General features: G+C 38.7%; 2 protein-coding genes across 4 annotated transcripts; one reads left to right on the top strand and one right to left on the bottom strand.

Moving 5' to 3' along the window:
• Positions 1 to 9990: 9990 nt before the first annotated feature.
• NSG1 (neuronal vesicle trafficking associated 1) lies at positions 9991 to 35912 on the top strand. Of its 3 annotated transcripts, none has more exons than XM_079306859.1 (5): positions 10405 to 10731; positions 11102 to 11341; positions 15011 to 15127; positions 25577 to 25687; positions 30865 to 35912. In XM_079306859.1, the coding sequence occupies exons 2-5, from the start codon at positions 11213 to 11215 to the stop codon at positions 31063 to 31065; spliced, it is 558 nt and encodes a 185-aa protein (XP_079162985.1). In that variant the 5' UTR covers positions 10405 to 10731; positions 11102 to 11212; the 3' UTR covers positions 31066 to 35912. The 3 variants fall into 3 exon arrangements, with proteins under 3 accessions (XP_079162986.1, XP_079162985.1, XP_079162987.1); XM_079306861.1 differs by having other exon boundaries at positions 10467 to 10731; positions 11191 to 11341; XM_079306860.1 differs by lacking the exon at positions 25577 to 25687 and having other exon boundaries at positions 9991 to 10731; positions 30865 to 33528.
• Positions 33889 to 93246, bottom strand: STX18 (syntaxin 18). The gene is made up of 11 exons (XM_079306858.1): positions 92954 to 93246; positions 59263 to 59330; positions 49073 to 49188; positions 47903 to 47980; positions 47735 to 47801; positions 44258 to 44373; positions 39717 to 39805; positions 36702 to 36760; positions 35909 to 35978; positions 35258 to 35338; positions 33889 to 34007 (listed from the first exon to the last, which is right to left on the bottom strand). The coding sequence occupies exons 1-11, from the start codon at positions 93116 to 93118 to the stop codon at positions 33912 to 33914; spliced, it is 1005 nt and encodes a 334-aa protein (XP_079162984.1). The 5' UTR covers positions 93119 to 93246; the 3' UTR covers positions 33889 to 33911.
• Positions 93247 to 113633: the final 20387 nt, after the last annotated feature.

Below are 113633 nucleotides of genomic sequence, written 5' to 3'. Positions count from 1 at the left end.
TCCGATCCGATCCTGATCCTGATCCTGATCCTGATCCTGATCCTGATCCTGATCCTGATCCTGATCCGGATCCTGATCCGATCTGGGCTGGGCTCAGCTCAGCTGAGCCTAGCTGGGCTGGGCTGGGCTGGGCTGCTCCGCTCTGCTCCGCGGCCCCCCGGCCGTGCTGCCTCCCGCACATCCCGGCAATCGGACCGCGGCTCTAGCAGCGCTGATCAACCTCCTTCCGCTTTGTTAGGCAGCGATGAAGTGTTAACGGGTTCCTTATCCCCATCTTTAATGAACTGCAAGGACATCATCTCTCGCCCTTGGGCATTCCTGGCCAGCAGAGCTGCGATGGCATCGCCGGCGAGCGCGGCCGTGCTTCAGCCTATTTCAGTGGAAATAGCGATGCTATATAAACACGGGCACCATCAGCTCTCCGTATGTTTATCCTTTGTGACCTGTGCCTCAGCCCTTCCCAGCTGTTCCTATCGCTGCAGGTGTCACACAAAGTGAGCCGGCTCTCTGGCACTCCTGCAGAATCCCTCGGGAAACACGAAGTGAAAATGCTCAGAAAAACAACAACACTGCTTTATTCTGGTCTTACTGGCAGCCACCTCTGCCGTTCTTCCGAGCATCTTCGAGTATGATGCTCACCTGCCAGAATAGGAAGTCACTCACCCCTAACTCTCCCTACAGAATAAGTGATTTGGCTTCTCCTCCTGGCAAGGATCTGAAAATATTGCAGAGCTGCATGTGTTCGGGCTTAAAGGGCAGGGATCACGGAAGCCAGACAAAGCACAAACAGTGGGAAGTCTGTGTTCAGAATAGGAGTGGGAAATTCGAAACTGAAATTGTTTAGCAATGTCCTCTCCAGAACAGAAGGAGAATAGGTTATTAATAATAATAATAACCATAATCACAATAACAATAATAAAATCTGAAAGTATTTCCTGTAAGAGTAAGCAGAAATTGTCAATAAAAATTTATAAAAACTGAACTCTAATAGTAAAGTGAAAAGTATGGATTTTGGTCCTTACATGTAATTTCCAAGGATGTCCTGATATGGAGTTTCAATATTTGGCTTTGTGATTTTGGCTCTACAGCTTGGTAATAGATACAGATCAAACACTATTATTAGTTTTAAATCTACTTACACATCTGGCAGCAATAAAGGTGTCTGTAAGGCGTTGTGAGTCAAACAGAATGATTTTGTCAATACCATAGCTTTACAGCCCAGCTACATTTCATTGCTGTGCCACTTGTGGTGAGTGCTGGCTGTAAGGAATTGCCCTGTTGCTAGTACCCGTGCCACGGCAGAACAGCAGATTGCCAAAAATGATACAGGATGTGCCTCTCCCTCTTGCTCCAGCAGGGATTTGACTGCTGTAGCATTTCCAGCTCTGTTCAGTTGTATTTTTCCAAGGGAATCTTAAGTAAATGTCACTGTGTTTATCTATACATTATTATTTGAAAGCACTGTGCTTTGACAGAGTAACAATTTTCAAGTTTTCAGAGTGCACAGCAGCTGATAACCACAAGTATTATGCTTGTTTTTCATACTGTAAATACCCAATAAACAATATATTGTTTATGTATTGTAAATACAATATATTGTAAATAAATACAGCTCTACCAGAGTTGTCAATTGCTTCATTAGTAGACAGTTTTGTAATACAGATCTGTTCAAATACTGTTCCATAAAACCCTTCTAAAACAACTTGAACCAATTACTTTCCAGAAAAAAAATATTTTACAAATATTTTTAATATTTTGGCAATAGTATTTTCTTGATAATTAGGTTTTCTTTAAGTAACCTAAATGAGTTATATACATTGGATGTAAAGGATATTCAGGCACTTTGTTAGACTTGTGAAAGCACTGAGGTGTCTCAAAAATACACCCTCCAATAACCATGGAAATATGTAAAAATGTCTCTAAAAGTTGGTTTTGAGTTTCCAGTTAGAGCTGGTTTTCTTTAGAGTTTGTGCATACAATGCATGCTGGGTGAGTTATACTACTGAATGAACATAGGGTCCATATTTGCTGTCTATTTGTAGTCACTGTTTTTTGGAATAATTATTTGTGCTTGATATAGATAAATGTATTTTTTTCCAAAAGAGAGGAAGATTAAGCTTGATGAGGATGACATGTCTTTACAGAAATGGAACTGCCATTGTGTGTTGTGTTGTGTTCTGTAAGCATGATGACTCTCTTCAGTTTTTTTAAACCATGTCCCAAACTCATATAGTTGTAGCCTAGGCAAAAATTGTGTTTTGAACAGGCTTAAATTTAATTAAAATTCCATGAATTAATATGCTGATCCTCCGGAAAAATGTCTTAAGAAAGTAGTTTAAAGCCTCTATGCATTAAGAACACAAGTTTTCCCCAAAAGAAAATGTTAGAGACTTAGGCTTACTAAAGCTCAATGTGATCTAGTTTAAGAAAAGAAGTCCACATGGATTCAAAGTTCTTCCCTTGCAGTGGGAAGAGGACAACCAATCCATGCTGCTGCTACTTCTAGAATGTTCTGTAACACCCTGAGCTGCCCTGTAGGACCAGACTGGCAGAACAGAAAGGAAAGCTCTTGAATGGCTGGTGTCCTCCTTTAGAAGTGATAGATTCTTCCTTGTCACTACCAAATATTTCTTTACACTCCTTCTTTGATTTTCTAGGCATCTACATTTACATATGATACTTGGAGGCAGATGAAAACAAGAGCAGACTACTGGGAAACAACAACATTATCCACCTGCTCTCTCTGTCCATTGAGCTGTTGCTTTATTATCCTATGACTATCTTCAAATTCTTTTGGTGGTATTAGCCAGTTGGATTGAGTTCAGGCAAGCAAAACAAAGTTAGGCAGCTGTGAGTGTATTAAAATATACCACTTTGGACTTTTCTGTAGGAATTATGTCCTGGAGAGTCTCACTAAACTACCACTATTAATTAGCTTGGCCATCCCAACACTTGAAGAATTGACCCTTTCTCTCTCTCAAGCCTGAGGCCTGATTTGCTTTCTTTTGGAATTCATCTTTGTCTGTAATGGGAAATGGAACGGGGAATTGTTAGTTCATCTTTGTCCAGTGCTTTGAAGATGTAAAATATTTTTGGAAGCTGCTTGGTACAATTGCCCATATTCTCCTCAGGGAAACTAATATAACATTTGCTCTTCACAGCCTTTAGTGGAGTATTCAAGGAGATCTCTCTTCCCCTCTGTCCCCAGAAGGCAACTGGATGTCTTTACTTCTGATTGAAGACACTGATTCAAGAACCAAATTTATGGGGAACCTTGAATGTGTTTGGCAGATTTCTTCAGCTCATGTACTCTAACGTTTAGTGGGAATCCTGTCTTTCTGGTACTATTTGTCATTCATTTTTTTCTATTTATCACAGTGTTTTCATTTTGACTAATTCTTTTACAAATGTGCACTGTGCTTAGAGATTTGATTGATTTAAAATTCATAAGTACTGGATTTAGATTTCTTAGCATATAGGGTGGTTAATGCCCTCAGCTACAGCTTCCTAAAGTAACATAAGTAATTCAAACAGAGCAGTGACAATGTTGTGCATTTTACAGAATACAAATAGAGGGGTTTAAGTTCTTAGATCTCTTGCTGTGAAGCACCAGTAATCCTGTGGTAATCAACATCTGTGCTGTCTGGATGTAGTTGGCCTTGAATTTAATTTTTTCAGCTAGCAAAAAAAGAATTATTCCTGTGGCAACCAGGGTTAGTATTTCTTTGAAGTTATTACTGAAATTGCTTGCTGCATCCTTTTGTTGTTGTTTTTCAAAATATCTCCTGTTGCATGGATTGTCAGTTTAAAGGAATGCAAAATGGGTTACCAGGATAGGAAAAACTCTGTTGATTTAAAGCTCTGATCTTACAGATGAGTGTGATATGCAGTGCAAATAAGCTGCACTGCAAATCAGAGCTTTTTGCTTTTACAGTTCCTAGTAACAGGCAAGTGTAAAACCCTTTCATTCAGAATATAATAGTAATGATCTTATATGTAAATAGCAGTACATTTTAATCCAAGAGTACTCTTCTGATATTAGTTAATTAGCTACACAGTTCTACTTCATTCATTGTATTACTTTATTTCACATGGGAATAGTTCAAAGGTGCAGCAGGAGAGGTTCCAGCTGGATATTAGGAGGCATTTCTCTGCCAAGAGGGTGGTCAAACACCAGAAGAGGCTTACCAGAGAGGTGGTTGGTACCCCAGGCTTGTCAGTGTTTCTGAGGCATTTGGACACTTGCCTTAATAACTAGCTTTAATTTTTGCTCAGTCCTGGATATGTCAGGCAGTTAAACTAGAAGATCACTTTAGGTCCATTCCAGCTGAAATACTCTATTCTATACTGTCCTGTACCATTATTCCATTTCCATAGTTACCTTGCTCCACCCACCCTGAAAAATGTGAATATAATTGTAAGCACAGAACCTTGTTTTTTAGTAACATCTCTGCTTGCAGTTTTGCTTTTCAATGTACCATATTGAAAGCTTTCTAAACAAACAAACAAACAAACTTCAGTGGACAGCTGCTGCAGTTTAGGCACCTAATTCTAATAACTCATTACTTTCTAAAAGGAATAATTCATCCTTCCAGTATAGCTGGCTCATTCATGATGACTTGTTAGTCATCTGGAGTGAGCAGATGTTTTGTCCAATCCCCTCTTTTGTCTTTTGACATTTAGATATCTGTGTAAATAGGCATATTTAGGAATCCCCAGAAACCTGCCATAGTGAATAACAGAATTGCCTATAGATTTAGGCTTCTCTGTCATTTGGCTGTTTTGGACAACTTTTCCCATTATGCTACACCCTTTCCATTCTTTTCAGCATGTCTTTTTATCATATCTTCAAATATCAAACATCTTTTTAAAATGTTGACCTTAATTATCAAAAGTGATCTTTAATTTCCTATGCCTCAGATTTTAAGTGCCCAAATAAAGAGTGAATCTTGACAAACTGGCTTTCTTCCCTTGAAGCCTGTGAGATTCCCTGCTAAAGGATGAGATAACCTAAAATCACTTGGTGCTTTAAGCAATGTCAGTCAGTGAATACTGAGGTGAAAGTGAGATCTTAGAACTCCAGCACAAATACAAATTGAATGAAAGAGTACAGACACAAAAGACACAGAGCTTTGAATTTACATGTACATTAGAAAATGTCTGATTGCTTTTTTCCCCCTCCTCTGGCCAAGTTCTATTTGCAAGCTGAAATAAAGCAAGATCAATGCCATGTGCAGGAACTTAAATGACAGTTTTTGAAAAATTGTCCCATTAACCTGATGAGTTTCTAACTACAGTAAGATATAAGAGCTTTTTTTCCTCATGCTATGTAGGATTTTGTCCTAACAGTCTTTTTTTTTAAAAACTACCCTGCTGTTAAAATAATTTAACTGTAGTGTTTGAGTATAATTTGTCCTATATTTCTTTTCCTTTCTCTGAGGAGTTACATAACTTTTTCATTTCTAATGAGGTTTTCTAAATATAAATTGTGATGTTATATTATGCACCTCCTTTGGCTGCAAACCAATTAATTTGAAGTGGTTCAAGGCCAAAGAGAAGTTTAGGATCATATTCTAGCATTCCTGGTGAAAGGTTTGTTTATGTTTAAAAAAATAAATGGTTTAGTGGTTAAGTCCAGCTTCTGTTGGAATTGGTCTTATCCTTTAAATTCATGTAATACTATAAATTAATAGAGGATCGTTTTGGACTACATGACCTTGTGTTGCTTAGATGCTGTTTGAAACCCATTTGTATGACAGCCAAAACATTATTGTGCTTCTCTAAATCAAGTAACTTTAGCCATTTAAATGACTGTTTAAATCATAAGCAGGATTAACCTGGGAAGAGATCTGTAGAAGATCAACCTCACTTTACCCCTAAAGCTGTGCTTCCTTGTGTTTAAGTATATCCCATCACTGTTGTCTCCCCAAATCCCTCTGCCAGACAGAGCTTTTCCTCTCACCACAGGACTGTCACTTTTCTGCCCCAGCTTAGCAAAGTGGTGGGTCTGACATTTGGGAATAACAGGAAGCCTGGAGAACAGCTCATCTTCCTGAGCTGGTTCTCCCCTCCCTTTCTCCCCAGACTCCTCTCCCTGCTGTGTTTTGGCACCTTCTCTTCACCAGGAGATGAACCTGCAGCCTACAGATGGTGTGAGGAGGCACAGGACACAATCTGCCTCCCAGCACAATTCATCCCTCCTGCTGCACCTGCATGCTCAGAGCACTGATTCTCAGAGCAATCCTTCTGGCTTTTACTGCCCTGTATTCTGTGTGGGTGTTTCACTGATGGTTTTGTCACCATTTGACAAATGCTGCACTTGAGAATCCGAGTCCTTAGAACTTGCTCTGTCTCAACATTATTCCAATGTGTGGACTACATTCTTTCTGAAAAATCTTATTTAGATAGCTATGTGTGAATTCAGTCTGATTAACCTAAGGATGCCAGACTTGAAAAATGGTTCAATGTTTTAAAGAATTTAACAGCTTTCCAGTGACCATTTCTCATTTTTTCCCAAAGAAGAATTCAAACTCATACTTCTCAGTAATTTTGTAAATGACAGATGTGAATTCCTCAGTTTCAATACTTTTATTTTCATTTGACAGTTCTACAAATCTGACAGTAAGTGAATTTTTTTTTTTCACATTGCTATTTTCTGTCATCAAGGTATCACTTTTGTTTATGCACAGGTTCACTATTCACTTATCCATTACCCATTTCAGTATGAACACCATAATTCAAGAGTTGTTCACACATAAGCCTCTCACACACAAATATCCAAGAATAAAATCCTAAAGAAAAATTAAGTTCAGCTTCCCTGCTCTCCCAGACTGGATTTGCTGAGCAGAGGGAGAGACTAAAGGGGCTGTATAAACTTAGCACTGCCTGGTGAGGTGAACTCCTGGTTGCAGCATGTGCTAGTAGCATTGCAGCTGGCTCTACCTGGCTGGCTTTACCATGCATTTCCTGCACCTCCTTTGGCATTCCACTTAATCCAAGATTCCCTACTGCTGACCAAGAGTTTCATATAATTCCTGAAGTTTATTGGTTTCCTTAAATGGATTGGTGAGAATGCTATTCTTCTTTGCTATTTGTAAGTGACCTCAGATACCAAAGGGACTGGGTGCTTTAGGGAAAATAAACTGCAGGGACACCTGACAAACAGCAATAGGTAGTGCTGCTTTCCTTCAGCAGTTTGTTCCCTTCCATGAATGCTTATGTTGCACAAGCAATTGCAGCATTGCACTGCATCAGCACTGTTCCTAATCCTGATTTGGAAACATCAACTGGTAACTTGACAAAGCCTGACACATGGCACATTGAAGTGTTTTCAGCTGTGCTCACACAACAAATTGAAATGGCTCCAGAAGAGACATTTCAGTTGATTGTGTCAGTAAACTACTGCCCACAAAGAAAAAGACATGTGGCCAACCTGAATAAAGCACCATCAAATCACAAATAATAGATTAATTGTCACAATTTCGGCCTCATCTTTAGAATACCGTTCTTCAGGAAAAAAGTCCTGTAATTTCTAGATGTTTTGCCCATGATGAATCAGAAGTCCAGCCCTATGGAATGTAGCAGTTTACAACATTTTCCTAATTTCTGTATGACTTTATTCTTCATGTTTCTGCTTCAAAATGAGGGCTTGATAAGTGGCGAAAATGTAGGCTGCCCCATGCAATTGATATTTCTCCAGCTTTTGTGAGACATGAGCCTACTCTTATTTTAAAAAGACTTCTGAATAATTTTCTAGACCAAGTGCCAGCAAACACAAGCTTCACATTACTTCCTTTTTTTTTTTTTTTTTTTTCCCCTTTTCCTACAGTAGTTACTTCATTGGGAAGTACTACACCTGCACAATGGTGAAGTGCAAATTTTCTGCTTTCATAGTCGGGCTGATGGTACGCAGGGTGAACTCTAACCTCACTGAGACCATTAAGGTTTCAGAGTAAGTAAATCAGGGTACAAACTGATTTAATGAGAGTAGCTTCTAGGCCATCAATTCTGTGCACTGGCTGCTTTTCCTGTTGCCCACACACCCACAAGGAGCTCTCATGTTTCCTCAGAGATAACTAACATGAGACAGAGATTGCTGCCCATGATACTGCAGTGGCTCAGCAAGGATGTGGGTTATTTGTTAAGCACCTGGAACCTGAGTTACTTTGTAGAGGAAGATAGAGGACATTCCTTCACCACATTTAAAGCCCCTGAATAACCACAGCAAAATGACCTGCAGCAGGAGCCCTGGAGAAAAGAAGTGTGCTAGTTTTGACAAATGAATTTATTTTCAAATAATGTCTATGCTAATATACATATTTTTGCCTTGTTAAGGCAGCAACTTCTGACTAGAAGGCGTATCACTTTTGTAACTAAGTTACTTAATTTTTTCTTCTAAAACCATCAGCAGCAAGTGATAGTTGGCTATTTGATATCAGAAATTAAAGCCTTTTAACTGCTCATTTTACATAGCTGTCAAATAAAGACACTTGTTAGTCACAGACATTTGTGTGTACATGTACATGAACACAAAAGCACAGAGCTTTTTTTCTTTTATGTTGAAGTACATAGAGTGACATGTACTTAAAATGAAAATATGTAAGCCACTGAGTGTAAATACAGCATGGCAACAAGTGTAGTGTCCAGTAGCTTAATAAAAATATTTTTTCTAAAAAGACTAGAGAACCAGGTAAGACCAGTTAGCATAAGTTCCTAAAAGGCAGATATTAAAGAAATGCACAGAGGTAGAGAATACCTCACTCTGTAAGCAGGCTATCCAAATTTCTCCCTTTCTCTGCAACAGGCACTACAACAGAGCAACCTGGGCACATGCTCACATAATTTAAAAAAACACACCTCACCAGCCAATAGGGGAATTTACATCCACGCATCTTAATCCAACACTGATACTTTCTCAGGCACACACTTAACACACAATAGCCCTAAGTTTTTGACCATCTTCAGCCAAAAGGGCACAAATATAAAATCACAAGAGCTAGAGATGAAAGAGCCTAGTCAGTCAATTTGTTAAACCATTTGCTGTGTTATTTGGGCTCCCTGTAGTATACTGTCAAATACACTTCTGATCATCACTTGGACTTTTGATGTCATTTGGTTCTGTATGATTGCACTCATCCATCTGTGCGTTATTCATCTGTTCTGTTCAAGAACACTTGTAAGACAAGGGCTCTGCCAAAGTTAAATAATTCAAGTGTTCCTTGTTTTCTGAGAAACCCCTTCATTTTCAGTCACAGGAGCAATTTTCTATATAAAATGAAACACTTTTTCTTCTACTTAAGACACGCAAGTATGATTTATGAAATGTTACTCAGGTAAGACAAGCTTATTTTACACTTTATTTACTCAGGACAGAACACTGATGGGAGAAATAAATGAGATAGACAGGATGATCCATAGCTGGAGACACGACTTGCTTTGTGCCACAGCCAGAAGGGGCCCTTAGCATTACAGACCATTGACCTCAGGAAAACGGGATGCGTGTTGGATTGGGAAATTGGAACAAAGCACGCGGAGAGACTGCTCATGCTGGCATCTGTGAGAAGAGGCTGGTTGGTTTTGAAGCGTGGAACTGGCCCTAGGCTGAGCACCTGTCAGCCTCTTCTCTCTCAGCGCAGCACTTGTTGCATCGCCCACAGCGCTTTCGCTCCGCCGGCTGGGAAGCAATGCACCTGCAAGACTGCAAGGGGAGCGTGCTGTTGCCTTGGGTTATAGGAGACAGCGCAGTGAATATGAATCACTCTGGGTTTTTCCGCCGCGAGCCAGCCGAGCTGTAAGATGTCCTCTCTCTCTGCCAGGCTCCGCAGTACGCCTTTGCCCGGAGTGACGAGAGCCCGGCCCCCGCGCTCGCACCCCCGCTTTGCGGAGCGGCCCCGGGGCCGGGCTCTCCCCGTGCTGACCGCACACCCGTCCCTTCTCCTCAGGAACGAGCGGAGCTCGCCCCGGGGGCCGGGCTCTCCCCGTGCTGACCGCACACCCGTCCCTTCTCCTCAGGAACGAGCGGAGCTCGCCCCGGGGCCGGGCTCTCCCCGTGCTGACCGCACACCCGTCCCTTCTCCTCAGGAACGAGCGGAGCTCGCCCCGGGGCCGGGCTCTCCCGTGCTGACCGCACACCCGTCCCTTCTCCTCAGGAACGAGCGGAGCTCGCCCCGGGGCCGGGCTCTCCCCGTGCTGACCGCACACCCGTCCTTTCCCCTCAGGAACGAGCGGAGGGAGCGGAGCTCGCCCCGGCTGAGCGGCCGCCGGCGGGGAGGCGAGGCGGGACCCCTCACCGCCGCCCCGTTTAGCGCAGCCTCCCCGCCCCAGCTACCGCCGCTGCCACCCCTGGGCTGCCGAGCTCGCCGTGCCGGGCACAGGCAGCGCCGAGCGGAGCGGGGCAGAGCGGGGCAGGGCAGGGCAGGGCGGTGCCCCGGCCCCGCTAGCGCAGGGCTCGGCGCGGCCCCGCCCGGGGAGGGACGCGCCGCCCCCTCCACCTGCTGCCGCTGCGCCATCGCCGGCTGGGGGAGCCGCCGCCCGCTCGTCCCCGCGGGGCCCCTTTGTGCTGCTGCTGCTCCAGAGCTGCCTCAGCCAGGCGGCGGCTGCGTCACGGCCCCGGCGCTGCGGCCGCCCAGAGCCACCCGCGGAGGGAGAGCCGCCGCCTCGCCCCCCGCTCCGCCATCGCTGCGCGGCCGCCGCGGAAGGACGCGCCCCGATCCAGGGCCGGCAGCCGCGGCGGTGAGTGCGGGCACGGCCCTGCCCTGCCCTGCCCTGAGAGGGGAGCCCAGCCCGGCCCGGCCCTGCCCTGCGAGGGGAGCCCGGCGCGGGGCGCGAGGGGCGAGGGCAGCGCCGGGGCCGCGGTTCCCGATCCCGGCGCAGCCCCAGCCCCAGCCCCGCGGGCGATGCCGCACCGGGCCCGCGCCGCGCCGGCGGCAGCGCTCGCTCCGGGCTGACGTGTCGGGGGTTTGGGGTGCCGCTTTGTGTGCGGGGTGGTTTGGGGTCCTCTTAATTTTGATAATAGAAGCTCTGCTCATCGTTCTTACTTCTCAGAACCTAACCGAATCATAATGACCAACACATTCTTTTTTTAATTATTTTTTTTTTCCAGAAGGTATTTCGGGTCCCCCGAGGGCTGGGAAAAGGTCTGGTTTCTGATATTTTGCATTTCTGTGCGTGTGTGCCTGTGTGTGCCAGCAGAAAATCCCTCAATCCTGGAAGAATGGTGAAACTGGGGAATAATTTCAGCGAGAAGAGCACAAAGCAGCCCCTTTTGGAGGATGGATTTGACACCATCCCCCTGATCACACCCCTGGATGTCAATCAGCTCCAATTCCCACCTCCTGATAAGGTACAGTAGCTTCAGTTTCCACCCTGGAGAATCGCACACAGGTCTCAGGCAAACAACAAAAGAATAGTCTGTGGGTAAAGAGCAGCTTAGAAACGACATGAAATATGGGGTGTTTCAAGGCATGCTAGTTTCCTCTAGGGAAAAACCCGAACAGCTAAGCTCATGAAAATCCATTAATGGTGGTTTGCATTAAAAACCAGTGTGAAATGTTAACAATAAGCATGTAGAGATTTCAGTGCTGCTATATGAAATACATACTGTATAAATGCAAGCTTCTCTATGCTGTATTGTCATAGCCCTTCCTTTTTTGTATCTTTCTTGCATCTGGAAGGTCCTGTGTATTCTCTGTGGATAATATGAATTTTCTCTGTCCAGAAAATGCATCCCTGATGGGGGAATAGTGCCCTGCCTTATTTCTCTGTAAGATGGGCATGGGCATGCTTGCAACTGAGAGCACTTCCATTTTCCTTCTGTATTTCTGTAAGAAACTAATGCTAACCCCAGACAAGCTAAAATAATGAGATGAGAATAGGCCATTGAGTTTCTCCTTGGCAATTAATTTTGTTCACAAATCTCGAAATAGGTGATTCAGGTATCCTCTGTAGCTGGAAGGGGGCAGTTCAATATGCAGCTTACAGGTTGGAAGGGAAATGTGCTTCCTGCATTCCTGATTAAATGCCTTGATTATTAGAGGTTTAATTTTAAAAATTGAGAGAGATGATGTGATAGCCTGTAAATATGTTTGTTGTCCTTACAATAAAGAATTGTATTAAGTGCTACACATGAGGCACACAGGCATAGGATTTTTTCAGGGTGTTCAGCATCCTGTTTTAATAAGATTCTTACTTGTAATTTCCCACATGCATCTGGTAATAAAAAGCTTTGTGGTCTTCATACAGTTTTTATTTTTGGCCTTGTGTCTTCCACAAACTGAATTCTTCTTCCAGTTAAACTGATAGCTATTCATCCCTCAAACCTCAAAAGAGTCCACACAATCTTAACTCAGACTAAAGAATTTTAGCTTGTAAAATTTTCCTCGGTAGAGTGTTGCTTGTAGGCAGTACAAATAAATGTGTGACCTCCATTTTAATTGCTATCAACACCATTCTGTGTTGTGTGTGGTGACCAGTTGGCAGGCATAAATGCAATAAGCCATAACAGCTGTTCAGGAGCCTGAGGGTCCATTTTATGCCCTCAGTTACATGGGTGTAAATCTTGTAACTGAGGACAAAATCACACCCTAAGGCTTTAGAACAAGCTCAGTCTTACCGTGTCTGATGCATCTGCCAACTGGTGACTGGATATAACCGATTACCAAGGACCAATGACCAAAGGAATTAGTTCTGTTTCTGCACTGCTAAGCAGAAGTCTGAACGAGGGATCTGCATGGTAATAGCTTTAACCTGAGCAGAGCCTCTGTAGTGAGCCCAGGGGGTTCTGTGCCAGCCCTTTTGCTCCTACTAGAATGGCAGAACTCCTGCCACCTGGATGGCATTTGCCTTGAATGAAAGCAAATGTCCAACTAAGCTAGAAACTTAAATAAAGGAATATTTGATTGGTTCTTCTGCACTCCACTATCCAGTATATTAGCTTTCTTTTTCTTTTGCAAACATAGAGGAGGAAGATTAAATTTATTGGTCCTGCTGGTGTCCTGCTGTAACTGGTTAGTCGGGTCAGTGTCTCTTTTCTGGTTGCTAGAGGCTCAAAGGCAGGAGCAGAGCAACTGATGTGGAAAAAAAGAAACAGTATTGAGAAAAGATTGACATACAGATCAAATTCTGAAGTATGCAGACACTCATGTATAATGAATGGGAGTACATACTTCATATATCTATGCTTATTATTCACTTGCAAGGCTCCAGTGTGGCAGTGAAGCATAACTTCTTGAACAGTAGTTACTACAGTGCTAAGGATTTGATGATTTTGACAGTTTCTAAATTAAAGGGATGAAGTGATTTAAATTCATATTTAGATATGTTAAACAAAAGAAGACATTACATAACCAAGCAGTTAGAACTGTACATTCAGTGTCAGCTGAATGTGATTTGAGTTACTTGAGATTATGCAATATAAAGGAGGGAGGAAGGGAACTAAAATGTTAAAAAGCATTCTAGAAATCATCAGGCAGTTAACTTCCATGATGCTCTTGGGGAACTATAAAGTTAAATAGGTATTAACTACTATCTTACTAATTATAGTTGAAAATAGGTAAGTAGTTTTTAAAGCTATGTCCTGAACCTATGTATAATACTGTGAAAGTGTCTAATAAACTTTATGGTACTGAGCCTAGGTACAGTTACATGTTCTAGGTACCATTCAGGGAAATGAGAAGAAGGGAACCCAAAGGTTGTCATTGCAGTGTCTGGCTACCTGAAGTGTCACTGTCTTAATTTCAAAAAGATGGAGAGAGACTGTTTACAAGGTGATGTAGTGACAGCATGAGGGAGAATGACTTTAAACTGACAGTAGGTTTAGTGTGAGGGTGCTGAGGCCCTGGCACAGGGCCCAGAGAAGCTCTGGATGCCCCATCCCTGGAGGTGTTCAAGGCCAGGCTGGAAGGAGCTCTGAGCAGCCTGGTCTAGTGGAAGGGATCCCTACTCATGGCATGGGTTTGGAATAAGATAATCTTTGAGGTCCCTTCCAACCTGGGCTTTTCTGTGATTAATATGTTTGCTATTAATACCATGGGCTGTCCTAATGATAGAATTTGATTCTCAAAAATCCAAAAGACTAAACATTTATTCCTTGGAAAAACAGGAAATTGAGCAAATTGCAATAGGATCATCACTATAATAATCTGTACCCTAGCTTGAGGACAGTACTTAGGAAAAGTTCCTGAAAAATACAGAAGACAAAAATGAGGCAAATAGGTTACGTATGTGAAAATTGTGTATGATTAGAATGCCTAGGAGAACAGCAGAGATACTGACGTAATGAGTATTTTGGGAGTACAGGTAAGGTGCTAAATTGTGTAGCTCGGGGCAGTAGTTCATAGCAAGGAATAAACTGAAGAGCCTGGGGTGTTTGAAGAAATCTGATTAACACAGGGGTTCATGTGCATCTTGCTGCTTGCAGCTGATAATTCAGAAATTAGATGTTAAAAATAAAAGTGCCAAAGGCCATAGTCTATCACATGGTGAATAGCAACTAGACTACATGGGTTATTTCCTTTTTAAAAAAAAACCTCAGAATCCTGCCATCAAAGAACATGGCATCATCATCTGCAAGATTTTTAGGAGTACTCTTCAATAATCTTCTGTTGGTGTCCAGTTTGAAATCCCATTAATGGAATTTCCTGAAGAAAATGGAAGTGGCTGTTTTCAAACTATACAAAGTGGGAAGGTCCATTATTTGGTTTTGACCAATCCCTGCCTAGTATAAGAGCAGAGTATCACCACAGATGAAAAAACCCTTGTGAAACTGTTGCATAACAAGTCTTACTGTAGGTCCATCAAAACCACTTTGAGAGGTAAGTTAATTGATGATTGATAATACTGGAAAAAATAATTAATGATTTAGAGCCTTCAAAGAAGAATTGCACAAAGTGGGCAGGGAAAATATATGGTGCTAAATGTGCTTGTAAGCAGATACAAGAAGAATTAAAGAATAATCAAGGTTTTTGTGGCCAGTTTTTGTTGACAGGTTTGTGATTGATTCTTTTTCTTAAAGGTTGTGGTCAAAACAAAAACAGAATATGAACCTGATCGCAAGAAGGGAAAGTTCCGTACTCCTAAAATAGCTGAATTCACAATCAGCATCACTGAAGGGGTTTCAGAAAGATTTAAGGTAAGCAGTGCAATGTGAAGATGTTAATGACTCAGTTGTGTTTGCAGAAGTGCTTAAAATCAATTGCTGATTGTAGTCAAAACTGGCTATAACAGAGTGCCTGTTGTGGATACAGCTGGAAATGAGAAAAATTAATTGAATGTTGTAATAGTTCAGTATTTAACAATTAGAAGCAAAATCAAATATTGCAGCTTTATTGGTTGTAATCCCTCAGTGGCAGATGAATTCTGAAGATGTTTCTGTCAGTGTGTGGGTTTCAGAATGTGGCTTGCCAGGGTGTGTGTGGGCTGCACAGGGGAGTGCTCATGGCATAGATAAAGCTCCTGTTTGTGCTGAAGGACAGGAACCACCAGAACGTTTATCTTCTTTTTGGCTTCTTATTTATCACTATGGCCAAACCATTCTCTTTAAAGCACTGTCATAGTCCATTATGTATTTTTTATAGTTGAATATATGACCTGGAAACCCAGGGATATATACCAGAACTCCATCCTATCAGTTTTCCTGGTCCAATTTAATCTTACAGTTTGGTGATGCGTATTAGTGCAGTTCAGCAAGAATCTGACTCAGATTATGTCCACACAATCCCTTCATTAGTCCCATAGAAAACCAAAGATCTTAACTAGTGCAAGGCTTGAATATGCTTTCCCCCTTCCCACTAGAGGATAGTTTTTCTTACTCTGTGTAATTAAAGCAAAGCAGGAAAGTTGGCACTTCAGCTCATGCTCCACTGTTCTTTTAACAGTAAGACAGCAGGTTTTCAGTGCATTTAATTTGGCATCTTACCCAAGGATACCAGAGCACTTCTAACCAGTAGGCAACCACACTCTTCAATGCACAAGTACAAATACTTTTGGAAAGCCTAACATTTAGTATGAGGGGAAAACACAGAGTTTCAGTAAAGGCATGAATTCTGTTGCACAGTTCTAAACTCTATCTGCATGACAGGAGTTTCAGGGCACATGCAGAGATTTTGGTACTGTTGTGCCTGAGCAGTGCTCTAAAAGCTGACCTTCAGAAGTGTAAATGCAGCTCTCAGTGGAAGCATGCTAAACAAACAGAGTGAAGGCTCAAGGAGGGATTAGACTGTATTTGGACAGGAACTTTGCAGACTGTTGCTGCGACAAATGTTTTAAGTGCCATTCACCTGGTGGATCCCTCAGCCATACAGGGAAGCATGTAGGTTCCCACCCAGACAGCCAAGAAAAGATGTTATGGGGTGTTGGTAGGGTTTTACTAAGGAGGTAAGGAACCTAGTGCCAGCTTTTCCTATTCCTTGGTTTGAGGCAAGGACATCCCATTCCTCAGGGAAAATTCTGACTCAGATCCTCTTTATCCTCCTGGCACCATAGTCCCAGTCCTTGAGAGTAATCCCCTTCCTCTCAGGTGAGGGTAGGGTAAACGCTAATGGACAGCTCAGAACTAGGAGAGCTTATGTCTGGCTGTCTTTGTGCATGTCCTGGTCACACTGAGGTGATTAGAAAATGCTTACTATGTTGTAGAAGAGAAAGGAGAGGCAGTTTTTAGTTTGAGTGCCCTGATAGGACTTTGGTTCCAAGCAGCTGAGCAGAGCCTATACCTGAAGAACTTTTCACTTATGGTTTAGCAGTAGGGCCTAAGGGATTTCATTGCTGGAACATTAAATTGTAGCTAAGAAAGAGTTTTGAATGTCTTAGTCACATCTAAAAGGCTTGTGTATCCTTTTGTAAATTTGGGTGGTTTTTTTCTTTGTTGGGAGAACTGAGTGAATGAGACTTGCTGAAAACAGATAAATAGCTTGTGCTGTTGGGTAGTCTTTTCTAATTTCTGTAGCTGAACAGCAAAAAGCCTGAGGACTTTCGTATTGCATTTTTATATACCTATGGATGGCATACTAAATATCCTTTAGATATTACTTCATGATGATTGCTCTGGGATTAATCTCATACTACAGGGTTGCTAGGTTTTGCTGCTAGGTAACTACTGCATCAGAGAGAGATTTTTGTAAGATTTGGTATCTCTTGGGAATTGCAGGGTGATTCACATTGTGGCTGTAAGTCCAGGTTTCCAAAGAAGAGTATGGGGAATGTCAGTTAGGAAAATTTTGGTTCAGTTAATTGAAAACAATGTTCATGTAGAACATTCAGGTCCTAAAAATGTCCCTTAATCTCTATTTAACAGTTTTAGAATTGAATTACACTGCTTGCAAGATGCTAAAGGAAATGACTAGTTCTCCAGCAGGGATGGTTGTCGTATTCACCACTCCCAGCAGTAAATATTACATGAATAGCTGATGACATTTCATAAATATGTAGATGAAAAGTACTGATTGTGTGAGGTTTTCTCCTGGGTCCTTATTAATTGTGAACCATCATGTTAACTTCCGCTGTTGATTCTGAGAGAGCAAAAAGATATTTGTTTGAAAATTAAATATTTGCTGTAATTATGAAATGCATTATTTAACTAGTGAGATATTGACTTTGGCTTGTGTTCATGTGCAGATTTTCAGATGCCATTTTAATGACTTCAGTATGGTGCATCACCAGTGCACAAGCTTGCCACAAGACACAGCCCAAGCATTGTGCTAAAAATAAAACAAGTCAGTCAGTCATATTTACAAATAATTCCCATGTGTATTCTAGGATGTACTTCTTAAATAATGACAAAGCAGATTGTATTTTTGGGATTCAGCAGTGCAGATCATCTAAAGCTGTTCTTCTTGAGAAGTTACACAATACAACAAATGAAGTCACTCCAGATTGTGCATATGTCCCGAAGATCATTTGGTGTTTTAGCACCTGCTGAATAATCAATTATAAAATGTATTTCTCTGCATTAAATTCACATTACCACAGTTATAACAGAGCTGAGAATGTTTTAAAAAAAACCTGCAAGTATAATTTTCCTCTATAAAGCCACATTCTGAATTCAAATCAGAATCTCTCAAAAGAATGTGAAGATTTCCTGATTCTGAGAACTCTGTTGTCTTAATTTATTTTTATGGCACTAACCATGCCAAGCAAGATGTGATTTTTTCACTTATTTCCCATTGAGAAACAGAAGTCTTGCTTTTGTTCTCTGAACAGTGTAGGCTGATGTGGGGTTAGTTCTTTGCATCTGGAAAGCAACTTTGAACAAGGCAGATTTTTCTGTCTTGTAAATTGTCCACTCTGCAGAGTAACAAAGGATCCTTGTGAATCAGGACATAGGAGGAAGTTAGGGCAGAAGAAAATTGTTGGTCTGGGTTACCCAAGGCCAAACCTTTGCCTCCCCCATTGTCAGAGCAGTGTTTTTACAACCTCCAGTTGGATTTTGTAGTGGGATGTCTACTCTGGCACCCACTGACTGGGCTACAGCTGTGTACAAACACACCAATTAAAAAAAACTATTGTAGCAAAACATGCCTCTTTTTTTTCTGCCCTTGAGAAAACTTCAATAAAGAACATTTAGAGGTATTTTGAAAGCAGACACTGATTTTTTATAATAAATTTCAAGCCCTTAAATCAACACAAGGTGTGATATGTCTTCAGCCTTTCTGTTCAAAAAAGTTCAGTTCTGACTTTGACATCTCTACATAGATGTAAGAGCCAAAGCCTCAAGCTTATCTCTCTGTTAATACCATGCAAACCATGTACTATTGAGTAGCAGGCAGCTGTTGAAATGTCTGCATGAGGTTATGGAAGAGGAATTGAAACTTCAAGATCAGTTCTTACAGTTTTACCTGGTCACTTTAACACTGCAAAAATGTATGCAATATATATCTAACTGTGCAGGGATTTTTTCAATCTGAAAAGGGCATCCTGCAAACATGTTTCTGCCTCAACACTTTTGTACTTCTTCTTACTAGTGCCAGTGATTATTACTACTGCAAAAATAATCAGAAACAAGGGAAACATTTTTCTCTTTGCTGATGTGTGATTACTTTGTGTGTTGACTAACTCTTTGCTCCTGCTTTAAAAGTTTAAGAGCAGATGTCAGCTGATTCCTGTGCAAATATCACTTCCATATGTAGATTCTGTGTCTGTCACTTAGTGCTGGAAGAGTGACAGGTACTTGCTGTCATTAGTAGTTCTTTCTCCAGTGGAACTACTCACAGGATTAAAGTTGCTCACAAGTATAAGGGTTTGGCAGGCTTTAAGTTTTTTTTCATTACTACTTCAAATAAGAAAAATTAAGGAGGTGGTTCTTTCAATATAACAATTATTTTAAAATAATTGATGTAAGTAAAGGTACTGCATGGCAACTGTCACTTTTCCTTTTTTTAATGTTTGATATTCTCTGATATGACATTGACAATCCTCCTCAGCATTTTTGGCTGAAAAGAATTTTATAGTCAGAGCTGGAAGATTTAAGTAAAGTGGATACTTAACACAGCTCCCCAGCTATATAGGTCAGGTGTACTCTGCCACTGTCTCCATCAGAAATCCTTTTACTGGAACAGAACCAGTCACAAAGGTGACACACAAGATGTTTTGGATCCCTCCAGATGCATCACATAAATAACCTTTCCTCTCCTGTAATAACATTATGCAGCCTATTTCCTGGCCTCAGTAATATCTTCTAGGTTTGTATGGGAAGGTAGTAAGGTTCTTATCTTGGTGCCACAGGGTTTCTTGAACTGCTTCCTCAGATCCCTGTTGTTAAGAAACATAATATATGGTGCTGTGTGATAGAAGATGACAGGAACATTGCCATGAACAGCTGAGTTAAGCTGCACTTCAGGATCTCAAGGCCAGTGCCTTGTTAACCTGTTTTTGTGTAACAGTGTGTCCCTCAGGTTTCATTAATCAATTCCCTTGCAGACTGGTTCTGTTGTCTTGCACTGTTGCTGTTAATAAGCTCTGGTTCTGTAGCTTCTTTTGTTACTGCCTGCCTTTTTTGCCTTTTCTGCTGCTACTCCCAGTCATCTCCAGGTAAGCATCCAAGACAGTTTTCTAAACCTCTTTGTCATTTCTATTTGAAAAGGACAGTGTTTTGATTTCTACTGCTTTTTCTGTACAATCTGTCCCCAGAGGATCGTCCTCTTTGAACACAAAGTTTTGATGAGAATGCTGTAGTGAACAGGCTGAGTTTAATAGCTACCAGTCATACCAGCTAAACATGACATGGAATGTTAGAAATACTCCTCTAAAACAAAGCACCTGGTTGTCTTTTAGAGTCACTGGTCATTCTGTATATTCCCATGGCAAGTACAGGGCACTGCACCAGGGTGTTCTGTGTAATTTGCTTTGCTCTGTAATTGAATGTGAGTCAGATGTTACATGTATAGATGTAAATGTTCCTTTTTTCTTTCACACTGCCATTTTCCACAAGGTGAACATTTCTTAGTCCTTGAGAATGTTGTTTCAGACATGTTTTTCATTTAAACTTCCAGGGATAGGCTGAGGTAATAGCAAACAAGGACATAATTTTACAAAAGCAGTGATAAGTGAAAAGCTGATTTTTGTGTTCTCTAACATGCTGGTTATAGAGGGCATTGTGTAGCTGGAGATGCAGGATTTTAGTGGAGAGAGGTGAAATGGAGGTCATGGCCATTAACAAGAAACTCAGTGCAACGTTTTACAAATTTTTGTCTGTGGGATGTAGCCAGACACAATCTATTGTAATTACAGGCCATCTGCCTGAAATTCTCTTGTAGTTTAAATTGGATAGCAATAATCTTAATTTCCTGTCCTAAGTAGTTGTTGGGAGTTGCTGTATTTCACCCCAGAGGTCTCTGCATTTTACTGGTGAACAAAACATTAATTGGCTATAAATCATTTCCTATGCTCTGTAAGTGTATATTTTCACTCTTCTTGTTCAGTGCTGGCAGCAACTCTGTGCCTCACACTTTACAAACTGATGAGAAATGAAAGTTGTGTTCCCAAGAGGCTGCAGTTGAAATAGATAATGCAGAGATGAGATGTGACCAAGAGCCAGTGATTAAGCAGTGAAAATCATTGCATGTCTTGTTAGTTCTTCTAATAATAGGAATGCTTCTACATGGGTTTGTGTGCTGACAGAAGAAAAAACATGAAGGAAGGTGTGAAAGCATGAAGGAAAAGCACAATACAAGGGGGTTAATGAAAGAATCTCGGGCAAGAAGAGACATTAGACAAGTAGAAGTGAAGGCAGAGGAGAAATTAATGGTACCCAGGCTTTCGTGGTGCAGTGGGATAAAATAAACAGCAAAACAGATGGAGCTGAGGGGAGCAAAAAGGGTAGACTTGTGCATGCCTTGAAATACCACCAGGAAAGTGTGTGAATAGAAGCAGGCACTGTTGGTGCAGTTGATGAATTTTGCTGTATTATTCCAGCTTGATGAAAAGGGGAGTCCAAGTAACCATTAGTGGAGTGAGGAAGGAGGAGACTGCAGTAGCCAGGCAGAGAAAATATCATTTGCAATCTTTTGCAGTTGAGGGAAAGTAGTATGGACTGATAAGGAAGATCTGTTAGATCTTACAGTAAAGGCCTTATCACAAGCTGTTTACATGACAGGGTAGTTGTCAGATATGGTGAGTTTAATTTGTTCAGCTGACTGCTTACAGAGTTTGAAGACAGGTTTTTTGCTGTGGGTATGCTCAGTTCATTCATTAGTCATCTCTCATTTTGATTACTCTAATGGCTTCTGGCTAGACATTGTCCTTCTTCTGCTCTTCACTTACAATCTATTAAAAAATCTGCCACATAAATAATATCTTGTCATCTTCTCTGTTCACTTCTTTTTGCTGCCAGATCCCCTTAAAACTAACTTTACATGTCATACTCAAGATGAAAGCAAAATCACACTTTCAATTCCTAGTTAAAATAAATGGTAGTTTGTCCTATCTTACAGTTACTTCAAGAAAAGCATTTTTAAAAGCCCATCACTCTGGAGGTGTGACAGTCACCTTGGAGTTCTACAGGATGTATGTGGCAGTGAATGATCACAGTAATTCACAAGACTTCTGCTTGTGAATGTACTGTGGGGGGTCCTGCATTGCCAGCTGGCTACCACAAGAAAGGAGATTCAAGATTTTCTTCCAGAAGAAGGGAAGTGGTGCATGTGCATGCACTGCAGCTGCTCCTGCTTGAGGAAGAGGGCAAGTTGTGAGTTGTGTAAGAAGCGAGTAACTTTAGTTTACAGCAAGTGTACAAAGTTGCTGTGGAAAAAAGCAATAAATGACAGCTTTGGGGTTGCTCGTGCTCTAAAGGCTGCTTGTTGCCTTCTTTTTTTTTCATGCTTTTATTTTTGAAAAGCATCTGGGAGGAGAGGGCTGAGAAGGTGAGGTACAGAGGTAGGGTTGCACTGTGTTAGTGCAGGGAGAGAAGCTGACTGCCTGAGGGTCAGAAGGGAACACAGGGTTCTGACCTTTGTGGACCATCAGTGCTGGGTTATTATGAGAATGAAAAAAAATGGCTATTAGAAGAGAGAAAAATATTTTCAAGCTAAAAGGGAAAAGTGGATTGAATTAACAGGTGATGGCAATCACCTTGGAAAGAAATCCATTGCTAGATTCCATCTGTGCTGTTTTCATCTGCAACTGTCTTTAAATAGAAGTTACTCGTATCCTGAAGGATGGTAAGAGAAGGGAGCTTCTCTCCTAATAGGAAGGAGACAAGAGCTTACTTGATTAGGGATTTGCAAATGGAGTGTGATTGCAAATCATTGGAGATAATGAGAGTAAAAATCTACATGTTAATACCAAAATCAGTAACATTAGGAACTACAGCAAGTGAGAGAAAAAAATTCTGAGATTTTTGAAGCAGGACCCCTGAGAGCTCTTCCCATGGCTTATTTACTGTGTGGCAATGGAAGAACTTGTAGAAGCAGCAAGAACTCACAGCTCCACACTGTCAATGAAAAAGGTCTCAGCAAATCACCCTTGAGGCCATGGCTCTGCAACTTGACAGGCTCCAGCAATCAACACAACACTGGGCTTTTGTCTTCTTTTAAAGAACAGTTACTTCTCAGAGCAGTTTTGAAGCTTTTAAGAGTGATCTTGCAGTGATTGTGGAAATACAGTTTTTTCTTACTGCCTTAACATTTAGTCTCACTTATGAAACAGCTTGTTAGTATGTTGTCTCAGTATGTTTCCCAGACCCCATCTATATGTCAGAATGGTTAGAGCTGGGAAATAACATTACAATTCTACTACTGGCTGCTAGTAGAAGGGCCAAGAAATATGGTTAAAATACTTTGGGACTTGAGAATATTTTTCAGAACATCTTAAACTCTTAGTTCCTATCTGTGGTGGAGACAAATACGAGCTGGGTTGATCTGTGCCACAGCAGTTCTGCCAGTGCCCATGTTCCATGTCACAGGCCTTTGCTGAAGGCTGCATGGAGTCAGAAGCCTGATCAAAAACCTATGGCAAGGGCTGAGCTAGGGCATAGCTGGGCCAGGAATGGGGACATGTGTGATTGTTATGTTGGTTGTTATTAAACTGGGCCACAGAGAATGACCAGAAAGGAAGGTGAAAATGTCTTTGTCTCTTGGATTCATGCAGAACATACTGAAGCATGGGAGATGTAAGGAGAGCATACGAGGTTGGCAAGACAGAGTAAGCTATTCATGCTAATTTTTGTGTATGCAAACAAGTAATAAACTTGGAGGAAGACCAATTAGATATGAAAATTGTCTGTGTGAAGTTTTCAGAGGTTAATTAATACTACTTTTTTCCCCCCTTTTTTGTAATCCTGGAACTGTTGAGAAACTGAACATGTTGCTATTCCAGAAAGGTCCTTAGCTCCATGTTTCATTTCAATTGTTATTGTTACATTAATATGTACACTTCTTCTGCTAAGTTACCTTTTGATCTGAAGTCCTCCTTGCCTCTGCTCCAACATTCCCTTTTCTTGCTTAGTTTGTTTCTATCAAAAATCCTTACTAAATCCTTGGCTTCAGCAACACACAATAGTCAACCTTGTTTCAGCCAGAAAATACAGCACTTGCTGTTGTCTGCCATTATGAGATTTGCTTTCACAGGAAGAGAAGGTCCTTAAATTTATTTTTGTCCTGAATGTCCTAATACCACTGCCACACACAGTTTGCAGTGTTGCAAACTCTGTAAGTTCAGAGGTTTATCAAAAGGGGAGTGTAGGGTGGTTGTTTTTACCAAGACGCAAAGCTACAATGTTTTGTTGTTTTTGCTTTTTCAAATACCAGATTATTGTTGTTTCAATTAATTGACCCTGATATGTCTAAGTTCTTTTTTCAGAAGGTATATATAGCTGGTTTACTCATCTTTAAAATTTATATTATATTATGCTTTGTTTTAAAAAATTAATCATATAATCTTGTTTGTTTCTGTTTATTACTCTTCCTTATGCTGTAGCACATGCCTGCTTCTTTTTAACTTGCCAAAAAGAAAATTCTTCTCAATCACTCTTACTGTGTAATCTCCATGCCTACTAATTTGTCTACCAGTAGAAGTTTTAGAATAATAAAAACACACATCCAGCATACTTTCCAAGGTGATGAATGCTATTTGTTCAGCTCACATCTTCCACCAAAGTGTATCTGAATTAGAGACCTTTGTGCTGTAACTGCTGGACAAAATTTTGTGCTTTCTCTTGTCAATGACTGACATAATTCTAAAGGCAATTCTGTCTCATGATGCACCAGAAGGCTGCTGGTCTCCAGCTGCTCAGTTTGTACCTGGGAAAGGTTAGCTTGATGCTGACACTGATTTCAGGTTTGTCCTAAGGTGTGCCTTGGAATTCTCTGCAGCCCAAGTTGAGGGGCAGAGAGGTACTGAAGGACAGGGTAAAAGCCATGCAAGGCTGTCTGCAATGGCTTCTCTGTGAGCACTGTGGAAAGAGGTGCCACACAACTCCAGCCCAGTGCTGAACGTGGTGCATTTCCTTATGGATCTGGCAGTGAACTACCCCTGTACAGGCTCTGTGTATGATGAAGCAGTACTGAGTCAACCTATGAATTACAGAGTATTGAGCAACCAGTGCACCAGACTACCTATCTATCCCTGAATTCAGAGCAGGTGCAACAAACTCTAATCCTAAAAAGAGAGGGCAGACATTACTTTCCCCATGCCCTGCAAGTCACCTCTGGATGACACCTGTGGTAGCTTATTACCACCTGACTCCATTCTTGGACAGGCACAGAGAAAACAAACATGCTATCAGCTGACATAAACTAGACTTAGACTTACATCATCCACATACTGAGAAAACAGCAGAGAGAAGCCACCCACCTTGGTGTGTCCTGGCCTCATGTGCCTGGAACAGAAATGCAGTCATAAAAAGCCTTGCAGTAAAGGCAATGGGCCACTGCCCAGATGATCTTCTTTCTTCTCTGAGAAGGGCAGGGAAAACACTTCCATGCTGCTTCTCCATTCTCCCTCAATAATTAAGCAGCTGGTTTTATCCTTTGCTTGATTTTACTGGAAAGTGCATTCACAGCTGACTTCTGTCTGCAGTAACAAGCAGCAGAATAAGCAATAGAATAAGCAGTGCATTACTAACATAAATATGTTTTATTTTTCTTTACAGGTAACTGTGCTGGTCCTTTTTGCCCTTGCATTCTTAACGTGTGTTGTATTTCTGGTAGTCTACAAGGTTTACAAGTATGATCATACCTGTCCAGAAGGATTTGTTTTCAAGGTAAATTGCATACCCATTCTAGAAAAAGAGAATATGTAATATTTCTGTGTTGTTTTAGGCATAGCCTTGATTTAGGCATGCTGTATTGCACAGATTTGATGTTTCTTTACATAGGTTAGTGTGCTTCCTGCTATGCTTTTACTTTGTAATTTATAATTGAAGTTTTACTATTGCACAATATTAATACTGCTACTCTGCTAACACTTTAAACATTGAAAATATAGCAAAAGTCTAAACACTGGTATCTTTCAGATTTGCATCACCTGCAATTGTCTGGACAAAGCCCTCATTTATGGGTCATATGGTTTAATGTTGCACATTCTTTCAAATTACTGTGTCCTAGGAAATAAGAAAATTATAAAATGTGGAGAAAAAAAATCTGGAATGTGTCAAAGAAAAAGTGATGTTCTCATTAAGAGTAGTAGAGTTACTTCAGGGTTATTTTTGTATGAAGAACTTCTTGTTCTAGAACAGTGACCTCCAAGCCCTACTGCCAAAAGTGATGCCAAAAAAGGGAAAACACATTTATTGTAAAAAATACTGGTTCTAACCAAAAGGGAGGCTGGGCTCACTTTATTTGTGTGAAATGGTGGCTCCTTTGCTATGACCTGGGCTGAAAGTCAGAAAAGTAACATTGACCTCCCAGTTGTAAATTTAGCAGAGTTGAATTGGCTGTAATTAGGTAAGAAAAGTAGCAGTGATAATGGCATTCTTCCCTTTAATTTTTAATAATATTTAGTCAAGTAATGAATCAAATGGGTACCCAGTATGAACTTCAAAAGGATTTAAGAAGGGATGGCTGCCTTAGCACTCCTCAGCAATCCTGTACAGGATTTTATCTGTCACTTCAATCACATAAATATCTTACAAGAATCTAGTCCAAAATTATAATCAGTGATGCCCTTTTGAATTAATTTAGGTTCAAGCATTCTATTGGTTACTGCTTCCCCTTGGTTCAAGGGCAGAAGATACTGTGGTTAGTTAGAATACTTGGCTGTAACTCAGGAAATCCAACTTCTGGTTCTGCTGTGTTACCTCAGACAGGCACTGAAACCCCTCTGTGTTTATGGCTCAGGGGACAATATGCCTTTTTTTTCCCCCTAAGCTTTCTCTTGGTATTAAGCAGTTTGGAATATGGACTGTTGTGCTCCTTTCAAGCCTGTCTTGATGAGATCCTGACTTGGCAGGAACAGGCAGTTGCATGTTCCTGTGTGACTCTAGCAACAGCCTCCTGCTTCTTCCTCCTTCCACACTAAGTTGTCCTGTCCTTTGAATTGCAGCTTTCTGACTTCTTGTGGCTTTTCTTGCCACTGTCACAAATACTTAAGGAAATTACACTTTCTCAGCTATATTTCAGCTGCCCTGTGACCAGACTCTGGTTGTTTCTCTCTTTCAGCTCCTGTGTTTGGGACAGAAGTTAGGCAGAACATCCCATAGCTCCTGCTCTGTTTATAAGGTGCAGCACATACACAGTGCTGCATCATGGTTACACTCCTGGTGGTTTTCTTGGAGCTGGTGTTCTGTTTCCAGCTGCTTGATTGCACAATGGCAGGAGACACAGCATCCTTGCTCATGTAACTTTTAAGAAAGAGTTCTGTAGCATAAGGGTGTTGGGAAATTACACAAGGCATGAAAACTGCCACTGTTAAGATGACTGTATTTGCATCTTTTTTTGGAAGAATCCATGGTATGTGATGGCATAGCTTGGCACAGATGAAACATGAAGTCTGTCACCTTGTGACCAGTGTCTCTGTGGACTGGCTTCATGTTTCAGGAGGACTCAACAACATTGTCTGGCCTGGATGTTCCCAGGTTTTAGATGCTGATGTGATTTCCTGGTTAAGGGCAAAGGTGTGCCTGCCTCAGGAAGCCTGGTACTGCAGGAATCTCTGCATAAAGGCTGAGCTAACCACAGCTCTGAGTCAGACTCACTTTCCTCTGCTTTGATGCTCTCATACATGGAGCAGTTCCAAAGGTTTCTGCTGTGCTACGCCTCCAGGGCATGAAGGTATGCTTTAAAAGGTGCTCATTTCCCTTTGTACAGCAGTCTTATTTCTGTGCTTGCTTAAGCTTTCTGAGACAGCCTTAGTACTGCTGCTGTGCAGATTGTTTCTCTGGAGCACTCATCAGAACCTACTGGTGAGACTCACCACAAAAACCTGAGTGCACTTACATCCTGAAGAATTTCCCCAGGGTTTCAGTATGTTCTGTACTCTGTTACCCTTCAGCTTTTGTTGCCAAGGCACCTGCATTCTGGTGGACAGTACAGCAAAGTCGTTTCAGTGCATTGAAGACCACACCATCACCTGTTAAACTGGGAATTACTGACCCAGCAACGTTAATGTGACAGTAGATACTATTTATAAATGGATACCACTGGGATCTTCATATCAAAGGAACAAAAAGAATCATCTTAATTCAGCCAGATATAGACTGGCAACCAGGGTTTTCTCTGGCATCAAAGGCCATAACCTCTAACTAATTTCCAAAATAGAAGGGTTGTGAAAAAAAGAAAAGACTGGCAAGTCACTCTGGAGCATCCCAGTTTCTCCTCATGGCCTTCCTTCTTCTCTCAATTGGGAACCATGGAAACAAATAAAAAGGGTGGAAATAAATGTTCTACATGCATGAAAGTCTCAGGCAAGTGGCAGGGTAAGAATCAGCAGCAGTTCCCATCACTCAGTCACTGAGTGTGCATGGCTTTCCTTGATGGGAACTAAGCCAAGGGGCTCTCCTTAGGCAGTACACAAGGGGCAGTGAGTAAAAGGAGACGTTTTCCCATCTCTTCTAGAAGCATGAAATCCCAGCAGCAATCGTACTCAAGAGGGAAACTGATGTGTGTTTCTTTAGGCTCTTCTGTCAGATGTCTTGCATGTTTGTGACTACAAGGCCCCCCCCCCCCCCCAAAAAAAAAATCCAACCCATTACTGAGTCATTTTTGCCTGCTACAAAGCAAATTGCTTCTGAAGGCAACACAAGATTCTGTAGCTTTATTTTCAGACTGTCAGTAATCTTGGCTTGTCTTCAGCTCTAATAATTATATTTGCTTGAATTTCCTTGGCAGATTTCATTAGTTCAATGGATTGTGTTCCTTTCCCCATTTAAATATTTAGAATTGTGATTACATCCCATGACTGAGTGAAATAATCACTACAAATATGTCTGTGTCTGTGCTTCTTAGTCATTTTATCACATCAGAAGTAGTGTCAGTTATCCCAGATAAAACATGGAGAATACTTCCAGAAGATAACATGGTTGTTGTATATGAATATGCATATCAAATAGCTCTATTCTATATTCCTGGATTATGTTTTTATAAATCTAGTCCCTGTTTTGCAGCTGGCAAATACATTGACTATGAGCATGGGAAAGCCTCTGTTGACTAACAGTGCTGAATGGACACAGGTGCTGTTTAGCCAGGGTTAAATCCCATCTGCTTTGTGGTGCTACTTCAACAAAACTGGGAGGGAGACTTGCCCTGGCTGCTGCCTTGACAAAAGATTACAGAAAAAAGGAACTGGGGTGGCTGTGGAAACTGGCACTGCTGTGAGTCTGACACACTTTGAGGCCTCTCACGCCTGCGGGATTGAGCAGTGAGGTGCTGACCGTGGCAGGGCTGTTAGTCTTGTGACAGAGAGCCAGCACATGTGCCAGGTGACTGAATTCTTCAGGGGCAGGCAGGTTCTAAGGTTATCTGTGGGCATCTTGCTTTGGCAAGTATTCCTTTCTTCTTTTGTACCTTTTCATTTTTTTTCATGCTGGCCTTCTTAGGAAGCAAGATTTGTATTAAGCCAAGACTGTCTGCTGGGTCTTCACCCATCTTTTGCTTTATGACTTGAAACTGTTGTTACTGGTGCTTATTTATGCTCTTTTTTTTTTTTTACATGGACATAAGTAAACTCAGAAGTAAATGTGGACATTTTTAAGGTAGAATCTGGTCCTAAAACACATGGAATTTTTTTTTCGAAAAATTCTCAATGTAAAATTTTGTTTTCCAAGTAGAATAGTAGCAGTTCAAAGCTGCTGTGCTGTCGTATTATAAATTTTAGTTCTCTGGTGCTGGAAGCAAAATAGACTGAATATCCTATTTCTTTTTAAAACAGCCAGAGTAGAAATAATTAAATGAATTTTTTCTCAAGGTGCAGCTACTTTTAGCATACAAGAGTCAATTCACCTGCTCAGGTGACTGCCCTGACATGTTGAAGTATAAGGCAAGACTGCCTGGACTGGCCAGTGTGGTAACAGGATCTGCAGTGAGACCCCAAGACCTTGTGGGGCAAAACCTGGGGGTCACAGTATATGTCTAAATAACTTCATTCTTTGGTGCAGTGAGCTGCTCTGTGGGCTCTTCCTGCACTGTGACTGGAAGAGATCCTGGATGATACCTGTGACAAACACACTGCACAGGCACATTTACTTTGGCTTTTAAGGTGACAGCAAAATGGATTCAACTTTTATTTTACTCTCTAAATTATATATTCACTTTCCAAAGCTCTGAGCATCTAGCAGGTTCTATTTAGTGCTCTTACTGTCTTGGGAAATGAAATAATGTAGTCTCACAGCTCCAGAGATCTTTTTAAAAGCCTGCTGTTGGTTACATTTTTCTGACAATCAGGAGTGAAGTATTTTGTATGTGTGTACACACTTGCACATATGCTTGGCCACCCACAGAGTTTTTGCTATAATGTGTGAGCTACTGGGCTGTAAAACTGTTCATACCTTGGCACCAGTATATCTGTATTAGTATCTGTCCCTCAGACTGCAAACACTAGGGTAAATTGCCTGAACTTAATCTAACAGTAGGATACAGACAGCTGTAATTGTAATCCAAACAGTTGGAATTTGGATAGGCAGGAATTAACAGCAAAATGTGGCTGGAACTGGAGACTGAATACTTTCAAAAAGAATTTTAGGCAAGTACCTTTCTTGTACGTTAATTATTCTGGCATATAAACCCAGATTGGTCTTCCTGGCAAATGCACGAGTAGTTTAAGGATTGCAGGGAAGAATATTTTCAATAGTAGGACAGTACTGTAGCTAATTGCTGTATGTTGCATCTTAACTCATAGAAAGTGACTGTTGCTTTGACTAAAAGGAAAAGGGGAAAAAGCCTCTAATGTGCTTCATGTGTGTCGGGGAGCCATATCTGAAATCTAAGCAATGGATTTTCTTTTCAGAATAATCAGTGCATTCCAGCTGGGTTGGAAAACTACTACTCTGAACAAGACTCCAGCGCTCGAGGGAAATTTTACACAGTCATAAACCACTACAACCTGGCCAAGCAAACCATCACGCGCTCCGTGTCCCCGTGGATGACAGTACTGTCAGAAGAGAAACTGTCTGAACAGGAGACTGAGGCTGCTGAGAAATCAGCTTAGTATGATAAGCTAATTATTAAAACTATGTCATTTGAAGGTAACTAAGGGACTTCAAGGAACTTTTCATTAAATATAATTATGGATAATTTAGAGGTTACTCATGTTTATGGTGTAACTGCTTCTGTTTGCTGATACTGCTTTGCAAAAAAAAAAAAAACTGAAAACAAAAACTTGCTGCAGAACATTCATGGGCATAACCCCAGGTGCATATCAGCATTGCTATAGAGCTTTGACACCATTTTCAATGTTAAAAAAAAATTCCAATGTTAGATATGTTCTTGCAGTTTATTGGATACTGATAGATTCTGCCACTGGATTTTCAGGGCTTGGACCTTAGATAAATCATGTGTTCTGTTGTCTGAACAGATACTTAAGTTATTAAGTTTTTGAATTCTTTGTCATTTTGCAAACTGAAACACCCAGCCATAACTAGAGTGATCTCTTGTTTAGCTGAAAGCTGTAAGCAATGTTTAGTTTGGGCTCAAGCAAGAATGACAGTCAGCACTGACATCGGGGCGTGATGTAATGACTTGTACGGAGAAGGAAACTGTCAGGTCGCATTTCTCCTTACATTTCCTTTGCTGTTTTTTGTAAGTGATAATGAAGTTCTCTGCAACAAGGCATGCTCAATGTTTTCTTATTGCTGTCAACAGGATTTAACTGCATTTCCACTGTGGCTTTAGCATCTTGGTAAGGATGTGCACTGAAACACAAACTAGATAGGCATTTTGGAAAAATACAGGCAGTTTTAGTGTTGGGTGTTGAGGACAGTGTAAAAAATATACAGTTCAGGATGTTCTAATGAGGAAATGGCATCTTTTGATCATGCTAAAGAGACAAAAAGTCTATTCACAGTACATGTAGTCCACTATGTCATTTGTTGGATACAGCTGAAGGAGTAATATGTCTAAACTTTCTCTTGTATTACATTCACATTTTCCCTTTTTATTAGTTAGAAAGAGCTTTCTGTTTGTGTATGGTTTGGGGCTTGATACTTTTTAGAACATGGAGGATCACAAGTGAAACTGTAGCATATTAGATACCACAACTGGCTGTTAAAGCTCTATGTGAAACAGAGTGAAGAGTAGAACTGTTTGTGTATGGCTTGGGAAGGGGAAAGACGTAGAAGAAAATAGTATTGTGGATGCACGTTAAAGTTCCATTGTAATTACAAACTTACCTATTCTTTGTGTGAAATCATGTTTTCATTTTTATTATAAATCTTAAATATACATTATAAAAAGACATCTTATTAATTTAACATACAAAATTGTGTGAAGCATCTGAGCAAGCAAGTTGCCTTTTTATTCATGTAACTTGAGTGGGACAAAGGAGAGTGGACATGTCAAAAGTTCCTTTTTTCTTGGTAGAGTCTGTACAAAAATGAAGGGAAAACATAGGTATAGGCTGTCTCATGATCTGTAGTAGAACAAATGTGGTCAGCTCTACTTCTATTTTTCTCCAGCAGAAGCCTGTCATCCCAATACAGTAAAAATAACCATTATGACTCAATGTCTAAATTTGAAAGGAAATGTGCATTACACAGTGCAGCAGTAAAAGGCTTTTTATTAAGTCATCATGGTATGTGGAATGCCTAAGAAGCAATAAACAATGTGCCAAATTTTTCTTTGTATTTAAAAATACCTTTTCCCTTGCTTATGTTAAAATCTTTTGAAAATACCATGTTTGCATTTTTTAACAGGCATCTGCTTTATTGAATATAATTGATTCACATGAAACTTTTGACATTTTCACTCTGTGCAGAGCGAAGAATAAGAATGATGCTGCCTGTTGCATAAAACGTATAGAAATATACATTTCAGAAGAGAGATAGGAAAACACATACATCTCATATCAGTGTACTTGTAGAGGACATTCAGATTTTACAGGATGGAAAGGTCTGTTTCCCAAGACTGTCTTTAAATAGAAATTCACGATACATCTCCCCTTAAATTTTGGACAATAAAAACTTCAATGCATAAGTAAATACTGATGAGAAACAACTTATTTTTCTCCTCATAACAATAAACAATAAAAATTAGTAAGCCTTGCAATCTGGGAGAAACAGATTGTTTATGCTTCTTGAAGTCAATACCATTTTCCCTCTGCTTTATCAGGAGGGAGTTTATTGAGTCTTATCTACACTTGGTTTTGAGCCTTTTTTTAGTTAACAAATTGCTCCCACTTTTAGTACTTTGAAGAGTCTGACTTTAATTGTCTATCCTTTGGCTCTGTTCCAGCATCCCAGAACATCTGTTTCATTGCACAATCTGTTTGTGTTGTATTCTCTCTCTTCACTTACAAGTAAAGCTCTTTCATTGACTCCTTATCATTATTACTACCATTAGATCAAGCTGATTTCTCAGTCAAGTAGTTTCAAAGGATTAGAAGTAAAGGTCATTTATGTGCAAAGTGATCACTGTGTACTGAAGTGGTGTGATGAAATAAACGCCTGAGACAGTGCAGATGCTTTTGCACAGTAACAGTTTTCTCTCGATCTGGGATGGGAGCTGCACTTTCCACAGCACAGGTGGGTGGCTGTGACAAAACCAGTATTGTTGCTTTTTCTTCTGTGAGCTCTGCTGCAGCTTGTAGCTTTCTTCACAGCTCCTTCAAAGACTTTTATCTTCTCCAGAGGACAAACATGATTTTATTTTTGATACAGGGATTTAAAATGAATGTGCTAATGGATATGTGCACACATTTATTTACTGGAAAATATTTCCATCATAAAGGTGGGAGAAAATGCAATATGCAGGTATGCATATTTTATAACCCCCCCCCCAAAAAAAAACCCAAAAAACCATCAGAACATTTCCAGAGTATGGAGCCAATAGTATGTTTAATTAATTATCATACCAGTCCAGGAAAAGCAAGGAGAATGAACACATCACAAGGAAGAAGAGGATCCATACTCTAAATCCAGCATTGTTTTTGATGGCCTGTGAGGGAAAGGTTATCCCTGTTACCATTACCAATAAATAGAATTTCAACAGTGGCAACCCAGAATGCCTTTCTGTGGCATCACCCTTCCCTCCCACAAGAGAAACAACAAAATTTGCCCTTAATTTCAGGTTAGCTGTACCTCTAGATTTATCACACTGAAGTCACACTCAAAATCTTAAAATTGCACCAAAAAAAAATCAAAACCATTAAAATTCCAGGATCTCATGCAATCAAACACTAGGAACTATATCAGAAAGTACATATTTTAAAGTTAGTTTTAAGTTCCAAAAGTGAAATTCTGTGATTAAAAGTAATCAGGCCTTCATCTTTCTAGTAAAGATCTGACTTGAAACAAATGAAAAAACAACAAAACCAAACAATAAACAAAAAAAACCCAAAATCCCTGACACCTCTGGAGATAACTCAGTCACTTATTTCAGTTTCAGAGCCAGTATTTTTCTTTGCTTCTCCTTTCCAAAATTGAGACCAACAAGGGACTTGTTTTTTGCTCTCAATTTTTAGATCTACATACGGATTTTTTTTTTTAATATGATACAAACACTAATGTGATTAACAAGGTTTTTTATTTTACCACCTTTCACTACTCTTCCTCAGGATGAGAAAGTGAACTAAAATCTTGCCATACTTGGTGCACTTTTCAGAAGAGCAGAGCAGTGGATAACTCACCCTTGAGATACCATTTCTCTGCTCTCAGGAGGAGAAAGAAGTGAGACATTTACTCAGTAGCCTAATTCAGGAACTCAATTTTCACTGCAATCTCAGTTCCCAAAAGAAAATATCCTTTCCTTCTAATTTGTAAAAGAGTGGAAGAGATTTGTTTACTAGGAGCATGAAGGAGGTATCCAGGGTGGTAGAGAGACTCTTCTGCTAACACTCAGCATTCTGTTTCAACCATTTCAGCACTGTCTTACATTGGTACTCTGCAATTTCTGACTCCCCCTTCTTTTTTTAAATAACTTCACAGGTGCTTAAATGCAGGCTAGGTGACCTTCATGTTTAAAAAACTGCTGAGGCCAAGTAGATTTCTGCAGTCCTGTGTAGCTGTTCAGATCATGAAGTACTGAGAAGCTCAGCTGCCTTGAACAGTTTTCCCAAACCCCTGTCCTGACACCCAACACCCACTGCACCAGTCCCATAGGTGAGCTCACATGCTGTTTTAAAGCAACAACTGGAAAAAACTGAAAGTCAGGGGAAATTAGTCTAAAACACAACTTCAAGATATTACCTCTCTTATGTCTTCATTTCCTTCTTTTATATTCTCTGTTGCACCCACAACTAATTGATGGATATTGTCAATATCAGTTTCCTGTTTAAAAAAGAAATAAAATTGAGAAATAGTAATGAATGTTATGAAAAAAAACACTTCCAAGGACTTGGGGACCAAGTAGAACTCAAAAGTAAAATAAAATCAGGTATTTATTAACATCTTTGTTTCATTGATGCAAAGGCAGAGAGTAATACAGTTACGCTGTAATTTCTTTATTGGTGATTTTATGAACCTGAATGGAAACCACCAAGACCAGAAGGAAGTCTCCCATTTATCTAGAGTCAATTTTTCTGATTTTTCCCATCTCTTTTGGAAGTGGTGCCAACATTTCAAGGAAGGATGCTGTTAAATAACGTTTAACAGAACACCAGTTCTGAAGCAGAGGGATCATTCTAACATAAAACTCTCATTTTCCATTCCTGGTACATACTAGTAAGTAATAACAGTAAATATCATTATTTTGAATTTGAAAAACAAACAAAAATATTTTCCTTCACATTTGTATTGAAGATTTATTAATTTTATGTACACAAGTTGGCAATCAAGACCAAAATACCCCCAAGAAAATCTCAAGTTGTATTTGCTGCTGTAGTATTCAATTATACTAACCTGTTGCAAGACCTTCTCTGTGAATATCTCTTGTAATCTGGAGATTTCCACCACTTTTCCTTCAATTTGTCTTGGCAAAGAACAGAAATACTCCATTAGAAACTCATGCAAACATGTCTTGCTGCTGCAGATTCAGACCCTCCAGCCCAGTAAGTGGCTGCCCAGGCAGCCACTGCTTTGTCAGCCACCTGTGAGGACAATGGCCTGCACTAGGGCTTGCACAGTGCCTGCTTGGAAGACAACCAGCCCACAGTGAAGCCCTGGGAAAAGCACCCCCAGAAGTGCTCAGTGAGCAGCTTTCACCTGTGTCCTTTCATTTCATACAGTAACATCCATGCTGGGCCTTAAGCAGTTTATTTTGACACACCCTCTTCATTTGCTACTCCGGTGTGTGCAGTTCACCTTGCCTAGGACTGAGACCCAAAAGTCAATTTCTAGCTCAAGGAGCTGTTTGGGTGTTCTGCACAGCTGGGGACAGTGAATGGCACCACTGCCTGTCTCTGCATGTGGCAGCAATGGCATCTCCCCTGCTGCTATCTGGGTATCCAGCAGACATCGGGACAGAAATGGAAAATTTACTTTAAAAACTTGGGTAAGGGAGAATGTAAACCTTCCACAAGTAGCCAGTGCTAGCATTCTTTGCACTGTGGGGCAGCACACGGTTCCTCTCCTGGGCACTGGTGTTTGTCCCAGCTCCTCCCACAGCTCTAGAGCAGGAGCAGCCAGTGCCCTGCACACAGGGCTGACTGGGGCATGGAACCAGCACTGCTCTGTCAAGTAACAGAAACTGTACCTGACTTCATCGAAGAGATTGTTCATTTCACCAACAAGTCTCTGGTTCTCCTGTTCAAACTGGAAAAAGGGGAGAAGAAAAATGACACAAAATTTACAGGTTTAATTTCCTAGAAGTGAGTCTGAAATGACACGTATGTGTTTGAAGATGGGCAACAGTCAATCTCACAGAGAAAGGCTTAGTCTTCTGACACAGACATTTCTATCATAAAGAATGAAGAAAAAAATTTTGTTTAACATCCAGATTTCTTTTTGTACTAGAGGCTCACTGTCTACCTCGTTGGTAAGAACAGCCTTCTCTCCTGGGTTAAAGGAGAGTCTAAGAGGAAGGTTACTGGGCACTGCCATCTTCAACATACTGCACAATTCCATAAAGTCCCATTGATTTCCACTCTGAAGATCCAATGGTTTTGTAAAATAAAATATTAACTGTCACAATACATTCAAGTGTCATTGTCACTGCTGTCTGTAGTGACACCACCTACAGAGCAGAGCATTTCTAAAAATATAATCACCTAGAATACTAAATATCACTATATTTACTTCACAGCAGCAGATGGCTAAAGGTGCTTCATCACTGCACTGCTTTACATTCATGACTATTGTATGTCTGGTTCTGGTGGAGTCACCTCACAACAAAGCCAAGGCACAGAACAAGGAAGTAGAACCATGAGATTTAACACTGGGATTGCTGGTTCTTGAGTGAATAAGTGGGGCCACCATGCTGCAATTGTTTTTTCTGATTTCTGTAAGGATATCTGTACAAACACTCAACATTAGAATTTCCCTATTCTGCTGCCTTCAAAAACTGAGATGGTAACTAATTGAGAAGACAAATGTTCAGTACAGGAACAGTGAATGACTTTAATCCTTTACAAATAGCACAAATCCACTTGAGAAAGTATTCTTTAAAAAGTCCCTTTGACATTTAAAACCTTCCACTGGCACAGATTGCTTTTTAAACTGCTAAATGATCGTTGCAACTTGAAATCATGGCTGATGGAGTGCTTGCACAGACAGCAGTTAAGATATGCTAAAACAAATTGAACAAAGGGTTTGAGTGCTGAACACATCATATACCAGTGCATCACAAAGGGATTTACAGGATGGGAAGATAAAACCAAGCTCTAGCCATCAGCATAGCTCAGCAATTTATGGCTTATTGAAGTAGCCTCTTTTATGGCAGTGAAAGATTCTGCTACCAAAGTATGGCATAAAGTGACAAACTGCTTAATATATGGCTAAAAATCCAAGGCATAAAATAAACAATCACCACTTCTTTTAGTAATCCCATGAGAGAAGTCATTAGATGTCCTGTTCCTGAATTTAAGACAAGACCAACCAACCAGAAAAAAGATAAAGTCAGAAAAAAGTAGATATTTTCATGGCTCCAAACAGCAGAGACAGATTTTTCCTACTCTATGCAATCACAAGACATCTGCTCACAATAACTGTAAAACACATTAATATACCTGTATTCAGAGTTATAAACTGAAATTTATTGTGTGAATCATGTAGCAGCCTACAAACATTTTGAACAACGTCAAGCTCTCTCCTGAGGGTAAAATCCTCTCCTGAGGATTTGCTAAAGTATATGACACAAACCACCTCAATTTAAAACCAACACAGCATTTTACAGAGTGCAAGCTACCCTTTTTGTAGAATTGTTTAGGATAGAAAAGATCTTGCAGATCAAGATAAGCCAGGGCCACCACTAAACCATGTCCCTAAGTGCCATGTCTATATGTCTTTTAAATACTGCCAGAGATGGTGACCACCACTTCCCTGAGCAGCTCAAAAACCCTTTCAGAGAGGAGACTCTTCCTATCATCCTAGGCCTACAGAACACAAGCAGCATTTGGCTTTCAGTCAGAAGGCCCTGTCAGAGCCATCACCCTCAACTCTCATTTCCCCTGTTTCACTGGAAGCTGACAGCAAGTGGCCTAACAGTATTGTGCCTAAAGAAAGGAAAAGGAAAATATGTAAAGAATCATCTTCTAAAATGAAACAGAAAGCAGGAGTAAGCCTCTAGATTTTAGACTGGCACTCAAGAACAATATGAGAGCACACAGAGCAGCTTCTGAAGAAAGTCTTCTTCTTAGCAAGGCATACCATAATTATGTGCAACTTACTCATCTCTGACTGGAAGAATGATGTGCTCTGTGGCTGGGAACACCTCAAGTCACTGCCAAGGAACCTTCACAAAGTCATACTGCTGCAGCCCTTTGCCCTGTAAAGCTCTCTGTTCTGATACCTGCACAGCTACTGATTGAAATCAGTTTTTCTTTCTTTATATAAACCCAAGGCAGTGTGTGCTAATGTAGAGAGCTCTGCTAAGAATTTTGAGCTCTGTTCAAAACAATAAATTTTAGAAATATCAAAAAATCTGACAGGCTGTCAGAAATCGTGCCTATGTCAGAGATTACATTCAAATGTAAGCAGAATTGGATCAATCTACAAACATGCTGATAGCAGAGAAATGTTAAAATGTTAAGATTAATTAAATTCTGTTGTGACAGATACCTTGTAGCTACTCTGTCTAGGAAACCAATCTGATTTTGATAATAAAAAATAAAAAGAAATAAAATTAAGTATAACTTCACGGTAATAATTAAATACTACAACTATTTGTGTTCTAGAAACTGTCTAATAAAAAAGAGCAAACAATTTATTCTTTCAGAACTTTCATAGTGATTCTTCTGATGTTGCCATGACTTCTATTGTTTTCTGACTAAACAAAGCAATTAGTAATTCTAATGTTAAACAATTTTAATTCCAATTATTGAAATATAGTTTTTATTAATTTCATGTCTCCATATAAATATTTTGTAGCATTTTTAACTATTAGCTGCTATCAGAAGAACCAGGAAATCGCAAACAAAAAGTGTATCTTATTATTCTGCATAAATTGTTAAAAATTAATTTAGGTGAATCTGTACTCTTTTTTTTTTTTTATTACATATGAATACAGAAGAATATACAATAGAATGGACAATTAGACATAGGATAAACTTACCATTTGTATTTCTTCAGGTGACAGCTCATCTTCACCTCTGCCATCCCCCCATAATCCAAGGTTACTTTGGGCATCAGGCAGATTTCTGTCTATAGAAGAACCACCAAACACTTGAGACACTGAATACTACAGGGCACTGAATAGTAAAGTCAATTTTTTATCCATGTTAGAGTGATGATGAAATTGTTGTACCTTCTTTGTCAGTTACTGAGATTCACCCAGTATTTACAGCACAAAATTCCATCAATAACATGTTATTTCCAAACAGGGCCAAAAGTCTTCATGTAGGTTTAATTTTGTGAACTAAAGGGAGTTGGATTAACATACTGACAAAGAAGGATGTAAAACAACTCATAATGCAGAGTTTTTAGGGCACAAAATACTGTAGCAGTTGTCTTTTAACAGAAAAACCACACAATTTTCAAAATAACAGTCTATATGCAAAGTATTAAGTTCCAGTGAGACAACAGAACCACCAGCCTCTCCTTTCAGAAACTAAAGACAGAATCTCAAAGATGTTTTAAGCTAAACTCAAACTCGATTTTGTCATGCTGTTAAAACTTCCTATTACAGTGCAAATCCCACACCACACTGTGCAAGAGGTCTTCCTGCATATAACAGGAATCTGCTCCAACCCCACAAATTAACCATAACACATCAAAGCTGCTTCATTCATTTCAGTCATAGTTCTCCTTTGATTAAAGCTACTCATCTGCATAAATCTTTGTATGAGTCGGGCATAAAAGATCTTGGAGGGCTATTTCTGGGATATTCCCTTCTGGAAGATTTAATTTTAGGCTTAATTATATACTTCTGATTATAGAGGAAGAAGTTAGAATGGAAGAGAAAAGAAACTGTGCTACAAAAATCTACTGTTTGTGAAGCTGCTCTAGCATCAGTGTTTAAAATCCTTGTAAGAATGCAGCCTTGAGAGAGCCTCTCTTCTCCCCACTGGCTGTAACAACCTTAAAAACCCAAGGGAGATCTGTACAACCCCACAATGGATCAACTCTCAACCTGCTTTGATGCATCAGATGCAGGTTGCAAATTAAAACACAGATTTAGTTTCTACCTTTTCATACATTTCAGGCCTCCTATTTATTCCAGTCAATCTTTTGAGCATTTATATGTATTTTAATTTGTTTTGCAGTAACTTCCTAGACATAATTTTTTTCTGTTGCTTAAGCAGCACTGATGCAACATCATTCACAGACTGACTTGTCTTGGAAAGCCTCTGAAAGGAGCAGTCCTCTTTATATTATGAAAACAGATATAAGGAGAAATTTTCCCTTTTATCCTTCACGATACAATTTGTGCAAACTTTTGAAAACATTAATACTGGAAAAGAGTATTGTGTATGTCTCCTTTATAAACTTTGTTTTGGCCTCCCAACAACCTAAGCAGGATGCATAAACAATGTCAACTGTTTACAAATGTTACAAATGAGGGATGTGGATAAGGAATATAATGAATTAAAACAACACAAAAAGAACCCCAAACAAAAAATAGATCAGTTCTTTCTTATGAGTAGTAAAATATAAACCCAAGAATCTCTTTAAATATTGATTAGAAAGCATCCAACTATTTTTTTCCATGAGGTACTATCAGCATTTAAAATCTATTTCACAGATACACAAAGCTTATTTGTTTAGGTAATCAATGTACTTACATTATATCAACATTACAATAAATTATTTACTGTATTAAAAAAGATAATTAGTTTATGGAGAAAAAAAAGAGAAAACTCCTCCTATTTTATCCCAGAGGAACCAATTAGTTTCAGGCCCTGCCAGCACTGTTAAAAAACAGCACCTGTATCCAATGTGATGGCTAATAAGCAAATACTCTTATGGTAAGAGGTAAGCAAGAAATATGTATCTCCCCAGGGTTCCTCCTGTCACTGTGGGATGTTTTGGGCTTTCTGCAGATTTCACAGAGCTGACATTAATGCTTTTCTGCAATTCAGCCAGCAAAAAAAAAAAAAAAAAAAAAAGAGCCAAACTACATTTCTATTTAAGAAAGAGAAGTAGTTAACTCATGACAGAGATATAAAATAATGATCAAGTGCTCTGAACCTTCTTCCATGCTGAAAAGAGACAGCTGCTAAGCTTGTGGACCAGTTCAAAAGCTACCCATTATTTACATTTATTTCCATAAACTAAATGTCAAATTTGTAATATGCAAATAAATACTGCCAGTATATAAAAGCACTCTCCAGAGAGACTATTTTCCTATCATGAGGCATGTCCACTATAATTCTAATGTAAACAGGTGCTTTGCCTCAAAACAAAGGTAATCACATTTTGCTTTGGTTTCTGCCAGAAAACCAGACAAAACCCAAGTTGTGCTTCAGCACATCAAGTAGTACATTCAGCTGTTCATCACAGTGTTCAAATTAAGGACAGGACCACAAGCTGCTCTCAAAAGTATCTTTACAGATGAGATTTAACCCAAGGGACCCAGGCATGTTGCTGATGGCTAATTCATTCAAAAATGAATTATCACCATTCTCTAAACCGACATCCTGAGGATGACAAAGCTTATTTCAAAATGCAAATGTTTCTCTGGCTTCCTAAAATTTGAAAAGTTACTTGAAAAAAAAAGTCTAAATCAAAGGCTGTAAGATTTAAACTGAGCTTCTTGTTTCCTAGTCATCTTGTTCATGTTATTTTCACACTGTGATAACCACCTACCAGCAAAGTCACAAGGCTGATTCCTATAAGCAGCAGCAACCAGCACTTACCCTTATGTGAGGAATCACAGGCTGTGTGCATTTGCATACTGTTCCAGACAGATTTATTTTGATATAAAAGTTCCATAGTTTTCTCAAAGTCTAGTCAGCAACCCCTTGTAAGTACTGCAGCAGCACCACTTGTATGGCAGACCCCTACTTTCTCATAAAAATTAAAGCAAAAATTAATGAAAGGGAGAACTGGAGTAATCAAAATTAATGTGCAATAAAATAGCTGCATTTCTATTTACTGCAATGTGTCCAAGGCAACCAAGGAACAGTATTTTCCATGGTGTGGCACAGATTTTTGGAGCTAAAAATTGTAATGACACTATGTGGTGGGAGTGCACACTTCGAGAGATTGCAGGGACATTTGGTAACAAGGAAAGATCACAGGGCAATGAAGATGCTACTATGCTGCTGCTTCTCCAGTGGCACCAGCTCACAGCTGCAAAACACTGATAACAGGTTAAGGTGAAACTCATCTATGTGCCTGTGTGCTGCATCACTCATGACACACTATAAAAAGGTAAGCACTAGAAACAGCACATAATCAAAACCTGTACTTCTTACAATAAATTCAGTGTCAAGGGGGAAAAAAAGGCACACTGAGAGGGCTGCAGAAGTACAAACTGGTTAGGAAGATAAGCAAAGCCATTTTCAGAAAATGAAGTCATTCACACATTGTGAGGTAATTCAGTGTTAGAGACCTCATCCAGAAGTGGAGCACCCTCTTCACATGAATCCACCCTCTGTATGGCCCTGGAGTCACCTAACAGAGGAACTTAACTAGTTTAATAAAAATCATTAAAGAAAAAACTATTTATCAGAATAATATGGCCAACCATTGCATTTGTTCTATCCTGATAAACTGTTATCCCAGTGTAATGAAATTAGAAGGAAAAAAATTCCTGCTGTAAAACACATTTAAAGGAGCACCTTGGTCTCCTTTAGACAACACAAGTGGGAAACCTCAAGCCAGGGAAAGCAACATCAGAATCACAGAAACAAATTTTCTCTTTAGGCATGAAACCTGAAATTATCTGCATAGTGGTGGTACTCCAAAGGGCACTCTGCTCCAAAGCTCTGCCAGCATACACATCCCAGGACAGGCTGAAATGGCTAATAGCATTGAAATGGCTTCTATCCCTTAGACTGAGATGCAGGCAACCAGGAATGAGAACCAGTGCTTGCAAATCCCATTGAGATCTGCTCCATCTGCAATGACCTCAAGGTCAGAGATACTGCTTTGGACTTCTGGCTATTTCCTGCCCACTGAAAGATGAGATGCAATCCTCCCAGCAGGGCAACTCAATGCTGTCAGGAAGAAAGCCCCAAAACTACTGGATCTGACCAGCCAATAACCTCCTCTGTGTGAGCATGTTCCACCTTCTAGTTCCTACTGCAGAAGTGTCCAACTCAAGGTCTCTGTGCTTAAAAACTACAGAATGTTCCCAGAGAGTAGCTGACCTACCTTCTAATTCCCTGCATTCAGTGAAAGGAATATGGAAAAATCAGACAAATTTCAGAAGATAGGATATTGATAAAAATAAATGAAAGTTCATAAAGAGGTTATTATGAGGATGAAGAATTCAGCAAAGCATATCACTTGTTTATTAGCTTGCATGTCAAAAAGTTTAAGATTTTGCTTCCTCAGTCTCACAATATGCTGCACAGAAGCCTGATCAGCTCAGGGAAGATGAAAATGGAAAACCAATCACAGCAATTGACCCTTCTAAAGTGAAGGAAGTACTACTGACCAGACAGGTCTTGCCACAAAAAGTAAAATGTAACTACGTTTTATTCTTACCTTTGCTTTCCTCTGCAGAAAGTTTTTCTTCTGAATCCTCTGAAGGACTCTGTGAAGATTTTTCAGAGGAAAGAGGTGATTTGGACACATTGGTCTGCTCAGGTTCAAGTTTGGACCTGGAAGTACAAGAGCCTATGATTTAACTGATATTACACAGATATATTTCTCTAAAATGAGAACAACCATGGATTACTAAATTCAATACTTTTTAATTCAATAATTTTTGTGAACTTCATATTAAAGATTTTCCAGCCAAGATACAAAATGTACTTAGCAACTGTCACTGAAATATTGTTACAAAGGCAAAGAAAGCATGATTAGTATTCCTGGACAAAATGCACACATGCCCAGAGTTGAGAATATTGAAGGTTACAGCATAAAAATACACTGTATTAAACTTCCTTTCAAAAATCCAGTTTTGGGGTTTTTTTAAGTCAACATTTAGGTCATACTGAAAAATTTTAGTAGCAATGGCTAAGCACTACTTTATTTTTTTTTCAAATAATAATGATAATTTTACTTTACATTTTCAATTATCATAAAGGAAATACAATATCATTAGTTTTCTTATAGTACTTCTAAGTCCCTATTAGGTAATTTACAAAGGCAATGCAAAACATGAGAAGTTTATTCAGTGACTATATATTAAGTACTTGTTTAAGTATGTTTCAGTGTGGCATCAAAAAATGTTGAAAATTAGTGGCAACATGTTTTTTTTCCAGTAAATTTCTGTGGTTTATTGTTGTCTACAATGAATTCTGTAACTGCTACATAGCAAGCAGTTAAATGTTTAATAATGCTGCCAGAGAACCAAAAATCCAAAAACAAATGGGTGGTATCACCTGCTGTGCCAGGTGATTCCACCCTACCCTTTACCACTTCCTACCCTCTCAAATATAATCAAAGTTAATCTAATTAAAATCTGCAATTCTCCCCTGTGCCTAACAGAAGGTATTGCTTTTTGTGTTCGTTCTCAGCATTGTGTCTAAATTCTGACCTATAATTAGAAAATTCTGTGAAAAACAGGATATAATGCAATCACTGAGTGATTGCTATTTAACAAGAAAAAACTGTAGCAGGGAACCTTTTTTTAGTTATAAAACCTCTGCAAGTACTGGGCTTTTGGTAATTTTACAGAGAAGAATTCTTCTCTCATCTTCTTCCTCTCAAATTTGACTAATAATAAGGGAAAAAAACTTATCTACATATCTGTGCAGTTCAAATAATAGTTTTAATACTAATAAAACACCAATTCCCCAGGTAACAAAAGTATCAGCCTGATTTGAATAATTGCATACATAATTCACAAAATCTTCCAATGGAAAAAGAAGTTCAAAATTGAAATTAAATATAATCTTGAATACCAATAAACATTAAAATTGAAAATCACACCCAAGTACCTTTACAGAACAAAATGCTTGTGTTTCTATTTCCCAGCTTTTCTTTCTGTGAAAGTAGTCCTAACCATCTGAACTTTTTAATCAAAAAATGTGAGTGAATACATAAAGGCAACCTCTGTAAGAAAATTATAATACTCAGGCAATTTGTTGAAGAGGATAGTTATCAATATAAAAGGAAACATGGTGAAATATATTTCTCTGTCAAACTTTTCAGTATTGTCTGATATGTTTGTATTTTAAATTGACTGCACTGCAGGAAGGAAGAGCTGCACTAGGATTAATTTATTTCTAAAGAAACACATTTCTTACTGTTTGTTGTCCTTAGTGTGCACAGTATAGGAATACAGGAAACTTTCAATTTAAAATGAACAAAGTGTCTGGGATGTACCATTTAAAGGATGCCATGTTCTCTTAAGAGGGGGTACACATTCTTATCACATAAAGCACTTGCTGACATCCTCAGGGAAATTATAAATCAACATTACTATTTTTCTTTAAGTCATTATAAAGATAGGGTTATGCCCTGTGATTTATTTGAATTGAATTTTAATTTAAATGACAATTTAGCCATCACATCACATCTGCAATGCATACAGATTCCACCTGGTCAACATCTGTTTTCTAGTTCTTGCATCCATAAAGAGAGGAAGAGAGGGACCCTCCAATAAAAAAAAAAAACATCTTTTGGGTTAATTCCTAATGCCTTATTGCTCTTTAGTTAAGTGGCACTCCAACTTCTGAAACAGCACATCAAATTGAGATTTCTTCTCTGTTTATTTATTGGAGAAATCCTGAACCTGGGATTTCACATGGCAACAGTAACATAAGAATACTAACAAAAGAGCTGGTATTCATTAGCTACTGCTCTGACTGCAGGAACAATGCTATCATTCTTTGAAGCTCCTTCACATGAAGAATACTGATAAGATTCTGTATTTTTACACATTAAAAATATCACACAGTTTGTTTCTGTATGTTTTTTTTTTCTGAAAAGTGGTGGGAGCTACAAAAACACCAATGCCTTATTTTTCTCTTATTACTTCTTAACAAGTTTCAAAAGTTTCAGAAGTGATTTGTGGTATTTTGTTTTCTTGATTTTGGTCTTTTCCTCCATATGTACTATTACTATGTCTCATGAGGATATATTTGAGTGAATCTCTAATTGTGCCTAATCAGTCTGAATCATTCTAACAAAATCAAAATATACCTATGAACTTTTGAAAACATCTCTCTGGGTTCAGTGTAACTGTAGCTGATCAACCCAAACACCATCATCAAGTCTTGGAAAAATGCTCAAGAATTCATTTATGTGCATGTTCTAGAACTATATTTTTTTAAATTATAATATAGATAATGGACCTTGAGGTTACTTATCAAATAATGCAGAGTGAGAAGACATGGAAAGCCTCTCAGGTATTAAATACATTGCAAACCTGCTCACTTTCCTTATCATGCTCACAACTGGGAGCACGCGGAAAAAGAAAGTTAAGAAGTACAGGGTTTGAAACTTGACTGGAAAAAAAATCACACCAGACCAAAAATGTGGCAAGCACATCACCTGTAATGTCCCCTAGACATTTTCAGCTCTACATCAGCAGCCTTAACAAATGCCACTAAAGGAAGGGGAAGCTCTTGCTTCTGTTCAGAAGTTACCTTCTAGTTTTTATTTTCATCATGTTTCTACTTGCCATGAACACCTGCCATGCCAAGCAGTATTTATTAACAACAGTCACTTGTTTAGCAAAAAGATAGGATCTTTTAAAAAAAGCAAAAAAAAAAAAAAAATTGGTGAATTTGTAGAAGTCAAATAGCTTTACTAACCCACATGTTACTGATTTGGTGCTTTTATCCTTTACCTAAATGAGAAATACAGCTATGGCACTCTGCTGCTTTCAGACTTGACTCCACATGCCTGAAGTGTAGAGAGCCCTGGAATGCACCTGTTGACAATAGAAGCTGCTCATCAAACCACAAACTTCCATTAAACAAGCTCCTTAGAATCTAAACCTGAACAATAGTTTTGTTGAACGTCCTACAAGTGAAAGACACAGTTAAACTATTTTTTTACATTACTCACAGTCTCTTCTTATCTATCACTCGCTTAACTCGGATGGCTCTTTGTTCAGAATACAGCTTGCACACTCCTGTTCAAGACAGCAGTAAACAAAATTTCAGGTTAAAAGAGCAAGACTCCTTTCTTGGAAAATACAATCAGTCATTAGTAATTATTCAGTAAACTAAGTACTTTTTAAGTAATCTTCAATGAAGTCCAAGACAGCTGTTCTGTGCTCCTTCACCTGAGCAGACTGGACACCCTTGTGTGCTGAAATTCAAAAGAAAAATATAAAACAGTCTTTTAACTTTTTACTGAATTCCACAACAGTTTGCACTTTCAGTTGATATGCAAATTATATTCAAAAGTCTAGTCACATTTTATATATGTTATATATTAGTATTTCTTTAAACATATAAACATATGTTTTATATATGTTGAAATATATATTCTCTGTAGCAGCAAGTCATTACAACAAACCAAAACCTGAAAATAACTATAGTATTTTTATATATGCCACACACTTCTATTATGGCAACTAAACTCTAAACAGGAATAAGCAGCTAAGAACAGCAAAACAGATTGAGAGATCTAGATCTAGAACTTGTTTGAATTATTGAACTTGTTCAAATTCCCCAGTATATTGACAATGTGAAAATTTTTGGGATTTATTGTGTCAAACATCCTTTTAATTCACATATATAGATATTTTTCATTTTTATACTATGCAGTTTCCATGCACAGCTGACATTCAATGATTCTGAATAATGCTACAACTGTGTTTAGATGCCATTTTAAGCTGATTAAAATCTTTTGTGTATGAATAAAATAGTGAGATGCAGCAAGCCCACTTGAAAATGGCAACAGAGAAATTCTCTCTCTATGACTTTCACAAGATAGTGTAGTAAAGTATGATCCCATATTCAACTTGTCAAAACCACTTTTAATTTACCAGGACTCTGTTAAAGTTATTCAATTATCTCAAACTTGGAAGTATGATACCTGTAATACCTTACAGGTAGACAAGCTAGTAAAAGACAATGATCAAATTTAGAGAGCTTTGGTTTAGGCCTCTGTGCCACACTGCTGAATAACTACTCAAACAGCAAATATTTACAACTCTTTTTTACACTTGTTAACAGGTGTATTTGAACACATAAGCAAAATTCTATGCTCTGGCTTCTCCTTCCACTATCATTAAAGAAAATTGAATTACAGTACTAATCAGCCAATTGGATTACACCAATGCAAACCAAAAGGCAACGAGACCTCCCCAATATTTTTCCTGAAGCATTCAAGATTCACCATTACCTTAGCCTTTATCAAGAACTAAAAAAACCATGTAAGAGCTGCTTAGTTTACCTTCTGTTCTGAGCTGATGGATGGCATCAGCACAGGTTCTCATAAACACCTGGGCATCTTGATCTATCTGGTCCCGCTCTGTATCCGTCATCCTCCCATAATCAGACATAATGTGGCTGAGAAACAAAACAAACCAATCACTTGAAAAATCCCCAACACAGAATCCCCAAGTAACACCTCAGACCTTCTTGTGACTCACCATCTTTGTGAGAACTTTTTTGCAACACTTATTTTCACAGAAAAAGTAATAAAAAGTAGAGTAACTACCACTGATAAAAATGCCACTCCTATAATGTTGGGAGGCTTTTCTTTAGAACACTTTTCCTAGTAAAGTATGTAGAAAAAGCAGTACCTCCTATCATCTTGTACATAACCAAAAACAGATAAAGAGAAATACAACTAGAAAATATATCACTGCCCTCAGTACTTTTTCCAATGAAGTGTCCTAAAAAACACAAAACCAATTAAGATACAGGAATAGCTCAAATACTGAAAGAAGTACCAAAAAAGGAACTTATTTTACTTAAATATGCTTTTATTATGCTAAATACAGTGCTTCATTTTTAAAGTAGCAGTACTCTGAAACTGTGAATTCAAACTAGAGGAAGAATACTGGAAAATAATGCATCAAATTGATTGCAATATTTATTAAAACCTGCTTGCATTGTTTATTTCTATTTTAGATTATACATTATGCATTTAGTATTTTCTAATACTAATATATCTTTTTGTTGATAAATTAATAAAAATGGAGGCCCGTCCTTAAAATATTAACTGACTGTAGGTAACCAGCAGAAAAGCATATTGTATCAAGGTATTTAAGAGTGTTTCCACAGCCATAGCTGACAGGATGATAAAACTCTGTTACAGCAAAAAAAAAAAGTCCATATTGGGTTTCCTGATGATGCAGTGATCACAGCCTATTATATCTGCTTTTTAAAAAATGAAAGAAAACTTTAACTCATACCTGCATTTGAATTTTTTTTTATATGTGAAAATTTCCTCATGTGGAATACAACTACATTAATGCAGTTATACAAGTAAAAAGGGAGGATCTTCAATATTTAGCCTGATAACCTTAGAGATCTCTTACACACTTCACTGCAGTAATGCCAAAGCTCCCCTGTGTCTGCTGCAATCCCAGCCACAGGAATGGCCACACAGGTTCACACAAGCCCATCTCACCAATGCAGCTCCTTCCTGCATCACCAGTGCACTGCAAGCACAGGTCCAGATCTCCCCCACAAAGATTTAAGGATACTCTAAAGTCTTTGAGTATTATACCAAAATCTCTTCATTCCCATCCCATATTTTACATAAAAAATCAGGATATGGCCCATCTGACTTGAAAATCAGTTTCTGCTTATTGATCACCTAGTACACAAGCACAGATTAGCAAGCAAACAGTAAGACAAACTAATTAGAAGCCATAATCTGTATTTTACGTGTTTGTTTTCCAAAACTGCAATATATTTGACATCTAAACATCAGGGCTTTTTTGCCCTATACTAAATGTCATAAAATTATCCATTATTCCTTAGAGAAAACCAGCCATATGTAGTGTTTCCATTTATTTTTAGTAGTTCAATACTTTCCTTTGCTCAGGACAGCCAGGTTTCATAAATTTGTGGCAAAATTCCTATCACAGCCATAATCAGTGTTTTTCTAAGCTGAAACTGTTCATCACACTCGCTGAAAAAGCAGCTTATGGAGGATGAAAGATTTGAAATTGCTTGATTTTAGAAATAGCTGATAAGAGAGCATTTCCCCGACCTGGCTAAGATGATACATGGGCAGTTACAAATGCAATATAAGATAACTCATACTGTAAATATATTGGGGCAGATCTCTCCCCTACTCCCTCTGCACAGCTTGTATAGGTATTTTTGTTGCTACTCTGTTGGATAAGCAAGTTCTAAGCATGTGTAAAGTCAGGAAATCCATACCTACATCCATCTCCACACAGGCCAAGGCAGAAGGGGACCATTAAGACCATCTGGTATGGCATAATTCATAATATCATTCAGTGAGCTCAGCCTAGAGAGTTGCTTGAGCTTTTTGGGGCACACAGATTTAGGTGGGAAATAAGGAGGGAGAATCAGCTGCATGAGGGCTCCTTGATGAAAGAACTCCACTCTTCTATTTCAGATTACAAAAATAAATTCTGGGTGATCTGCTACTGAATAGGATACAAAGTTCTCGTGTTTGTTAAGTCTAGCTTCTTGTACCCTTCCCAGCTTTGTAGTATTTGCAGAGCTCTACACTTTCTAGGCACTTTTTAACATAAGAGGGTAAAATAAAGACTACAAAACACAAATCAGAATTTTCTTTAAAATCAGACTTAGAAATACATTTGAAAAAACTTGCCTCAGGCACACTTCATTTTTTACTAACAGTTTAACTAGTGGTAGTATAGTGATACACTGAGGATAATTGCAACAGCTTTTTAACATTGGGAAGCAAGTTGTTAAGTTACTTTCCCTAGTTACTTATAGAAAACCAGGGTAGATCAAATTCTTAAATAGGAGTTTCACAGCTTCAAAGCTAGTAAAATGCAGCTTAATCCAGTAAACAAGAAACAGAATACTTTTCCTTTTATAACTGCTTACAGCTTACACAGCGTCTGGTACCAGTGCTTTTGAACATGAGCTGGTGAAGCCACTCAGAGGGAAGGATACCTGAAACCCAACCTCCTTGGGAAGGCAAGAATGGAGTCATACAATCACATCCCATTATGTCAGAACACATATGGCATCCACTAGTACTAACAGGGTACTGAAGTCCCCACTGCACTCCCCAGTAAATCTGCACATGGAGATTATACTGAAAATCCATTTAATCACCATCCTCTACCGGAAGAGGAACCATTCATTAAAATAAAACAAGCCAAAGAAAAACAAAACCACATAAAAACATCAAACAAAAAACAACAGAACAGAAAAAAAATCCAGCTGTGTCTTGTTTGTCAGAGATAAAAATGCATGCTCAGAAGAGCAGTGGCAGTATCACAGCAGTGGACTGTTCCATCACTAAAATCAAGAAGGGCCAAGCAAATCCGGTTTGCAGAAGCAATCAGAATAATTAGCCAAGATATGCCCAGAAAAAGAACAGAGAAAGGAGAAAAAGAAATTCCTCTGGATTTTCATCCATGTCAATAAGAGAAAAGTTCATCAGAAACTTGGGCTAGAAGGCAACTTGGCTTATTTGTGATTTTTAACAGTGGGTGAAGAGTATAATGAAGACAGTGACTATCAAGTAGACAGTGAGAGATCAACTGAGCCTTGTTGAGCTCAAACAGAAAGATCAGAATACAAAGTGCAAATTACTTCTGATTTCTCTTGACAAATCTAAAGGAACACAGCATGCAGGGATGCACTCAGAAAAGGATCAAGTGCAGGATGTGACACAACTGGGCACAGATGCCAGTGATAACAAGAGATTGCTCTGCCAACATTACTAGAAGAAACACATAAGAATGTGGTCTTGGCTTATTACTCAACAGAGAAGTAAAATTATATGCAGTATATTAATTCATTCTAGATGTTTATTGCTTTGTTTGGGGTTTTTTTGCACTAACTTTCATCATTAATGTCACTTGAAAGCTGCAGTTACTATTCCTTTTAGCTTACTGCTTCTTAATCATCTGGGCCAAATGTAATACCTGCCATTTTAGAAAGATCATAATTCATTGTTGATGTTATCAACAATAGCAAGTGTCAGATAATGTATTAGTCAACAGGCTGCTGAGTGAACAGTGTGAGAGAGAGAGCTATGTGAACCAGGTCATAGCACAAGTGTACCTGAAGGTGCAGTGGCTCCTGTGACAAGGCTGAAGGTAAACTTGGTGAGCTGCATATCCCTCCTATCTGTGGGACAAAGCTGTGCTCTTGAATGGAACTAACCAACTTCCAAAAAAGCCCAGGGTGTATGCACATTCACACAGAGTGCAGAGAGAGGAGACCAAGCCCTGGAATAAAATAGGAAATGCATCAAATGACAGGATGTATCCTCACTGCAAAGAATTAGGAGAGAATAAGCAAGTGACAGACTGATAAAAAAACAAAGGTTAGCAACTATCTTTGAAAATAGGGTTAAAGGAACAAAAAAATCACAGAAGACTTGTAGACCACTCAGTCTAGAAAAATACAGGAATAAATAAATAATAGATAGGCACTTAGAAAAGTACAAAAAAGATTACCAGCACCCAAGATGTATCAGTAGTACGCCACAGGCACTGTAATTTGCTGCTGAGATGCAGTAACAGGTCTTATGGATGGATGAAATGCAATCACTGCTGTATTTTGGGGTGGCTCTTGTTATCATCTCACATAACATTCTCACAAGCTACCAGTGAATAAATGAGTTAGAAGAAATAAGCACCATATGAATGTGAACCTGCAAACTGGAACCTGGGGGTAGTTATACACCAAAACAGAATGAAACACTGAGTTGTGTTTCACAGGATCTTGTCCCAAATCTGATGCTATTTAATACTTTCATTAATAACTCAGCAGAATGAAGTATATACCTACTAAACTTTCAGAGGCATAAAGTTAAGCAAATTAAAACCATATCAAGAAAAGATTTAAATTCAAAACAATATTGCCTGGAGAAATTAAACAAAAAATTTCAATAAACAATGGTCAGAAGCTCCTTGCTGCCTCAAGAACAATTATCTGAACCCACAGAGAACGGGGAACAACTGATTAGGGAACAGTTCTTCAGAAAGTCATCTGGGATCATACTGGATCATAAACCAAACACAACAACATGCTATTGCATAAAAAGTCATCATTACAATGGGATACATTATTCTAGTAACGTGAATAAGGAAACAGGAAAAAGCAGAATGAGAATATGAAATCTTCACTGAAAGAAATATTTAAAAGCAATCAAAATACTAGTCATTCTCTTTTTGGATGTTTCAGCTGTGGTACTTCCAGTCTAAATTTCTATGATCCTATTTTGCTGGCAAAGCACAAGGAAGCAAAGCTGACATTACATTAGCTTTTGGAATTAGTAATTCTGCTGGTACATAAAACATCTTCTGCCTACTAATCCAATAAAGGCAACAAATCAAAAAGAAAAATTTGGTTTTCCTCCAACAGTGTATTACAAAAAAGAGACAAGCAATATACAGAAAATATTAGTTATAAATTAGTAGAGATTTGCCCAACTTAACCACTTGCAAATACTGCCTTGCAAATCCATACAGAAATGCTCCCCATGTGTTAAGTGCACATATGAGTATATATCACCTTAGGTGCAAATACAGCAGTCACATCCTTCCCTTTGGGCATCTAGTATATTTTAAATTGTTTGATTTCTTACTTAACTAAGTTTTGTGCATTTTCATTTACTGCCTTTTTCCATCCAAATGCTGTCTGACATAAATCCAAGCTAAAAGGTCCTTGATTCAAATGGTTTGTGATTTGACATTCCACAACAACTTTTACATAGTTTTTTAAAATTCTGTGTGGAAGCCTCAGCTATCAGAATAGGCAATATAAGGTATACCTGAATTAGCACTTGCAACTTTGTACAATATTGCTGAGACATTCCAGAATGCTAATATGAAAAATTACTATTTCTGAAATGTGATATATTTATTTAGTGTAATTAAATAAAACAAACAAACAAACAAAACAAAAAAAAATTTGAAAATACTTCCCAGAGAAGTATTTTTTTTTGTTTTCTCCTGGAAATTAAGTCTTTAGAGATCATTCTATATGTTTTACTACCTCAATACAACAAATAAAGTCTTGCTTCTTGTAAAAATGTGACTAAGTCAAGAAAAGAATGCAGCCTGGCATTGTACAGAAGCCAGCAAAATACTATATTTAGAGTCCTTTAATGGCTACTTCCTTTATTGTTAAATACAAGGAAACACTCTCCACAAAATGCTGCATAAGCATTCAATGATTTTTTATTAAGTGGCAAATGATGTAACTGATTTATTGCCTTGAGACAGAGAAATGCTTAAGATAGATAAATGCTAGGGCAGGAGGCATAATTACTGGCCACTAATATTATTTTTCAAGACAGAAAGATGATTTGTTAATAATTTTTTCAAGGTATATTCTTTGCAATTAACAACAAATGTTTAAACACAGCTGCACAGAAGGACCACAGAAGGATGAAATGAAGATACATCAAAAGCCATCCATGTAGCCCTTTCTGGTGGAAAAAGTGACATTTCTATTCAAAAGTCATCTACACTGATGACTGATCAACTATGTAAGTATCTCTGCAGTTGCAAAACACAATTAATGACATGTCTAATAGTCCCAGGTTGAAAGCTCTTCTCTCAAGTGTTTTTCTTTTAAGTATGAGGTATTCTGTGATAAAAATCTAGAATTCTCTCAATTCCTTTCCAATGTCTCATTAAAACAGTAGGAATAATTACTGGTCTTTAAACTGCCTAAACCTTGAAAGATCCTTCAGAGAAGCTGAAGGCTGTGAGGGAATCCCAAGAGGATGATTTCAAATTTCCAAGTGTTAGGGCACTAAAGCTAGTTCCTTGAAGTATATTTAACACAAACATACTAATTGTCTTGATGGTTCAGTGATCAAAAACATGAAGGAGTTGATGAAAAGCAAAGGCACAAGTTGTTCACAGATGAGACATCAGACAAGCTACCAAAGACTGAAGACAGGATCTCTCCTAGCACAGTGTAAAAAGCAGTGTAGGAAAGCACTAGATTAAATGGACTGAGAGGAACAACACAGAATGCATAGCAGTCAATACACTAAAAATGGAACCTCATCTGAAATCTTCATCTGAAAGGAGTTATTCCTTAATGAGAAAAAATTAAAAACTATCCACATCTTGTTAACAACTTCAGGACTCAAGAGTCCCTCTTTTCTCCTTTCCAGGAAGAGTCATCAACTTGCATGCACTGATATTGCTTGAGATAGAATTAATTTTCCTCTCAGCAGCAAGTACAGTGTTTATGTTTTGGATTTGTGTTGGAAACAGTGCTAATAACTCAGGGTTGTTTTTGTTATTGCTGGGCAGTGCTTACACAGAGCCAAGGCCTTTCCTGCTCTGCATCCCACCCCACCAGTGAGGAGGCTAGGGATGCACAAGGAACTGGGAGGGAACACACCCAGGACAGCTGACCCCAGCTGACCACATGGATATTCCAGACCATATGGCTTTATGCTCAGCACACACAGCTGGGGAAAGAACAGAGGAAGGGGGGGGACATTTGGAGTGATGGTGTTTGTCTTCCCAAGTCACTGTTAGGTGTGATGGAGTCCTGCTTTCCTGGGGATGGCTGAACACCTGCCTGCCATGGTGAATGAAATCCTTGCTTTGCTTTGCTTGGGCATGTGCCTTTTTCTTTCCCTATTAAACTCCCTTCATTTCAAACCCATGAGCTTTCTCACTTTTACTCTTCTTATTCTCTCCCCCATCCCACTATGGAGGCAGTGAGCTAATGGCTCTGTAGGGCTGAGCTGTCACCTGGGGTTAAAACCATGACAAAAAATTCCTTATCACATAAAGGTAAAAACCCTACAGGTAAGAGAAAGGAAATAAAACCTAATAAACAGGCGAGGATAAAGCTGCAGTGACGGGTAAGCCAGCAAGCTTAGATCACTACATCAAGAATTTAATCTCTTTGCCACTTTGATATTTTGTGTAGGTAATAACCAAATCAAGAAGAAGGTAAATAAGCAATTACTAAGTCAGTTTAGGTATTTCATATATTTAAGTAGTTGAAGTTTGATAAAATAGATCAGGGCCTTGGTTTCAAATAACCACTCTTCCAACTAACTTTCTCATCTCTAAAAATTTTCCTCTACAAATGAATTAAGACATACCCTCTGTAGTGGGATATTTCATGTATACCAAAAAAACCCCAACTTAATTATTGAAGAATTCATAGTCTTCAGTGGTGAGGTTAAAGAAGCAATCAAGAATCTGATTGTAACACATTATGAAGAAGTTTTAAAAGGCACATTATAATACGACTTCACAACTCAAAAGCTCAATTTCATCAACAGGTGCTACAGTTGGGAAAACAAACAGCAGGACTGACAAAATACAGAATAGTAATTTTGTTCATGAAATTTGACATCTCCTTGATAAATTTCAACTCAGCCTTTTAGTATTCTATTGTTCAAAAAACTGTCCCCATTACTTAAGTATTGAAGAGTTGTTAGAACTGCTGTCTTGAGTGAGTGAGGCATTTGCTAAGATGTAAGTCTTGCTAAGACTGCAAGACTGACAGCACAGATGCTATGATGCTCTTTGCATCCATGAAGTAGAACAGCACAAGTAATCTGGTATGGAATTTGACATTTTTATGTCAAATTAAACATAACCAATTTAAGTTTGAGCATTATGAACAGAATCAACTGCAATCATGGATGAGATCTGCAGGATTATTTTATGATTTAATAAAGAAAATGACACTTCTTTCCTCTCTTTAATGAAGACTTGGCTGGGGGGAGAGGAAGGTGAAAACCACTGAGAATTACCAGAAAAACTTGTTAAAACTTGTTTACAAAGAGAGCATTAAAAACTTCTGGAAAGTAAAATAACCTGGACACATTTTTACCCTTTCCATTTCCATTTTAAGCACACTACTGTCAATAAAATACAAACACTACCCAAAATTTAACTGCTACTGACTGCTCTCACTGGAATTACTGGCACTTTCTCAACCTCTGCATGCACATGAAGTTTTCACACAGTACACCCAGTTTAGTCAGTATTAAATTGCTGGCTCCACCTAGTGTTGTTCATGCCCTGTTCCAACAGGCATTCAAAAGTAGAGCCAGTCATAACACAGAACTGTGCACTACTACTGCTTGCTCCTTGGAAAAGCATCCCTCATCCACCTCACAGACAGAACTGTGCACATCCTGAGCAGCATTTGCACCAGCACTGACTGAATAGCACCCACAGCCTCTCACTTATAAAACAAGCCATCTTCCTTTCTTGTTTTCAAAATAACAAAGCACAGCTTTTAAACTCTTGTGGAGACAAAATGGGGTACCAGAAGTTGTCTGATAACTTACTCAGAACACACTTTGATTCCACTAATGAGGTAGAATTGCTGTTACTGTGACAGACCATTTCAGAATTAGAGTTGTTTCTCAGAAAAACTGTTCCTCCAATATGGACTGAGCCTAAGGAACTGCAGATAGCTCATCTACTGCTATTGTCTTTTCCTGGGGAAAGGATATCTGTCTGGACAGCACTTCTATTTGGTATCTAGGAAGTTTTTAACACAAAATGAATTTAGGCTGTATTTTATCTACCTTGATTGAAGAAACAGCTCAGCTTTAGTCAGAGCTGTGTCAGAACTGGAATGCAGACAGGGCTGATTCACCCAGTTTGCATGTAACAAAGTTTCACTACAAAGCAAAGTTTACATTTCTCAAATGCTACAATGATTTGTACTCAGTTCACCAAAATACAAGCTGCACTAACATTTAGATCTTAGGATAACTTGATTTAGTATCTGCAGACCAGAAGATACTATTTTTTTCTTATAAACACTAACATGTAAATTTGAATTTTAAGGTTCTAAAAATCCTACTACTAAAGCTACCAACAGGTAAGCAGGTACATCAGTTTTTGAATGCTTCCTAGTGGCTGAAGAGAATCAAAACTTTCTTCACACAATGATAACTACCACAGCTGAAGCCTACAGTTTTTGTCACAGAAAAATAAATCTTGTGCTGCTGTCCCCTGACACTCCTGAGTGTCTCCTCACTGGTGTCCTTCACCTGGAATTCACACTCCAGAGCCTGAAGAGTTTGCATCATGGTCCTCCAGGACCTGCTGATGCTGACTTTGGCACGACAGGTAGGTTTGGTATCACAGGGAAAAAGGGAAAACCTGGATCACCCTGCTGTTCCAGGAATCCATTCAGAAACTCACTCTGTCCTTAAAAGGTGTGGGACTTTAATTGTCAGGCTGTTTTCTTTCAGAACTTACTCCTAAGAGCCAGAAATCATCTGCAAATTCTGAGTCTCATTTTATTCAGGTGCCCTGTTTTCTTATGACAGCACTATTCCTCCACCTTATAGTGGTTTACAGTAAGCCAATTAATAACAATCTCTGGTTTTGTTTTAGCCATTATGCCTGTAAGTTTTAAAGCTGCTCACTTTATAAGCATTAAGATAAATAAATAAATTATAGATAAACCCATTTAAACACAGTGCATACTTACCTGTAAGCATTAATGTAATCCTTTCTGTGTTGTAGAAGAAAATCTTTCAGCTTTCCAATATGTGAAATCTAAATTAACAGAAATCATAATTACATTTCAGAATTATTTTCTGTTTGCAGTTCAGCATTCCACATTTCAAACATGAATTCAAAAATTTCTCACTCTTTAATTAGATAGAATCATAAAATTTACTCTTCTATACTAGAATTTTCACATTTTCCAAGCAGTCACTACATAAAATTATCTAACAAAGATATTTTGTATGAAGATCCAGATTGGATCTTCCAAAAAAGCACAAACTAAACAGTAAATATAATTACAACATTAAAAATATTAAATATGATAACACAATACATTATCTGTCAATCCAGAATTTAATGACTCCAGAATTTAATGCATAAATAAATTCATTTTGGAAGACCACAAAAGAAATTTTCAACTCTTTATTGATCAGATATACATAAGCAAGTTCAGCTATCAAAACTTTTATGGCAAGGTACTGACACTGTCCCTTCCACTTTTTCCATAATACAGTGACCAGTTTGTGCCCAAACTAAAGTAATAACTCTGATAATGATTAGTAAGCTTTGCCAGATCATACATCCCAATCAAATTTCCATTTCTGAATTTCCACCTCACTCTGGATAACTTTTGCTATAAATCACTTTATTTTCTTTGTAAGAAATCTTTACAAAGATCTTTTGGAAAGCTGAAAAAATAATCTGAAACACCTTTTGCAAACTTCAGTCTGATTTTAAAGATTTGGTGTAGCTAAGATGCTGCTTATTTTAGAGAATGGAGGAACTACAGAAGTGTAGCTTAATTCATCAGAGAAAGGAGAAGACATGATGGGGAGGGGGAAAAGGAAAGAGAATTCCATACTTCAGCAGTATATCTTTTCTGTGGCAACTTTTAAAACTATATTCTCAAATATTAATTAATAATGCAGTGTAAACAAAGCATGCAAGGAATTTTACTAAACCAAAGTTGTTTTAGTTTGCAATAAATACCATTTACTCCATGTATCTGGGGAAAAAGTATCAGAAACTGTTCAAGTCTTAAAATCCCATTTTTATGCAAATGATCTTTGCAATTAAACAAGCAAAAAAACCATAGAGAAAGAACACAATCGTTTGGATAAATAGAAGGTTAATTTCCCCAATTATTTTTTTTCAAAAGGATCACTTTGAAAAAGAAGTGCAAGGAAAAAAAAGTGCTTAATAAGACCACACTAATTTGTGCAACTCAAGATAAGTGCTTCCTTGTATAAATAAATAAGCCTCCATTTTCCTATTATTATTATTATTTAATCTGTCTTAGTTTTGCTATAATGCATCTTATTGGATAAGGATTTTAACAGTTTTCATGTTTCAAGTTTTCTGTGTGATTAACACAGGAAATTTTATCCCATTCCCAGCAATCTAGAGTTCTGTCAGTACCTTCAGGAGTTTCCCAAAGTGTGTTAGCACCATTATACAAAGCAAGAAGGGAAACACTGCAATTGCAACAACACCAATGGGGCACAAAGAGTAAGCTAAACCATTCTACAGATGTTCCTTCTCATTGTAACTTATTATTTGTACAGTTATCTCTTTCTCAGCTCACACTTGGTATGTCATCAACTTTGCTGAATAGATAAATCAAGCTTGACTATGAAAGCAAAACATCTAAAACAGTTATACAGTGTTCCAGTGTAACAATAATACTTAATAGGCAGAAAGAAAGTACTATAGAGGACAAAACAAATGTAAAATAAGAAACATTCCAAAACATTTACATTAATGCATAAGAAAACACTAAACTAGAATATAGATAAGCAAAATTTTGTAAGCAATAAATCTTAATATTACTGCAATAGCTATAATTTAGGAGTGATTAACAAGCAGAAAGAATCAGAATGACAAGCAAGAGCACTGTCTTACAGTAATTAATTCATCTAGTCACAAAGAGCATTCTATTTAGGCTAAAATTGTCATCATGCGTTTGAATTGCACTGACCCCACTTTGCCTCTCCTTCATTTGTAAAGCTATTTTCATGAATTTAGAATGACACCATTATGCCCATACTCACATCAAGCTCTTAGTTCCCAAAATTTGCATCAGAAGTGAGACTTCTTGTTTTAGTTTCCCTCAAATTCTAACAGCATCTTCTGTAACCCTGCACTACAGATATTCCTTTCACCTTTTGTTACCATGTACAACTGGCATAGCTTTGAATTCAATTTGTTATAACCATATAAACAAAATTAACTTTTTTTATTCCAAAGAAGGCTTCACTAGCATTAAAGGGAGATAATGTCAATTTTATTTTTGAAAATTTGATTGGTTTTCTCTATGATGCTCGATTTTTTGTAGACACAAAATATCCCTCATTATACAAACACAAATCTGAAGATATCTCCAGTCATCAACTTGCAATTATTCTGCAATTCTTCTCTATCAAGGCCCACCATACACTCTTTACAAAGTTACCAAGCTTCAGCCTAAAGGGAATAAAGCTTCTCCCAATTACAACTGAGTGGCTTTATTAGAATCCTACTGCTCTCACTACTGTCAAATTATTGTCTAATTTTTAGGTTTACTGATAACCAACTTCTATACATCTCTTCTTGTTTTAGAATGGTCCTTTCCCTTAAAAGTTCTGCTTCCCTGCAGTAATTCTATCTATCTATCTATCTATCTATCTATCTATCTATCTATCTATCTATCTATCTATCTATCTATCTATCTATCTATCTATCTATCTACTTCTAACTTTTGTAGCCCAGACAAATAACTCCAAGCTTTTATTTCCTTCTCACAAAACAGTTCTGAAGTTGTAAACCCACAGCTTTCCTCTGCATTTGTTCCAGTTTGTATCCGGCCATTTCCAATGTAAATGACTAGGAAGGCATTCACTGGTATTGGTTACTTTGTAACTATTTCTGCTGGAAACACCTTTTTTCCTACTATTTTTCCTAGATCCCAGTATGTATCTTGCCTTTACCCCACTGGTCCATGGCTTTTCCCTTATTAATTTTGTCTAGAGTCTGTGACTAAACCATTCCTCATCTACACTCCTCATCTATACAGCTGCATGACAAATCCACACTTTTTGCTAATTTTCTTTTTATTAAAACAGCTAAAGAATATTTTAACTTTAGGAGCAACTCATAGAGCATTTGGTCAAACCTAACTTTATCTCTGTAAAAACGTGTCCCCTTCTGCAAGTTTTCTTGGCCAGTCTGTTTTCTCACCCTGCTTTCCACTGCCTCTGGGATACATTTTTGTATCTTCTCTAATTAATCTTTCAAGTGCATCCAGTAGAATTTTAAATCCCACTTGCATTTCAGCATACCCATTTTTCCACCCTATCCATCCATCATAACTGCAACTTCCAATTTGCTCTACATGCCTGTTTTCAAAACATTTATACCACCAGTTGACACAGGTGTCAAAAGGATAGATGAGAGCAATTTGAAGAAGCACAAACACATCTTAGTATTGGCCTCTCGTCATGGTTCTCATTCTTTGCATCTGGAAATTGACTTTCTTTTCCTCTGAAAGTCTGGAGCAGTAAATAAGCCTTTCCTTCAACCCTGAAATAAATAAATTATTTCCTTTCCTCTCCCCCACCCCATCTCCCTGAGATAGGAGGGCTTAGAGAAAATCCCTTTGCAGTTGCAGCACTCTTGCACTACAAAACAACTAAACTAATCTTACAGGAAGAACACTGCTGAATTTCCAAATAACTGACATTTCTAAGGGAACCAGGGAAATGAAGTACCTTTCCTCACAATATTGTGAGCAACAGATATATCATTACAGCAACAGCCTCTTCTTGAACTTCTGTTCACTACCAGAATAGAGCTGGTTATGTTCCTTCTAACAATGAAGACGACTTAGGGAACTCCAAGCTTTCCCTCTTTCCTTCCCATTCCCACTGATACTCCCTTGGAGGTCAATACCACACCCCAAAACACTGAAATTACTTTTTTTATTTTTAAAATAAAGAACTGGTTTCTTTCATTTCAGCTCTACAAATACCTGTATCAGCACAAGGGAGGGCAGGAACTGAGCAGCACCAGTAAGATGCATCTGCCATGAATGGATAAGGTATATTTAATTACAATCTAAAAAATTCAGCATGATAGCTATCTAAGATCAGTTACTGAATCTGAAGACTCCAGGTGTTATTTAACAACTACCAAGTTTAGTTTTGATCATGAAAACCCAATTGATTCTCTACAGTGAAGCAGCAGCAGTTTGCCACTATGTGCCAAACAAAAGCATCAACATCACACAAGTAAAAAACACTATAAATTCACATTAAAGCTGTAACATAACTTTTAAAAAGTTTTCTACTTTTACTTTAGGTTCCAGTTTGCACTTGATCCTGATTGAAGACTATCTCTTTAATACAGATATCAGTGTTTTGTTGTTACTATATATTTTTTTTAAACAGCTCTTATTAAAACATAAAAGCAATTATTGCATTTAATGCAGGTCTGACACAAAAGGAAGCTGTGAATGGCTGCCATCTGCTACCACAGGTGGCATGCATAGCTCTATTTATACTTGGGGCCTGCACTAGAAATGGTAGATGTTCCCTGTTTAGAGATTTTTCTAATGATTTCAGAGCAGGCTAAGTTATTTAAAAAGATGGGAAACAGGAAAGCATTGCCTCCAGTGCAGCATCTTGATGAGACACAGAGACTTTAGAACGAAAAGCCTTCCTCCAGTCTCTTAGCAATACATACAGCATTTCTTTCCAGTCCCAACAAAGAATTGATCACTCATGAAACAGTAGGTTCCAATTTGCATGCGTTTAACCCACTGCAAGAAGCAGCAGCATTGTTTACGATTAAAATGATTGGAGTAGGTTCCCGTGACATATTGTAGAGAGAATTCAACCATGCTGAATAGTCATTTTCACTGAACAAATATAGCGTTTTATCAAATTTACCCTTCCATCAGAACAATGTGCAACCATATAAAATTGACTGTTACACTTGGCGCTGTATTGCCACTCTGGATTTTTTAAAAGGTGTACTTTGCTAAAAGAAACTTTAAAAATTATTTAAAAGCAAGACATAATAGAAAGGCTTTTGTAAAAGTTGTGAGAGACGTGGTATTTACTCTTGATTTAGCAGCACTAACAAACACTGCTGACTATAGTGCCACATTAACCCTAAAAAGAGGGAGGGGGAAAAAGCCCTGAACAAAATTTTACATTTAATTTTCCAATATGTTTGAAAAACATTACTTCCAATGTCTTACCTAAATATATTCCATCTATAGATGTATGAAAACCTGACTATATTCTACAAGCCCCTTTGCAAAAAGTGAAAATTTAAGATTGTTATAGTATTAATATCTAGAAAACAATCACATTTTCAATTCCAAACATATAGTCAAGCCAAACATACTCATTTCCTATTTCAAGAGAAATTCTGAGTTTCAGTAAGACATCAGCTTATGGACAGGAACTACATGTCTCTGACCAAAAAAAGTACAGTCTCAGTACTAGGAGGAGATAACAGTAAATAGTGTAAGAACATAAACCTGTTTTTCCAATGCCTAAAGCATATCAAAAAAAAAAAAAAGAAAAAAGGAAACTTTTCATGGTTAGTGCATGCAATGAGCATGTTTCAGAAGTCTGGAGTAAAACCCAGACAGAAGAGATATTATAAATAGAAGCACAATTTATATTAAATAAATTTTAAAATAACAGCTTTGGCTCTTACCTAAACTATTACAATTGAAAATTAGTAAAGGCTTTGATGCAGAAATTACTCCTACAGAGAACTTTTCCAGTACAAACTACCTTTGAATAGATATACGACCTTTTAAAAATACAACACAAGACAGGCCAGGTTCCACACTGGTTATATTTTACCTAGATTATATTTTAAGCACTGACAGCCCATTTTATCAACACAGGCTCTTGCTGGATGTTTGCAGGATTTTTGTTTTTAAAATACTGTTACTTGGACTCCACATTTCAGAACTGGAACCTTCAAAAGATGAAATTATATAATTCGCTGGTAGAGACATGTAACAGAGATGAAACCAACTAAATTCAAGCGAAGTTTGAATGAGGAGCCGGCACTCTGAATTTAATCTTAGAGGATTTGCTGGCGGGTCTCCAGCACGCCATGAGGTGGAGCTGTGTCCCCAGCATTGGGGACACACCGGCTGCCTCCACACCCCACCCGGCCACTTTGCAGATGATTTGTCTCTTGAGGGGATACATTTGGTTTAGGTTTCCCCAGCAAACGTGAAAGTTTCTAAAATAGGTCACGCAGATCAATTGCTCTTGTAATCTGAGACCCAAAAGAGCAAATAATATCTAAAGTGTGGCGTGGGGGTGGCCCGGAGCTGGAAGGGGGAACAGGAGGCGAGGAGACAGCCAGCCTGGCTACCTCTAATCTCAGGAAAATTGTGACTTTGTTCAGTTTCTGCTTTACATCAGCATATATGTTACAGCAGCAGCAACGGGCAGAGAAACATTATTTTGTTTTTTGCATTTTATTAGTAGTCTTGCATGTGAAGCAAAGGAATTAACCAAGAATGGGGCGAGTCGTTGCCAAAAGGTGTGGTATATGGGATAAGAACTTTCAAAACTGAATTAATTGAATTAAAAGGAAGAGTGAGGCTACTTAAAACTTCAAGGTAAAGATGGTACAAAATTTTAAAAATGTTTTTTAAAAATGTTCAATATTATCAGTAATTTTCTGTTTTAAAACAACATAATTTTTTTAAATATAAAATGAAAGCAAAATTTTAAGGAAACATCGCAGAATTCCACACTTAGTCATTGTGGAATATTGGAAGTTAAAACCTGTCTGCAGAATACCACAGGCAGTACTTGGTGCACATTAACAAAGCAATTAAGAAACCTTTAAACTGCAGTAAGAAGCAAAGCCAATTTCCTGACACCTTGTCTGGAATAGAAAACAGTTGCTTAATAGCAAACTGTCAAAAAGGAAAAAGTAAAAAAGCACTGTCTTGTACATTAAAACAAAATAAAAAAAAACAACCCCCAGCTGGCTCTAAACCATTTTTAATCTTTTTTTCTAGCTCCTGCTTTACTTATTTTTATATATACTGTGGTTCAAAAATTGTCTCATTTATGCTATAGTCAGTTTACACTTAAATATTTTGCCTCTAAAGTGCACTTTAGATCTGCATTTGTTATTTTCATTTTTTATTCACTGTTAATTACCTGCAATGAAAAATTTGGTAGTCAATAACTCACTATCAGCCTAAAGGCCTCACATTTCACCTTACTATGTTTTCCATAGAAATAATCCAGAGTTAGTGTAAGATTCAGTCAAACATATCAAGAAAATAATTTTTCTTTCAATTTTGTGACACAACTGCTAACATTTGTCATTTCAGACTCTCCTAGTAAGAATCAAACAAAATTAAGACCCCAGAGCTCAAAAACTCTGGTTCCCCACTGACCACAATAAAGACTGGAAGTACACAGTATTATCACTAGTGAAGGGTTTCAGTGGAATGTTTATTGGGGATAAGGTTGATAAATGTTTTAAAAATGTATATGGAATTGACAGCAAACTCCACTTGTGTAGAAAAATTACTTTGAAGTCACTGATTTATTCTTTTTTTAGGAAATTATCCTCAAATATATTGTATATCCTTAAAACTCTTTTTAATGCTTTGTACTTCAGGCATTTGTAAACAGAAGGGGAAAATAGTCTTATTTTTTAGGTTAATTACTTACAAATACTAAATTTCAACTCCGAAGCAGAAAAATGACACACAAACTTTAAGATAGAGGAGGTCCATGTTAATTTTGTCACTGTTTTCCTTAGCTCTTGTGGGAACACCCTGGTTTGGCACCATTACATGCAGAAGCACATCTAGATATTCTGAAAATGGTCTGTAGACTGTCAATAGGAACATGAGATGACCTGAAAAAATTAACAGTAGGCTTCCTACAATGTAGCATCATGCTAAATGGTTTTAGCAACTTGTTTTCATTTATTGTCAGCATCAACAAATACTTTCAATAAAAAAAAAAAAGAGCAGAACATCTGATTTTAATAAAATTTACTATTTCCCTTTTTCTTGTTTATTGTCAAACTCTAATCATAACTCCCTTTAACACTGATATTTTTACACAATCATCCAAAACCTCATTGACTAAAACATATATCCCACAACAATTGTGGGGAATGTTTTGGTTGAGAGATACAAGGAAATTGGTCAAAACACGTATTTGTAATAATTGGCCTTTACCACTGCTGTTGAAAATGCTCCATTTACAACCTTTCACTAACTGCATTCACCATTGCTTCTGTCCTTCTGTAAAAGATATTTCCCTTGTCCCTTGTTCTCACAATCTGAGCTCATTTTAGTAGTAAATTTTCTTGACTGACAGATGTTCTACAATATAAAGAGAGAGATGCCCAGTCTCACTTAACAGATACTCAGTAATAAATGGTTACTCTTTCTGATCATTCTTATGAAATCTTTTGATTTTCTGAAAGGATTTTGCAGTGCAATTCAGAGAGTTCTATGTGCATGTGCTTCACTTTGTGAAGCCGGGAACAAGCTGAATCTGTTTGAGTGTAAACCATTGCGGGGCACCGCAGGAGCTGAGCCCAGGAGAGAGGCCGGGTCCGGGATGGGGGCTGAGCTCCGGACAGGGGGAGCTGAGCCCAGGACAGGAGCTGAGCCCGGGACAGGGGCAGCTGAGCCCGGGACAGGGGATGAGCCCGGGACAGGGGGAGATGAGCCCGGGACAGGAGCTGAGCTCCGGACAGGGGGAGCTGAGCCCGGGACAGGGGATGAGCCCGGGACAGGGGGAGCTGAGCCCGGGACAGGAGCTGAGCCCGGGACAGGGGGAGCTGAGCCCGGGACAGGAGCTGAGCCCGGGACAGGAGCTGAGCCCGGGACAGGGGGAGATGAGCCCGGGACAGGAGCTGAGCTCCGGACAGGGGGAGCTGAGCCCGGGACAGGGGCAGCTGAGCCCGGGACAGGGGGAGCTGAGCCCGGGACAGGGGATGAGCCCGGGACAGGGGGAGCTGAGCCCAGGAGAGAGGCCGGGCCCGGGATGGGGGCTGAGCTCCGGACAGGGGGAGCTGAGCCCAGGACAGGAGCTGAGCACGGGACAGGGGGAGATGAGCCCGGGACAGGGGGAGATGAGCCCGGGACAGGGGATGAGCCCGAGACAGGAGCTGAGCCCGGGACAGGGGATGAGCCCGGGACAGGGGGAGCTGAGCCCGGGACAGGGGATGAGCCCGGGACAGGAGCTGAGCCCGGGACAGGGGATGAGCCCGGGACAGGGGGAGCTGAGCCCGGGACAGGGGGAGCTGAGCCCGGGACAGGGGATGAGCCCGGGACAGGAGGAGCTGAGCCCGGGACAGGGGATGAGCCCGGGACAGGGGGAGCTGAGCCCGGGACAGGAGCTGAGCCCGGGACAGGGGGAGCTGAGCCCGGGACAGGAGCTGAGCCCGGGACAGGGGATGAGCCCGGGACAGGAGCTGAGCCCGGGACAGGGGGAGCTGAGCCCGGGACAGGAGCTGAGCCCGGGACAGGAGCTGAGCCCGGGACAGGGGATGAGCCCGGGACAGGGGGAGCTGAGCCCGGGACAGGGGGAGCTGAGCCCGGGACAGGAGCTGAGCCCGGGACAGGAGCTGAGCCGCCGCCACGGCCGCGCTCCCTGAAGCCGCCGCCAGATCTGAGCCTCGCTCAGGCTCCGCAATCCCTCTGCCAGGCCCTTCCCACCCAGAGCTCCACAATTCCGGTGTGTTTACATTCATACACTCATACCGATACAGAGCACGAACCTACACAGCACTATGCTGTCTCAAAATCCTACAACTCTTGTCAAATGCTATTCAGAGGGGCAAGTGTTTTCCTGGATTTTTATCATTGGTACAATAATGTTCTTAGTGCAAAAATACTTCTACTGTGTTTCAACACCTTAATTTGTATTACACAGACTGAATATTACTTCAGTGGTTGCTCTAGCATTTATACCAAATAAGTTTCTCTTCCACTACAACGCCCAGTCAGAAATGAGATGTTTACAAATCCTTATGTAAAGATATACATGTGTAGATCAGGCATAAAAACAATAAATAAATATACTGGAAATAAGCCAGTTCTGTACACATTAAGATTTTAATTCAAGTGCTTTATGGGATCAGCATAAAAATTACAACAAAGGGCTCTTTCTGCCCCCTTTTCTCATGTAACAGGAAACCCCAAGAGCTGGATCCTCTGCCCAAAGTGGTAAAACTTCCTGGGCCCTGGTAGCCTTAAGACCTTCCATGGCTGATGCGGAATGAAGCACTGAGAGAGGCATTCCCATCCTCAGGAAACCCAGACAGAGCTTCTCCATCAGGCACACACATCTCCTCCTCTGCCCCACTTCAAATGCTCTGCTTCACTTTTTCTGAGCAAGCCACTAGTTTGTTAGAGCACCTAGGAAATAGTAATGTACGAAAAAAACCCCTCCTTCATTCTTGGGGAAAATAACTTTTCCTCACTAGTCCTCATAATAGCAAACTGAGGTGAGGAGAAATACAGAAAAAAAAAAAACAAAAAAACCAAAAAACCAAAAAACCAAAAAAAGGGATATTCCTTTTAATAACTCTTGGACCAGAGAGGAATATTTATAGTCAATCTGAAATCCCAATATTATCCAGTTCTCTTCATCCCATCCCTTTCTGAGAAATGAGTGTCTTATATATTGTTATCAAGGCAAATCATGACAGGTTCTCAACTCTACAGAAAGTAGAAGTTTATAAGAGCAGAAGCAAGACCAAAAGCATCACAGAACCTTATCTGGTTCCCACTCAAGAATCTTCTGGCAAGTACAAGAGAAGAATCTCTTTAGGGCACACTGCCCCTCTGTATTTCCAAATGACCATTACACTCCCAAAGTAACATATGAAGTGTCCAAAAAAGTATCTCTGAACCCCAGGATTTGCTCATCACAAAATGCTTTTCATGCTGGTTTTCATCTGCCTAGGGGTATTTGCAGCTGTCTGGCCTAGAAATGAAGATGCCCCCACCATGGTGAGAATAATTTCTATAAAAATTTCTCTCATTAAAAACTGTTTTCAGAATTTGTAAGGAGAAAGTTTTAGCTGTAATTAAAAGGGAAATCAATGTTATTCTCTCACATGTGAGTAGTACTGACAATTCAAATGTGTATTATTAATCACTGAAAGCAGAAATCTCTGACAAGATTTCAAGTTGTGAACTAAGGCACTTTTCCTTCCTCACTTTTTCTCAGCCATGAATCTCAGAAAGATTTTTTAAATGTTCACTTCCTGCAATTTTGGTAATTTTAGAGTATAATTATTTTTACATTTTTATGATGCCTTTGGGGTATCATTACAAATATTTTTTAAGCATTTAAACTTAAAAAAATAAAATTAAGTAATAGCTTCTCTTGAGGAGAGACTGTCAGTCCTGTTTTGAATAAACAATTCCTTTTAAAGGCAATCTAGAGATTTATATCCGCTGTAACCATAGAAATTAATCTAGAGTTTAAACAAAATAGACTAAAACATAATTTATTTAATGAAAATCAGAACGGTGCTATTGCAAATGAAAGTTGGGTTTCTGTTTTTTTAATTCAACAGACAGCTTTGTATGCAATTGTAAGATTTTACTTGATGGGCTACTTCTTACAACTTAATCATACTCATTTAACCAATTTGAACAAAGCATTCAGATATCTGAGTTTTAATTTTACTTGATATAAATGCCAATCACTAAAAAAAAAAGAAGCTAAGGATTTTCAGATTTAAAAAGCTAAAATAAATATATGAAACATTTTTAATTCTAAGAGCAATCATGAGAAACTGCTTTGACATTGCAAGACCAACACGAACACAGCACAAAAATTTTTATGAGTTTCTCATATAAAAACTTTGGAAATAGCAGAGAATAAAAATGCAAAAACTGGAAAGCATTTTATATGTCAGCATAGCTAAAAAATGTTCAGAAATAGTGGTTCCTATAGACTAAGTATTTACAAGTTTGCCTGAAACATTCCAGCATGCTGACCCTCAACAACAATTGTGCTGCATAAAGAAATTCAAGGTTAAACTAATTAAGTATTTATAGGTCAGTCAGGTAAGAGTTAAAAGAGCAACAGCATTCACTGTATTTTCAAAAAGCAAGGAAAAGAACTTGAAGTTCACATTAGGAAACACTGATGTGCTTTACAATGAAACATCAAAATAGAAAACATAGCCCAAAATCTAGAAAAATTTCACATCACGATAGTTTCCTGTGGGAACATCTGTCATAGCCATGTAAAGTTGTGAAAAATACTGAAGTAACAGTAGAAAGAAACTTTATCCAAAAAATGCAGTTTAACAGATAATGTCTCTAATTCCTGAATTTACAATAAATTCTGTGGCACTTTTGGTGGCTATATAATCTCTATATAAGTCACCATGTAAGCCTTCCTTGACAACAGGAAATAATCAAACCATATCAGGAAAATAATAAAAATAAATAATACAGCTCAGCCTTATTTACAACTAAACTATGAACTCAATTATTCTATCTATTATACAGTCACAAACACATTAACAAACAAGAGAAAGAAAAAAAAAATAAGGTGCTTAAAAGATGAAAGTTTCTAGTAAGACAGTAACTGTTCATAAACCAGAGTACAAACTCTGCAAACCTCAAGAGATATGAGCTTCTGGTCTCCTCTTAACTCAGCCTGTAGGAGAGAATGATCTAGGAGACTCAGCCAAACCAAGGCTCACATGGACTTAAAGCTTGGCTTGTAGTGCAAAGACCAAAAGAGAGTAATTGAAGTGAACTTTGCAAGACCATGCAAGACACCTCAAAATACAACAATCTGTTCTTATCTCTTAGTTAACCTGTATCCTGCAAATGGCTACCATTCCCTGCAACATATTACTATTTTCTGAAAGTGTTTTATCTCCCTCTAGAAAGTCTCAAATTCATAGGACCACAATTTCCCATAATAGGTGGCTTTTTGATGGTACACATCCACAGAAAACACACAGTGTGTATACAGAGACAGAAACAAAAACTAAGGCAAAACCAAGACAAGAGAACAAAAGAGTTGGCTGAAATAAAATGAAATAGCATCTGTACTGAGACATAGCACCACTGTATACTGCTGCATTAAGTCTCAGGTTCCAGTCAGCAGTCAAATCCAAAAGGCATCCAAGAAGAGAGGGCTGCAAACTACAGCATTATCCCCTTGGCTGCTCAGGAAAGGAACATGGTTTACATTCTGAAACTACTTAGTGCCCAGCCAGCCGTGAGACAATCTTGGGAAACACGATGGTGGCACAGACACTGACATGTGTTTAGTGACAGATTCCTGCTCACAAGGACTTTGCAGTGAGAGGCACATTGGCTATCCAGCACCTAAGAACACTGATCTAAGATCACAGAAACCACCAGAGCAATGAAAAAAGATTGTGCTTACTCTATAAACTCTGATGAACCAGAAGAGCTTCAGAAGACAAAAATCTATTAAAATACTTATTCTGCAAAATTAATTTCAGATCTTATTTTACTTGAAACACTCTGTTAGAGAGAATAAAACAGCAATTACTTTCCCTTGTCCGACTTTTTATTTCACAGGCAACATCATGGTTTTTTAACAGTTTGGGCACACACATTTCAGAGATTCAACCATTTTCATAGAGACCTTCCTTTCACAACTTTCTGCTGATATACATATGGCCACTGCTGTAGCATGTGGGGCAAGGACCCATCAAGTAACTAAACCATCCCCATGTCAAAAAGTAAAGACACAAAAACTGTCCAGGAGCTTACAGACTAAGCTGTAAAACTTACTAAAATGCTTTGTGTTAACACTCAGTTAATAAACAGTTTCACTGTATCTCACCAACTCATACACAGTGAAAAAAAAAAATATCAATGTTACTTCCGTCTTTTGCCATAATAATTAGATTGTCCAGGTTGAGTTGCAGTACCTAAATGCTACTGCATTGTGAGGGCAAATAACAGGACAACTGGATGAAAAATACTTGTGTTTCAGTAGACAAGCATACTGAGAAATTGGAGTATCTCCTGTAAGATGGATACTGGTTTGTGTACAATTTTCACTCAAGGTTAGACTAAAATGCTATTGCAATTTGCCACAATGTATCACACCTCTTACATGAATTAGTGAACAGTCTCTCATGTCAAGGACAAAAGTGGTACTACATTTTCCAGTTTCTATCGGGGTTACAAAGACCTGATTTAACAAATGTCATGCTGCTGCTCAACATCTCTGGTGTGCATTACAGATGAGTCAGTATTACTGAAATATATTTCATCAGTATTTCTGTAGTCTGCTCATGCACTGGCATGAGCTTAAGGGAGAAAGGTAAACATGAAGTACCTCCCTGCTGAGGAGCTATCTCATTAGCAACTTTAAGATGAAAATGTTATGGCTATGAATCACAACTAGAATGTGAAAACTTAATACTAACAAGAGAATTTATCATACAGAGACTGATCAAGATTAAGTGGTAAATGCCAAGCAGATATCTGACTATGAATAAATGGAACAGGAGCTGGTAAAGCTCACTGTGACACAAGGGTGGAAAAATAAGAGAAACACTTAAAAGTGAAGGAAAGGAAAAATTGCAGATGGAAAGGCTAATAGAAACAGAAGGGCATGGTCTGAGGAAAAGAGTGAAAAAACATGAGAAGTAAGGTACAACCAAGCTGAAGTAATAATTACAACTACAGTGCAAATGAGAGAATAGATATCAGAGACACAAGAGCCTAGCATGTAGTGGAAGAAAGGACCCTTATTTAATAAACCAAAAGAACATAAACTCTGCACTCAAAAGGGAAAGAAACAAACTTCAAAACTGATTATTAAATCTCTTAGGATGTAAAATATTCTCCTTGAAAGTGTTCAAAATAGCCTAAACAAAACACTTTATGCTAGCAAGGAGAGGGTTAACCTGACCTCGTGTTTTCATAACACGTTCTACTCCTTGGCACATCAGCACTAGAACCAGAGCATTCCAAAATTACAATTTTTCCCCACAGAAAGAGCACTAGAACCAGAGCATTCCAAAATTACAATTTTCCCCATAGAAACACACAACAATTTTAAATGCCTGCAGCTTTAATGTCATACCAATGGAAAAGCACATTGCTGAACACAGTGTACAACAGTGGTACATCCTTGAAGTCAGGATATCTAAACTAGTTGGCAGATATTTAATCTTTTTTGTCCTGAATGTTCTTCAGTCCCCTACAGAGCAATTCAAATGTGGTTCCTGCATAAGCAACTCAAGTGTCTGACTACAGCATCAATAAGCATGGAAGAGACAAAAATGAGTAAGGATAAAAGAATAAAGAGAAGGAAAATAAACCCCAGTGTCTAAATAGAAAGTTTTACTCTACTAACTTTGTTTAGTTCTATCTCGTTGCACTGTATTGAATTAGCTGTACTGGGACATCTTACGTAGCTTAAGTAACTCAACATGATTTTTCTTTTATTTGAAATTTTTTGAGGAATCTGCACTTACGAAAGTTTTCTAAAAGCATAACTTTAATGACTGCAAGCATCCTTTTATTGCTTAATTGACATTATTAATACTAATTAATGTAACAAATGGAGCCAAGAAAAGGAAAAAGTCCAAAAAGCGATAGCTGGACAAGACAGGAAAAAAAAAACGAAGGAAAAATTATTTATAAGTTTCACACAGATGGCACTTTGAATTTCTTTGTCTTATACAACAAACCAGATAGCGAAAGGAGGAAAAAGCCTCCCTTCTACTGCAGAAAGTAAAACAATTTGTGGGCAACAAAATCATCCTCCTTGTAGTTAATAGTTTCTTACCAGTTCAATAAACAAGTGTCTACTAATTCTATAATGTATAGAAAATCAGACAGAAAACAGGAAATACTGTAAAAAGGGAATCAAATGGAGTGCAAATTAAGAATACCAACAATAAGAAATAAGTGACACCAAAATTGCAACAGATTTCAACAGAAATCTATGACAAAATACAATAGACAGAACCAGAAAGAAAAACACAAGTCAAAAAGGTATGAGTTGGAAAAAAACAAATGAAGAAAGAAAAGTTACTTTTTTTTAAATAAGTGAAACAGGAGAAAACAGGGTGACTCCTGAAGAACCTAAATTTTTTTCCAAAGTTAATACCAGGAGTTCTAATAAAGTTAATAGTCCCTTTAGATTTAAAAAGGATCTTACAAGGGGAATTCAATGCATTTCCTTGAGCAGAGGCAGCTAAAGATGCGTGCCCTCCCCGGGTCCAGCTGCTCCGAGGCAGGGGACACGCACAATTGCAGGAGCTGACTCGATGGTCTGCTTTGAAGACAGCCGACACACAAACATCCGCTGAAGCACAAAGGACAAATACTTTCACTTTCAAAATTTCTCTTTCCATTAAACTAAAAACAGTTGTTTTCTTAATACTGTTTGTATCTTACACTACAAATACAGTGTATGCAATGCACAGCAGAAAATCTATCAGGCAATGTGAGAATGCAAGTGAAAATTGACAGTAGTTTCCTGCAACAGTCACAAAATACACTTTGTTCATTTTCAAATGAACAAAGAGATGCAACTGAACCAACCAACCTTCACTTGAGAAAAACATTTGGTGTGGTCATGAATAATCTTGGGACTACAAACCAGGTTTTTTTTTTCCTGTAACACAACTGCTGTCTATTGCAGCCAGCATAATTCTTAAGTCACTGTTAGTAGCCTTAGAATTTGGGGCCAGTAGTGTCACTACCCCTTAAAATTAAAATTATCCAGATTCCAATAAACACAGTGCTAAGTCTAGACTTGTCATTTCAGGTAACCTGCAGACTACAGCTACTGCCTTAGTTTACTCTCACAACACACTCATTTCTGTTGTTGGTCTTAAATGCTTTAATTTCTGAAGTTCTGTGCAATGCTGAAGCTGTGTGAAATGAAATGGAGCAAAGGAAACAGATTCTGCATCTTGGTCACAGCAGATTTTTCCTATGAAGCTGTAACACAGAATTATTAAAAATTCAGAAACTTACATCAACCATCCCTACTTTCCACTGCAGTCTGGTGGTACATTCTATGGCAGCATAAAATTTAGTAGAATTTCTAGGTGAATTTTATTTCTTATGGTCATAACGATAATGAGGAAGGAAAAGAAGTGCTGGGGACTTACTGGAAACTGATTATGGTCATATCTTCTATGATAAATCTGCTAATACAAATATGATTGAGCAACAGATGATGATGCTATTAGCAACAGATGAAAGGTTTTCTTGGCTCTTGATGTGGAGTTAAGGCAGGGAGAAATAAAGAACTTCCCAATGCCCTTGTAAATAGTGTTTTGATGAAGGACTGAACTTTTAAATTTGAATTCCTGACTTCTGAGTGCATTACACTCCTTCCTTTTTGAGAGGGGAAATAAACAAAAAAACAAACTAGACTGATACTATATACTACTACATTTTCTGATAATACATTATTACAAATTATGCTTTAAAATAATGATTATTAATAAAATTTTATACATTTCCATGTTACCTCTTCAGAACAGTATAATTCATCCCAAAAACTACTATAGACTAAAAAACCAAACCAAACAAACAAACCAACCAAACACCTCCTACCCAAAAAAACATGCCAAAAGAGAAATATGCTTACAAAATATGTAGACAAAATACATTCCATGCAATCTCTTGGGCTTCAGCTTTATGATCAACGCAACATTCATTAGATCATTTTTTTCTTCAAGTGTTACAAAGAAAGCCAATTAAACATCAAAAGATTCCTGCTTGTCACGTCAAATTTACTACTTACTGGAACAGTGTGCTTTATTCATCAAGTATGTGTTGACTTGGATGTCATCATGAACCACATTCTTAACTAATTACAGCAACTGCTATGAAATACTGATTATTATTAAGAACAAGTAAGTTAAACTAATTATCATAGGCTTCACTTGCCAAGAAACACCATTCTATCAAAAGCAAACTGCACAATTAAAAGTTAAAAATAAAGCATTTATTCTGTTCTTAATCATTGCTCCTCCACTGCTACTGAAGATATAAGAAATGTTCTCCAGTAACAACCCCATCCTGTGCGCTGCTCTGGGTTCTGCAAATGCCACAGCTTTGCTGGAAAGAATGCCTGCCCAGAGAAGGCTGCTCAGAGCTGTCCTGTAAGGAACAGCAACACCATGCTGGAAATGTTATGTCAGACAGTGAATGCAGCACGAGATTCCTCTCAGCAAGATGGATATGATGTTATATTATATATTACGTGGTTTGCTCTGCTTGTGGGAGAATATTAAAAGATGCCTGGACTTCAGCTTGGTGGTCACAGTGATAATTCACATTAACTGCTATGACTTGTAGCTGTGTAAGTATTTTTTAACACTACCTGTGATGAACAGATATTTTACTTGCTTTAATGGAAACAAATTTAAAAAACAGTTGAAGATCTATTTTCAGCACAGTTGTTAATCTGCGTCAACTACTGGTAATATTGCAGTCAGGTAGACTGGGCCGATTTTTCTAAAAGAGCCAAAAACATCAAAGGTGGGTGTTTTAATCTGAATATCAAATATATGGATATGAGCACAGACATTAAATTACATAATTTTGTTCTGAGTATTTCATAATTTCATTGTGGCAATATTAAAGATTCAAAAGAGCTGTTTAATCCACTTTTTTAAAATTTAAAATTATTTATACAGTAAACTCTTAGGACTTGGTGTCATTTTACTAACTTCACTGGAATAAAAAATGTCACCAATAAATACTAAGTCAACAATAAAAACCTTCAACTAGGTAGCAAAATAAATCCTTTAAAAACTATCAAACTATGCTAAAAAAATTAGATATAAATTCAAGTTTTAGACTGTGGTCAATTGAGGTCTAGACAAAACCCTATGTTTGTTCACTGCCTAGTCTCCAGTCTGCTCCAAGTTTGAAAAGGTAATTGAACTCAGTCTATAATTACTGGATTAGATACAGATGGGCTCTGTACATTTCAGGGGAGGAAAGAACTGTTTTGATTCATTTTATGATTGCCTGTAAGGTCAGACTTTTCAAAATGTACTTTCATCTGTTAAATAGTTTCTCAAAGTCCCAGGGGGACATCTTCAATAACTGATGTTTTAAGCAATTTGAGTCTATCAGATCCAGTCTTTGAATGTAATATGCTGTCCATTTTCTAGAATTATAAATGTGCATGTAGGTTAATTGCTACAACTCAGAGAGAGTTTCAAAACTACATTTTTTTCAGAAAATTGCTAGTTTTACCCAACAACTGTTATGCATAAATATTTTCAGAATTATTTTGGTTTGGGATACAGCATATCTTTGGAAATACAAATAAGTGACACAAATTAGAAATGTCCTTACTCATAATGCCTTCCCATTTGGGGAATGCTCTCTTGGGACCCAAGCGAACAATATTTGAATAGTCTCAACTAAATCAGTTCATTTCTTGCAAAACAACAACAAAAAAGATAAATATATCTTAACAAAAAACCCTTAAAAACACTTGAAAAGGCTTCTTTTTTCCATAATCTCTTATTTGAGCTTTCACCCTCACTCTCAGTCAAGAAAAAAATGTGGAACAAACAATGAGCAAACATTAAACTTCCACTCAGCTAAGAATTTTTTGCACAGTATTTTCTGCAATTAAATCAGCCGTAACTCTGCAGCCTGTTTCAGTACAACCAGGATTTCATCTTGCATCATTCAATGTCTTGCTTAGTTAACAGTTCAAATGCTCTGCAAAGGGAATCTAGCTCTGCTCTCAGGGACTCTCAGAGCTACTGTAATACCAATTTAAAGCAGAAAACACACCATGCAATCAGAAGCAATATAATAGTTCAGTTCATAGTCTTAAAAGAGGTAGGAAACTTAATTCCAAGCAACTTACTAATTAAGAGTTTCAGTTTCTTTATATTACAACAATCCTCTTCCTTATAAAATTCCAATAAGAAAATATTTTTTTGTTCAAACATAGATTTGTGTTTAATCAACAACAATATCTCACTGGCAATAGTCTCAGTCAAACCAATTATCTTTGTAGGATCTATATCTAGACATCTATAGAGTTGTTCTGCCAGAGCCTTAGTCTTAAAGCACCAGCAATGAAATAATTGGAACTCTGTTAATGTAATCTCCTTTGTCTCCAGGTGGGCTAATGAAAAAACATGTTATCTCATGTAATTTCCATGATTAATGTTTTATTCATATTACTTCAGAGTTGTCCACAAGAGGGACAAAACCTGCAGGCAGAACCAACCACCACAAAGCCCCAGCAGAAAGACACATTCTAATAACTGAATTATTTGTATGCCTGCTCAGACAGAAGATCCTGTCCATCATCATCAAACTGCACAGAATTCCCACCATAACTTACAAGTCTCACCGAAAAAAGAAACTTGTTCTGCTGCATTTTGAGAACTGATTGATACAAATCAGTTTGTTCAAAGCACTTCAATCCATGTAAAATGCCTACAAGCAGACTATGGGTTTCAGCAATAGTAGCTCTTTTTTAAATGTAAGAGCATCAGTAGCAACCTTGTATAAGGAAATAATAATGGGCTTTGAAACAAGCATGCAATTTTACTCAAAAGATAAAAACCATCAATATTTGCATATCTTCTTCCACCACGTCCCTAATGAAGGTTTTAAATGCATTTCTTTGAAATAATACTCACATATAGAATTTGCATGAGGTGCATAATTCAGTAATTTTCCCAATCTTTACTTAAGAGCTATACAGAAAAGGCTTCTTCTCCTTCACTGTAAGCAACAAAAAGTTTCCTTCAAAAAATAAACATGCCTTATTTCCCCTAAAATATAAAGCTGTATTTCAAGAGTTATGTGGGAATCCATATACTCCACATACTATTCCTGAAACTTCTGTTATTGTTTTAGACAATAAATTGTGAAAAAATGCTCAAGTAAGTGAAATAGTCAGGCCATAGCACCACACATTCTGTATGCTGTAATACAGCAGAAAATAAATACAATATATGAAGTTACACTAGGTCACATTTTAGACCAACTAATTAGCTCTTTGATATTTTTTCCTTTTTCTTCTCCTTCACATTTTCACTATCTGTAATAAGCATTTTCCTGTATTTGCTGTACACTCCTTTACATCATATTCAAACCCATGAGAAACAGTATCTGAGCTCTTGTTAGTATTTCCCATCTACACATTAATGGATTCCACAATGAGATAAAAGTTTTGGGATGTGAAAGCAACATCATAAAGAAAAATAAAGTGTATTCTCACGAGCTCACATTATGTTGTATCATTGTGTCTTTACACAATCTTTTAAAACAAAAGAAAGATATCCAATTCATGTATATTAAACTGAGTCTGTATACAGACTACAGTGATGTAGTACTATTTAATCAATGATCACCTCACATCAGTTAATGATTCCTTCAGTCCTAAAAAACAATAAAATAAAATAAGTTTCACCGTCTTTGGACATCATTCATCGTCTAAAATCTGTGAGGAAGAAATCTGAACATTAAAAAAACATTAAAAAGTCCTTGCTTATTTCACAGCAACAAACTTCTGTGGTAGATTAAGCACCCTGTGAAATCTAATACAGCTATTTTATTTAAGAAATACTGTATCATGATTTGCTTCCCCTAAGTTCATTTATTATTAAAAATGAAGAGAGAACACCCATACATTGGCACAGTCCAAGGTCAGACTGATCAGAGTCACAGGTCACTGGAGCAGTAGTCTGAGATCTGGAAAACCAGTATCCAGTTCCTTGCACTGGTATGAAGCAATGTCCTGTATGTAAAAAGGAATTCCAGAGCCTTCTCTCTGCATTATTTACTGCATTATTTGTTGGGTACTGTATGCATTTTGAAATACATGCACTTGACTAACAAGATTTCAAGTGTTGCAGAATCTACCAAATCAAGTATCAGCTCACTCACACCTCAAATAATGCAAACTACTTGCAGCACTGTATCTTACTTTGTTTCTTCACAGGATTCGGAAGAAAACAGAGACTCTTTCTCTTGTAATTATGTGTCATACCAGAATAAGGTTAAAGGATTCCTCACTACAAGGCAGATTTTTCAGACTTTAGATCATTTTTGTAACTGTTTCTTTAAAAAAAAAAAACCTCAAACCCAACAAAGCAACATCCCACCACTACCACACTTCTGAAAAACGCTGCCATCAGACACAGCATTTCATCATTTCAATAGTGCTATACACTTTCCCTTTAAGTGAACATTGCCTCTATGTTTCATTAAACTTACATCTTATAAAAACGTAAGTCCCATTATTTTGGTATTGGCTTCTATGTGCAATATTTACTAGGAGACAAAAAAACCAAATTAGGTCCTACTACACCCACAACCAGAATCAATACACCCTTACACATGCAAAGGTAATATAATGCCCAAGAAATACATAAATGTATTTCATATATGTACATTTGCATATATGTAATAATTTTTCTATAGAGTTAAATGAGGAATGCCTCAAGCCTACATGAAGTAGCACTTTCTCTCAAACATCATGGAAGAAACTGCAGCTGGCAGTGTGATCACTGTCCAGCTGAACAGACCTAAAGAAAATAACATATAACAAAAACAACTGAAGAAAAAAGAATTTTAAGTTAATCAAAAATTTGTAGCTGTCACTTGAAAACCAGTATGCAACAAAGTTCTGAAAGAAGAATATCCCAAGAACACACACATCTGTTTAATATTACAAGCAAACTGTCAACATCCTAAGTGAAGATTTAATTTAATATTTTTTCTTTCTTGATGTTTTACCTTTAGTCAATTCCTTGTGAGAGTATCAGCTTTCTGTAAGAAACTGTTAGATATAAAGAAATGTTATTGTAGCATGTTTATAAAATCATAGTTCGAGAACTTTTTATTTTTGTAAGGCCTGACCACAACTTAATTATCTGCAGGACATTCCAAGCTCACAATTGCAAGCTCCAGTTCCCAAGCAATTTTAAACAATATCTACTGTACAGGACATACAGCACTGCAAACACCACAACATGGTAGTGTTTCGAAAAGTCACGATAAGAGCCTTTAGACATGGTTTTTATTTTCAATAAATATATTTCTCTACTAATCATTTAATGGTTTTCATCACCACTACATGTTTGCCTTTCACGCCTGCTTGCTATCAGTGTTTATTTTAGTATAAGTGAACTAGTCATAAAAAAGGCAGATACCAAGTATGACATGATGGATGTCACACACAAAGTGTCCTAAGAGCAGTGTGTTCTTCTACAGCTCACACAATGTTTTCATTCTTTTCCAGGAAAGAACCAGAGTAAAAGTAGGAAACAAAACTTGTTAAATTTGAGATAGGGGAAAAGTGAGATCACAAGCTCAGACAAAATCTCTCAAAGGAAGGCCAGATATTTTTAAGAGAGAGAAATCTTGTAAGTCCTGGAATACAAATTTATTTTTAAAAACATCCAAATCATCTGAAAATAGTCAAGGAAATAAAATCATCATCCAATTACATCCAGATTTGAAAACCAGCAGATGACACAAGACTTCTATAACAACCTGGAACTCCAGGAGTCTGTTTTCCTCCCCAAAACACCAAACCACCTTTATTTCAACCCACTACTGACAAACTCCTGTTTTCTTACCCTTTTAATCACCTCCCCCATTTTCTGGAGGCTGATGACTGTGGCTACTCTGCACTCACAGGCACGCTGCTCACAGAGCCAGTCAGGAGTCCCCACTGCACTCATGGTGGGCTCCTGTACAACCTGATGCCAACCTGGTCTTCTAAACAGACTAAGATTTTACTTTCACCTCGACTAAACACTGGAGGCCTTAGGTTTTTTTACCATAAGAAAAATTTAAAGATTCGCTGAATGACCATATTAAAATTATAGTTATTCTAATTAGAATAATGCTTCATATTAGCAGTCAAAGAAATTTAGGAGTAAAACCAAGACCTCTTCTCTTATTTTCCACCATTAACCAACATAACATTTGAGAGCTTATGAATATCCCCACAGAACCTACACCAACATTCATTTGAAACCTACCTCACTCTTCCAACCTAGCTGAAAAATTGGGAGAGGTAGGAAACACCAGTCAGTTGCATCTACTCAAGAGAAATTAAATATTCAATTTAGAATTGGTGAGATTACATCCATATTCAAAACTGTTTAAAAGTCCACAAGGAAATATCCAGTGTGAAATGACAAGCAATCCATTAATAGTGGAAAATCAAAGAGTGAAAGAAAGTTTGATTACATTTAATTGTATCTGTTTTTTGTTTTGCTTGCTTTTCAAATGCTGGACAATACCTGCAGAAATGGAACAGATGCAAATTTGGGTCAATGCAATACATGCACTTTTCTACAGGTCTCCCCAGCCTCCATCAAAAGAGAAGGCAGAGTCAGAATGAAAGGGTAAAAAAGATCAACAAACACCTGATCACTATAAAATGTAATTTTTTGCCAGACAGAAAGTTTTGACACACCACCCTGAAGCCAGGAAACTTTCAAATTTTTGAAAAAGTATCCATCAGTTAACATTCTATGCAATTATACCACAGTGTAATATTTTCAACACTAAAGAACATTTTCCTCAAATTACTGGAAATGATTCATACCTCCAATTTTCACCCTTTAATTGCTCTCACTGCTGAAGCTATCGTGCCAGGTTTTAATATTTGCCAGTCTGAAAAATATTTTCAAATATAGTGGACTGAAGTTTCAAAGACGAGCATATAATTATATAATCTTTCACTGAAAAATTGTTTCCTTTTATCTATAGTGAAACACACAAAAACTTAATCTACTCATTACCAAAAAAATCACAAGCTATCAGCTCAGCATTACAGCAGTAACTAAACCTGATGACCAAAATGAGTCTCAATTAGCAAAAAATCAAGTGTGAGTACCACTCATTGAAAGCAATGATATGTAACCAATTTTTGTAAAAAGTTCAAACACCCTTATGCTTTGAAACAGCTGTTCTCTGATATTAAACTTTTTTTTGTGAAGCATAAATTCAAAATAACAGTATCTCCCCCTTTTATTAATATTTCAATACACTTCAGAGTTTAAACCAATTAACGTGTGATGACTCAGAAATTGTTTGATAATTGTCACAGATGAGAAAGTTCCTTTGATCAGACTCAGTTTAGCAGAAGATTACAAAAGAAGTTACTTTTCCAATGTGTAAGAACATCTGTCTCTATCTAACTGAAGAAGCAGGATACACCATGCACACAGAACTGCAGGATGCTGGGAAGAGTGACAGCTAAGACTTTCTCTGGGCTGTTATCCACCAAACTTGTTCTATTTTCCAAACAGCAGAGGAGGAGAATAATCAAACTCCTTAAAGTTACCAACTTCCAGGGAAATTAGCTTTATTTTGGACCCAGTATTAATAGCTGGAAAAATAAACCCTACGGTTGCATCACTTAACAAATCACACTGATATTCTTTGGAGTTCGCTTATTTTTATGTTCATTTCTGTCCCAAACAAGCAATTATATTTCAAAATACATAAGTACAGAGCCCAAAGCTTGTAGCAAGGGCAGTGCATCAAAGTACTCCAAATAATGAGCTGCTCTTGCTCCAAATCTTTGATGAAGAACTCAGAGATACAGCAAAAAGTATAAATGCATCAGTTAAATTCACTAACCTGAAAATATTAAGTTCCAGCTTTTTCTCCCTTCTTCCACTTCCCTTCCTCTCTTCCCAATTTAGATGAATCATATCACAATCTCGTATCATTTCCTTCTATAACCTCAATCATTCCATTTTCTTCCAGCTATACCTGCACACTTTCTACTGTCTATCTCTTCCAGTGTATCCCTCCAGCTTTTCAGACACCTCAAGGCCCACCAGCTCACCCCTAGCCCATCTTTCTCCTTCAGAGGTTATGCTTATGTAAATTATGTTTAAGAAAAGAAGGAGACTACCTATGATAAACCTCAGCTTTCTTCCACTTCCACAAGCTCTATAAATTTCCACAAATATTATCCTTATTTGTGGCAGGATGGAAAAAGCAAGAACTTGCAAAAAGTGTCATCTTAATGGAACACCAGGGTCAGGAAAAAGTTCATAGCTGCAGGATATAACAGTATTCCTCCAATTTCAAGCCAGGAAAGAACCTCACACAACCAGCTTGGAAGGAGGTGAGGTGAGGACGAAGACAATATCCTTGAAGTGGGAGTTGCAGTGTTAGATACTTTTGGACTCCTCAGCACCACATGAGGTCCAGTTAGTCAAAACAAAATTAATAGGCAACTAAGGAAAGTTGTCTCCCAAGCCAACTTTCAATCCTGCTGTTCTGTTAAATTCAGAAAATAATTCCCATGGAGTTGAGAATGTACTTTAAAACAAACAAACAAAGCAGGGGGAAACAATGACAGACATTTGCACAGACGTTTCCCATAATGCAGGAGTTCATAACTTTTCCCCAAGGCCAACCAATACCCTCCTCACTGTTTCTGAAGTGATTTTTGCTAAAACCAGAAGCATCACATGGGGAACATTAGTGATTTGGCATTTAGTCGTAATGCACTGAACAAGGTCAGCATTTCTTTCTTTTCCAAGTTTGGTGGGTTTTTTTAAATCTTTATTTTGCTATTTTCTTAACCAGCTTTTTACATGTTTCTCATCTAGTAATTAAAATGATTGTCTTTCCCTTCCATCTCTCAGACTAAGCTTCTCTAACAAGGAAGAAGGAAATGAGAAGTAAAGCCAATAAATGTCCCTAATAAAAAAACCTAACATTAACTGTAATTTGCACAGGGGAAGAGATAAATCTGAGATATTACACAGCAGTACACTGTAATTCCCTATTTGAAAAAGTACAATTTAAAATTATATTTTCTGCCTACAACATGGGGGAAGGAAAGCCATGTGTGTGTAAATGAGTACAAAATGCCACATCACTGGTGAACTTCGGGGTAAAGAATGACTGTTCATAACTGCTCATAGGTTGAGCAGTCATAATCCTTATGACCTCAACAATGGGCCCAATTTAATAGAACTTATCTGTCATTAAAAGTTAAGTGAACTGAAATATCACTCACTGTCCAAAATTTGGCACATTCATTCATTTCTAATAAAGACTCTAATTTGGCTACACCATAAACAGTATATATTTCCCCTGCATTCAAATAATCTGTCATGGGAGTTATTCTTATGTAATTGGTAGGGTCAAAAAATTGTATTAAATAACCTTATTAAATCAGGTTATAATTTTTTAGTTGGAGTATAAAACCAAAGCCATTAAAGCACACAACTATAGCCACACAGCACTGGTAAGTATCAGCTATTCAACTGCAACAGAAGCAGCTCACTACATGACCATGCAGTCTTTGGTGCTCTGCCTGTGTCCACCCACAATGTCACCACTCTTGGGATATGGAAGTTTTAAGGATTAAGACCCTTTCAGTTCTGTTTTAGACCTGGAGAACACATGTCCCATCCCATAAAAGCTAATACAGCAAACTGACTGTTTCATTAATTTGGCTATTTCCCAGTCTTTTGAAATGCCCATATATAACCTTATTCATTCTGGAGTCACCAAGCTGAACTTGACTCAGAACCAGCATCACAATAATTGCTGTATATGCCAATAAAACATTTCATATTTAGCACTTTTATTTTTCTATAACTTTAAATTTTAGAACAGGGAGGGTGTTACTTCCTGCATCAGCACATTGGTACCTGCCAATCACTGAAGTTATGATATATCTGAAACCAGTAGGCAGTAGAAAAGCTTGTGGACCTCCCAGTCTGTAAGTCAACTTTTTTTCTTATCACATCAGAATTGTATTAAGCATGAGGAATCCCCTGTCTGAAATCTAGATCTCTAGATGTCATCTACTAATATTTTTCAAATTTTTATTTGTAAACACCTAGAAATTTTCCAATGAAGGTCTTGTCTTTCTTGTCTTTCTCTATTAACACTGCGTATGTTACACAATTTCAGTAGCTGAATTTTATTCTTGGTACCTCTTCAAACAATCCTGAACACCCTGAAAGAGATCAGAAAATATATATGTTTAAAAGCACTCCCTTTTAGTTGTGCTATGTCAACAGTTACATCATGCTACTCAAGATGATCCTCTACAGTCATTTTGGGGGACCAGCTCCTGTTTGGGCATTCCCCGTGCTTTTTTTAGGCTTTATTTAATGCAGTGACAGTGGCAATGAATAAACTGTAATACCATATACAAACACTCCTACTCTTTTTCTGCCCTAGGAGAATGCTCTAAATACCAATCTGTATAAAAATGTGCAGGAATATCTCAAATCTGGCATCAAAGACAAAACACCAGCTCACCATCTCTTCAAACAGCACTGCTATTTTAAATTATCCTGTAGGCTGCATTCCAAACAGTGAAATAAGTTGGACTTTCACAGCTATGCATGAAAAGCTGTTTTACACAGAGTATGTAAAATTTAAAAATAAAATAAAATTGTAAAGTCACCACTGCCCTAAATGTAGCCAAAGCAATGTACTACAAAAGTCAAGTGGCCTTGTAATTAAAAGGTTTGCTTAAAATTTATATTCAATGTTATTTGTTCTGGCTTTCAGAAGAACTAGTTTTGGAGACAAGTTTTATGTGGGGATTTTTCCTCCTCGTTACACATTTGTACAGAGCAGCTGAATATATTTTTTTGTGTGAATATTGGCCTATTGTACCAATTTTTTTTTAAGAATCAGTTAATCATCCTACAGAATCCATATGCAGAACTTATATGAGCAACAGATGTTGCAGCCTCATGAATCTGGCCTCCTTATGTGCTCAACAGCTTCAAACATGGACATTTCATCATTCTGAAATTTTGCATTTAAATATTTAGAAGCATTTAACCTTTCAAATTTTCCATTCTCAAGGATATTTCTTCAGATATGCCTGATTGAGTTTTTGAAAAATTTATGCTCCAGCTCTTCAGATTTTAGCTTTTCACCAAACCTTAAAGAAGAGAATTTTCCAAAGTAAAACAGATTTTATTCATGATTGCAATTAAATCCACCATGAAATTTTGCTTGACTATTAATTTATATTTATTTCTGTTTATAGGCTGCATCAGCCCTGATTCCATTTCTCCAACACATATTGAACAATCAGCAATCATAAGAAGTTCGTGTTCCTTCAATATTTTCAAGTATCTAGGAAGTATATTTGACAGATTATATTCCCAATTGCTGATACTTGCCATAAAAAAGTAAAAGGGAAGGTCTAAAGAGTCAGATATTCTAATACTCTCCTAAAACAGAAGGTCAAATGCCAAATACTTTGTAAAACTGACAATCTTTTAACACATCCAAAACAACATATTTAAGGCATTGTAAAGCTGTGAACCAGTTTCACATAAACTGGGGCTCTGAACTGTTTATGTTTGTCACTGAGCACTTACTGCAAGCCCATTTTTTTTACTGAAGCACTTTTGCTCCAATCTTTAAAATTCTTCAGTCATTTAGCTTAATCTCAAACCTGACACCATACCAAGGAACAAATGTACTGGATTTGTGTGGCAAGGTTCTGGTAGTGGGGGGCTACAGGGATGGTTTCTATGAGGAGCTGCCAGAATGTTCCCCCATGTCCAGTAGTGGCAATGCCAGCTGGCTCCAGGACAGACACACCACTGGGCAAGGATGAGCCCAGCAGCAGCAGTGGCTGTGCCTATGGGGTAACAGAGTTAAGAAAGGGGTGAAGAAGTGTTACTGCACAGCAGTAACTGCAGCAGGAAAGAGGAATGAGAATATGTGAGAGAACAGCCCTGCAGACACCAAGGTCAGTGCAGAGGAGGGGCAGGAGGTGTTCCAGGTGCTGGAGCAGAGGTTCCCCTGCAGCCCCTGGTGCAAACCACAGCAAGGCAGCTGTGCCCCTGCAGCCCATGCAGGCTCCATGGTGGAGCAGGTGGATGCCCATGGCAGCTGTGACCCCATGAGAGGCTGGCACAGTCTCCTGGCAGCACCTCTGGAGAGAGAAGCCCACACTGGAGCAGCTTTGCTGGCAGAACCCCACAAGGGATCCACACTGGAGCAGTTCACAGAGGACACTCTCCTGTGGAAGGGACCTGCCTCTGGATCAGGGAACAGTGTGAGCTGTCCTCCCTTGAGGAGAAAGGAGCAGTGGAGAGAAGGGTGAGGAACTGACCTCCACTCCTTGTCCCCCTGTGCCACCGGTGGGAATAAAGTAGAGAACTGGGAGTGAAGTTCAGCTTGGGAAGGAGAAGTGGGGGGAAAATGTTTTTATGATCTTGGTTTATTTCTCATTATCCTCCTCTGATTTGTTTGGTAATAAATTAAACTAATTTTCCCCAACTCAAGTCAGTCTTGCCCATGACCCAATTGCTGAGAGATCACTTCCTGTCCTGACTTTGACCCATGAGCTTTCCATTCTGCTTCCTCTCCCCCGTGCAGATGATAGAGGTGATAGGCAGTGTTAGAGCAGCTTTGGTGGGTACCTGGCAGCCAGTCAGGATCAAACTGCTACAACTACTGCTACTGTTACAACTACTGTAAGCCTATATAAAAGTATGAAGAAATGCAAACTTTAATATCCTTGGGTGCTGCATTTGAAACTGCCATGTGACTGTAAAGACTAAGAGAAAGAAAATGTTTTGTTTTCATTCACTAAAAAGCACAAACATACACATAGCAAATTCTAAGCTTTTTATAAATTGCAGGTAATGAAAAGTCTGTCACTCTAATTGTAGCTTTCCTGTATCTACAGGACCCTGTTGATCCTTAACAATAATTTCTTACCTGGTCCTAATCAATATGTAGCTGGTGAAGAGATTGAGAGGTGCCAAAAATAGTCACCATAAAAAAGACATAAGTCACATTACGTATCAGACAACCCAATGGCTGTACAATGGCAGCTGACAGACAAAAAAAAAAAACCCAAATCAAACCAAATAAACAGTGATGGGTCAATGCCAGGGCAAAGAAAATCATTACAAGACCTCAGAGCCATAATACTCATCTTTGATTTATATGAATGGAACAGTTTCATCATAGTTTAATAACATCACCAACAATACCAGACTCTGCGACTAAGTTACCGTGGTTATAGATGAGCTTGTAACATTTTTTAGATAAGAACTTAGTCTCAAATACAAAAACATTCATCAGCTCCCCAGAGACTGCAGCAACACAGTATACCTGAGCATAAAATAGCCAGCTTCAAAAAAAAAATACAAATTAATACAGAATGCTGAATTTTTTTTTTGTGGTTAACACAAAAGACCAAAACATCAGCATCTCTAAATCAGCTTCCCCACACAATATTGATTCAAGTCAAAACTCGAATATTCTACCTTCTCTGTGCCTCCTTCAATCCACCTAAAAAAATCATGTGAAGTTTGAGAAAGTAAAATAGGAATTTATAACTTTATCTCCCAGGTAGAATGAACCTTCACCACAAATAAGGAAGCTGTGTAGGATTACTAGTTACAATTTTGTCAGCTTTCTTCTTTTCCAAACATAAAGCACCTTCAATCTTCCCTCTTAAACATCACTTAAGAGACTGCACACAAAGAAGTCAAAACCCAAAAAAGTGTCCACAGTCCTTGGATCGTACAGCAAAACTCACAATCCTTCAGGAGGAGGGATGATGCCCTTAATAACCTGCTTTAACTTTTGCTCAGCCCTGAAGGGGACAGGCAGCTGGAGCAGATGATGGTTATAGGTCCTTTCCAAATGAAATATTCCATTCTGCAACCAAGTAAGGCATAAAGAAAGTGGCGACTAAGTGTAGCTTATTCAGGGTCTTCACTATCATCTTCTATGGATTCTGACCAGTGTAGTTCATTAAAACTTCTATAGACAACACTTGCTAAACATTTGATACCTTCCTCAGATTAAAAAATAAACAAAAAACCTGTACAGTAACAAGAACTCACTACCTTTTGGAGAGCTTTTAAAAAAGAAATACATTAAAGGATTAATGCATCTGTCAAAGATTACATTTCTAAGCCAAGGTCTTCAGCATACACTTGGCTGAAGCAGTTAAACTTTTGTCAAAAGGCTACAATAAAGTATTTGAAAGAGGGTTTGACATGTACATAAACAAACTGAACTGTATTTGGCTGGCACAAACAGGTAAAATCATTGTTTGTTTTACTATAAAGCTTATTCTTCTAGCTGCAGTTTCAATGTTTTATTCACACATCAAAATGATGTTCTGTGGTTTGGTGGGTTGTGGGCTCACTGACACAAAGGTACAGGAGTTACAGAGCAAGGCCAGCCCACCTCACTCCTCAGTGACCAGCTGCCAACAGGCACCATGTGTTCACACAGCAACATATTTCAGTTTTTGCTTCCTCTCCAAAGTCACTGTTTATATAAGTGCCATTAATTAAAACCGTTGTTCAGCTCATCCCCACTGGCATCAGCTGTTTACTTCACCTGATGCTCTCACAAATTAAACAAGACACTTTTCTCCACGCCTCTGTCCTTCTTTCTGTTGTCTGGACAGTGCATTGAGGAAGCTCAGAAATGGTGAGGAATTCAGAGAGAAAACTGGGATCATCAGGAAACAGCAGCTGTGAATAGAGGGAAGCCAAGGAGCCCAGGGCAGGAATAAAAGGACATGGCTATAGCATGTTATCACTGCACAGGACTGTAGAAGGGCAAGGAGAAGATGGAGGTGAGGACAGGCTTGAGTATGAATAGAAAGAAAATCAAACTTGGGAAGAGGCAAAACCAACGAAGCCCTGGTAGTAGGAAGGTAAGGGGGGAGCAAAGACTAGAAGGGAGGAAGAGATTGGCATGAATATCGTCTGAGACTGTAAACTGTTTGAAACACAGACACAGAAACAGAAAAGGAAGAATCGAAATGCAGACAGAGATAATACTGGTGGCAATGGGCAAAAGGGTTGTTCAGAGGTAACAAACAAACCTGAATATCTAGAATGGAACCTAAAAACCTCAGCTTTCCCTGTGCTTCCTCTGCTACTATAAACCATGTGTGCATTCCTCATCTAGTTCCAAACTTGTACATCCATTCTGTAAATCGAACTCGTCAGAGTCCCGCCTAGTTTTTTAAAATAAAGTCCAGCGTTTTATCAAAGATAAGTTATTCAAATCCTGCCTTTGACTCAGTATGGAGGAAAACAATATCCAACAAAACTGTTTTTACAGAATGACTATAGACTGAGGATGCCGATCAGCTTCCACCTCTGTAATTCCTTAACTTTTCAGTGTTTGTCTTTTCAAGTCTTAAAACGTTCCGATTACCAGCGTACAAGTACTCTGCCCAGGGCTGGCACTTAAGTGCCACACGGTGTGCCAGGGGAAGGAGCCAGCGCAAGGCAGGCAGCACGCAGGAGCAGCGCTACAAACGCTGCCCAACGCGTGTGCGCGGCAGCGCCGTGCTACGTGGCAGCAGGAACAGCCCGAGCAGGCACGGCCCGAGGGGCGGCGGGTCCGCACGGACACAACCGCGGCCCGGGAGCGGCGGGACAGGCGGGCTCGGAGCGGGCTCGGAGCGGCCCCGGCAGCGCCGGGCCCCGGCTGTCCCAGCCCGCAGCCGCGTGGGAAAGCGCTGCTCTCTGCGGCGGCTCCGCGCCCGCTGCTCTCCCCCGGGAGCGCGGGCCGCTCGGCGGCGGCGGTGAGGGGCGGGCTGCCCGCCCGGGCGGAGCCGCCGCCGGCTCCCCGGCTGCCCCTCGCCCTCCTCCCCCGGGGCCGCACTCACCACCTCCCGCGCCCTGCCGGTGAAGTCGCTTTTGGAGCGGGCGGAGCCCCGCTTGAGCAGCTCGTCCCTGGCGCTGTCCCCCGCCGCCGCCACCCCCAGCGCCTTGTTGCGGGTCTTCACGGTCTTCACGCTGGCCTTGAAGAGCAGCGTGATGTCCACCGCCATGGCGGCCGCCGGTGCCGCCGCGCGCCCTTCCCCGCGCAACGCGGCCCCGCGCGGCGCGTTCCGCCTGCGGGAGGGGCGGGCAGGCCGCGGCGGCGCGGGAGCGGCTCTGCCCGAGCCCGGCCGGGTAACAGCGCCCTGAGCGGGACGGGGCGGGAGCAGTGCCCGGCACAGCGGCTCTGCCCGAGCCCCGCCGGGTAACAGCGCCCTGAGCGGGACGGGGCGGGAGCAGTGCCCGGCACAGCGGCTCTGCCCGAGCCAGGCCGGGTAACAGCGCCCTGAGCGGGACGGGGCGGGAGCAGCGTCCCATACAGCCTGCACTATGCAATCTCTGTGCGGAAAATAGAACGTGTATGGTGTAACGGTGAGGTGTCGCCAAGCGGTGCTGGTGCAATTAGAGTTGATTAATTAACCAGAACTGCAGAGCTGTCTGGGATCGGCGCTGGGGTGACTCCCCTGGGAAATGCCATCATCTCCTCCCCGTGGTGACAGGGACAGGACCCCCGGGAATGGCCTGGCGTTGTGTCTGTCAGGGGAAGTTTAGGTTGGATTTTAGAAAAAAGGTTCTTCACCCACAGAGTGGCTGGATACTGGCACAGGATCCCACAGTGCAAAGCCTGACAGGGTTCAGGAAGAGTTTGGAACCTGCTCTCGGGCACACGGTGTGGCTCTGCAGGACCAGGAGCTGGACCCGATGATCCTTGTGGGTGCCTTCACACAGAATATTCTGTTTCTGTGCTTGTATGTCCCATGACCGCATATCCCTGTGGAGGCAGAGCAGCCTTGTCAGGCCTGGAGCATTCAGCGATGGGTTCCTCTCCTGAAGGGAGAGCTGCCTGCCTTGGTGGCCCGATCTGCTGCCATCCTGCACTGGGACAGTCACATCAGTGCCTGCAAGGTGGGGAAATCTGATTCCACAATAAATTGTGAAATAACCTTTGTTATCGAGGCAACTTTATTACTATGTTCTGTGCAGTGGCCTAGCTATGTGAGGTTACATGGCACAGAGGGGAAAGCTTTTGGCCAAATAACTAGTGCTGTTTATATAAATATGCTTGTGCATTCATATGTGCCACCCAATGCTCTGGGATCCAGCAGGCACCATGTCCTTTCACTGACCTGAAGCACATTCATTCCCTGTTACAGTCTCCAAAGAACACAATTTCAAAATCCTACCTCACCCCAGCACTGAAACTTAATCAACCAGAACTATTTTTCCTATCTACTCCAGGGTATCAGGGTTTCTTCTTATGTTGATTACTACTCTGCTTTCAGTTAGATTCCCATCCATTCAGCCTTAGCTGTATATTAGTGGTTCCTTCATAATTATATTGTAATTACCATTCATTCATACTTTGTTATTATTGTTCTATTTTAAACTGTGTATTTATTGTGGTATAGATACATATTTCTAATTAAAGGAATAAACTGTTTTAAGTCTCTGTCCTCGGTGCTGGATTTACCGTGAGAATATATTTAAGGTATTAAATAAGTGGACAGTGAAGGAGATTAAAGTTGTCATTCCAGGAATGCCAGCAGTACTTGATTGAACCCTGACTCAAATGCTTTCTCTTTCCTGATTAAGAAATTCAGTGTAATGATACTTCAGCAAAGGATGCATTTCATAAAGCTATGTGAAACACACACATATTAAATCAGATCCTTTCAGGTATGTTTCCCAATCTTGATAGATTTTCTTTTCCTTGCATTACCAAAACCTGAGCAGTCACATATAATAAACTTTTAGTAATTACTTGATCATGACAACATCCTCAGTCTTAAACTCCTTGAAGACACTTCTGAGACATGTTCATGAATGCTGCCTGTTAAAGTAATTTTCATGTGCTGTGGTTCTGCCATCCTTATCATAACTAATAACTCATTCAACATACAAATTCTTTTACAGGCACTTGCACAGGTTAGTTTTTGTCAGTAGAAACAAGAAGGCCACATCTTGGCCCATGGTAGTATGCTCCTGAAAGTGTAGCTGATAGCACTAACCTGTGATTGTTTGCACATTCAGCTATATGGTTTGTTTCATTATTTAATGAAGCAAAGATTTACACTTCCTTAAAGTGTTCTCATTTAAGTGGCCATTAGATAGGAATCTACAGTTTTCCTGCTATTGGGAAAAAAAAGCATTGCTGCCTGTGTCAACTAATAGTTTATTTTCTAATGAGATTTAGAGTCTTTAAAACAACTAGAATACTCTATATGTATTTTGACCAAAAAAAGGAATCAACAGTTCATTAAAGCAGAGTTAATTTTAGCAGACACACTGTAGTTTGCCTCCTATTTTTGCAAAGATTTATACACATATTAAACTACTCTGAATACTCCCACCGAGGTCAGTGGAACCTCACAAGGCACACACAGTGAAACACATAACTCTTTTACTAGATTAGGACCTTAGCTGGAAATTCTGTGGGAGCAAGATCATGTCTTTATTTCTACTTTTACTTATTTATTTGTGCTTCATGCATGTGACCAATAGTTACTGAAAAACACCCCGAAACAGTAATACACAGTATTATACAACCAGTTTTGAATCTCAACAAGTCTTAAAACTTCCATTCCAGCCCAAGGAAATAAACAGACTCATTTTAGAAAAAACAGAGTATTAAAATTCCATAAAGCTGATCTCATCTATTAGAAATAGTCTGAACAGTTAAACTGGTAAAAGAAAAAGTTAAAGTACTTTTTTAATGTGAAAGAAGGTTGCTCAAATGGTCTAACTCATTAGGTATATAATACCCAGGGCCTCTGCTGTAGAGATAGATAGCTTTGAAGATTACAATTGCTTTAAAATCAGTTGCTAAGAGCTGGTGCCCAGAGTTTTCATTTGAACTTGATCCAAGCTTCCTGTATACAGTAACTGCATCTCCTCAGTCACCATTTGCACTTCCACAGCCACCTTTTAAAAGCTTAGAGCTTACTCTGGAGCAGATAGCTTTCAGCAGTACATGCTGAAGCTTCCTGTAATCGTTAAAAACACTCACCTTGAAATTTAAGATTTTAAGGTTGGAGTAAAATTCTGAAAACATACACCAAGCACTACAGTCCCCCCACAAGCAATGCAGGTAAATTGTGACACCATATGCACTGTGCCCCAGCAGGAGCATGTCTGGAAGAGAAGAAATTAGGACATTGCAAACTGCAACAGTTCTGTGTGCAGTGTGAGGACAGCAAGCTGATCATCAGGTCTTGGTATACCTACCTGCCTAACAGGCAGTCCTAGGAAAATCTGCCCGTGAAAAGAAGTTCCTGTTTCCCTGTGATTATCAACCAATGTGCCCATTAAAGAGGGGCTGGTGGGGTTATTTCAGAGACAGGTAACTCGTCAAATTGTAATTTCCTTTGGTGTGAAAGACAAACAAAAGGGATAAAGCTCCTGAACTTCTTCCAGTGTTACAAAAGTCCTGATTTGGCATAGGCAATAGAAAACTATATGTGGTCCATTTTATACATTTTTTATTTTTTCTTGCAGAAACCCAGTAACTTTCTTTATGTGATGGCAGTGTTGCAAAATGAAGAGAATATCAAGAGGAAGGCAGTTTGCTCACAGTGCACATTTGTAAGAAAAATCAAAATGAGAGAAACTCCATTTGATGGCAGCTTGAACTCTTAAGCCAATAGCATGCATATTTACTGGCTTACACTTAAAGTAAATACAACTTGGTGGATATCCAGAGAAATCTTTAGTATTTAAAAGTGGAAGATAATACAACCTGTACCAGGGAAGTATGGTGACTTCATTGAAACAAAGTTTTGTGGAAAGAATGGATATGATCTGCAACTTGTATTGTCTGTGGCCACAAATATTGACTGCTAGAAACCAGTTCAATTGGCAGGAGAGTGATCTTCCACTGATTCCATGTTAACAGCATGCAAAAGTGATGGTAGGATGGCCACTTACAAAAAATGGGTAAAACAAGAACCGCAAAAAAGTAGAAAACTAAAATGTAGAAAGAACCTATTTAAAGAATTATTGTAAAGGAGATGAAGGGAGAAAATGAAAAGAGCTTCTCCAAAGTTATTTACAGACAATGATAGGAGAAAGGGATTTATGAAATCTCAACCATTTTTTTTTCAATTTTCTCATAAGGCATTAAATTGATGTTATTTTATGTGCTTTGAAAGTAAAAGAGAAAAAATCAAAGTGGTATTTTAATTCTGTTTCAAATGATGTAAACAGCAGTGGCCAATAGATATGTCAGGGAAACAATGTCTTTCTTAATGCCTGAGTGCTTCCCACATTTACAGGGTCAGAAACAGCAAGAAGCCAAATCAAAGAAATTTCCATTGCTGGGATTTGAGTCAGGCCCAGCATACGTCACTAGAAATTGTACAAGGTCTTTGCCAAACCCACAGAGGACTGGAGTAATTCCACAGCTCCACTTGGACATTTCTGAGGTTAGGCAATGTCTCCCTATCTGCTGGATATCATGCAGATTATCAGGAGAGTGGCTTGTCACAGTTGCCTTTACAGTAACTAAAGCACCAGCAAAGACACCAAATTAATTGACATTGCAGTACACAAAATTAAGTTATCTTTAGTTCTATTACTTTAACCTTCAATATTTGCCTGGTTTTATTACAGCTGAGCTCCCTGACCCTTCTCATGGCTCAGTTGCCCAAAGCACTACTGTGGGTACAGGGGAAGGGATGGGAACAAATAACTTGTGGAAGAAAAGGTAGGAGGGTACTGCAACAGCCCCAGTTCAGACTGGATTATTCTGTCAGAGAAAAAACACTAAAACACAAACCAGCAGTAATAAACCAGGCAGGGTAGCCTTACAGAGAATGATTTTATTCTCACTTGTTTAGTAACTCCACAAAGCCAGTGGAAGAGTCATAGAAATAAAGTGTTTGTCTCTATTTTTGTTTATCTTGGTAGAAGCAGGAGTTGAACTAGATGTAAATAGGTGTTAGAGCACTTTTGGCAGGTCTGTATAGAGATCCTTGAGCTGGCTCCAAGCAGACTGGCATGTCCACAGCGTGCTGGATTCAGTGCCCTGGTTTGTTTCTGCCAAACTGTAATCATATCCCTCTTCAATTTAGACTTGTACAAAGGCATTATTATTGCAATATGGAATGTACCTTACCTGGCAGGGTTTAGAGCCAACCCTGCTTTTTTCATGTTGATGACTGAGAGTCAGTGACCTGCTTTTCCTGGTCATTTTGTCTTTTCCAACTGATGAAGCTGCAGTTTAGAGCAGAAATCTTTCTTGTCAGTCCCTAGAGGAAAATATGGAAATAATTGATACTCCTTAACTCTAAATAATCTCAAAGTTGGTACACAGTCTCAGCTCATTCTCTAGTCACCCGTAGCCCTTTTGGCACATGTGCTGCTCATTCTAAGGGACATCTTTGGTGAGTGAGGGGCATCTTATTCTTTCAGTGCCTGATTTCACAACCAGGTTTAATCAGACTTTTAGCCCAGACTGGGTATTCTTGGAGATTAGATTAATATAATCATTTTTATCATTATGATTCCTGTGATAAAAAGTGTAATATATCAAAATGAAATTATTCAATACTTGCTTAAGAACACTGGAGGGAGCTCACAGAAAGAGACAGGAAAAAAAGAGAATAAGTGGAAAGAAAGGGAATTTGTTTCAGTTCTCTGAGAAGTTCCCTGAATATTTACACTTACAGATTGCATTTCATTTCAACACATGTACAAATGTAGAAAAGAGGTATTTTTGCCTATATTAAATTCTGGTAATTTTTTCTCTGTATTTGTATCCTGGCATCATTGTAACTTTCTATTTTGAACACATTTACTCAGAAAACATGCTTAAGAGGCCTTTTCTTTTTCATTTAAATTATGTTTATTTGAGTTCTCTTGTTTCTCTTCACTTGGCTTCATGCTCTGCAGTCTGATATTTAATCTAAAATGAGAGAAAGGGACTTTGGCAAACTGTAGTTATACATCCCCTAGGAAAATACCATCATCTTCAGTGAACACAATATAATGAGGAGGTGTCCTATTACATAATTGAGGAGGCATTGTCTTTTATATGCATTCTGGTTCATTTTTCACACTAAATTAATCTTAATAAACATCTGCTTTGAGTAAAGAGAGTTTTGTGATATTTCAACCATGACCTCTCTGGAAGTCCAAATGATTTTGCTTTATGTTTCAGACTGGAGTATTCTTTTGAAACATTTCCCTTTACTATATGATAATCAGTGTGTTAACATGAGCTGATTAATCCCATCAGTCAACACTGATACCATGGCTCTTGTGCCCTTTCCCTAATAAAGTCCTGGTTACAAAATCACTGGCTTCTTAAATGAATTCAGGCCAATCCTGCAGATTATGGAGGTCAAATTTGATGATCACAGTGGTTCATTCTGGCATATAATCTATGAATCTGTAACTCAAACTGGAAGAACTACAAATAACTGTACAATAGCAGTAAATGAAGAAATAAAACTAACTGCTTTTAAGAGAGATTTTGATATTTTCATGAAAAGGGTTATATAAACTGGTTGTCTGTAATAGCTGGAGCAAGGATTTGGTGGCTCTGCAGCACTTCCAGATCTATTTTACTGTGTTTCAATTGCTCATCAGCTTGCTCTCATTTTTAATATTTGTTTTATAACAGTTTTTGATACAGTTACTGGGATAACAAATTAAAGATGGATTTTAGCTTTTTAAAGAAAGGCTCTCTTTCATTTCAGATGACAGACTGAACTGAAGCCTATGAATAATGCTTGTGTTGACCTGCCAGAATATGTCTTCACAGCAATGAATTCTCAAATACCCAGGCTGAGCTTATTCATTTTGAAGTCAATGGGAGGGAAGGCAATACAGCTCAGTGCTGAATCAGGCTGCATTTTAGCATAACAGTGATCATATAGTGGGATTTTTAAAAATATAAGAAAATACCTTGCAAAAACTGCATTTGGTTTTCTGTCCGTGACTTTTGCTATAGAGCTGCTCACAATTCTACTGCCATAGAGCATTTGTTAAATAACAATGTTCAAAATGTGTTGCAGAGTTCCAGAGTTCCAGTTCTTTCCTTTCCTAGTAGTTTGTTAGATTGGACCAATTTGCAGCTCAGGGAAGAGCTGAACTGAATGAATATGGGGTATGGAGACATTTCCAAGAAAAGTAGGAAGTGGGTTTGGTAATTTATTCAGTAACACACTAAGAATCTGGTCCGATTAAAATAATGGGTAAACTTTACACTGGCTCAGAGGGAATAAATACAGAGCAAACTATTTCAAAATCAAGCTTACTCCAGAGATACATCTCAGATGAGACAAACGAAGTCTCCCTTTTTGTCATTGCCAGTTTCGTGGAACTTTTTAACAGGATTGAGACTGGGAAAAGGATTGTACCATCATGTCTTGGCTAAATTTCATCTCCAGTAGCTGCTTAACTACCTTAATTTCTTCTTGTGGTTTCCATTATTTATAGTGGTGCTAGATTTTACTACCCCTGCTGCATTTTCCTCAAGATGTACTTGCCTTCCCCTAACAGGTGACTGGCTCCTGGTATGGTTTGCTGCCTCATGGAAAGATTTATGGAATTTTGTAGGTATCTGTGAAACACTTGGAGCTAGTTGCTCGAAAAAGAGCTTGGAGATGCTAGTTTCAATTCATAATCACTGGAAATATCAATATGCAAACCAAAATATTAAAGCAAGAACATAGTTTTTCACTTTTTCCCTCGCTCTAAGAGGCAGTTAATTTTCTTAAGGGTCAGTATTTATGGTGCTGTTTCCATTTCCTTGGCTGCTCATTGGCAAGGCCCCAGCAGGTTGCTCACAGGGCAGGAGAAGCAGCCACTCACAGCCTGGATGCAGTTTCATCCTCTCCCAGGGCTGGGGCTGGTGCTGACAGACCCGTCCTGCCTGTGGCCAGCCCTGGCAGCCTGTGCCCCTGTGCTGTCATTACCACTTGTGTGGCTGCCCAGCCAAGCAGATCACCCTGCATTTTCTGTGGGTTCATGTTTCCATCAGATTGGCTCTCTCAGCAGCACGAGTGCCAGCATGTTTCATGCAGAGTGCATAACCAGAGGCGATGGGGAGGTTAGGGCTCCCTTCCCCAGCACTGACCCCATGCAAGGGTGATGTGAACTGAGATGGAAACCATACCTGTGGGATTTAAAGATTTACCTGATTATGGCTGCCCTTGTTTCCAGGAAACTAATTAGAGATATTTTTAAAACATGTGAAGTTAAAAATCCTCTGATAGCCAAATACCTTTAAGGTTCTCAAATTTAGCTCTCATGAACACACACACACAAAAAATTCTGAAAATCTTGGCTACAATTCTTTTTCTTAGGGCTTTGTCTCTAGGGAAATCGTTCAGACATGGATTATTTGGTTGTTAGCAAATAATTGGTAACATTTACCAACATGGAGCTGAGCATCAAAACCCTCTTTATGACTGTGAGATGCTATAATACAAATGTGAGATAACAAATATCACTAAATTCATATTCTAAGGTTAGTATCAAATGTGTGGATTTCAAAGATGCATTAGAAGTCCCATTTGTTTTGTTTTAAAAAATAATTAGAAATTTAAATGAAAAGTTAGGAAAGAAAATTTAGAAAGATACACCTTGCAGTGTATCATGTCATGTGATTTTTAACATCTCTGCCTATAATCCAGACTTCAAATCGAGATTACTTGAGTGGGTATCAACCATCATGCATCATCAAACCCATTTATTCAATTCATTGTCTCCTTTCCTTTCCAATTCATAATTGCTTGCAACATACATGCTTAAACTTGCAACTGTAATTCATTTGTCAACACATTTCCATTAACTAATACAAGTTATCAGCTTCAATTCTATAGGTCTGACTACAGGTAAGTTTTCCCTTCGTCCAACACATTTTAGAGCTCAAATGGGGATTTTGAATTTGATTGCAAGTGATAAGATGTGTAATCACAGCAATATTTTGTGCTTGAAAGGGTATTTTTAGACTTTCATGTTGTGAATGCATTTGTGTAGAGCTAAATTACTATGAAACCCTATATGGTGTACTTATAGTCCAATGCATATGCCTATGGGGTTATACACTGATTTTAAAAACATATTTAGCAACTTAATTGCTTAACAATTAACTTGATTCATATGAACTATAAATATATAAGTTAAGATAATTTTAAAGGAATATTTAATGTAGGAGAAATATAACTGTGGATTAGAATTTTCCTTGGAGAAGAATATTACTTTAGTGTGGGTAGGGTGGTCTTTCCCAGCTGATTCACCAGGTAAGAAGGAACATGAGGTTCCTCCAAAGCTAAAAATCACTTCCCAAAAGTTCTGATGTAGCATTATTAGAGAAGTCTGTTTTTCTGGGGTGTTTGTGATCAGAGGTGAAGGGGCTGTAGGTCTGCAGGGAACAAGCCCACAGCTTTAATGCATGGAAAACTCTTGTATTATTCAGAGCTGCCACTGAGGGACTGAGCAGAGCTGAGCTTGTTTGACTGCCACAAGAGTGAGAGCAGCGGGCTGGCAGACAGTCATGTGTGTTTCCAGCTTTGTGAATTCAGGAACCTTAGATAACCTGTGTGATCACGGGCAACTTATGCCTCTAAAGCCCTCTCATTAATTCAGTGAAGTATTTTCTTTCTCATACTCTCCAGCAAAATAAATTAACTACTTCTGGTGCATTTAATTTCAAATAGTGTTAGGTTGGGCTAATTGCTGATATTAGTTATAGCAGAGAGCTTGAAGGCATAGGTTTTCATGTCAGCATGCAGCCAGTATTACCAGACATCACTTACTGCAGAATGCTGCCTTGAAACAGAACTTCAAATCAGGAAACTCCAAAGCCTTTCCACAGGCACAGCTGTTATAGTCATACACAAGCTACACAACATAAAAGGCTATTTTTTTCTCCACTTTCAGATCCAAAAGATTGCACTTTTCTCACTGACTTGAAGACAGGAAGCCAGGCAGATATAAAGTTAGTGAAAATAAAGAAACGTGATTGGTTTTATCTGAAAGAGGCCTCGTTCTGTAGTTATTGAAATGGCAGCAATAATCTTGCTCTTAGTTTCAAAGAGTAGTTGGGACTTTTATGAAAATTTCTGTTTCTCATTTGCTTTATTGCATTACTTCCTTATTTGCATGACAGGTTTTATTAAAACTTGACAGCTTTTAATTGAAACAGTGTAAATCCTGAACCCACTTGTTCAGCTCTTTCACCACCTTTCACCAAGAGATTACAGATTTGCCCCCAAAATAATTTTAGATTGTTACATCTGAATTGTTAAGCATGCTAACCCATTCATACATATGATTTCACATATATTTAGTTTATACTTAGAAGTCAAATTTGTGTAATCCTGCAGTTTCCCATTATTTCTGAGTTGATTTCGAAGCAATGCTCATGTTCAGCTCTCATCAAAATTTAGCTAAATTAGTAAAGGATTGTCAAATCAAAGCTACCCTTTTACATTGAGACTGTCATATTTAGCACAAACATGGTCATAGACTATTTCTTCACACTTGACTAAATTAATGACAGCTTAACTATTTTAAAAAGAAAATGGTTTCATTATAACATAACTGCATTCAGATTAAGGGATTATAGCAATTTATTTTGTCTTTTCGTTTGTTTATTTGTTTGTTGCTGGATTTTTACAAATTATTGATTTGGTCAAATTGTTGGGTGCAAAAATTGAGTATAGATCAAGCCTTAGATCATGCTCTTATTAGCAAACCAAACACTGGTTTTGTTTTTGTTGCTGACGTTGTTTGTTTTCATTGCTGTCTGAATGAGCCTTTTATGGTCTCTGGCTCTGCCTGGCTGACTGCACCCGATTGTATTTAATTACATTTACTCAGTAGTTTTAGCCGGGATTCCCGGCCATTACCTATCAAGTCCAATCGCTATTATATAAATCCAATGACTCAGAATCAGAGAATTTATCTTTTACACAGTTATTGCCTAAACAGCCAGCATAAACATGCAGAGATCTGGAGGACTCGTTGTGACTGTGCTGATTAAAGGCAAAGAGCAAGATGGATGGAGTCAGTTGTGATCAGCAGGCTGCAGCGTCCTGCTGAGCTCCAGTCTCTGCCATTGTGCGCGGCTCTGGGTACCAGACTTGCCATGGTCCTCTCAGGTCTAAAAGGAAAGCTGGCTTTGTTTGCCTGTAAGCATCTGCAAACTGTTCTGACACATGATCTACCCTCTCAGCAAGGCCACTCATTAGGCTGATTATCACTTCAAAGTTTGTATTATCATCCATCTCTAAAGGCAATTAGGAATGGGTGGCTTTGAGTATCAGACACTGGGTGACACTAAGTGACTCATCTTTATTGATTCTTTTGTGAGCAGAGACAGTGATTGAGATGATAGGATTGCAGCCTACCTGCCCCTTTGACTGGTAAATACTGAAGAAAAACGGTGTGTAATTAACTGACAGTTAATATAGGTTCTGTTTAGTGTTCAGAAAGCACAATAGTGGAAGCTGCCCAAAAGGAACAAAGTAATGAAACTCCTTTGACAAGTTAAACTCTAAAGCCAACTGTGTAATTATCTGACAGTTAAAGGGGGGAGGGGAGGGCCGGGCTCAGTATTTATGAGACCAAAGGAATTCCTGCGTCTGAACAATGGGGACAGATACTGACAATAATCATAACAGCTACACAAAATATTTGTTTGTGCAAGCCTGCCTTTCAAGTGAATAATGATCGGTTTTGGGGTCAGAGGAAGCTTTGCCGTTTTGGAGCTCCAGATTCCTGGGGCTGGGGCAAGAGCTGGGATAGGGGCTGGGACTGGAACTGGGACTGGGACTGGGACTGGGACTGGGACTGGGACTGGGACAGGGACTGGGGATGGGACTGGGACTGGGACGAGGATTGGAGCTGGGAGTAGAGCTGGGACTAGGGCTGGAGCTGTGGCTGGAGCTGGAGCTGTGGCTGGGATTTGGGCTGGGCTCAGTGCTGCCAGGCTGTGGGACATAAACCAGATTAACCAAACCATCGCTGGGAATGTCAGACTGACATGAAAGGGCACAGCCTGGGCTGCATGAAGAATTGTATTGGCAAAACTTGATTCCCCCTGGCTGGCATTCATTCATGTGTAATGTTGTCCCACTAACAAACTCTTCACTTTTCCAACATAGCTATAAACATTCCTGTTTACACAGTGATACAAACCTTCTGTCAGAAGAAGCCTTCTGTCAATCATATCAATGCAATATCTGGTGTCACTCACTGATCCTCTGCTGCAACATGATAAACTATTGTCCCTGAATACACTCTCCCACCATGCAGTGTTCACTGTAGGAGTCGCCCACCTGGCATAATTTTGAAATCTTCTGTACAAGGATAACAGTAAACAAGGAAGAAAATGTCCAATTTATGTTCGAGTTTGACCCATATTATTTTGGAAAAGGATTTATTCTGTCATTTTCCTCCTGGAGGTGTTAAGGAGAGAGCCACTGACTTTTCAGAGTATTTAGGGTGGCAATTTTTGGACCAAAGGTTATTTGGCATTACTTGTGATTTCATCACCCTGTGAGTATGGGGACTTCTGTTTTAATATTGTATAAATTGTCAATGCTTTTTGTCAACTGAGAACCACAAAGTACATGCCAGACTAAAAAAGCCTGAGAATGTCTCCATGAGATGGGCAAAAAAAGAAACATGACAGCCCTGCAAATTTTAAGAAGTATAAGCATATTCTTTTTATATAAAAACACATACAAGAAAAGAAGATGAAGTAGCTTGTTGAAAGAACACTGCTCCATGTTTTTTCTTTCCTCTTGTCCTCTGTTAACTTCCCACTGACCTTTTCTTTTCTGCAGAGTAAGACTTTGGGGACACATAGCAATGATGGCTTGGGCTGCTCATTTGGGCTGTCTCTGATGTAAATGATTTCCTGACAGATAGAGCTGATCCCATCTTGTTGGACATGCTCACAGCAGGGAAGAAAAATTATCTGTGGAGATTGTGGGGTTCAGTGAAGGCCCAGGCAAGGAAGGATTTAGGATGACATAGGGAGCTGTGAGGTTAGGCATGGGAGGGAAAGTAACTCAGTGGAGGATTCAGTTAAATGGGGTGTTCAAACCTTCAAGCAGCATCAGTAACTTGTGGCAGTGGGAGACCAGCAAATCTGTGTGGACAGAGGCATGTACAGGTTATCTTCTTTTTGTCATCATGATAAATAATGAACTGAATAAGGTACTGCTGGAAAATCTCTACATGTGTCAGCAGAGGACTAGGCAAACACAAGGAAAATATTGCAACTGTACACGGTTTTCTGAAAAACGTACATTTTTTCTGAAAACGTACATAGTTTCTTTCTGAAACTGCTGCTGAAGGAGAATATTTTACTGTTTGGATACTTGTTTTGCCAAAGGAAAATACTGGCAAGGTAGAAGTACAGAAAACAGCTATAAAGATGTGAGAATTACTAAAAATCCTAATTGTTTAATTTATCCAAAAGAATCTTAAGACTACTCAAAATCATCAATAGTTGAGATATTTTAATCTCTCAGACAATTGCTTAAGAAGAATCAACATTTGGAAACTGAAAGTGTCAAATCCAGAAAAAAAAATACAAATCATGCATTTTAAAAAATGTACCATTGAAAGATGTTACACAAGAGTGCAAGGTTGATGTGGCTTGGTTTTTGGTTTTAAATCAACAAGTCTGTCATAATTAAGAAATAGACTAGAGGGAATGGAAGAAGGGTGCCACTATAAAATTATCCAGTCTATAGGATGATGCAGGAGCATTGACTAGATAACTGTGTTTCCCCCTCAGCATTTATTTTTTACAAGCAAGTGAAGTAAAGAAAAGCTGAGGAGAGAGTGAAAAGTGGAAAGATGCACATATAGCAGCTTGCAGATTCTGCTGAAACAGGACAGATCTCTGGAATCCTGGCCCTGACACTGTCAGCCTGCTGTGCCTTTGGCAAGTCATGATGTCTTGCAAGGATTTTAATTCCCCAGGCATCCTGTGATTATCTTATCTACTCGAAATGAAGTCGTAAGAGTGCTGCTTCTGAAAAAAGCAGCTGAACTCTCACAAACAGGTTTTATTGCAACACTGAAAGAGAGCAAAACCAGAGAACTTTAATGTGGTTAGTCTCACTTCCAAATCACATCCCAGTCAAGTTTCTGAGTCTTCTTGGAAAAAAAATTAGGATCAATTTGAAAGACTTGCATTGATACCGCAATTAAAATTAATCAGCTGAGAAATGCAGAGTATAACAGAAAGTAATAGCAGGCATTGGAAGAATTGTCAGCAGGCAACAGTGTTACAAAGGAACTATGATAGCTTTAATTGTCTTGCATTATTTTATTCTTCACAAGATATTTTCTTATTACAATACAGAGACAATTCAAATTCACATTATCTAAAGTATTTCCTTTGGACATGCTGTTATAGCTACCCTTTTACCACAAAGTGCACGGAAAAGCCAGACAAGAAGAGAAAGCTTTAAGCACGATGTTTGGTAATTCATTTTGACCTTTACTACTCATTTGTAAGTGCATTCTACTTTCTCTCTCACTTTTACCTTCTTCCCAATTTAATCTGATCCAAACAAATTATACACGAACAGTCATTTTCATTTGTGTCTTGCTCACTGAGTTACTTAGCAAACAATCAACTGACGAACAAGATAAGGACAGAAAAAGAAAGCTAAGCTTTTGTTTAGATAGTGGGATCACAGATAAAGACCTAAGCAGGCCTGCATAAACTCAAGAAGCAGCGATATTATCTTTGAAGCTGTGGCACTGTGCTTGCATTTGCTTGCTATGCATGCTCATGAAGGCTAATTTAAAAATAATTGGAAATGTGCACAGTCCAAACCTTTTTTCCCCCTTCTGGTTGAGAGGAAGGTTTATTATTTGCTTTTGAGCCTTTGTGGCTTTAGTCTGGAGAAAGCAAAGCAAAATAACCAGACCCTCCCTTCCCACCCACCACCAAAACTGCAGAAGTCATCACCTGAACTGACAGGAGAAGGAGAACCAGAACATAATAATAATAATAATAATAATAATAATAATAATAATAATAATAAGTCACAGTATGGAAGCCTCTCTTCTCATTAGGACTTTGTGGTGCTGTAGAGCTGGTACCATGGCTATAAATGTGGTACTAGTTCTATGGAACAAAGCAACACCATAGAAAAAAAAATTTGCTTTGAGTCAAATATTTCAAAGCACGTAATGAACATTAGCAAAATAGACTTCCTAACTTCCCTGTGGAGTAGGGAGGAAAGATTAAACCCCTCTCATGGATGGGCAAACTGAGCTCAGGTGAGTGGCCTGAGGTGAAGCAGCAGCTCCTTCTGCTCAGGGTGGAGAATGGAACCCTGACCTGCTGTCACAGCCTCTGTTCCTCTACACAGGACCTGGACCTTCTGCAGCTGTCCATGTAAAGTACAAGTCTCTAGATGAAACCCATAGGAAACTGCAGTCTCTGAAGATATTTGTTTGGCACTTTTCACTAGCACTGCGGTCATTATTATTTTGGGAATGCATAATCTCATTTAAAATACATTGAAAATTGTAACTATTAATTTATTCTGAGAAACTATTTGTATACAGTTAGAATACCACCAAATATTTAACTTGACTAATGAAACAAATATTTTGTTTGATGAATATGAGCTTCACTAGCAGGTTTTGCTAAGAAGACATACTTGAGTGTTGTTCTAACATATATGCAATATATATTTGCAAAAAACTGTTGCTGTAATATATTTTTTGCTATAAATATGTCCTCAAATGATATTTAAATATGTATTTAAGGATTTTTTAATTTTTTTAATATGGGCAACTTAAAACTTGAGCCTGAAGATTCTCCATGTCAGAGAAATAGGATTTTTGTAAAGTTTTATTTGGAAAGCTTTGGTATATCTGAGGAGTTGTTTCCTTCCTTTAGTTGGTGTCATACAGAAACTTTAAACCATCACTTCTACCATTATCACTGTACAATGAGAAAGCTGAATTTTCCTATAGACAATCTAGAGTGGATATACATGCCAAGAACTCTACTGATTGAAGCCTTATGCTGACTGCAAATGAGCAGTCCCAGCCAAGGGACTGTCTGTGGACACAGGTGCTCACATGCTTTTAAAGATCTATGAAAAGTGATGTTGTGCTTGTCTGCTCTTTTACTTCTTCAGAATATCATAGCAGAAGTAAAGGTAAAACTTTCCCCATGTTTTGTGCCACAAAACTCAAGGATGGAAAGGTGAAATTTGGCTGCTGGGGAGTGGAGGGGTGTGATTGATCAATATAATACAAAAACAGAGAGGCAAGAAAAAGGAAAAGTTTAAGGTATTCTGAAAGGAATAAGGTGTGAATGTGGTGCAGTGGAATGAGAGAAGATAACAAAAGGATTCAGTGCAAGGTAAAGACTATAACAGCCATGTTTTCAACAGGCAGGTGGGGACAGGAAAGGAGGACGAGAATCAACTGGGCATCAGAAAAGTCAAACATCAAGGGAGGAGGTGAAGGGAAATTTGAGCCACCAGGAAAAGTCACACTGTGGAAATATAGAGGGAAAGCAGTAATATATTTTATCTATAGTTTGGAAGTTTAGAACAAAGAATAGGGTGAACTGAGGAAGAAATGAGATTTCAAAGGAAAGAAAAAAATTTCTAAATCAGATCTAGATCTGGCTCCAGGTTTCACAAAATATTCAGAGTTTTGCTGAGCTTACAAAGGGAGGAGCCATTAAAGACTGGATTCAGATGCAGTCACAGTAAAGATACAAGGTTTTGGTTTGACACCATCTTAAAAGAAAACCCCATATAAAACAGCTTGGAGTTAGGTCTCTATAGAGGCCAAAATATAGAGTATTATGGTGATTGATATTTGTTTGGGAGTCAAATTTGTTCTGCATGAAAAAGCCAGGGAAAGGGTTCCTCTTCTCTGATTCACTGAACAGAAGGTAATTGAAAGATCTCTTTATGGCAGGATTTACAACCCTGGAGCCTCAGTCGTTTTGAGCTAAATAATAATGCATTTGCATCGTAAGTGTATCTAATTTGAATTTCGCTTCCTGCCTAAACACTTTGAAAAGATGCATGCCTTGAGGTGTCTGCCTGAATAAAATTCCTGTGGAACTAAGGCTAACAAATAAAGTATGTCGTGGTGTGTTAGAATCTGCTCTGCCCTGGAGAATAGCTCCCCTGATAAACTGTCTGATTTATAATGACAACTGCTCCCACTGTTGTATACAAGTATACCTTACAGTAATGGGGAATTAAAGAGGCTTTCATGTGAAGCAAATATTTAGCTTTGAAGTCAGTGGGAGCTGAGACAGCCCAGCACCTCACAGGATTAGTCCCTTGGGAATTAACCTTTTCACCTTACTATGGAAGAAGAATGAAATTTTAAGACAGGATTTTAATAGTGTGAGCCTACAAAGTAATAGGAAGGATGAGAATTCATAACAGTGAATTACCTTCAACTGACACTGAGATAATTCTACAAGACTACATGACTTTCTCAGCACCTTATCCCTGCTAAGACTTACACAGAGTAAGTTTTCATGGAAAATATAGCCTAAGCAACATTTTCATAATGCTTGATCACATAAGCTTGATCACATAATATAAGAAGGAGCATTGGGAGGGGACTTTATGTTATTTAAGCTGCTGCATTAACTAATTCATCAGCACCACATCAATTGTGCAAAAGTAAGAGAAGTTTTTATGTTTTCCTGTGAGAAACTTTCCATCTGTTTTTCAGCTTCTGTTGTGTTCTGTTTGAATTTGCAAAAGTACCATGGAAATCCAACTCATTCTTCAGTTTCTCGGTCGAAAGTGATCACATTTTTTTCCAGGTATTCTTTTGTTGATGATGATATTAAAAGTGACTTTTAAATTGGCTGTTGTGGAACAAACAGAATCTGCCATTGAGGGAAAAGACAAACTGCTTATAATTAGTTCTGGCAGCTGGAGGATGGCACTCCTGCTGTTTCTGCTGCTGGCACTGTCAAGTACATCATGTCACAATGCATGAATTATCTGAGGTCAGCTCTTCAACACACCCAAATTGCTACCAATTATTAATTAATTAGTATCATTATGGGACTGCCTTAAGGGCCTTATCAGCCCCCTTGAAACAAATAAAGTGACTAGGAAAGAAAAGGCAGTAGAAGTGATTAGTGGTGAGTAAAAAAGTATTTCTAAGGACATCACATGAGTCTAATCTTGCAAGGGACTTACAGATCCCCACCTGATCTCCAGTGCTCTCCTCATCATGTCCAAATGCATTTGAATTGCATGAGAATATAAATCACCTGTTACATGTTAATGCATTATTCATTACTAAAATTTTGCTATTTAAACATTATTGTTCAACTGTGTTCTTTTATCTTGCTTTACCTGTTCTTTCTCTGAAAGCTCCACCTACCATATTTTAGGAGCTGCATCTGATAAGATGTGTAGTTATTATGCTAAATGGTGCTGTAGCTGGGATTTTGTCATCTCTCTTCTGAAATAACCTGGAGAACTTGAGACTGCAAAGCTTCCAATGCAATGCAAAAGTTTAATAACTTAGAATAGGGTTTAAAAAAATAATGCAATGAAAGGAAAAGAAAGATGCAGTTTATTGTCTGGTGATTACAGGTAAAGGTTGGGTGAGACAGAAAGTTGCTAATTCTACCTGAGTGCCACTTAAGGAGTCAAATACCCTATTTATGGGAAAAAAACCTCATCAGCAGCATATACTGCAGTCATTGTAACTGTGCACAAATAAATCCATATCTAGAGCACATGCCTTGTGCCATGACATCAGATTCAGCAAAGGATGTGCAGACTGTCAGATTGTGATAGCTTAGGATCATGCAAGTTGTCCAGAAGTCTCCAGTCATTGTAAAGTGATAATTATAATATTTCTAAAAATATGAGGTGATGATGACAAAAGATATAATGAGTCAGGCAATACTGGACCATAGAAATGCAGAGACTCTGTGGCTATATGCTGACTGTATGCTCTCTCTGCAGAAAAGTGTTTGATAAAATGTCCATCTACTGACACCAAAGGAAAATGAAAACATATTTAATTGATGGACATTAATAAGGAGTCAGCAGGTAGTTCTTTAGCTCAAGTAAGAGTTAAATGTGTTTTTAGGAAATAAATAGCAGGAATTTTCCCTGAAAGTATGTTGTACTCTAAACCACAGGAAACAGATGTTTGTAACCTTTTTGTTTTTCTAGAGTTCATCACTGGAATATCAGAGAACCAGTGTTTCAGATAAACTCAACACCCATCTAGACAGCAAAGTTTACCCACCAGGTAAGTGAAACTTGCATTTCAAATGATCTTGGCACACAGCAGATCCCAGAGTAGAGCTTATGGGGAGGGATTTTCTTCTGTCAAGTGTGCTGAGTTCTTGAAGATCAGCCACTTATTTTGGCATGGAAAGAGTTCATGTCTTCCTAAAACACTTCCTGAGAGCCTCAATTCTGCACATGGGAATGAACTGTTAAGAAATTAGAGCAATGCAGTAGGTGCCTGTCATCTCTGGATTCCAGTCTTGGTTTTGCATGTTTTGTCACAAAAAACTCTGTTTTGCCAGTGACAACTCTGTGCCATTCTGTTTTAAATACTTTCCATAATGTTTCTAGGAAGTAAGTAAGGCAAAAGAGCTAATCTCAGACATAAGTGATTTAAACCATGGGTGCTCATTATTGTTTCAAAGCAGCTGTCTCAGCGAGGCTTTTTAAAAATATATTGCCACTATTATATGTAATTGCTGTAATTGTATTTTGGGTCCATAATGAATGAGGAGGTTTATCAACACATACTCTTTCTTCAAATGCACCACAATCATGATGAATGATAGAAAAGAATGCCAAAGAAGAAAGAGGATGAGAGTTCTGGAGAGAATAATTTAAAAAAGGAATTTTTCCAACTGAGAAAAGGCCATTTCCTGTGTGGATTCAAAAATCATGTCCTTAAAAATGTGGCTGTTCTAATGCAGGCAATAGTGAAAATATCAATCTTACTGTTTATTCCCTCCATCCCCAAATCTACTTCCTTTGTTGGTTAATCATGTTGGTTAATTATTATTTTTTTCACTTGAATTATGTTTTTGCTTAGCTAGGACAGTAAGGACTGAGTTAGGACTTCAGCATATGGCTTGCTAAAGTCAGTAAATGAAAGAACCTAATATATAATTTTGCCATTCTTCTATCCAGTTTTGCTCTTCTAATTTTCAACTTAATCACTATTCAGTCATGGTTGTGTCCTAGAATGCATTTCCAGGGAGCAGTTAGACTTACAAATGTGTGATTTGACCTGACTATAGGAATTATATCACCTGACACATTCATGACAAAGAAATGTTCCCATGGTTACTGTCTTATAAAACAACATCTCTTATAAATAATTTATTAATTACCATAAAGAACATGGAGTTTCTGTGCTACATTTGAATTTCTTCTGAAATAATGTGAGCAGTTCAGAAAATATCCTCCATCAGCAAAATGGCACTTTGCTCATATGTGCACATTAGACAAAAAAGAGTAGATGTTTCTGAGAATTGGTGACATCAGTTTT

Source organism: Erithacus rubecula (assembly GCF_903797595.1).
Source record: "Erithacus rubecula genome assembly, chromosome: 5".
NCBI lineage: Eukaryota > Metazoa > Chordata > Aves > Passeriformes > Muscicapidae > Erithacus > Erithacus rubecula.
Note: the sequence above shows the minus strand (reverse complement) of the source record. Positions and strands in the feature narration are given on the sequence as shown.

What these genes read in the sequence shown, in the direction of transcription:
- STX18 (XM_079306858.1), bottom strand. Translation starts at nt 93,118, where the DNA reads ATGGCGGTGGACATCACGCTGCTCTTCAAGGCCAGCGTGAAGACCGTG. An exon ending in CATTGAAGATTACTTAAAAA is followed by an intron (nt 47,802 to 47,902) that starts GTACTTAGTTTA and finishes TGTCTTGAACAG; the next exon opens with GAGTGTGCAAGCTGTATTCT. An exon ending in GAAATGAAGACATAAGAGAG is followed by an intron (nt 34,008 to 35,257) that starts GTAATATCTTGA and finishes TTTCCCTCACAG; the next exon opens with GCCATCAAAAACAATGCTGG.
- NSG1 (XM_079306859.1), top strand. Translation starts at nt 11,213, where the DNA reads ATGGTGAAACTGGGGAATAATTTCAGCGAGAAGAGCACAAAGCAGCCC. An exon ending in AATTCCCACCTCCTGATAAG is followed by an intron (nt 11,342 to 15,010) that starts GTACAGTAGCTT and finishes TTTTTCTTAAAG; the next exon opens with GTTGTGGTCAAAACAAAAAC. An exon ending in GGGTTTCAGAAAGATTTAAG is followed by an intron (nt 15,128 to 25,576) that starts GTAAGCAGTGCA and finishes TTTTCTTTACAG; the next exon opens with GTAACTGTGCTGGTCCTTTT.